Source organism: Pelmatolapia mariae, linkage group LG7 (genome assembly GCF_036321145.2).
Source record: "Pelmatolapia mariae isolate MD_Pm_ZW linkage group LG7, Pm_UMD_F_2, whole genome shotgun sequence".
Lineage (NCBI taxonomy): Eukaryota > Metazoa > Chordata > Actinopteri > Cichliformes > Cichlidae > Pelmatolapia > Pelmatolapia mariae.
This window is the reverse complement of record NC_086233.1, coordinates 28,779,274-28,900,061: the sequence shown is the minus strand read 5'-3', so window position 1 is coordinate 28,900,061 and position 120,788 is coordinate 28,779,274. Positions and strand designations below refer to the sequence as shown.

Below are 120,788 nucleotides of genomic sequence, written 5' to 3'. Positions count from 1 at the left end.
AGAATTGTTGTCTAAAAGCGAAGAAAGATGCCCAACGGATTTACTTTACCAAATGGACCATCCCCAGCCTTGCCGTAATGGTCCATTTGATTTACCTTTTATTGTTTATTTTATTTTATTTTATTATTATTTTTTTTTTACTTGCTAGATACGGGACAGGGGAAAAGAAAAGGGAGAAAGAAAGAGGGGGGAAAAAAACAAAACAAAACAAAACAAAAAAAAAAACAGCGGAGAAGAGGGACGGGGATAAAGGGCAAAAAACAAAAACCAACAAAATAAGCAGACAAAAAATACATATATCGATCACCTGGATCACCTGTTGAGAAAGAAAAAAGAAAACAAGCAGAAGAAAACGAGAGTAATAGAATAAACAACATCACAATGATATATGGGAATATAACACTAAATATTTAATATTAAACATTATTGTGCAGCACGTAAGATCGACAGCGCACAGTGTGCTTTGAGGTAGGAGCCGTGTAGTTTGTGTGTGTGATCACCTGTGTGTACACCTGTGAGCATGAGCGCGCTTGTATTTAAAAGGTTCCTTAATGTAATGATCTGCTAGAGGGTGTGGGGGGCCACAGTCCCATCCTCCAGGGCATGAAGCAGGTATGGAGGAGATCAAAACTCCAGACATCCAGAGGCCCCCAGAACACAAGAGACCAAGGAAGACCAACATGAGTAAATATTTCTAAGCATAAATGACAATCCAATAATATAAACCTGACACAAAGTGGCAAAGAAAAGCTTTTTATTTATATTTTTAATCTCAAGAAGCAACAGTGAAATCACACAGGAGAAAGATCTGTATGTAAAACGTGGGGAGAGTATTAGTTTCCTAGCAGCTGTGCTGGCTTGTCACACGTGTTATTCATTGTGATGGTTCATTGAAAGAGCACCAGTGTGACGGTACCATAGACTTCAACCAAACTAAGGCACACGATGCAAAAGGCGATAAAGACATGACTCAATAGCTTTGTAATCACTGCTGTCAGCTGAGCTTTGTTTGATGGTGGTTCAGGTAAACAGCAGAAGAAGAGGAGAAAAGATAGTCCTCGTTCCACCACAGAGCAAAAAAAGAAGAGGAAGATAATGACGAGGTGATGATGAGGTTTCTCTCTGTGCTCGTAGTTTCCTCCTCAGGCTGCACACAGCTGAAATCTTCTGTTTCCTGTGCACTCTTAAAGTACTGGTTTTCTCCTCAGGGGTTTTAAGGTAATAAGTCACCTGCTGTCACGCTCTCATGGATTGGTTAATGTTAGCAGTAACTTTGTGTTTTTCATGCTCTCATGTCTGAACCCATCATGTGCAGGTGATCTACACCGTGCTGAGACACAACAGTACTGATGTGCAGTGGTAGATCCTCTTGCAGCACGCCATCCACCTGGATGATGTGGCCAAGAAGGAGAACGACTCCACCCACCAATTCGTCCACAGCTTCCCGTTGTCAGAGCCAGCCGGCTGGCTCAGCAGATACATCTACATCCCGACTGTAGGTGGTTGTGTGTGTGTCACAGAGTAGTACTAGGAGTGCCTCCTGAACCTCTGGTTTTACTGCCTCCTCTCCGTCGTCCTCACTCTGTTCAGCGTGGCTGTGGTTTGGTCCAAGTGCACCTTCTTCACCTTCTTCAGCACGTGGCCCGTCCTCTCGCTGATTGTCATCCGGTTGGCTGAGAGGCTACAACTACCAGTACATCGAGGTGAGCCTGAGAGGGCAGACGCTAGTTTACACACAAACCGTCAGACACAGAGCTTCATATTTCTATACAGCCTCTAAAAGTGTTTAAAGCTGCTGTGTGATGGAGTGCTGCACAGCTGAGTCTTTGTTGTGTTACAATGAAGGAAACGTGACATGTGACGTTTGTTTCAGTGCTTCGTTGTTGAAACACGATCTCACTTCATTCAGACCGCTGAGCTCCTCTTGTTCAGCTCACTGCCTCGTAATGCTTGCTCTCTCCACCAGATGGCATGCTTCATCACAATCTTCTTCCTTTGCACCTGGTATTGACTTAGAGTTTTATTGTCATTGTGTAGTTTCTTGCACAGCGAAACTGGGTAGCTGGACCACAAGGTGAAAAAGTAAAGAAGGGAAAACAATATACAATGAGGGGGAAACAAATAAATAAATAAAAAGCAATATATATGTATCCATATATGTGTGAGTGAACTATATACATGGTGTGTGCGTAGGAAACATTGAAACATTGTGTGGTTGTATACAAGGGCAGTTATATAATATAATAAATAAAATAAGGGTGGAGGGGCCATGGTCATTTAGGGTGGGGGTGGTGATTCCAATGAGACCAAAATATTGCACATGAGCCAAAAATATTGCACAGAGCATGGAAAGAGTGAGATATTGCACATAAGACATTGCACATAATCTTCTTGCCAGCTGATGTGCAACCAGCGTACCACACGGGGATGGCGTGTGGTACGCTGACCTCTTCCTTTGTTTCCTTGGTGTTTAGGGTAGAGATGGCACGATACCACTTTTTTATGTCCGATACCGATATCATAAATTTGGATATCGGCCGATACCCATATGAATCCGATATTGTGTGTTTCTTAATCAATAAAACTGTTTTTTAATATCTCGCTGCATTTTGTATAAGTTCATACTCAAGTTTAAATAAACAACAACACTAAAGCTATTCTGCATTATACCTGTGTGTGGGGAAAAAAATACACTGCACCCAAAATATTTCATAGTTCAGCAACACTGATCAATCTAATAAACTTAAACCTACTCCATCCTCCCTATTCTGGTAGAGTACTTAGCATAAATATTAAGCAACCTAACTAATAGGGTTGCAAACTCCCAGCAAAAAAAAAAAAAAAGAAAAAATAGGGAACCACCCTCCACCTCATGATGCTTAATCGATGTAATCAACTTTAATTTGATGCAGGATGAAAACAAAATGCACAGAAACAAATAATTTTTCAAGAATAATTAAATAGCTTAAACATCTTTCTTCAACAGAATTGCAGGATTCACAGATGGTACTTTCCCAAAGGAAAAAGTACTATAGCTTACTAGGGTATATTAGACTTAACAGTTACTATATACAGTAATGGACTTCTACACATTTTACATCAGATTAAAACTTTGGGTGTAAGATTCAGATAATTATTTATTAAAAGCTAGACATTTTAAATGAGAATAAGAAAGAAAGGTATGTCTTTGTGCCCCCCTTTTCCCTGTTCATGCCCTATCGGCCCCCCTGGCTAAACTTTGCTAGATCCGCCCCTGCACAGTTACCAGCCGTCAGCTGCGTAGAAAACGATCCTGGTCTAGAAAGTAATATTAAATATATTCTAACAACAGCTTATCAAGCTTAAACGTGCTGCTGTTGTTCAGCCGCTGGTTTTACTCTTTCTGGCGCAAAGTGAGCCAAAAACAAAGAAGAGAGACGGACTCGTGACAGAAAAGCCGATCAGCTGATCATTAAGCAGTTTCACGATTGAAGTAGCAGCAGGAGAGCGAGAGGCAGTCGCTCCATATATCGGTTGTTAAGCTTAACATGGGAACGCTTTACAAACATTCAGAGATGAACTTACACACTTGCTCTACTTCTCTCCGAGATAACTTCGGCGGAGATGAAATGGTCTGGGTCTAGGTTTAAAAGGTTGTCTATACAAATGTCTGGGATGATGGTATTGAAGGCCGAGCTGAATTCAATAAAGAGCATCCTTACTGATTTCCCAGGATACTCCAGGTGATGCAGAGGAGAGTGAAGGGCGGTGCAAATTGCATCCTCTGTGGACTTTTTTGCCTTGTAGGGTGGGAGGCAGTCCTTTATGTGCCTTAGGAGCAGCTTCTCGAAGCACTGTGCAATCACTGGAGTCAGTGCGATGGGTCTGTAGTCGCTGAGGCTACTGATGGTGGTGGACTTGGGGACTATTGTTGCAGATTTCAGAGAGTGAGGGACAGTGGCATGTGACAGGGAGAGATTGAATAGTCTGGTGAACATGGGAGCCAGCTGGTCGGCGCAGGCTTTGAGCAATCTACCAGGTATTCCGTCAGGGCCAGCTGCTTTCCTCTGATATTCTGCTCTGAACACATTGCCGACCTCATGTTCTTGGAGGCTAAATGTGTGGGGACTGTGCTCAGAGGAGGCTGTGGGCAGGGCGTCGTGCATGGTGGGGTTGACTGCAGTTTTCTCGAAGCGGGCAAAGAAGTGCTTATGTTCCTCTGCTAATGAGATGTCCATATTATCTATATTTGTCCCACTGCCTTTGTAATTGGTGATGTGTTTCAGGCCTTCCCATACCTTTCTGGAGTTGTTATCACAGAGGTGGTCTGATAGATTGTTTGAATAGTCCAGCTTTGCTGCTCTGATGCCTTATTTAAGGTCTGCTCTTGCTCTGCTGTACATGTCCTGGTCCCCAGATTTGTGTGCCTTTAACAATGCCTGAACCTTACTCGTCATCCAGGGTTTACGTTTGGGGTAGAGCAGGACAGGCTTTTCCGTGGAGACAGTGTCCATGCAGTGCTTGATGTAACCTGCGGTTGTGTGAGTCTCTAGTTCATCATGTTAAAAGACACTCCACTCTGTGAGGGTACTTGAAAGGGTTCTGAAAGCGTGAGGAAACACATCCCTGTAAACCAAGAGAAGACACAAGTACACGTGTTTCTTTCGGGAATGTTCCTCCTCATATACAGGGCGAACATTTGTACTGTTTCAAAAGACCTTAAAGTCTCCTCTTATTTTTCTTAAAGCACACAAACTACAGAGTTGTGCAGTGAGTCAACGTGTTATTAAACAACATATCATGTGACCCAGATGTTGACCCGGAGATAATGGAGGAGTCAACTTGATGGAGGTTTTGTGACTTTGTGGTGTTTTCCTCCTGCAGGCTGTCCTGTCGTCTCACTCCTCCCCTGTTTGATCCACATGGACTCGGCCATCTCCCACCACAACAAGCTGCAGACTGCTCACACCTCTGTAAATACCCACACTGTGTAACACACCTGCTGTTACACCTTTTTGGTGCAACCCTTTAAATTTGGGGTACCCCTTTGGCCTCTCCCCTTTTCTACAATTCCCTGTAGGAGAGGAACTGGAGCGGGCAAGTTAATTACTTGGAGGTCTTTCATTCTTTTTACCTTTCATCGCAGGAACACAATGCAGGAACACAGCGGTTACATATACAGTAGTGTGCCAAAGGTTTAGGCAGGTATGCAACAACGCTGTAAACATAGAATGCGTTCAGAAAAATAAATAAGTAAATAAAATTATATATATACTATATATATATATAGCGCCTTTCTAGACAGAGTCATAAAGTGCTGCACATAAGATAACCAGTCATAAAAAGGTAAAACAGACAATATCAAACAGACAATTTAAAACAGGCAAAATTAACCAAAAGCAGTTTTTTTTAAAAACAACTACTCCATCCACAATTCTTAAGGTTTGGGGGAGAGAGTTCCACAGTCTAGGGACGTAGGGCTGTAGCAGATCAGAGATGTAGGCTGGTGCCAACATCTCTGATCTAAAAGTCAAGACCAGGATCTTAAAATGGCCTCTGAATTCAACAGGAAGCCAGTGTAGCTGAGATAGCAACGGTGTCACATGTGAATACAGATTTTGTCAAAACCCTAGCGGCAGCGTTTTGCACAACCTGCAGACGATCCAGAGAACCTTTGCTTAGATACATCAACAGTGAGTTACAGTAGTCCAAGCGTGAGGAAATAAATGCATGTATAGCAATCTCCAGTTCAATTCATTCCATTCAATTCAGTTCATGAATGATTAATGATTGTTTATTAACCCCAAATGTATTCTACAGCAGGACAACGACCCCAAACACACAGCCAAAGTCATTAGGAACTATCTTCAGTGTAAAGAAGAACAAGAAGTACTGGAAGTGATGGTACGGCCCCCACAGAGCTCTGATCTTAACATCATCGAATGTGTCTGGGATTACATGAAGAGACAGAAGGGGTTGAGGAAGCCTGTATCCACAGAAAATCTGTGGTTAGTTCTCCAAGATCTTTGGAACAACCGACCAGCTGAGTTCCTTCAAAATGCGACGTGATTTAGATTTCTCTTTTGTTCATTCACTGCATTTTGTTGATTGATGAAAGCTTTGCACAGTACTGTATGTAATTATGTTTGTGATTCTGTGTCGTAATCAATGTTCTCTTCAGTTTAAGGACCCGCTGCCTTAATCTTCTGGGCTTCCAGCAGTTTATGGAAGACAGTGAAATGACCTCTGACCTGATGGACGAGGGAAAGGAGCTGAACCGCCAGGGTGAGACTGTCGCCACCATCTGAATTCTGTTTAACAAGACAGTTATAATAAAATATAATATTTGTACAGTTATAGGAAGAGGCGGAGGGTAAATACCTCTTTGTTTCTTCTGTTTAGATTTCAGAGAAAACTAATCAGTGTATGATATAACAATAGAAGTCACTCACACACATCAAAGTCCTTTTACACATCTTATTCTATTAACATAAAATATATATTTTCATTGTGTATTAAGTGCACAGACTGCAGTTTACAGCAGGTTTCCTCACATATACTATATGATTCCAAAATAAGAAAGTCATCTGCTGGGAGAAGAAACAACAGTGAAACGGGAAGTACAAAGAAGCTGCTCATCACTGGATATTCTGCTTAAGATTGAAGATTGAACATCTGCCTCCCAGCAGGTCAGTAAAACCGAGACAGCTCTTCAGAATCGGCGACAACATCTCCAGCACCATCAGACTGAGAACAGGAGCTCCTCGAGGCTGTGTTCTCACCCCGCTGTTGTTCGCTGTCCTGACACTGCACTGCTCTACACAGCTCCAACCACATCATCAGGTTCGCTCATCAGCAACGACGACGAGTCGGCGTACAGAGATGAGTTTGAGCAGCTGGCGTTCTGGTGCAGCGAGACCACCAACACCACCTCCATCACCAAAATAGCCTAGCAGCGCCTCCACTTCCTGAGACGCCTGAAGCGGGCCAGCCTTCCTCTTCCCATCCTCACCGTGTTCTACAGGAGCACCATAGAGAGTGTTCTGACCAGCTGCATCTCCGTGTGGTTCGGCAATCTCATCCAGCTACAACGGATTGTTAAAGCAGCTGCCAAGATCACTGGAACATCTCTCTCCCTCACACGCACTCTTTTCTCTCCTCCCGTCTGGCCGACGCTATCGCAGCATTGGGGCCCAATCCTCCAGGCTGCGAAGTAGCTTTTTCCCACAAGCCATCAGACTCTTGAACTCACTACCGGCTCTCCCACTCCCCCCCACCACCCACACCCACACAAACCGTTACCTAACTCTATTGCACTCCACATACCACTGCCTTTGTAATGCAGATGCTGCTCTATGGACAATCCTTACACTCAAGAACTCTGCTCATGTTTACAAGCTGCTACGCTGGTCACTTTAAATCACTTCAAGGTCACTTTAAATCATTCAAATTGTAAATTGTTATTAATACATTTACCTCCAAGTCTTAAAGTGTATATTTATTTTTTCATTCTTCTTATATTATTATTTCTTTGGGGGGGGGGGATTGCACTGAATGTAACTGGAGCCTCATCATCTCATCTCTAGATACTGTACTGTATATAGCGGAGATGACAATAAAGCGTACATTGGCTTGACTTTGATGTGACAGACTGCAGGCCTGAGCTTCTAAACAGATCAAATCCTCAATTTACTGCCTGTCATGCCGGCAGTAGAGACAGTCTGAGCACATGAATGTGAATCACTTTAAACGCAGGTTTTATGAAGGTCTTGCTAATATATTTCATTTCTAGTGTTTAATGTTGTAGATTTATTTATCTGTCTGTCACGATGGGAGCTGTTAGGATCAACTGATTCAGTCACTGATAAACCTGAAGTCCTTCAGTCATGTAGGAGGTCAGAGCTTCATGTTTATGGGATTCATGTGCAGTTTAATTGCATCTGTATTTATGTCATTTAAAGTTGATTGGCAGGTGATTGTGTGTGAAACCATGTAATCACTGTAAGTTCATCAACACCTTCACCATGTTTAAATAAGATAAGATAACATGACCTTTAGTAGTCCCACACGTGGGAAATTTGTTTTGTCACAGCAGGAAGTGGACAGTGCAAAAGTTCTGAAGCAATAATTAGACTACAATAAGAATAAATACAGTACACAACTGTACAGAATAGAATAAAATCAAATACTATATACAGTAGAATAAAATATACAATAGGATAAAAATAGAATAAAATGTTGTACACAACTGAGTAAAAATACAACGATGCCAGAAAGGAGTATTGCACTTAGTGTTATTGCACATGTGTGGGTGTGTGTGTTTGATCAGTTAAAGTCTTTGTTGTGGAGTCTGACAGCAGTGGGTTGGAAAGACATGCGAAATCTCTACAGAGTTTCATCTGTGTGCTGTTAGATTTCTATTTGTTTTTGTTTACATTAAAATAAACTGGAAATATGAAGCAGATCCCCGATGAACCCCAGGAGTCATTGTGGGCTTGTACTGATTGCTAAACCAAGCTGCACAAGATTGGACTGAAGTAAAGCAAAGGCTGCCTTGAATGTAGGAAAATGATATGAAACCATGACAGTGAGCTTTGGAGGATTTCTTCAGTCACGTTTTTATGAAGCATTTGTTTATAGCATTAAAATGAAGTGAGCTAAAACTGTAAAAACACAGAACTGGTCCTTTAAATGTGTTTAGCAGTAAGTGTTGTGGTGCTGGCAGAAGTGATCTTCAGTCAGAAAGGTTGATGGTCAGGATGAACCTGGACAATTCTCTGTTTATATGTGTCATATCTTTTGTATGATATGGGATAATTATTGATAGAGACAGACGTAGCCTTGTACTTACATTTCTTGCCGCCTGTCAACACTGCATCTCCTGCCGTTACAAACGGCTCTTCTGTGTTTGTGTCTCATCGTTCTAGTGATGAATATTTATCGTCCACCATGAACTCAGCCTATTGTTCTGGTTCTGGTTTTGGAGAGTAGACTGTGTGTTGATCTGAGTCCTGTGAATTATTCCCAAGACAAATTAAAAATGTCCTCTGGTGCCGTGTTGTTGCACAATAAATATGATCGAGGTGTCAGAAACGGTCTGGCCCTGGTTATTGTCTCAGATATGGTGCACGTCTTATCCTTTCTGCTTCTGTGGGTTTCCTTCTTTTACTTCTTGTTATTTTCCTAAAATGTTTTTCATTGTGACAAAAATATCTGCTGGAGTTTATGGTGCACTAAAACCTTTATGAAACAGTTGCACTCACCGTTAAAAGGCCAGCCAGAAAAGCAGTGTAATGCAAAGTTATTTAAGGGCTAGATTTATTGCAATGGGTGTGTTACGTTCCCCTAAAAGGGTCCAGGCGATGAAGGGGAAGTAACAAAATGTGTCTGGGTCAGAAAAAGGAGACAGAGGCAAAATGGTTAAATTAAAGAGTTTTATTAAAGTTTCTATCGATACTAACTGAAAGAGACGGACAAGCCGCTATCACCATTTAAAGAAACAAAACAAAACTCAAACGTTGGTCAATTAAACTGAGAAGTAAGCCAGAGAAGGATAAATTGCCAAACACACTACTCCCCACCAAGTAGGAGCAGAGCACACGCAGCTTACTAGCTGCAACCACCAATAGGCACAAAAAGCACCAGCAGCTCACTAGCTGCAACCATTCACATGGCACTCTGGCCCAGAGCTCACCTTTCCCTGGGCTTAAATACCTTTAATTACTGATGTGAGTTAGCTGTGTAAAAGAGAAAGGTGGCACCTCAGGCAGAAGAGATTGTAGGACACGCCCACACAGGCACCTTCAGGAGGAGGCCCTGCTAGGGCCGTAGCAGGATGAGTTTAACTGACTTACGCGCAGAAGAAAAGTTCTTTAGGAGCCCAGATGGTGTGAATGATGAGACCATAGACAGCAATTTTTTTGTTAAGGAAAACCAGAAATATACTGAATAAATGGGGCAAAGGGGAAGTGGAACAAAATAATAAATACTGTCTTGTGTCTGTATCGTCCTGTTCTGTCTAGTGTTGCACTGTCTTGTCTTGGGTTTTTTTTTTTTTACAATTTTTGCATATTGCACTTTATGTAATCCTGTCTTGATTGTCTGTTATATGTCATATGTAGCACCAGCCTCGGAGGAACATTGTCTCGTTTCACTCTGTACTGTAGCACTGTACATGGTTGAAATGACAATAAAAGCCAATTGACTTGACCATCTCAACTTTTTCCTTTTATTGGCTTCTTCTTTGCCGCTCTACCCGGAAGCGCAGCAGCCTGGAGACCACTCTTCAGTGTGGATGTTGTGACTGGTGTTTGGTGGAAAACATAAAGTAAAGCTGTTAGTTTAAGACCTGTGGGACTCTTATGTACTCCCGGGTCATTCCATCTCAGTCCATCAAACATTTCCTTCAAGACTGTGATCACCAGTCTGTCTTGAATTAATTCCAGGGAAAGATGCACTAATTACTAGGAAATGTGCAGAAATGCCAGGACCTTATTTTCATTAGTTTTCTCCAATTTCAAGTGTTTTTTATCGTTGTATTAATATTCGATTATTTAGAAAACTGTCATAAGGGAGGAACGGACTCAGGCATAGAGCAGCTGAATTCAGAATAAAAGTCCCAAGTTTATTAACAACAACACTAGATGAAACTATATACAGTGCACAGGGCTGGGATTTCCAGGGATGCAAGGGAAACGGTTCCAAAACACACCACACGTCCGCTCCTCACTCTCCACTTTCACAATCCTCTTCACCACTCACGCTCTCCTTTGCTCCACACCTCACTGCCAGACTCAGGAGAACAGATCAGGAAACAGAAATGGGTCCAGGAATCTATATACAAGAAAACGTAGTTACAACAGACTAGTACTAGTAACAGGGCTGTACTGACGAGTGCTACTCAGCAAACCAGCGAAAAAAATTCTTCTTCTTCTTCTTCTTGTGCTTCTTCTTCTACATTTTAATGGCGGTTGCAAACAACTTTTAGTTGCATTATCGCCACCTTCTGGACTGGAGTGTGGGTCGGAGAGGTTTCTCCGCCTCCGTTTATCTCAGATAAACACCTGTCGTTCTTAAAAATCCAAACACTACCCTATAGATTACATCCCCTGTACTCCTTCGAAATATGTCAGATAACTGAATGTTGTTTTACAGTTTTTTTTCTTCTTTACTTTAATAAATTCAACTAATCCAGGTTTACTGTGTGGCTTGGCCACACACACACACACACACACACACACACACACACACACACACACACACACACACACACACACACACACACACACATTGTCTGTAGGACCTTTACTTCATCCTAAGTCACTGAAAAATTAGTTATAGCAGGCTGATGTTCATGTGATGTTCTGGCCAGTCTGAAATAATTTACTTAGCAGTAAATGAGACAGTGGCCAAAATGTAAAACTGTTCATTTAAATAAATAAACAAAGCAGTAGGAGATTTTTTAATTTTTATTTTCTTTATTTTCATTTGCTTTTAACTACATTTTCTCTTTTTCCATAGTTTTTTTAGTGCTCCCCATCAAGTGAACCCCTCACCTGAAGTTTTTCACTTCAAGCCAATTAATTTCAATCCAATTGGATTGAAATTATCAACCCCAACAATCAAATGATCCCCTATGAGCAAGCACTAGGCAACTGTGGAAAGGAAAAACTCCCTTTTAACAGGAAGAAACCCATGACAGAACCAGGCTCAGGGAGGGGCAGCCATCTGCCATGACTGGTTGGGAGATGAGGGGCCAAATAAAACATAAAGGAGAGCACAGTATAGTTACCACAGGTTGGTATGGTCAGTAGAACGTGGTTGGAAAACATCATTACTGTTCTTTAAAATGTAACTGGCGCACATCGACAATTGCAGTAGGGCTTGAGTAGATAATGAGCACAATTCCACAAATAACAGCTGGGACATTCACTTCAGTTGAACATCTTTGAGTAGGCCCAGTAAACTGCAGGAACAACAAGACCCACTGTGGCAAGCCCTAAACCTACTTTAGGTAGATGTTTAGCACCACGATGCCCCGAATCACTAGTCTGAACCTCTTCATGAGTGTCAGGAACTGGTTTTGCAACAGGAGTCTCAAGTGCCTCCGATTCAGGAGCAAGATTCTCCAGCTGCAGAGGTTCACCAGCAATCTGACATTCCTCTCTAACATTGTTCACGTCAACCAATACATTTTCGTTTTGCTTCATACTGACCAGCTCTTTAAGATCTTGGACCATCTGTCTTCTCATTTCTAAATCCTTATAAAGCTCATCTATCTGTTTCTGCTTGTCCACAATTGTCTTGCTCTGTTTTTCTATTATTTCATTATTTTGAATTATTAAACCCTGTGCTTCTCCCATTTGGCACTCAAGAGTTTCTAAATCTTTCCTGAGATCTGCATTCTCTTGACTGAGATCTGTGTTTTCTTTAATTTGTCCATCTCGCTCACTTTCAACTATGGAAAGCTCAGCAGTAATGCTGCTGTTCTGCTCCAGTAGAAGATCTTGGTTTTCCCGAAGCTCATACAGATGCATCTGAATGGTTTTAATCTCTGCCCTGGTCTGTTTTTCTATTACTTCATTATTTTTAATTAGTAAACACAGAGCTTCTCCCACTTGCCACTCGGGATTTTCCAAACCTGTCCTGAGATTTGTGTTCTCTTTCTGTTGTTCATTTCTCTCGCTTTCGGCCTGGGACAACTCAGCAGCAATGTTACTGTTCTGCTCAAGGAGAAACACTTGGTTTTTCTGAAGCTCATGGAGCATCATCTCAATGGTTTCAAACCCTGCCTGCATTCTCTGTCTTTGTGACTCCTCTCGATTCTCTCTGTTAGAAGGTGAATTATTTAATCTTTCCTGTGACATTTCTTTAAAAACTTTACACAAAGTGTCGAAAGAAAAAAAAGAACGCTTGTTGAATTCTTTAAATGTAAAAGTATTCCCTTTCTCAAAGAATACTAGTTTGCAAGAACAAATCGCTGTTTCTGAAAATGCTCCAAGTGAAACTGTGTTTAGGAAGGTGAAAGTGGGGTATTTAAGCATTTCTGTGGCGGCGACAGTGACGTCAGCGCTTTGATCTTCTTTGATCTTCTCATACAAAAGCGCTGACGTCACTGTCGCTGGAACCCATCAAAGTGGAGCGTTTGCATTCCGCGCATGCTCAGATCATGCGTATTGAAATGAACGGGAGTGTGTTTGGGTTTCAATTGTTTACCTCTGTTTTAGCCATTGCTTAGGCTTCGGTTCTTTGTTGTGCAAGAAAAACAACACCACCGCAACTATAAAAGTGTATTTTTAATTTTTATATTTGTTAAGCTTGAACAGCGAACGTTTCCTTTGTTTGTTTTTCCACTGAGCGTCAAGAGCAGACCGATGTTATTTGGTGCGTAAACAAAAACTCCAGTCAGTTTAGACCCATGGAGTCGGCTTTAGGTCTGAGCTTTAATTATGTTTACATTTTGATTTCTAAAAGACAATATACTAGTTATATAAGAAAAAAAGTGCTAAGTTTGATGAAAATAAGTTGTATTCCAAAACTGACGGATCATTTAAAGTATGAGAAACCCGTAATGAGGTTTTGAGCTGAATCTTTGCGTTGTGGGGCAGATTTTTGCAGTTTTTGCTGGTTTTTTGAACATGTTGTTTGAGGAATTGGTTGACTTTAATTTCTGTATAGAGTGCAGCAGAGATGAAATGTTTTGTTCAGAAAATATTGTTCTCAAATTAACAACTTTTTGTTTTGTTCTCTTACACATTTTCACTAAAGGTGCAGTGCTAACATTTATGCTATAAAAGAACTACACCAGAGTAATAAGACTTGAACTTCACTGTAAGAGCCAAAGGGAATGTTTAGGTTTTCTTTATTTGTTATGGTGGCACTTTAGATTTTCCCCGCACCTCAGATAATTGCATCCTGGGGTCGCACGTTATTTACCTGACGTTCTCAACACGGAGGTTGGGGGAGTGGTTTGGTTGCAAACTTTTCTGCTGACCGTCATTTTAGCACGTCAGTTAATACATTTGTACATTTGTTTTGAATCAAAGCGCAAAGTTTGTTGTTTTGTTTTAAAATAAATACGCAAACACAAATGGGACTAAGTGGCTCATTGGAGACACGTCACACATCCACATTTGCGGATGGAAGTCCCAACATTCAAATGTGTTTTATCGCATGCATCAGAACAATGAAGAGGATTTGTGGATATACGTTTTGGAGTCACGAAGCTTTCAGATAGTCGGACGCTGTTCTCAAAGGAGTTATTGGAAACGTCACCGCCACAGTGACACGAAAAAGATTGACGCAACATACACATCAGAAGCGGTAGGACACGCAGATTCACTCGGTGTATTATTGAATGTTTTGAACACAGTTTGTGTCACCGCTTGTCCATTGGGTACATTGGTTTGCGTTGTGTGCTTGCATGTGCTTGATTTGGCAAGCTGGAGGAAGCTGGTCTGATTTTGACAGCTTGTGACGCTGTGGATACTGCGCATTGTTTGCACGTAAGAAAAGCATTGGATATGACGTGGTTGAAATGACAATAAAAGCCAATTGACTTGACCATCTCAACTTTTTCCTTTTATTGGCTTCTTCTTTGCCGCTCTAAAATCAAATCAAATCACTTTTATTGTCACATCACATGTGCAGGTACACTGGTACAGTACATGTGAGTGAAATTCTTGTGTGCGAGCTTCACAAGCAACAGAGTTGTGCAAAATACAATAATGTAAAACAAGCAAAATATAAAAATGGCTAATCTAAAAAGTAATAAATATATGTTCAATATGTAAAGGTATATACATTACTGAATGTGTATACTAAATTTGTTTTTCTACGTGTGTGTGTTTGAGTGTGTATATAGTGTGTATATACATGTTTTACAAATGAAATAAAGTAAACAATAAAATAAGATATATAAAATATACAGAGGTTGGTATGTGCAAAACAGTGGTATTTATATACAGTATGGAGTGCATAATGTTGAAGTTCCAGTAGTGAGGGTGAGGTGTCTATGAAGTGTTCAGCAGTCTGATGGCCTGATGGAAAAAGCTGTCTCTCAGTCTGCTGGTACGGGACCGGATGCTGCAGAACCTCCTTCCTGATGGTAGTAGTCTGAACAGTTTATGGCTGGGGTGACTGGAGTCCTTGATGATCCTCCCCGCTTTCCTCAGGCACCGCTTCCTGTAGATGTCTTGGAGGGAGGGAAGCTCACCTCCAATTATCCGTTCAGCACACCGCACTACTCTCTGGAGAGCTTTGCGGTTGTGAGCGGTGCTGTTGCCGTACCAGGTGGTGATGCATCCAGTGAGGATGCTCTCAATGGCACAGCGATAGAAGGTCCTGAGGATGCGGGGGCTCATGCCGAATCTTTTCAGTCTCCTGAGAAAGAAGAGGCGCTGCTGCGCCTTCTTCACTGTTTTGTTTATGTGTACTGACCACGTAAGATCCTCAGCCAGATGTACACCAAGGAAGCGGAAGCTGCTCACTCTCTCCACAGCGGCGCCATTGGTGGTGATGGGGGTGTGTACTCCTCTGCACCTCCGGAAGTCCACTATCAACTCCTTTGTCTTTGCGACGTTGAGGGTGAGATGGTTGTCTTGACACCAGTGGGTCAGGGCGCTGACCTCCTCCCTGTAGGCCGTCTCATCACCGTTGGTAATAAGACCCACCACTGTAGTGTCGTCCGCAAACTTCACAATGATGTTGGAGTTTCTAGTGGCCGTGCAGTCGTAGGTGTAGAGTGAGTACAGGAGAGGGCTCAGTACACACCCCTGTGGAGCACCAGTGTTCAGTGTGATGGGGGATGAGGTGGTGCTGCCCAGTCTGACCACTTGGCGTCTGTCAGACAGGAAGTTAAGGATCCAGCTGCCGAGGGAGCTGCTCAGTCCTAGATCCTGCAGTTTCCTGTCCAGCTTCGAGGGAACGATGGTGTTGAATGCTGAGCTGTAATCTACAAACAGCATTCTCACATACGTGTCTCTCTTCTCCAGGTGTGACAGGGCAGCATGGAGTGTCAGGGCTATGGCATCATCAGTGGACCTGTTGTGGCGGTATGCGAACTGTAGAGGGTCCAGTGAGTCGGGTAGTGCAGAGCAGATGAAGTCCCTGACCAGCTTCTCGAAGCATTTGCTCACGATGGGGGTCAGGGCTACGGGTCGCCAGTCGTTCAATGAGGAGATGGTGGAGGATTTGGGTACAGGGACGATGGTGGCCATTTTGAAGCAGGCTGGGACTACAGACAGAGAGAGGGAAAGGTTGAAGATGTGTGTAAACACTCCAGCCAGCTGAGCCGCGCATGACTTGAGGACGCGGCCGGGAATCCCGTCCGGACCAGTAGCTTTGCGTGCGTTCACCCTCCTGAAGCACTTCCGCACATCCTCCTCAGACACAGTGTGCGCACTGACGTCATCCGCGGTGCGCACACTGTCCGGTCTCGTGGTGTTCGCTGTGTCGAATCTAGCGTAGAATACGTTTAGATCCTCACACAGAGAGGCCGTGGTCTGCGGTGTGCTGGTTTTCCCTCTAAAGTCTGTGATCGTGTTTAGTCCCTGCCACATACTCCGAGGGTTGTCAAAATGTTGCTCCACCCTGTCCCTGTACTCACGTTTGGCTGCTTTGATCGTCTTCCGGAGTTGGTAATGTGCGTGTTTGTAGTCCGATGTGTTCGCGGAGGCAAAAGCGGTGCTCCGTGCCGCCAGTGCTGTGCGAACATCTCTGTTAATCCAGGGTTTTTGATTTGGGAAGGATTTAACTGTTCTGGATGGGACGACATCTTCCACGCATTTTCTGATAAATCCGCAGACTGAGTCTGTGTACTCATCAATGTCTTTAGCAGCCACGTGAAACATTTCCCAGTCCGCGTGATCAAAACAGTCCCGCAGCGTAGACTCCGATTGGTCCGACCAACGGTGCACCGCCCTCAGGGTTGGAGCTTCCTGTTTCAGCTTCTGCCTGTAGGCGGGCAGGAGCAGGATGGAGCGGTGATCTGATTGGCCGAATGGGGCGCGGGGGAGGGCTTTGTATGCATCCCGGAAAGAGGTGTAGCAGTGGTCAAGAAGCCGGTCTCCACGAGTGCTGAAATGGATGTGTTGGTGGAGTTTTTGTGAGACTTTCTTCAGGTTACCCTTATTAAAGTCCCCGGTCGTGATAAACGCCGCCTCTGGGTGTGCGGTTTCCTCACTGCTGATCGCGCTGTACAGTTCCCTGAGTGCTCGGTCAGTGTCAGCTTGTGGGGGAATGTAAACAGCCGTAATAATCACTGCTGTGAATTCCCTCGGTAGCCAGAATGGCCGGCACTTAATCATCAGGTACTCCAGGTCCGGTGAGCAGAAAGATTTGACCGGGTGCACGTTCGCATAATCACACCAGCTGTTGTTGATCATGAAACATACACCACCGCCTCTGCTTTTCCCAGTAAGCTCCTGTGATCTGTCCGCGCGGTGCACAGAGAACCCCGGTAGTTGTATTGCGGAGTCCGGTACCTTGTCCGATAGCCAGGTTTCTGTGAGGCAGATCACGCAGCAGTCCCGCATCTCTCGCTGGAATGAGATCCGTGCCCGAAGCTCGCACAGCTTGTTCTCCAGAGACTGCACATTAGCCAGTAATAAACTGGGTAACGGTGGTCTGTTAGTGCGCCGTCTCAGTCGAACCAGAACGCCAGATCTTCTCCCTCTGCGTCGGCGTTTGCGGCCTCCACGGGCCCAGAACAAGGCGTCTCAGGTGGGATGAATGGGGGGTCTGCAAACGGAGGGTCCGTGTTGCAAAACTTGAACTCCGGAAAGTGATGAGAAAGTCCATCTTTTATGTCCAGTAAGGTTTGTCGGTCGTACACAAGGAGACATGTGCTACTCGTGAAAAAATAAAGAAAAAGTAAAATTAAACACAAAAAACAGCTGTTGCTTGGGGGAGCTCGCGACGAGGCTGCCATACTCGGCGCCATCTTAAAAAAAGGGGCTCTACCCGGAAGCGCAGCAGCCTGGAGACCACTCTTCAGTGTGGATGTTGTGACTGGTGTTTGGTGGAAAACATAAAGTAAAGCTGTTAGTTTAAGACCTGTGGGACTTTTATGTACTCCCGGGTCATTCCATCTCAGTCCATCAAACATTTCCATCAAGACTGTGATCACCAGTCTGTCTTGAATTAATTCCAGGGAAAGATGCACTAATTACTAGGAAATGTGCAGAAACGCCAGGACCTTATTTTCATTAGTTTTCTCCAATTTCAAGTGTTTTTTATCGTTGTATTAATATTCGATTATTTAGAAAACTGTCATAAGGGAGGAACGGACTCAGGCATAGAGCAGCTGAATTCAGAATAAAAGTCCCAAGTTTATTAACAACAACACGAGATGAAACTATATACAGTGCACAGGGCTGGGATTTCCAGGGATGCAAGGGAAACGGTTCCAAAACACACCACACGTCCGCTCCTCACTCTCCACTTTCACAATCCTCTTCACCACTCACGCTCTCCTTTGCTCCACACCTCACTGCCAGACTCAGGAGAACAGATCAAGAAACAGAAATGGGTCCAGGAATCTATATACAAGAAAACGTAGTTACAACAGACTAGTACTAGTAACAGGGCTGTACTGACGAGTGCTACTCAGCAAACCAGCGAAAAAAATTCTTCTTCTTCTTCTTCTTCTTCTTGTGCTTCTTCGTCTACATTTTAATGGCGGTTGCAAACAACTTTTAGTTGCATTATCGCCACCTTCTGGACTGGAGTGTGGGTCGGAGAGGTTTCTCCGCCTCCGTTTATCTCAGATAAACACCTGTCGTTCTTAAAAATCCAAACACTACCCTATAGATTACATCCCCTGTACTCCTTCGAAATATGTCAGATAACTGAATGTTGTTTTACAGTTTTTTTTCTTGTTTACTTTAACCTCCCAAGACCCGAACTCTGCCACAACATGCATTTTTAATTTCTCTTGGATATTTGTGCATATTGGGGCCCAATGAATGTAAAAACAAAGAATTTCCAGATTTTTACCTTAGTTTTTGTTTTTTAAAAAATGAGAGCCACAAATGAGGATATTCATTTAAAATGTTGATAGAACAGTAGCAGTATAATGTCCTTGTAAGTAGATATCAGGCCCGTGTAGAGCAAATTTGGATATTTTGGTCTAAATAACGCAAGATGTGATGTCCACATATGTGGACGGCAGGTCCTAGGAGGTTAATAAATAAATTCAACTCATCCAGGTTCACTGTGTGGCTTGGCCACACACACACACACACACACACACACACACACACACACACACACACATTGTCTATAGGACGATTACTTCATCCTAAGTCACTGAAAAATTAGTTATAGCAGGCTGATGTTCATGTGACGTTCTGGCCAGTCTGAAACCATTTACTTGGCAGTAAATGACACAGTGGCCAAAATGTAAAACTGTTCATTTAAATAAATAAACAAAGCAGTAGGGAATTTTTAAATATTTGTTTTCTTTATTTTGATTTGCAAATAACTACATTTGATGTTTTTCCGCAGTTTTTTTTAGTGCTCTTCATCAAGTGAACCCCTCACCTGAAGTTTTTCACTTCAAGCCAATTAATTTCAATCCAATTGGATTGAAATTATCAACCCCAACAATCAAATGATCCCCTATGAGCAAGCACTAGGCAACTGTGGAAAGGAAAAACTCCCTTTTAACAGGAAGAAACCTATGACAGAACCAGGCTCAGGGAGGGGCAGCCATCTGCCATGACTGGTTGGGAGATGAGGAGCCAAAAACATAAAAGAGAGCACAGCATATTTCCTTAAGATCTGAGTACAGGCTTTTCATTATTTTCAGTTTTGATTTTCTTATTTACTCGAAGGGCATGAACCTTTAGCTGCAGATTGTAATTTTCTGCCTAATTTTTTCTGACGATCATACAGGGCCGCTCTGAGACTTCTCATCTCTTTTTGATATTCCTCCATCAGATGTTCCAGATGGGCCACTTTATCATCGAGGTTGTCTTCAATCTCATCTGAAACTAATCTCTCTTTTTCAAGGTCTTCTGATGATAATTGATGATAATTCTTTTCGAGCTTTAGAGTGTTCATCTCCAACTGGAGATCTTTAATTTTCTGTTTAAGCTCTATATGCTCAGATAGTTCTCTCTCCACTGACTTATACACTCTGCGTAAATTCAGATGGCCAAAAATCTTTGAGAATCCCCAATAAGCTGCAGGAGCAAGAAGGCCCAGTGTGGCAATACCTAAACCTATGTCAAGTAGGCGTTTGGCACCACGACGCCATGAACCACTAGTCTGAACCTCGTCAGCAGGTGGTTCAGAGGCAGGACTCTCTGAACTGCCTGCTGTGGCAAGATGTAAACCTACTTCAAGTAGGCGTTTGGCACCACGACGCCATGAACCACTAGTCTGAACCTCATTAGGAGGTGGTTCGGAGACAGGAGTCTCAACTTCCTCAGGTTCAAGAGGAGGATTCTCCAGCTGCAGAAGTTCATCAGCGATCTGACATTCCTCTTGCACATTGTTCACATTAGCCGATACATTTTGTTTTTGCACCATACTGAGCACATCCTTAAGATCTTGGGCCGTCTGTAGCCTTGTTTCTAAAATTTTATAAAGGTCATCTATCAGTTCCCACTTGTACACAATTTCCCTGTACTGTCTTTCTATTATTTCATTATTTTGAATTATTAAATGCTGAGCTTCTCCTGCTTGGCACTCAAGATTTTCTAAAGCAGCAATGCTCCTTTTCTGCTTAAATAGAAACGCTTGCTTTTTTTGAATCTCATGCAGATGCATCTGAATGGTTTTAATCTCTGCCCTGTTCTGTTTTGTTATTATTTCATTGTTTTTAAGTATTAAACCCTGTGCTTCTGCCACTTTGCACTCAAGATTTTCCAAAGCTTTCCTGAGATTTGTGTTATCTATCTTTTCTCCATCTCTCTCACTTTCAACATTGGAAAGCTCAGCAGTAATGCTTCTGTTCTGCTCAAGGAGAAATTCTTCCTTTTCCTGAAGCTCATGGAGCTTCAGATTAATGTTTTTAATCTCTGCTGTGTTCTGTCTTTCTATTATTACATTATTTTTAATTATGAAAAACTGAGCTTCTCCCACTTGGCGTTCAAGACTTTCTAAGCCAGCAATGCTCATTTCCTGCTTAAGGAGAAACTCTTGTCTTTTCTGAATCTCATGCAGATGCATCTTAATTGTTTTAATATTTGCCTGCATTCTTGTCTTATGAGATACCTGTGCCTCAGTCTGTCTTTGTGATGAATTATTGAATCTTTCCTGTGACATTTCTTTAAAAACTTTACACAAAGTGTCAAAAGAAAAAAAAGAACGCTTGTTGAATTCTTTAAATGTAAAAGTATTCCCTTTCTCAAAGAATACTAGTTTGCGAGAACAAATCGCCGTTTCTGAAAATGCTCCAAGTGAAACTGTGTTTAGGAAGGTGAAAGTGGGGTATTTAAGCATTTCTGTGGCGGCGACAGTGACGTCAGCGCTTTGATCTTCTTTGATCTTCTCATACAAAAGCGCTGACGTCACTGTCGCTGGAACCCATCAAAGTGGAGCGTTTGCATTCCGCGCATGCTCAGATCATGCGTATTGAAATGAACGGGAGTGTGTTTGGGTTTCAATTGTTTACCTCTGTTTTAGCCATTGCTTAGGCTTCGGTTCTTTGTTGTGCAAGAAAAACAACACCACCGCAACTATAAAAGTGTATTTTTAATTTTTATATTTGTTAAGCTTGAACAGCGAACGTTTCCTTTGTTTGTTTTTCCACTGAGCGTCAAGAGCAGACCGATGTTATTTGGTGCGTAAACAAAAACTCCAGTCAGTTTAGACCCATGGAGTCGGCTTTAGGTCTGAGCTTTAATTATGTTTACATTTTGATTTCTAAAAGACAATATACTAGTTATATAAGAAAAAAAGTGCTAAGTTTGATGAAAATAAGTTGTATTCCAAAACTGACGGATCATTTAAGTGAAAATAAATGAATGGGTTTTTTTTTTTTTTGCGCTAGTAAAGTTGTGGAGTTGTATTTTGTCTCGCATCAATTATATCGTCAGTTATATCGTTATCGCAAATTTTCAAATACATATGGTGATAATTATTTTTGGCCATATCGCCCTGCTCTAGTCTTTAACTTCCCTTAAGTAGAGTGGCAGTGGATGTGGGTTGGAGATGCAATGAGCTTGAACCTGCAGGCGACCATCTTCACTGACCACACCATCTGTGACGGAGGACCCATCTCTCCTGTTGTCCTGCAAGCAAACAATCATATTTTTTGGAACATGAACTTAATTGCTTTCTTAAAATATTTTTTTCTGCATTTGGTATAGAACAGACTCAAATTTAGACAATCTCAGGCTCCCTCCCCACTGGAGAGTTGACATTCAATGTCCCAATTGTCAGTCTGGATAGCCCTGACCACCAACCAACACTACTACGAGTTCAAAATATTGGGGATGGATACAAGAGGAAAACCAAAATAACAACACTGGTCCGGCCGGGTCAAGTCAAAACGATGATTTTAATGCACACATGTGGGAGATGAATACGGCGCGCCGACAGCATCGATCTCTCACCGAAAACCACAGAACAATAGTTTTTATGAACCTCAGGGTATTAGAACGCCCCCTCATGCGTAAAGTAGGTACAATACAATCAATGTTGACAACTTTTAACACATTAAAAGAACATCTTCCTCTTCCCGAGGCCAGATCCTTCCCAGTAATCTTCTAACTCTGCTTATCCCCTGGAACAAACAGTCTCTCCTGCAAGCACAATCAAACAGCTACAAGGCCTTGCAAACTGTTTTCTAAATATTTGAACTCTCCCCTTCACATGAGTTTAACTACTGCTTGTGTGTGTGCGTGTGTGCCTCGACCTCAGCATTCACTCTGTCTGTAAGGACAGAGGCCAACTCTTCATATGTGGAATAACCTAACTGAAACCATACAGGTAATATGTTGAATAAATTTTCTAATCAAATGCCACTACTCAAAGCTTAATAAAAGAATATAAATGAATAAAGGATAATGATGCATAACATGGTATATGTGTTTTGTAAGCGTGTGCGGCCTTCTACGCTCTGAGCCACTTCCCTCAATAGATCAGTCAGACATCCCGCTGACTGTAGCTTTTAACCCTTACTGACTTGAGCACAACTCCATAATAAGCACCAGGCGGCAATATGTATAAAGATGATCATGGTTACACCTGCAATGAAAGATTATATGATTATACTAACACCTGTAAATAGAAGATTAACATGAGGTTATAACAGTCACTGTCATCCCAACTTTAATGTAATGTCAATAGCTTCAATAAATGCTTTAATGTAATGCTTATTACATATGATTCTGATGCAATGATAAAATAACAGTAAAATATATTTTCTCAACACACAATAATGTCATGAAAGCATCATTTTAAAAAGGGCTATGCAAACATGGCCAATAACTTTCATTCTAATGATGTGCAAAATGATTTGGGCACAAAACAAATTTTGCTGTTAGAAAACTTGCAGACTTCACTATATACAGTGTAAACCCTCTAAACTAAGTTTGGGGGATGTGATCTTTCAAGAAATGCAGACCAAACTGTTGTTGTTTGTTTACTTACACAGCATGTCTTGTAGAATTAACTGGAGTCACAGCAACAGCATAGTGCAGTCATATCTCAAGTCTAATAACAGAAGACAGGAAAAGATCAGTAAAGAAACAACTTTCCCAAACCATAGCAAAATTAAACAATAAGTAAAACAGGCTGATCTAAAGTATGATTAAAGTTCAGCCTGATTAATATAAATCTCACTGACAGTTGCTAATATATTGGAAAACCAAAACACTGAGTTGATTTCTTTTTGTCCAACAACAGGAGTGCTGGTCCCGAGCCTCAAAGACAGTAAGAAGCAAGCAGAGGGAGAAAAAAACAGAACATTTTTCAGAAACTGATTTCATCCTTAATGGCTGTGCAATCACGGGCGACCGTGGCTCAGGGGGTTGGGAAGGGCACCTGTAACCGGAAGGTCGCCGGTTCGATCCCCGGCCTCTGTCCTGGTCGTTGTGTCCTTGGGCAAGACACTTTACCCTACCGCCTACTGGTGTTGGCCAGAGGGATATGGCAGCCTCGCTTCTGTCAGTCTGCCCCAGAGCAGCTGTGGCTACAACCGTAGCTTGCCTCCACCAGTGTGTGAATGTGAGCGTAAATGAATAATGGCATTGTAAAGCGCTTTCGGTGCCTTAAAGCTCACAAAACTATTTCCACAACCACCAAACAGCAAATGAGAGCAGGGACCCGACGCATCAGAATCAGCTTTGTCTTTCTCGGCTTTCTCACCCGATGATAACATCTTGAGCTGACGCTTCTCCAGGTTTGATCAACATATTCCATAACAAATGCTGGCACTATGAACATGCGGACTGATCCGCGAGGGAGAAGGACGGTAGTGACCTGGCATTTTCAAAACACATCTTTCATCCTTCCGCAGTGAGAAGCAAAACTTCCAGCTTACTTAGTATTTTCTAAATTAAGACAACTCAAATAAATTGAGTTTATCAGCATTTTTGCATAAAAAGTACTGGTAACTTTTGACCAGTTGGTCTTCCTCGTATACGAGAAACAGCCAATGATGCTGCCAAAATGCTGCTGTAACAAAGACTTTCTGAATCCTGCTTCTGAAGTCATGTGTAGGCAACTCCTCACAGGTTCTCTTGGTTGTCCTTTTGTGTATTGTTCTAAATAATAAAGAAAACCTCTAGGGTTTTATTTCTGCTTTCAATGTTGTGTTCAAATCATTTAATAAAAGTCTGCGTCACAGTCGTAGCCGACCCGAGAGAAAAGGACTCCAATGCAGGATGCAGATGGAGCACAGGGAACGTTTAAGTGACAAAGTTTATTTAGAAAACAAGTGAATGCAACAAGGCTATTCAACTGTGAACTAAGCAGCGAGTTTACACTTGTGCCGTGAACAAAGCCAAAACTATGGAGCACTTATGCAATCAATCTGAGCTAAGCAAACAATAAGTGAGATTTCAATTAATGAAACTGCAGTTCTGCGATTTGGGGGCCAAAGGGAGAGTCAGACTGGATGGAGGGTCCTGGGCAAGGGTCAGAGTCACTAAAACAAGAGTAACCAAGTTCAGGTATGGTTCCAGAAGAATGCTGGCAGATATTGGCTCTGAAAGTTCCTGTAAACTGCTTCCTTGTCGCAGGTGGATCAGCAGCGTGGAGGGGAGAGTGATCCGGATGAGTGGTAAGAAATCCAAAACTCCTGATGTTGAGGCATGCAGGTACAAGGGCAAGGTAATTTACTATGACGTTTACAAAACACAACAGTGGCCTGCATTAACTGTGGTTAGCTGCGAATCTGGCAAAGCGAAGTTGAGAGCGCTGGCCTTATAATTCGACAGCTTTATTACCCACAGGTGAGAGCAATTAGCAGGGACACTGTGGATCCTCCCAGAGGGAAACTGCCGGCTCAATGAAAGAAAAAAAGAAAAAAAACAAAACACTGGCACACAAACACACCCAGACCATGACAGGTACTGAAGTAGATCACCATCAAAAACTGGGCTCTCCTTTTTAGGTAATGAAGAAAAATCATGCTGTTGGATTAATCAAGCAGTGGGTTCATTTTGCTTACTTGTGACAGATAAGATGTAACATTCTTCTTCATGACTAGAAACTTGAGAACATTGTGACAAAGTGGGTAAGAACACCACTTGTCCATATTCTTAGTTAACATTCTTGTTTTGATTTAACCATATTTCATATGTAGTCTGCAATAGGCAAACATCTACTATCCCGGGTTTGTTTATGTTTTGCTTTTTTACAGATTATGTAACATAACATCTTGGTTTAAATCAATTCCTACAAGTTTGTTAAGTTAACATGTATTTATTTTAACTGTTAATTGGTTTTGTTTGAACTCACCTACCTGTGTTCTAGGAACAAAAGGAGGAAATATTGTTTTACTTCCTGCATTTATAGCTTCCTGGTTAATCTGAGGTCACAGGAAGAGACCAGGAGAAGAAGGGGGAGAATCCCTGTAATTTAATAAAGCTGATTTTAGAGTGTTAGTAGAGAAACAGGATTTGTTGTAAGATGTCTAGAGTATACCGTAGAGTTTTATTGCTAGGAAGAGTAGCAGTATAGGTCGGAGAATATGTTTGCCTTACCTGCCCTAATGGAATAGTCCAGGGTGAATTGACTATTTAAGCAGATGAACGCAGGTGTTCAGGAATAAAAAAACAAAACAGGTCAGTTTAGCTGTGTGCAGTTTGACCTTAAATCCGTTGATTTAATTGGTGAATAAATCACTTGCTACACTGGACAGCATTTTTCTCCTGCACTTCTTTGGCCACTTCAGTCAACTCTTACCACACACACTTTTATTTTCATGTGAATTTCTAATGTTTACTTTTAATGCTGGATCCTTTTGAGTCTCCAAGTACTTTCATTTTTGCAACCGTGGCAGCTATATTTGTTTCCAGCTCCAGTTGCTCCCGCTGTCAAACAAAATCATTATTACTGGTAGGTTTGTAGCTTAAACCTATTCGCTGGAACGTTAAAGGCAATGTGATTACACAGCAAGCAAGACACGAAGTAGGCAACGTTCTTTGTGTTACTCATGCATGAGGGAGGCCTGCCTGGAGCCAAGTGTCGTTCCACCTACTTGACCTCCATCAGACTCTCAGCCAGGTTCCCCATAGCACTCCTTTTATTGAGGTTACTTGAATATGCATAGGGTCATTAACATATGATGTATACATACACACAAAGAGTACCTTGCCTGTGGTTTTGTAAGTGCGTGTGTGTGTGTGTGTGTGTGTGTGTGTGTGTGTGTGTGTGTGTGTGTGTGTGTGTGTGTGTGTGTGTGTACTGCTGACCAAAAGGGTCATAAAGCAGGAACAACATCCTAGGTCATAAAGAGGGTAACCTCCCCACACCCAATCTATGGTTCACCCTAGATAACACAGTGAAGCCATACAAAGGGCAGGCAGTTTTACCACATCAGACCTTCACAAGGATGTTTGCCTGTGATAAAACACTACAGCCCCCCACTCAGAACCTCGAGAATCTGGGGAGGGGAGAACAAAAGAATTCCTTTCAACACACAGTTAAAGTACAAATGGTAAGAATAAAAATGACAAACATTTAACAATTCACTCTAACATTTCCCTCCTGTTTTGTGATTTTTATGCTCCAAATTATTCCTATGTAGTATATTCTCAGCCATGCACCTCTTGCTTAACATTTCCAGTGCAGGCGTCATTCATACACAGGCCTCTGTCATGTTATTCATTTCAGTCATTTCATATTGTTGTAAAAGTACATAATTAACAAATGTATCAGAAATCATTTTAGTTAACAGTGATCTTATACATGGTAAAATGCATCCTATACATAAGCAAACAAATGAATTGTTACTTTAATAGTTAAAATAAGAAAGCAACACTTCAAAAACACTCCAGCTTGGTGGTGCTCCTCCGCAAGACATGTAAATAGCATGTCTCTCTGTAGAGTGGTTTAAGCTCTATAGGGCGTCATAATTGTCTCTTCCAGATGTTCCCATCACTGTCCATAGGACCAGAGTCCAAATGTATGTAGAATAGACATTCAAACATACCAGTTGAGTTTGTTGTTTGTCAACATGGGTCTCATCTTCAAAGCTGCAGACCTCGTCAACACTCTAGATTTATGGCCTCTACCAACCCCCATCACCTCACTTCAGGCCTCCTTGTCCTGTGGGGGATACATATCCTCCATTGTCCATCCTCTGCAGGAAAACCCTCTGTGGAAAGGGTGCTGGATCCAGTTATCTTACTGCTGTTATGATCCCAGCAGTCTTCAGTGTGCTATCGTATGCACAGTACAGTGACACAGCATTAGGTGATGTTCATAGGGAACTGCTGTCATCACCTCCATAGCTCCTGGTTCCTGTGCTTTTCACAGAATCATGATGCCATCCTTGGACTCCGCCTGCGCTGTCGATGGAGCTTGGCACACTCCCCTCATCCTTCAGGTGCCCGTCTGTCGTCCACAATCTCCTCTGTTGGCCTCTGGAAAGCCCCCTTGGCACAGCTCTCATTCCAACGCAGCTTCGTGGTCCTTGCTGTGGCTCCAAAGTCTGATCTCATGATGGGTCCCAAACAGCTCGACCTTTGACCTCAACCACTGCCTGGACTGTCAGCTATGCCTGGAATGGGTTGCATCTCACTGGGCCTCAGAAGATTTCTCAGGAGATTCCTTTCAGCAATACTCTAACTGCTGCAAGATAGTTTCATGTAACTCTATAATTCTGGACCCCTCCTCTTGACGCATGGACACTCCCATGAGTCAACTCATCAAACCTAGATTCCTGTCTGAAAGAAAAAGGTCAGCTAGATCATGTCCCAGGCAACATCAGGGCGTCTCCTCTGGAGCAGCCTCGTAACCCTGCAATAAAAAGATGTTAGTGTGTTTTGCATATTAGGTTTGCTTAAAATCCGGCTCCGCCAGGAGCCTGCATACACACCATCATGGCCTGGAAAACAAGATCTAGAAGTAAAATCAACCTTCACGCTTATAAACAATTGTATAATAAGAGTAATAAAGCAGTCAACATCAACAGGACAAGTACCATGTGCAGGTTTTCTCAAATCAATAAACTGCAATTATTGGCATAATTTGCCTCGGACATGGATCATCCCATGTACTCAGTTAACATTAATGTAATCGGTGACTTCCCTTAAGCAAAGTCACTCCACTTAGCTATCACTAGGAGCTCAGTAGTGGCCAGCTAATGAGCCCCATATTAAACTATTACATAAACACTGCATCTCTCATTTGCTTTCTCATGTTACTTGTCCGTCTCTGCTGAATCCTCTACATGCACTCTTAGAAAAAACAACATTAACAACACACATAGATTCATCTGCACCTTTGTCAGGTGGGGGTTAACTTCGCACAGCGATGTCAGTCAGTCTGTCAGCTTCTGTCCGCTTTTACCAGTCAGTCAATTTATTTTCTCTCACACATTCATTCACGCATTCATTCATTCTTTCTTTGCTGACGGTGGAAATTATTGTCGCATTTTCATTTCCACTTCTCAGCAAAATGACGTCATTTCAAAAAGAAAAGAATTTAGACTGGATTTTCTCGTTGAATCCTTTTGGACAGGAACTTATTTTCTAATTGTCTCAGATAAGTGACTTTCTCCTGAGCCCATTTTAATTTTTTGGAGAAAGTCAACAGTTTGCAACGGTTTCCTCGACATGTCGTATAGTGCTTTTGTTCCAATCGTGCAGATCTGCTCAAACAGAGATTATCAAACAAAACTTTCAGTGCACTGTGAAAGTATCAAAATAAAAAGGCCTCGTTCAGTCATGACACACGCTCCTCATCACAGGAGGGTAAATCATACGATTAGCATGATTTATCAAACCATCATACTAATTGGCAGGCTCAACTTCACAACAAAAGAAAAATCATCAGCAAGATAAACTTCAAACCAACCATCAGCCACACAACACACAACATAAGCCTAATGTCTTATTAGCTATGAATTTAATCTGTACTTTTTTACTCATTTAGGCCAAAGATCTCATTTAGTTTTCCTTTTTAGTTTTCCTTTTTTTCCCCATCATCATAAAACATGTGACATGTTGTCATGCATTTTACAAAAGAAGTTTGTTCTTATGTATTCAGAATTGTGTATCTGGGTGCAGGATTCACTCGCACATCACAACAGGAAACTCAGTGTTTTAGAGTCTCCATTCTTACAAACTCCAACACTTCCCATTCACTCGTGCTAGAATTCAGTCACCTTTCATTAATCTAAGAACGATCAACTAATTTGCATATCAGCTATTAACCCACTAAGATGACAGGACAACAGAAATGCATGTTCAAAATATTATCACAAAAATAGAATTTCCCTCATACAGTAAATTACTTGTGCTGCATCAATCAGGCAGAAAGCATCTCCCAATTTACTAAATGAACAACTAAATTTATTGTCTGATCACTGGTTGGTCAAACCAGAATCTTGTTTCCCACAAAAATTAAACTGTTGTCCTGTAACCTAGAGAGTTAACTGTCAGCATTGGGTAAATTCAGCATTTGATAACAAGTCTCTGTTAAATTTATACTATTTTAACACTGATGAGAGATAACAAGCTGATTTTCATTGCATGTATGTTTGTTATTAGGCAGGTTTAATCAATGTGTCTGTGGAGCTACATCTCCAGCAGGGCATGTTCTTAAAGCTGCCTTTCCTACACACTTCTCTGCTATTAATTGATCATTTTCAACTAATGTGCTATGAGTCCACTGGTCTTTGCATCACACGAAGTGACTTGGACAAGATGATAAACAGACTCACATGCTCAAGATGGTGTCTAATCTTCATGAGCTCTCTTGTGTTTGTGTTAGTAGGGTTAATGCATGTTCTGCTTGTGTGTGTGATTTTGTATATGTTTCTTCTTGCAGTGTTTCAGATCCCTTCACAATTTTCCAACTTAAGCAGTCAGTAGTCAGCAGCCAGGTTTGCTAACCCAAATTTTGATTTCCCACATTAAACAACAGCTTTCCTCTGTGTCCTTACTTACTCTCACTCTGTTGTCTTCTCCCACTTCAACAGTCCAACAGCCGGCAGTTCTTCTTCAGCTTTGCCCTGTGTTCCACTGTCTCTTCTTGCCATTTTACTCCGAAAGTGTCAAATGTCAACCTCCAACAGTCTCCTCAGTTCTCCTCAAACGTTCTCTTCACATGCACAGTGAACTTTGCAGCTTGTTGGAAACACAGTGTCATTCATCAATCAGTCAGGATGATGGGTTTGCTCTTCTTCTCCGATGCTGTTTGTCCACACTGCTGCTGCTTGCTGGGTCTCTTTGCTCAGGACTTTGCTGCTCTCTCTTTATCTGCCATGTTATTGCTCTTTGGAACTGCATTCCTTGTCTTCAGGGAGGAGTGAGAGCTCACTTGTGAGGATGAGGAACACATGGTGCTGTACATAAGTTAGCCAGAAATTGCAGAAATTGGCCTGAATGTTTCCAATGATGTCAAACTATAACTTTATTCCGACTGCTGCATGTGGAAAACTGATCCAGGTCTGCTTTTCATCTGAAAGTGACAAAACTAAGACATTTCCATTATTATTATCATCCCTGCTTAACCAACACACAGAACTCTCCTTTCTTAAAGCAGAAAATGAGATTGTAGTTGTTCTTGGCTAATAAACACAAAACCTTTTTCCTATGATTTTTCATCTACAATGTAGATTTTGTCTCTTTTTTTACTCTTCCTTTCTTTACACTAGCTGGTGACCTGCAGAATCACCGCTCTCACAATTGGAGACAATTACGTTTACACAACGCACACACACACACACTGTGACGTCAGGCACATTCACACTCACTTTTTCATCTGCATAAATGAAACATATGGCTGATGATATGTGCCATGGTGATCCATAAGTATGATCACAAGTTTATTTAATTATTTTTCAACCCAACAAAGCAAATAAACAAGAACATGATGCTGATGCTATGAACACTCTACACACATGAGTCAAGATCCAGGAAAACTGCTGCGAAGCTGAACTCACGGATACGCTACATACTCGAGTTATCATAGTTCTGTTTCTCTCTCTTTGATGAGTTCTCAGCCAGCTCCTGATCTGATAATGTGTAGCTTGCTCATCAGCTCAGACGAGACAGCAACGCAACCTCACACAGTGGTTGCGTGCTTTGCCCACAGTGGCAAAGACTTACATTTTCATATTCAACTCAGCTTCTCCATCATGTAGGTGTCAGCTGTTTCACACAGGGTTCAGCATACTAGTTGTTTTCACAGGTGTGCTCTATATCTCAACAACGGCTCATATTAGGATGACAGTTTTCAAACAGGACAAGTGCCTCTATGCACGTAATTAGGTAAAATATTTATCTATTTTACTTCATCTCATATGTCATTGTACTGACTTTGAGCAACCCTAAGCTTAATGCAGATTGCTTTTAACAACTGGTTAAAGTAATGGTCTGGAGCACAGGCTGTTGTTGATCAGGGAAATCATCTAAACATTTTGTGTCAGCAAGGGGTGGGGGAAGCCATTCACCAGAGCATAGCTTAACTGTTGCTGATGTGGGCTGGCCTTCTCCACACGCTCTTCAAGGCTGCTGTTTTCCTGAAAACTTCTAACTTTTGAGATTCTCCCGCGACAAGTTTATGCTCATGACAATTATGAGAATATAAATGGCTCGCGCTGCCGGGAGTGAATTCTTGCATGAATGTGTCATCTCCCTGTGAGGCAGTCTTACTTGCTCGGGAACCCATGATAACAACAACAACCGTGTCACAGACCGCCTGCTCCGCAGCATTCACACAAACACAGCAACACTCTTCTGGGACCCTAACCCAGTCGCGCGACTCAAAACCCAGTGAAGGGACGCTCGGGACACAAACCCAGGGCGATTTCAAAACCGGACACTCACCGGACGCTTGGGTCCTTGGGCGATTTTACCAAAACCTCTCTCTCGGGACCCTAACCCAGTTCTGGGACACTAACCCAGTCAACTCTTCCAACTTACTTGGCGTTGCTTAGCGTGTAATATCAGCCTCGGATCCCGCCGATCGTCATTCATCGAGGAAGAAAGACAGACAGCTAATCCACAGGAACTTCCTGGCTGACGTCGGTCTTTCAGCGTGTCTCCTCTCCCCTCGGTGAATGTCGACTCCAGGGATCCGGCTCGAAGGACCAATTAATGGTAGGTTTGTAGCTTAAACCTATTCGCTGGAACGTTAAAGGCAATGTGATTACACAGCAAGCAAGACACGAAGTAGGCAACGTTCTTTGTGTTACTCATGCATGAGGGAGGCCTGCCTGGAGCCAAGTGTCGTTCCACCTACTTGACCTCCATCAGACTCTCAGCCAGGTTCCCCATAGCACTCCTTTTATTGAGGTTACTTGAATATGCATAGGGTCATTAACATATGATGTATACATACACACAAAGAGTACCTTGCCTGTGGTTTTGTAAGTGTGTGTGTGTGTGTGTGTGTGTGTGTGTGTGTGTGTGTGTGTGTACTGCTGACCAAAAGGGTCATAAAGCAGGAACAACATCCTAGGTCATAAAGAGGGTAACCTCCCCACACCCAATCTATGGTTCACCCTAGATAACACAGTGAAGCCATACAAAGGGCAGGCAGTTTTACCACATCAGACCTTCACAAGGATGTTTGCCTGTGATAAAACACTACAGCCCCCCACTCAGAACCTCGAGAATCTGGGGAGGGGAGAACAAAAGAATTCCTTTCAACACACAGTTAAAGTACAAATGGTAAGAATAAAAATGACAAACATTTAACAATTCACTCTAACATTTCCCTCCTGTTTTGTGATTTTTATGCTCCAAATTATTCCTATGTAGTATATTCTCAGCCATGCACCTCTTGCTTAACATTTCCAGTGCAGGCGTCATTCATACACAGGCCTCTGTCATGTCATTCATTTCAGTCATTTCATATTGTTGTAAAAGTACATAATTAACAAATGTATCAGAAATCATTTTAGTTAACAGTGATCTTATACATGGTAAAATGCATCCTATACATAAGCAAACAAATGAATTGTTACTTTAATAGTTAAAATAAGAAAGCAACACTTCAAAAACACTCCAGCTTGGTGGTGCTCCTCCGCAAGACATGTAAATAGCATGTCTCTCTGTAGAGTGGTTTAAGCTCTATAGGGCGTCATAATTGTCTCTTCCAGATGTTCCCATCACTGTCCATAGGACCAGAGTCCAAATGTATGTAGAATAGACATTCAAACATACCAGTTGAGTTTGTTGTTTGTCAACATGGGTCTCATCTTCAAAGCTGCAGACCTCGTCAACACTCTAGATTTATGGCCTCTACCAACCCCCATCACCTCACTTCAGGCCTCCTTGTCCTGTGGGGGATACATATCCTCCATTGTCCATCCTCTGCAGGAAAACCCTCTGTGGAAAGGGTGCTGGATCCAGTTATCTTACTGCTGTTATGATCCCAGCAGTCTTCAGTGTGCTATCGTATGCACAGTACAGTGACACAGCATTAGGTGATGTTCATAGGAAACTGCTGTCATCACCTCCATAGCTCCTGGTTCCTGTGCTTTTCACAGAATCATGATGCCATCCTTGGACTCCGCCTGCGCTGTCGATGGAGCTTGGCACACTCCCCTCATCCTTCAGGTGCCCGTCTGTCGTCCACAATCTCCTCTGTTGGCCTCTGGAAAGCCCCCTTGGCACAGCTCTCATTCCAACGCAGCTTCGTGGTCCTTGCTGTGGCTCCAAAGTCTGATCTCATGATGGGTCCCAAACAGCTCGACCTTTGACCTCAACCACTGCCTGGAATGGGTTGCATCTCACTGGGCCTCAGAAGATTTCTCAGGAGATTCCTTTCAGCAATACTCTAACTGCTGCAAGATAGTTTCATGTAACTCTATAATTCTGGACCCCTCCTCTTGACGCATGGACACTCCCATGAGTCAACTCATCAAACCTAGATTCCTGTCTGAAAGAAAAAGGTCAGCTAGATCATGTCCCAGGCAACATCAGGGCGTCTCCTCTGGAGCAGCCTCGTAACCCTGCAATAAAAAGATGTTAGTGTGTTTTGCATATTAGGTTTGCTTAAAATCCGGCTCCGCCAGGAGCCTGCATACACACCATCATGGCCTGGAAAACAAGATCTAGAAGTCAAATCAACCTTCACGCTTATAAACAATTGTATAATAAGAGTAATAAAGCAGTCAACATCAACAGGACAAGTACCATGTGCAGGTTTTCTCAAATCAATAAACTGCAATTATTGGCATAATTTGCCTCGGACATGGATCATCCCATGTACTCAGTTAACATTAATGTAATCGGTGACTTCCCTTAAGCAAAGTCACTCCACTTAGCTATCACTAGGAGCTCAGTAGTGGCCAGCTAATGAGCCCCATATTAAACTATTACATAAACACTGCATCTCTCATTTGCTTTCTCATGTTACTTGTCCGTCTCTGCTGAATCCTCTACATGCACTCTTAGAAAAAACAACATTAACAACACACATAGATTCATCTGCACCTTTGTCAGGTGGGGGTTAACTTCGCACAGCGATGTCAGTCAGTCTGTCAGCTTCTGTCCGCTTTTACCAGTCAGTCAATTTATTTTCTCTCACACATTCATTCACGCATTCATTCATTCTTTCTTTGCTGACGGTGGAAATTATTGTCGCATTTTCATTTCCACTTCTCAGCAAAATGACGTCATTTCAAAAAGAAAAGAATTTAGACTGGATTTTCTCGTTGAATCCTTTTGGACAGGAACTTATTTTCTAATTGTCTCAGATAAGTGACTTTCTCCTGAGCCCATTTTAATTTTTTGGAGAAAGTCAACAGTTTGCAACGGTTTCCTCGACATGTCGTATAGTGCTTTTGTTCCAATCGTGCAGATCTGCTCAAACAGAGATTATCAAACAAAACTTTCAGTGCACTGTGAAAGTATCAAAATAAAAAGGCCTCGTTCAGTCATGACACACGCTCCTCATCACAGGAGGGTAAATCATACGATTAGCATGATTTATCAAACCATCATACTAATTGGCAGGCTCAACTTCACAACAAAAGAAAAATCATCAGCAAGATAAACTTCAAACCAACCATCAGCCACACAACACACAACATAAGCCTAATGTCTTATTAGCTATGAATTTAATCTGTACTTTTTTACTCATTTAGGCCAAAGATCTCATTTAGTTTTCCTTTTTAGTTTTCCTTTTTTTCCCCATCATCATAAAACATGTGACATGTTGTCATGCATTTTACAAAAGAAGTTTGTTCTTATGTATTCAGAATTGTGTATCTGGGTGCAGGATTCACTCGCACATCACAACAGGAAACTCAGTGTTTTAGAGTCTCCATTCTTACAAACTCCAACACTTCCCATTCACTCGTGCTAGAATTCAGTCACCTTTCATTAATCTAAGAACGATCAACTAATTTGCATATCAGCTATTAACCCACTAAGATGACAGGACAACAGAAATGCATGTTCAAAATATTATCACAAAAATAGAATTTCCCTCATACAGTAAATTACTTGTGCTGCATCAATCAGGCAGAAAGCATCTCCCAATTTACTAAATGAACAACTAAATTTATTGTCTGATCACTGGTTGGTCAAACCAGAATCTTGTTTCCCACAAAAATTAAACTGTTGTCCTGTAACCTAGAGAGTTAACTGTCAGCATTGGGTAAATTCAGCATTTGATAACAAGTCTCTGTTAAATTTATACTATTTTAACACTGATGAGAGATAACAAGCTGATTTTCATTGCATGTATGTTTGTTATTAGGCAGGTTTAATCAATGTGTCTGTGGAGCTACATCTCCAGCAGGGCATGTTCTTAAAGCTGCCTTTCCTACACACTTCTCTGCTATTAATTGATCATTTTCAACTAATGTGCTATGAGTCCACTGGTCTTTGCATCACACGAAGTGACTTGGACAAGATGATAAACAGACTCACATGCTCAAGATGGTGTCTAATCTTCATGAGCTCTCTTGTGTTTGTGTTAGTAGGGTTAATGCATGTTCTGCTTGTGTGTGTGATTTTGTATATGTTTCTTCTTGCAGTGTTTCAGATCCCTTCACAATTTTCCAACTTAAGCAGTCAGTAGTCAGCAGCCAGGTTTGCTAACCCAAATTTTGATTTCCCACATTAAACAACAGCTTTCCTCTGTGTCCTTACTTACTCTCACTCTGTTGTCTTCTCCCACTTCAACAGTCCAACAGCCGGCAGTTCTTCTTCAGCTTTGCCCTGTGTTCCACTGTCTCTTCTTGCCATTTTACTCCGAAAGTGTCAAATGTCAACCTCCAACAGTCTCCTCAGTTCTCCTCAAACGTTCTCTTCACATGCACAGTGAACTTTGCAGCTTGTTGGAAACACAGTGTCATTCATCAATCAGTCAGGATGATGGGTTTGCTCTTCTTCTCCGATGCTGTTTGTCCACACTGCTGCTGCTTGCTGGGTCTCTTTGCTCAGGACTTTGCTGCTCTCTCTTTATCTGCCATGTTATTGCTCTTTGGAACTGCATTCCTTGTCTTCAGGGAGGAGTGAGAGCTCACTTGTGAGGATGAGGAACACATGGTGCTGTACATAAGTTAGCCAGAAATTGCAGAAATTGGCCTGAATGTTTCCAATGATGTCAAACTATAACTTTATTCCGACTGCTGCATGTGGAAAACTGATCCAGGTCTGCTTTTCATCTGAAAGTGACAAAACTAAGACATTTCCATTATTATTATCATCCCTGCTTAACCAACACACAGAACTCTCCTTTCTTAAAGCAGAAAATGAGATTGTAGTTGTTCTTGGCTAATAAACACAAAACCTTTTTCCTATGATTTTTCATCTACAATGTAGATTTTGTCTCTTTTTTTACTCTTCCTTTCTTTACACTAGCTGGTGACCTGCAGAATCACCGCTCTCACAATTGGAGACAATTACGTTTACACAACGCACACACACACACACTGTGACGTCAGGCACATTCACACTCACTTTTTCATCTGCATAAATGAAACATATGGCTGATGATATGTGCCATGGTGATCCATAAGTATGATCACAAGTTTATTTAATTATTTTTCAACCCAACAAAGCAAATAAACAAGAACATGATGCTGATGCTATGAACACTCTACACACATGAGTCAAGATCCAGGAAAACTGCTGCGAAGCTGAACTCACGGATACGCTACATACTCGAGTTATCATAGTTCTGTTTCTCTCTCTTTGATGAGTTCTCAGCCAGCTCCTGATCTGATAATGTGTAGCTTGCTCATCAGCTCAGACGAGACAGCAACGCAACCTCACACAGTGGTTGCGTGCTTTGCCCACAGTGGCAAAGACTTACATTTTCATATTCAACTCAGCTTCTCCATCATGTAGGTGTCAGCTGTTTCACACAGGGTTCAGCATACTAGTTGTTTTCACAGGTGTGCTCTATATCTCAACAACGGCTCATATTAGGATGACAGTTTTCAAACAGGACAAGTGCCTCTATGCACGTAATTAGGTAAAATATTTATCTATTTTACTTCATCTCATATGTCATTGTACTGACTTTGAGCAACCCTAAGCTTAATGCAGATTGCTTTTAACAACTGGTTAAAGTAATGGTCTGGAGCACAGGCTGTTGTTGATCAGGGAAATCATCTAAACATTTTGTGTCAGCAAGGGGTGGGGGAAGCCATTCACCAGAGCATAGCTTAACTGTTGCTGATGTGGGCTGGCCTTCTCCACACGCTCTTCAAGGCTGCTGTTTTCCTGAAAACTTCTAACTTTTGAGATTCTCCCGCGACAAGTTTATGCTCATGACAATTATGAGAATATAAATGGCTCGCGCTGCCGGGAGTGAATTCTTGCATGAATGTGTCATCTCCCTGTGAGGCAGTCTTACTTGCTCGGGAACCCATGATAACAACAACAACCGTGTCACAGACCGCCTGCTCCGCAGCATTCACACAAACACAGCAACACTCTTCTGGGACCCTAACCCAGTCGCGCGACTCAAAACCCAGTGAAGGGACGCTCGGGACACAAACCCAGGGCGATTTCAAAACCGGACACTCACCGGACGCTTGGGTCCTTGGGCGATTTTACCAAAACCTCTCTCTCGGGACCCTAACCCAGTTCTGGGACACTAACCCAGTCAACTCTTCCAACTTACTTGGCGTTGCTTAGCGTGTAATATCAGCCTCGGATCCCGCCGATCGTCATTCATCGAGGAAGAAAGACAGACAGCTAATCCACAGGAACTTCCTGGCTGACGTCGGTCTTTCAGCGTGTCTCCTCTCCCCTCGGTGAATGTCGACTCCAGGGATCCGGCTCGAAGGACCAATTAATGGTAGGTTTGTAGCTTAAACCTATTCGCTGGAACGTTAAAGGCAATGTGATTACACAGCAAGCAAGACACGAAGTAGGCAACGTTCTTTGTGTTACTCATGCATGAGGGAGGCCTGCCTGGAGCCAAGTGTCGTTCCACCTACTTGACCTCCATCAGACTCTCAGCCAGGTTCCCCATAGCACTCCTTTTATTGAGGTTACTTGAATATGCATAGGGTCATTAACATATGATGTATACATACACACAAAGAGTACCTTGCCTGTGGTTTTGTAAGTGCGTGTGTGTGTGTGTGTGTGTGTGTGTGTGTGTGTACTGCTGACCAAAAGGGTCATAAAGCAGGAACAACATCCTAGGTCATAAAGAGGGTAACCTCCCCACACCCAATCTATGGTTCACCCTAGATAACACAGTGAAGCCATACAAAGGGCAGGCAGTTTTACCACATCAGACCTTCACAAGGATGTTTGCCTGTGATAAAACACTACAGCCCCCCACTCAGAACCTCGAGAATCTGGGGAGGGGAGAACAAAAGAATTCCTTTCAACACACAGTTAAAGTACAAATGGTAAGAATAAAAATGACAAACATTTAACAATTCACTCTAACAATTACATTTTGTGATGCGTCCCAAACAGTCAACATGAGTGTCTTGTTCATCTTCCGGAATCAGTAAAATGAATTGATCATGAACTGCTTCAGCATTTTGATACAAATCATTCAGTTTTTCCAATTTGAACTGCACAGCTTTTGCTTCTTTTTTTTTTTAATCAGTTCTTTACGGTGACCCTTTCTTTCTTTACGGTTTCCAAAAGCAATAACCCAACAGACCAGTTGCAGGAATCCAAAACATGGTAGATGTGTTTTATCAAGATTCATATAATACTGATGACGGATTTTTAGGCTAACCCACTTACCTCTCATCTTTTTTCCCCCTCACAAAACCGATAGATCCTCCACTTCTTTTAAATGTCTCCCAGCGCAATTCTTGGCATATTTTGGTTCCTGCAACTGCTCCGTCGGGTTATTGTCTCCCCAGAAACACTTCCCTTGTGCTTTTGGAATTTTTTTCCCCCCATTTCAGTTGCGTTTTGCGTTTTTGCGGCGTTTTTCTTATTGCGGGTGGTTTCTGTGTTTTCTTAAGTTGCGGGCCGTTTGGCCTCTCAGGGCAACCGTAGTTCTTTAACAAAATTCAAGGGTTAACGCGTGATATTAACCTGAGGTTTTCGCTCTTTCTGTGGTTTCCATTTTATAAGCACGTGATTTACCCGTCAGTTTTGCAGATCTTTTTTTTCTTCCAGTTCATGTGGCTTCTTATGTTTCACTAATTGTCACTTTCTCACATGCAGCAAACACAATATTATATTCCACAGCTTGAAAGATCGATCATATCCAATGCTTTTCTTACGTGCAAACAATGCGCAGTATCCACAGCGTCACAAGCTGTCAAAATCAGACCAGCTTCCTCCAGCTTGCCAAATCAAGCACATGCAAGCACACAACGCAAACCAATGTACCCAATGGACAAGCGGTGACACAAACTGTGTTCAAAACATTCAATAATACACCGAGTGAATCTGCGTGTCCTACCGCTTCTGATGTGTATGTTGCGTCAATCTTTTTCGTGTCACTGTGGCGGTGCCGTTTCCAATAACTCCTTTGAGAACAGCGTCCGACTATCTGAAAGCTTCGTGACTCCAAAACGTATATCCACAAATCCTCTTCATTGTTCTGATGCATGCGATAAAACACATTTGAATGTTGGGACTTCCATCCGCAAATGTGGATGTGTGACGTGTCTCCAATGAGCCACTTAGTCCCATTTGTGTTTGCGTATTTATTTTAAAACAAAACAACAAACTTTGCGCTTTGATTCAAAACAAATGTACAAATGTATTAACTGATGTGCTAAAATGACGGTCACCAGAAAAGTTTGCAACCAAACCACTCCCCCAACCTCCGTGTTGAGAACGTCAGGTAAATAACGTGCGACCCCAGGATGCAATTATCTGAGGTGCGGGGAAAATCTAAAGTGCCACCATAACAAATAAAGAAAACCTAAACATTCCCTTTGGCTCTTACAGTGAAGTTCAAGTCTTATTACTCTGGTGTAGTTCTTTTATAGCATAAATGTTAGCACTGCACCTTTAGTGAAAATGTGTAAGAGAACAAAACAAAAAGTTGTTAATTTGAGAACAATATTTTCTGAACAAAACATTTCATCTCTGCTGCACTCTATACAGAAATTAAAGTCAACCAATTCCTCAAACAACATGTTCAAAAAACCAGCAAAAACTGCAAAAATCTGCCCCACAACGCAAAGATTCAGCTCAAAACCTCATTACGGGTTTCTCATACTTTAAATGATCCGTCAGTTTTGGAATACAACTTATTTTCATCAAACTTAGCACTTTTTTTCTTATATAACTAGTATATTGTCTTTTAGAAATCAAAATGTAAACATAATTAAAGCTCAGACCTAAAGCCGACTCCATGGGTCTAAACTGACTGGAGTTTTTGTTTACGCACCAAATAACATCGGTCTGCTCTTGACGCTCAGTGGAAAAACAAACAAAGGAAACGTTCGCTGTTCAAGCTTAACAAATATAAAAATTAAAAATACACTTTTATAGTTGCGGTGGTGTTGTTTTTCTTGCACAACAAAGAACCGAAGCCTAAGCAATGGCTAAAACAGAGGTAAACAATTGAAACCCAAACACACTCCCGCTCATTTCAATACGCATGATCTGAGCATGCGCGGAATGCAAACGCTCCACTTTGATGGGTTCCAGCGACAGTGACGTCAGCGCTTTTGTATGAGAAGATCAAAGAAGATCAAAGCGCTGACGTCACTGTCGCCGCCACAGAAATGCTTAAATACCCCACTTTCACCTTCCTAAACACAGTTTCACTTGGAGCATTTTCAGAAACAGCGATTTGTCCTTGCAAACTAGTATTCTTTGAGAAAGGGAATACTTTTACATTTAAAGAATTCAACAAGCGTTCTTTTTTTTCTTTCGACACTTTGCATTAAGTTTTTAAAGAAATGTCACAGGAAAGATTAAATAATTCACCTTCTAACAGAGAGAATCGAGAGGAGTCACAAAGACAGAGAATGCAGGCAGGGTTTGAAACCATTGAGATGATGCTCCATGAGCTTCAGAAAAACCAAGTGTTTCTCCTTGAGCAGAACAGTAACATTGCTGCTGAGTTGTCCCAGGCCGAAAGCGAGAGAAATGAACAACAGAAAGAGAACACAAATCTCAGGACAGGTTTGGAAAATCCCGAGTGGCAAGTGGGAGAAGCTCTGTGTTTACTAATTAAAAATAATGAAGTAATAGAAAAACAGACCAGGGCAGAGATTAAAACCATTCAGATGCATCTGTATGAGCTTCGGGAAAACCAAGATCTTCTACTGGAGCAGAACAGCAGCATTACTGCTGAGCTTTCCATAGTTGAAAGTGAGCGAGATGGACAAATTAAAGAAAACACAGATCTCAGTCAAGAGAATGCAGATCTCAGGAAAGATTTAGAAACTCTTGAGTGCCAAATGGGAGAAGCACAGGGTTTAATAATTCAAAATAATGAAATAATAGAAAAACAGAGCAAGACAATTGTGGACAAGCAGAAACAGATAGATGAGCTTTATAAGGATTTAGAAATGAGAAGACAGATGGTCCAAGATCTTAAAGAGCTGGTCAGTATGAAGCAAAACGAAAATGTATTGGTTGACGTGAACAATGTTAGAGAGGAATGTCAGATTGCTGGTGAACCTCTGCAGCTGGAGAATCTTGCTCCTGAATCGGAGGCACTTGAGACTCCTGTTGCAAAACCAGTTCCTGACACTCATGAAGAGGTTCAGACTAGTGATTCGGGGCATCGTGGTGCTAAACATCTACCTAAAGTAGGTTTAGGGCTTGCCACAGTGGGTCTTGTTGTTCCTGCAGTTTACTGGGCCTACTCAAAGATGTTCAACTGAAGTGAATGTCCCAGCTGTTATTTGTGGAATTGTGCTCATTATCTACTCAAGCCCTACTGCAATTGTCGATGTGCGCCAGTTACATTTTAAAGAACAGTAATGATGTTTTCCAACCACGTTCTACTGACCATAGCAACCTGTGGTAACTATACTGTGCTCTCCTTTATGTTTTATTTGGCCCCTCATCTCCCAACCAGTCATGGCAGATGGCTGCCCCTCCCTGAGCCTGGTTCTGTCATAGGTTTCTTCCTGTTAAAAGGGAGTTTTTCCTTTCCACAGTTGCCTAGTGCTTGCTCATAGGGGATCATTTGATTGTTGGGGTTGATAATTTCAATCCAATTGGATTGAAATTAATTGGCTTGAAGTGAAAAACTTCAGGTGAGGGGTTCACTTGATGGGGAGCACTAAAAAAACTATGGAAAAAGAGAAAATGTAGTTAAAAGCAAATGAAAATAAAGAAAATAAAAATTAAAAAATCTCCTACTGCTTTGTTTATTTATTTAAATGAACAGTTTTACATTTTGGCCACTGTCTCATTTACTGCTAAGTAAATTATTTCAGACTGGCCAGAACATCACATGAACATCAGCCTGCTATAACTAATTTTTCAGTGACTTAGGATGAAGTAAAGGTCCTACAGACAATGTGTGTGTGTGTGTGTGTGTGTGTGTGTGTGTGTGTGTGTGTGTGTGTGTGTGTGGACGGGTATTAACATCTTCATGGGGACCAAAAATTGGTAGTTTACTATACTTGTGGGGACAAACAGCCCTTGTGGGGACCAAAATCCCGGTCCCCACGAGTTTGAAGGCATTTTTGAGCCTCAAAATGGGGTTTTAGTGTCAGGGTTACAATTAGGTTATGGTTAGGTTTAGGGTAAGGGTCAGGGTTAGGCATTCATTTTTGATGGTTAGGGTTAGGGTAAGGGGCTAGGGAAAGCATTGTGTCAATGAGATGTCCCCACAAGGATATAAATACACACATGTGTGTGTGTGTGTGTGTGTGTGTGTGTGTGTGTGTGTGTGTGTGTGGCCAAGCCACACAGTAAACCTGGATTAGTTGAATTTATTAAAGTAAAGAAGAAAAAAAACTGTAAAACAACATTCAGTTATCTGACATATTTCGAAGGAGTACAGGGGATGTAATCTATAGGCTAGTGTTTGGATTTTTAAGAACGACAGGTGTTTATCTGAGATAAACGGAGGCGGAGAAACCTCTCCGACCCACACTCCAGTCCAGAAGGTGGCGATAATGCAACTAAAAGTTGTTTGCAACCGCCATTAAAATGTAGAAGAAGAAGCACAAGAAGAAGAAGAAGAAGAAGAAGAAGAATTTTTTTCGCTGGTTTGCTGAGTAGCACTCGTCAGTACAGCCCTGTTACTAGTACTAGTCTGTTGTAACTACGTTTTCTTGTATATAGATTCCTGGACCCATTTCTGTTTCCTGATCTGTTCTCCTGAGTCTGGCAGTGAGGTGTGGAGCAAAGGAGAGCGTGAGTGGTGAAGAGGATTGTGAAAGTGGAGAGTGAGGAGCGGACGTGTGGTGTGTTTTGGAACCGTTTCCCTTGCATCCCTGGAAATCCCAGCCCTGTGCACTGTATATAGTTTCATCTAGTGTTGTTGTTAATAAACTTGGGACTTTTATTCTGAATTCAGCTGCTCTATGCCTGAGTCCGTTCCTCCCTTATGACAGTTTTCTAAATAATCGAATATTAATACAACGATAAAAAACACTTGAAATTGGAGAAAACTAATGAAAATAAGGTCCTGGCATTTCTGCACATTTCCTAGTAATTAGTGCATCTTTCCCTGGAATTAATTCAAGACAGACTGGTGATCACAGTCTTGAAGGAAATGTTTGATGGACTGAGATGGAATGACCCGGGAGTACATAAAAGTCCCACAGGTCTTAAACTAACAGCTTTACTTTATGTTTTCCACCAAACACCAGTCACAACATCCACACTGAAGAGTGGTCTCCAGGCTGCTGCGCTTCCGGGTAGAGCGGCAAAGAAGAAGCCAATAAAAGGAAAAAGTTGAGATGGTCAAGTCAATTGGCTTTTATTGTCATTTCAACCATGTACAGTGCTACAGTACAGAGTGAAACGAGACAATGTTCCTCCGAGGCTGGTGCTACATATGACATATAACAGACAATCAAGACAGGATTACATAAAGTGCAATATGCAAAAATTGTAAAAAAAAAAAAAAAAAAAACCCAAGACAAGACAGTGCAACACTAGACAGAACAGGACGATACAGACACAAGACAGTATTTATTATTTTGTTCCACTTCCCCTTTGCCCCATTTATTCAGTATATTTCTGGTTTTCCTTAACAAAAAAATTGCTGTCTATGGTCTCATCATTCACACCATCTGGGCTCCTAAAGAACGTTTCTTCTGCGCGTAAGTCAGTTAAACTCACCCTGCTACGGCCCTAGCAGGGCCTCCTCCTGAAGGTGCCTGTGTGGGCGTGTCCTACAATCTCTTCTGCCTGAGGTGCCACCTTTCTCTTTTACACAGCTAACTCACATCAGTAATTAAAGGTATTTAAGCCCAGGGAAAGGTGAGCTCTGGGCCAGAGTGCCATGTGAATGGTTGCAGCTAGTGAGCTGCTGGTGCTTTTTGTGCCTATTGGTGGTTGCAGCTAGTAAGCTGCGTGTGCTCTGCTCCTACTTGGTGGGGAGTAGTGTGTTTAGCAATTTATCCTTCTCTGGCTTACTTCTCAGTTTAATTGACCAACGTTTGAGTTTTGTTTTGTTTCTTTAAATGGTGATAGCGGCTTGTCCGTCTCTTTCAGTTAGTATCGATAGAAACTTTAATAAAACTCTTTAATTTAACCATTTTGCCTCTGTCTCCTTTTTCTGACCCAGACACATTTTGTTACTTCCCCTTCATCGCCTGGACCCTTTTAGGGGAACGTAACACACCCATTGCAATAAATCTAGCCCTTAAATAACTTTGCATTACACTGCTTTTCTGGCTTGCCTTTTAACGGTGAGTGCAACTGTTTCATAAAGGTTTTAGTGCACCATAAACTCCAGCAGATATTTTTGTCACAATGAAAAACATTTTAGGAAAATAACAAGAAGTAAAAGAAGGAAACCCACAGAAGCAGAAAGGATAAGACGTGCACCATATCTGAGACAATAACCAGGGCCAGACCGTTTCTGACACCTCGATCATATTTATTGTGCAACAACACGGCACCAGAGGACATTTTTAATTTGTCTTGGGAATAATTCACAGGACTCAGATCAACACAGTCTACTCTCCAAAACCAGAACCAGAACAATAGGCTGAGTTCATGGTGGACGATAAATATTCATCACTAGAACGATGAGACACAAACACAGAAGAGCCGTTTGTAACGGCAGGAGATGCAGTGTTGACAGGCGGCAAGAAATGTAAGTACAAGGCTACGTCTGTCTCTATCAATAATTATCCCATATCATACAAAAGATATGACACATATAAACAGAGAATTGTCCAGGTTCATCCTGACCATCAACCTTTCTGACTGAAGATCACTTCTGCCAGCACCACAACACTTACTGCTAAACACATTTAAAGGACCAGTTCTGTGTTTTTACAGTTTTAGCTCACTTCATTTTAATGCTATAAACAAATGCTTCATAAAAACGTGACTGAAGAAATCCTCCAAAGCTCACTGTCATGGTTTCATATCGTTTTCCTACATTCAAGGCAGCCTTTGCTTTACTTCAGTCCAATCTTGTGCAGCTTGGTTTAGCAATCAGTACAAGCCCACAATGACTCCTGGGGTTCATCGGGGATCTGCTTCATATTTCCAGTTTATTTTAATGTAAACAAAAACAAATAGAAATCTAACAGCACACAGATGAAACTCTGTAGAGATTTCGCATGTCTTTCCAACCCACTGCTGTCAGACTCCACAACAAAGACTTTAACTGATCAAACACACACACCCACACATGTGCAATAACACTAAGTGCAATACTCCTTTCTGGCATCGTTGTATTTTTACTCAGTTGTGTACAACATTTTATTCTATTTTTATCCTATTGTATATTTTATTCTACTGTATATAGTATTTGATTTTATTCTATTCTGTACAGTTGTGTACTGTATTTATTCTTATTGTAGTCTAATTATTGCTTCAGAACTTTTGCACTGTCCACTTCCTGCTGTGACAAAACAAATTTCCCACGTGTGGGACTACTAAAGGTCATGTTATCTTATCTTATTTAAACATGGTGAAGGTGTTGATGAACTTACAGTGATTACATGGTTTCACACACAATCACCTGCCAATCAACTTTAAATGACATAAATACAGATGCAATTAAACTGCACATGAATCCCATAAACATGAAGCTCTGACCTCCTACATGACTGAAGGACTTCAGGTTTATCAGTGACTGAATCAGTTGATCCTAACAGCTCCCATCGTGACAGACAGATAAATAAATCTACAACATTAAACACTAGAAATGAAATATATTAGCAAGACCTTCATAAAACCTGCGTTTAAAGTAATTCACATTCATGTGCTCAGACTGTCTCTACTGCCGGCATGACAGGCAGTAAATTGAGGATTTGATCTGTTTAGAAGCTCAGGCCTGCAGTCTGTCACATCAAAGTCAAGCCAATGTACGCTTCATTGTCATCTCCGCTATATACAGTACAGTATCTAGAGATGAGATGATGAGGCTCCAGTTACATTCAGTGCAATCCCCCCCCCCCCCAAAGAAATAATAATATAAGAAGAGTGAAAAAATAAATATACACTTTAAGACTTGGAGGTAAATGTATTAATAACAATTTACAATTTGAATGATTTAAAGTGACCTTGAAGTGATTTAAAGTGACCAGCGTAGCAGCTTGTAAACATGAGCAGAGTTCTTGAGTGTAAGGATTGTCCATAGAGCAGCATCTGCATTACAAAGGCAGTGGTATGTGGAGTGCAATAGAGTTAGGTAACGGTTTGTGTGGGTGTGGGTGGTGGGGGGGAGTGGGAGAGCCGGTAGTGAGTTCAAGAGTCTGATGGCTTGTGGGAAAAAGCTACTTCGCAGCCTGGAGGATTGGGCCCCAATGCTGCGATAGCGTCGGCCAGACGGGAGGAGAGAAAAGAGTGCGTGTGAGGGAGAGAGATGTTCCAGTGATCTTGGCAGCTGCTTTAACAATCCGTTGTAGCTGGATGAGCTTGCCGAACCACACGGAGATGCAGCTGGTCAGAACACTCTCTATGGTGCTCCTGTAGAACACGGTGAGGATGGGAAGAGGAAGGCTGGCCCGCTTCAGGCGTCTCAGGAAGTGGAGGCGCTGCTAGGCTATTTTGGTGATGGAGGTGGTGTTGGTGGTCTCGCTGCACCAGAACGCCAGCTGCTCAAACTCATCTCTGTACGCCGACTCGTCGTCGTTGCTGATGAGCGAACCTGATGATGTGGTTGGAGCTGTGTAGAGCAGTGCAGTGTCAGGACAGCGAACAACAGCGGGGTGAGAACACAGCCTCGAGGAGCTCCTGTTCTCAGTCTGATGGTGCTGGAGATGTTGTCGCCGATTCTGTAGAGCTGTCTCGGTTTTACTGACCTGCTGGGAGGCAGATGTTCAATCTTCAATCTTAAGCAGAATATCCAGTGATGAGCAGCTTCTTTGTACTTCCCGTTTCACTGTTGTTTCTTCTCCCAGCAGATGACTTTCTTATTTTGGAATCATATAGTATATGTGAGGAAACCTGCTGTAAACTGCAGTCTGTGCACTTAATACACAATGAAAATATATATTTTATGTTATTAGAATAAGATGTGTAAAAGGACTTTGATGTGTGTGAGTGACTTCTATTGTTATATCATACACTGATTAGTTTTCTCTGAAATCTAAACAGAAGAAACAAAGAGGTATTTACCCTCCGCCTCTTCCTATAACTGTACAAATATTATATTTTATTATAACTGTCTTGTTAAACAGAATTCAGATGGTGGCGACAGTCTCACCCTGGCGGTTCAGCTCCTTTCCCTCGTCCATCAGGTCAGAGGTCATTTCACTGTCTTCCATAAACTGCTGGAAGCCCAGAAGATCAAGGCAGCGGGTCCTTAAACTGAAGAGAACATTGATTACGACACAGAATCACAAACATAATTACATACAGTACTGTGCAAAGCTTTCATCAATCAACAAAATGCAGTGAATGAACAAAAGAGAAATCTAAATCACGTCGCATTTTGAAGGAACTCAGCTGGTCGGTTGTTCCAAAGATCTTGGAGAACTAACCACAGATTTTCTGTGGATACAGGCTTCCTCAACCCCTTCTGTCTCTTCATGTAATCCCAGACACATTCGATGATGTTAAGATCAGAGCTCTGTGGGGGCCGTACCATCACTTCCAGTACTTCTTGTTCTTCTTTACACTGAAGATAGTTCCTAATGACTTTGGCTGTGTGTTTGGGGTCGTTGTCCTGCTGTAGAATACATTTGGGGTTAATAAACAATCATTAATCATTCATGAACTGAATTGAATGGAATGAATTGAACTGGAGATTGCTATACATGCATTTATTTCCTCACGCTTGGACTACTGTAACTCACTGTTGATGTATCTAAGCAAAGGTTCTCTGGATCGTCTGCAGGTTGTGCAAAACGCTGCCGCTAGGGTTTTGACAAAATCTGTATTCACATGTGACACCGTTGCTATCTCAGCTACACTGGCTTCCTGTTGAATTCAGAGGCCATTTTAAGATCCTGGTCTTGACTTTTAGATCAGAGATGTTGGCACCAGCCTACATCTCTGATCTGCTACAGCCCTATGTCCCTAGACTGTGGAACTCTCTCCCCCAAACCTTAAGAATTGTGGATGGAGTAGTTGTTTTTAAAAAAAACTGCTTTTGGTTAATTTTGCCTGTTTTAAATTGTCTGTTTGATATTGTCTGTTTTACCTTTCTATGACTGGTTATCTTATGTGCAGCACTTTATGACTCTGCCTAGAAAGGCGCTATATATATACAGTATATATATAATTTTATTTACTTATTTATTTTTCTGAACGCATTCTATGTTTACAGCGTTGTTGCATACCTGCCTAAACCTTTGGCACACTACTGTATATGCAACCGCTGTGTTCCTGCATTGTGTTCCTGCGATGAAAGGTAAAAAGAATGAAAGACCTCCAAGTAATTAACTTGCCCGCTCCAGTTCCTCTCCTACAGGGAATTGTAGAAAAGGGGAGAGGCCAAAGGGGTACCCCAAATTTAAAGGGTTGCACCAAAAAGGTGTAACAGCAGGTGTGTTACACAGTGTGGGTATTTACAGAGGTGTGAGCAGTCTGCAGCTTGTTGTGGTGGGAGATGGCCGAGTCCATGTGGATCAAACAGGGGAGGAGTGAGACGACAGGACAGCCTGCAGGAGGAAAACACCACAAAGTCACAAAACCTCCATCAAGTTGACTCCTCCATTATCTCCGGGTCAACATCTGGGTCACATGATATGTTGTTTAATAACACGTTGACTCACTGCACAACTCTGTAGTTTGTGTGCTTTAAGAAAAATAAGAGGAGACTTTAAGGTCTTTTGAAACAGTAAAAATGTTCGCCCTGTATATGAGGAGGAACATTCCCGAAAGAAACACGTGTACTTGTGTCTTCTCTTGGTTTACAGGGATGTGTTTCCTCACGCTTTCAGAACCCTTTCAAGTACCCTCACAGAGTGGAGTGTCTTTTAACATGATGAACTAGAGACTCACACAACCGCAGGTTACATCAAGCACTGCATGGACACTGTCTCCACGGAAAAGCCTGTCCTGCTCTACCCCAAACGTAAACCCTGGATGACGAGTAAGGTTCAGGCATTGTTAAAGGCATGCAACTCAACACACAAATCTGGGGACCAGGACATGTACAGCAGAGCAAGAGCAGACCTTAAATAAGGCATCAGAGCAGCAAAGCTGGACTATTCAAACAATCTATCAGACCACCTCTGTGATAACAACTCCAGAAAGGTATGGGAAGGCCTGAAACACATCACCAATTACAAAGGCAGTTGGACAAATATAGATAATATGGACATCTCATTAGCAGAGGAACATAAGCACTTCTTTGCCCGCTTCGAGAAAACTGCAGTCAACCCCACCATGCACGACGCCCTGCCCACAGCCTCCTCTGAGCACAGTCCCCACACATTTAGCCTCCAAGAACATGAGGTCGGCAATGTGTTCAGAGCAGAATATCAGAGGAAAGCAGCTGGCCCTGACGGAATACCTGGTAGATTGCTCAAAGCCTGCGCTGACCAGCTGGCTCCCATGTTCACCAGACTATTCAATCTCTCCCTGTCACATGCCACTGTCCCTCACTCTCTGAAATCTGCAACAATAGTCCCCAAGTCCACCACCATCAGTAGCCTCAGCGACTACAGACCCATCGCACTGACTCCAGTGATTGCACAGTGCTTCAAGAAGCTGCTCCTAAGGCACATAAAGGACTGCCTCCCACCCTACAAGGCAAAAAAGTCCACAGAGGATGCAATTTGCACCGCCCTTCACTCTCCTCTGCATCACCTGGAGTATCCTGGGAAATCAGTAAGGATGCTCTTTATTGAATTCAGCTCGGCCTTCAATACCATCATCCCAGACATTCGTATAGACAAGCTTTTAAACCTAGACCCAGACCATTTCATCTCCGCCGAAGTTATCTCGGAGAGAAGTAGAGCAAGTGTGTAAGTTCATCTCTGAATGTTTGTAAAGCGTTCCCATGTTAAGCTTAACAACCGATATATGGAGCGACTGCCTCTCGCTCTCCTGCTGCTACTTCAATCGTGAAACTGCTTAATGATCAGCTGATCGGCTTTTCTGTCACGAGTCCGTCTCTCTTCTTTGTTTTTGGCTCACTTTGCGCCAGAAAGAGTAAAACCAGCGGCTGAACAACAGCAGCACGTTTAACCTTGATAAGCTGTTGTTAGAATATATTTAATATTACTTTCTAGACCAGGATCGTTTTCTACGCAGCTGACGGCTGGTAACTGTGCAGGGGCGGATCTAGCAAAGTTTAGCCAGGGGGGCCGATAGGGCATGAACAGGGAAAAGGGGGGCACAAAGACATACCTTTCTTTCTTATTCTCATTTAAAATGTCTAGCTTTTAATAAATAATTATCTGAATCTTACACCCAAAGTTTTAATCTGATGTAAAATGTGTAGAAGTCCATTACTGTATATAGTAACTGTTAAGTCTAATATACCCTAGTAAGCTATAGTACTTTTTCCTTTGGGAAAGTACCATCTGTGAATCCTGCAATTCTGTTGAAGAAAGATGTTTAAGCTATTTACTTATTCTTGAAAAATTATTTGTTTCTGTGCATTTTGTTTTCATCCTGCATCAAATTAAAGTTGATTACATCGATTAAGCATCATGAGGTGGAGGGTGGTTCCCTATTTTTTCTTTTTTTTTTTTTTTGCTGGGAGTTTGCAACCCTATTAGTTAGGTTGCTTAATATTTATGCTAAGTACTCTACCAGAATAGGGAGGATGGAGTAGGTTTAAGTTTATTAGATTGATCAGTGTTGCTGAACTATGAAATATTTTGGGTGCAGTGTATTTTTTTCCCCACACACAGGTATAATGCAGAATAGCTTTAGTGTTGTTGTTTATTTAAACTTGAGTATGAACTTATACAAAATGCAGCGAGATATTAAAAAACAGTTTTATTGATTAAGAAACACACAATATCGGATTCATATGGGTATCGGCTGATATCCAAATTTATGATATCAGTATCGGACATAAAAAAGTGGTATCGTGCCATCTCTACCCTAAACACCAAGGAAACAAAGGAAGAGGTCAGCGTACCACACGCCATCCCTGTGTGGTACGCTGGTTGCACAACAGCTGGCAAGAAGATTATGTGCAATGTCTTATGTGCAATGTCTTATGTGCAATATCTCACTCTTTCCATGCTCTGTGCAATATTTTTGGCTCATGTGCAATATTTTGGTCTCATTGGAATCACCACCCCCACCCTAAATGACCATGGCCCCTCCACCCTTATTTTATTTATTATATTATATAACTGCCCTTGTATACAACCACACAATGTTTCAATGTTTCCTACGCACACACCATGTATATAGTTCACTCACACATATATGGATACATATATATTGCTTTTTATTTATTTATTTGTTTCCCCCTCATTGTATATTGTTTTCCCTTCTTTACTTTTCACCTTGTGGTCCAGCTACCCAGTTTCGCTGTGCAAGAAACTACACAATGACAATAAAACTCTAAGTCAATACCAGGTGCAAAGGAAGAAGATTGTGATGAAGCATGCCATCTGGTGGAGAGAGCAAGCATTACGAGGCAGTGAGCTGAACAAGAGGAGCTCAGCGGTCTGAATGAAGTGAGATCGTGTTTCAACAACGAAGCACTGAAACAAACGTCACATGTCACGTTTCCTTCATTGTAACACAACAAAGACTCAGCTGTGCAGCACTCCATCACACAGCAGCTTTAAACACTTTTAGAGGCTGTATAGAAATATGAAGCTCTGTGTCTGACGGTTTGTGTGTAAACTAGCGTCTGCCCTCTCAGGCTCACCTCGATGTACTGGTAGTTGTAGCCTCTCAGCCAACCGGATGACAATCAGCGAGAGGACGGGCCACGTGCTGAAGAAGGTGAAGAAGGTGCACTTGGACCAAACCACAGCCACGCTGAACAGAGTGAGGACGACGGAGAGGAGGCGGTAAAACCAAAGGTTCAGGAGGCACTCCTAGTACTACTCTGTGACACACACACACACACACACATACACAGGGCAGTGTTTACTCTTCGATGTCACTGCCACTAGCACCCAAAGGAAAACTGTAGCAGGACACCTGTGCAGGTGATCACAGCAGGAATCTGATTACAACCACCTACAGTCAGGATGTAGATGTATCTGCTGAGCCAGCCGGCTGGCTCTGACAACGGGAAGCTGTGGACGAATTGGTGGGTGGAGCTGTTCTCCTTCTTGGCCACATCATCCAGGTGGATGGCATGCTGCAAGAGGATCTACCACTGCACATCAGTACTGTTGTGTCTCAGCACGGTGTAGATCACCTGCACATGATGGGTTGAGACATGAGAGCATAAAAAAAAACACAAAGTTACTGCTAACATTAACCAATCCATGAGAGCGTGACAGCAGGTGACTTATTACCTTAAAACCCCTGAGGAGAAAACCAGTACTTTAAGAGTGCACAGGAAACAGAAGATTTCAGCTGTGTGCAGCCTGAGGAGGAAACTACGAGCACAGAGAGAAACCTCATCATCACCTCGTCATTATCTTCCTCTTCTTTTTTTGCTCTGTGGTGGAACGAGGACTATCTTTTCTCCTCTTCTTCTGCTGTTTACCTGAACCACCATCAAACAAAGCTCAGCTGACAGCAGTGATTACAAAGCTATTGAGTCATGTCTTTATCGCCTTTTGCATCGTGTGCCTTAGTTTGGTTGAAGTCTATGGTACCGTCACACTGGTGCTCTTTCAATGAACCATCACAATGAATAACACGTGTGACAAGCCAGCACAGCTGCTAGGAAACTAATACTCTCCCCACGTTTTACATACAGATCTTTCTCCTGTGTGATTTCACTGTTGCTTCTTGAGATTAAAAATATAAATAAAAAGCTTTTCTTTGCCACTTTGTGTCAGGTTTATATTATTGGATTGTCATTTATGCTTAGAAATATTTACTCATATATGCTTAGAGTTTTATAATCAATTGCATGTTGATAGAGGTTTGATCCTTAGCAGTCTGTAAAGACTCTGTGTGCCTTCCAGAGTGTTCTGGCATACACACTCACATCCTGCGGTCACGAGAAGAGGTTGTACCTTCTTTTATTGTTTTATGGTATAGCAAACAAGTATAAGTGTACTGTAAAATCTAATTGGTTCCCAGAACTAAAAAAAAAGTTGAGTAAAGCTTAGCTAAAAATGACTAAATTTGGACAACTTATTTATTTTGAGTACTCTGTACAGGCTCATTTGTTCCCTGAACTCTGTTTAACAGGTACCGCATCCGTATCTGCCAACGGAATGAGTCGCCACCAAAAAACCCCCCACAAAATTACTCTGGTAAAGAAAAAAAAATACACATCTCTCCATAACAAAATGGAGCCCGAAAGAAAAACGTTTCTGCTGTGTGGGATCATTTTGATCTTTTAACTGCAAATAAGGTAACTGTTTGTTTCAGTGTAATCTACCAGAATAGGAAAAACAGCAATTTGACTTGAAGTGTAAATTATTTATTTCATTTTATGCAGGATAAATGTTGCATCTGTTCTGCAGAGCTTTCTTACAAACAAAAACAAATCCTCAGTGTTACAGAGGCATTACAGAGCCAAACATGAAAATGAGGAGACAAACACACTGAGAATGAACACAGGTCGGCCTATACTGACACTGAACAGCTTTATCATCATTTTTTTTTATTAGTATGCGTTTTATTTTTCAAATCAAGCATCTAGGAAGACTGTTCTGGACCAAGCAGTCCTGAATTTTATTATAAAGGACTGCCAACCCCTTAGTATTGTGGAGAGTGTCAGAGAGAAAAATTCCAAGATCAGAGGATCCTTTAACGTACTGGGGGAATAGGAAGACATCTTATCAGAACCTTTTCCACCTGACTTTACAGCTTTTGTGTACCCCAGCTTCATCTGTGCCTGTGAGTTTTCCAAAGCTGGGGAAAAGGTGTAAAAAACAAACAAACAAAAAAAACAAAACAAAAAAAACACAATAGACTAAATGCAAAAAGATTGGATAAACTTATATTTCTGAATAGAAATTTATAATAAACTGAGTCGAATGGGTAATATTACATTCACAATACTTTCATCTTAATTTTCATTTAATGTGATTCACACTATATTTTAAAGATGTAAATGGCCTGTATTTGTATAGCACTTTACTAGTCCCTAAGGACCCCAAAGCGCTTTACACATCCAGTCATCCACCCATTCACACACTGGTGATGTCTACAATATTTGCAACATAAAAGATATAAAATGATTCCATAGAAAGTACAATACCTTACAGTGTATAAGTATGACTAGGTCATTGAATTGTTGTGAATTGTTGTGAGTCTCAAGTAAGTTGCCTACAATGATATTTAAGGTCCAGCAGGTGTCAGTATGGAGCAAAACAGCAAAACTGTGTCCACACAGTTTGGGGAATGTGCTGAAACGCTTCACGAGGCCTCATCTACCCATCACTACCAATTAGTATGCCAAATAACAACTTGGCCTATGGCATCAATTAGTGCACAACTATACAAAAAACATCAAGTTACAGTCAAAATCTATCAAAGTCATTCAAGCTGCGCTCAAGCTGCGATCAACAGAAAGTTTTGCCTCATGCTCACCCTACCTTTCTGCTCACCAACATCAGGTGCAGTGAACAGGTGAGTGCAACCACATTTATCATCTACCACACCCATGAGGCACGCCCCACACCTGTGCACCAATACAGTGAGTCCATTTAAACCAACCCACTTAGTCAAAAAAGAGCAACTCATATGGCTCCTACATTACTTATATAATCAAGATAAAATACTTTTCCACTCGATAAAGGTTAACGTGAGGGTTCGTGGTGGTTAGGGACAAATGCAATCACATGGCAAGATGCTGTAAACGGACCAAACTTCAGTCAGGAGCACAACTGAGATAATCCATCCACAATACGAGGTTAGTCATTAATATACAGCAACAACATGGGAATAGAGCAGCTGTGATAGAATACAGCATTAATGAATCAATGGTACAGAAGTGGAGGACGCAAGAAGAATGAGTTGAATAAAGTTTGATTTATCTGACTGCTTTGTTTCGCTTAATGTGCCTTATAATCCCGTGCACCTTATGGTCCGAAAAATACATATTTGGCTTTTTTATTTGGCACACTGCAGTTTAATGTTGCAAAGCACCTCTTTTTAACTTCAGTGGATATTATAAATGGTTATGCTCAGGATATGTCAGCCCATTTCTACTGGAAATGCATTTGGGTTAAACTTTCAGCAAGGAATTTGCATTTGCACTGTTAAATTTTGATATAGCTTTAATGCATCAAAAAAAAACAGCTGCTTGTTTAAGTGAAAATAAATGGATGGGTTTTTTCTTTTTGCGCTAGTTGTGGAGTTGTATTTTGTCTCGCATCAATTATATTGTCAGTTATATCGTTATCGCAAATTTTCAAATACATATGGTGATAATTATTTTTGGCCATATCGCCCTGCTCTAGTCTTTAACTTCCCTTAAGTAGAGTGGCAGTGGATGTGGGTTGGAGATGCAATGAGCTTGAACCTGCAGGCGACCATCTTCACTGACCACACCATCTGTGACGGAGGACCCATCTCTCCTGTTGTCCTGCAAGCAAACAATCATATTTTTTGGAACATGAACTTAATTGCTTTCTTAAAATATTTTTTTCTGCATTTGGTATAGAACAGACTCAAATTTAGACAATCTCAGGCTCCCTCCCCACTGGAGAGTTGACATTCAATGTCCCAATTGTCAGTCTGGATAGCCCTGACCACCAACCAACACTGTTACGAGTTCAAAATATTGGGGATGGATACAAGAGGAAAACCAAAATAACAACACTGGTCCGGCCGGGTCAAGTCAAAACGATGATTTTAATGCACACGTGTGGGAGATGAATACGGCGCGCCGACAGCATCGATCTCTCACCGAAAACCACAGAACAATAGTTTTTATGAACCTCAGGGTATTAGAACGCCCCCTCATGCGTAAAGTAGGTACAATACAATCAATGTTGACAACTTTTAACACATTAAAAGAACATCTTCCTCTTCCCGAGGCCAGATCCTTCCCAGTAATCTTCTAACTCTGCTTATCCCCTGGAACAAACAGTCTCTCCTGCAAGCACAATCAAACAGCTACAAGGCCTTGCAAACTGTTTTCTAAATATTTGAACTCTCCCCTTCACATGAGTTTAACTACTGCTTGTGTGTGTGCGTGTGTGCCTCGACCTCAGCATTCACTCTGTCTGTAAGGACAGAGGCCAACTCTTCATATGTGGAATAACCTAACTGAAACCATACAGCTAATATGTTGAATAAATGTTCTAATCAAATGCCACTACTCAACGCTTAATAAAAGAATATAAATGAATAAAGGATAATGATGCATAACATGGTATATGTGTTTTGTAAGCGTGTGCGGCCTTCTACGCTCTGAGCCACTTCCCTCAATATATCAGTCAGACATCCCGCTGACTGTAGCTTTTAACCCTTACTGACTTGAGCACAACTCCATAATAAGCACCAGGCGGCAATATGTATAAAGATGATCATGGTTACACCTGCAATGAAAGATTATATGATTATACTAACACCTGTAAATAGAAGATTAACATGAGGTTATAACAATCACTGTCATCCAAACTAATGTAATGTCAATAGCTTCAATAAATGCTTTAATGTAATGCTTATTATATGATTCTGATGCAATGATAAAATAACAGTAAAATATATTTTCTCATGACCTCTGGATTACTCCAGAGGTCACCACACTTAGTTTTGTGTCACTCCTCGACCTACACAGCCACCTCCATGTCCATTAATGGCATCATGGGCCCCGGAACCACCGTTCCCAGGTCCACTGCCCTCGCTCTGACCCTCTCAAGCCGTCCTCTGGCTCAGGAATGAGTCAACAACCTCAGGTGTTCAAAGAGGCGTTCTCACCCCCTTACCCCGTTGAAATCCCCCTTACACTCGTCAGACACGTCGTCTGGTGTCCGTGCCTTTCTCTGTAAGAGACAGAAAACCAAAACACCGCCCTACCTAATCTTCATAATCTAACTTTATTGTTCATTGTTCTTTCAGTACTGCAAATTTGGTTTAGAATATCATGTTCAGGGCTCTCTGACCCAGCAACTTATTCTAACCATAATCTATGTGTGTGTAAGCGTGTTTGCATTTACCCCTCTGCACTCAAGGCCAATACCTACAATATATCAGTCCGGACAATCACGCCGAACGAAGCTTATGACCTTCAAGACCGAGCGCTAACTCATTATGAGCACATTTGCAATGTGTGTATGAAAATTATTAGAACCACTCATTTTAATCAAAGACAGCAAAAACAAATTAACCATTTCAATTCTAACATTTGCCCCCTTTTCACAAAAAACATGTGTTTCCTTTAGCCTACCGTCCCAGAGTTTCCTCTCCAGTGTGATACTCAGCATCTCGTGAACACAGGCATTTTATCTTCTAAACGCTATTCAGTTTATTTAAATCATTAACGCTCAAACATGGAAATATTGATATATGCTTCCCAGTTGCTCCCTAAAAAATTCTGGGAACAATAAGGTCATTATCAGCTTAAGTTTTACCATACCGACATTATTAAACACACAAGTAAAGTCATAAAAATGTTCATAACACCATTGTTTTATGTTAAACTTCCCCCCTTTTGACACAATCCCTTGTGTCGGATTCATCCGAGCTAGAAAATTAAAAGAAAAGGTTAGTGACATCATATCTCAGAAAGTATCAGAAATTCTCTTCTCCCGTGTTGTTGCTCCAGCCTTGTCTTCCTGTGCTAGGGAATGAAATCAATTTAGTTATCATGATTGACCTGTTACACTCCGGGCTCCGCCCAGAGCCTGCATCCGCAGAATTGCCTAGAAACAAAACCTGTATTAATATGAACTTCACATATAAAACGCCTTTCTAAATTTTTATTTCCCCCTTGTTTTCCCTCGCTGACCACAGCAGGGGAATCTATGTCTTGATTCAGCCATGAATCCAGCTCACCTGATTCATCACTGAGCCCAACCGTCACTGGCATCTGATAGTGTGGCACTGCATCTTCTTCTCTTAGTGTCACTATTTTCAATCTGTTAATTACAATTCTTGAACATGAAGTAGACTGTGTTTATAACAAGTCAATACAGCTGTAAATGTGGCCAATTATCAATCAATTAACAGTCAATAACAAAATCATAGCTTTTATTTTATGCATGTTTAAGTCAACCACTTACCCAGAGGATCCTCAATCCCAGAAAATTTCTTCTCCACCTTTAATACTGTCTGTCATCCGTCCATGCCCTGGCAACTGGGCTATCCAGAGCTGTATCATTTTGAAATATACATACAACAAGCCAAACCATACCTTGGTCACACCAACCCCTCTCTCCACCCTGAGGATGTCCAACGCCATCCTAGTCTGGACTGTGAAAGGTGACTTTAACGCCGACTGTTTCAACAATCCAGTTTACTGCCTTCCCTGGTCAGGTTAGCCAATGTCTGCACACTAGTATAAACATAATCAACATGGTCCGCATTATATTGCATGTTATTTCACAGTATTATAGACTCCAAACCTCCATCCTTCTGTGGGTCGCTAAATTACGTTTATCCAGAACTCCGTTCTGTCTCTAAATTTTGGAGAATTTTATGCTTGTTGTCAAGATTTGAAGAACCTTGAGTTGTTAAGTTCTCCCAATTCTTTCGGTCCTTTGGGCTAAAGGAAGGACACTGCTCGGTGTATAAATGCTTGATCGACCATTACTTTATTCCATACAATTCAACACTTTTAAGCATAAACCATCGTAAAAGCCTAAACATGCACATTCTTTCTCTCACACGGCGCCTAAGTAGCGGCCTTGGCTCCCGTTTTATCTCCTCCTGATGAGATGAGGCAGAAAACCTCTCCGGTATATTCTGCTCTCTTCTAATCAGACAAATAAGGTCATAATTCTCTAAAAACAGTATTTCTTATAATTCCCCGGTATAATGCATTATAAAACAATATCATTCATGCACAATAAATCAGCAGTCCAATGTAATACAAATCAGTTTAAACAAGTGTAATAGTTATCACCTTCTTTTAATCCAGGAGAACAATGCAAACTAAAACTACATAATAGTTTCACCATCTAGTTTCACAATATAATAATCTTACAATTCCCCCTTTGTGATCTCTTTTTTAAAGAGATCACCTACACCTCATAATCCAGTTTTGTGAGGTCCATTGCTTTTTTTTGCTCCTAAATCTAAGGTCCTCTGTCCCCCTTTAACGAGTGGAGTATAATGACTTCTATGTTAGCGCATATCAGATGCAACACAAACTAAATTTACAACAACAACCCAGTTTTTAATTATAAGAATTCAATTCAAATCTATGGTTTTATCACCCCCATCGGGGCTTACCTTTCCCACTACTGATAATATTTCTCCCTCGAATATTGGCAATTGCCCTCCTTTGGTGGCGAAAAGCTGTTGGTGTGGTCAAGCGGGTGCTATAGGAAACAAAAGCTCAGGACAGAACAGTTATCAGTCATGTACTTCATACAGAATTTGCATACATTTTGATTTCATATTGATCCTCTGAGTGTAGTGGTACATTTCACCTGAATTTGTCAAAAGGAATTTTATAAAATACACGAAACACAATAGGTTTTCTTTCTTCACTTTGCTCTTGTTCTTATGCAGCGCCACATCCTATCACATGGCCCTGTCGGTTATATTCTACTTTTTAAATTTCTGACCGTTTCAAGAAAGAACCTAATTCACATGGACCAGTGTTTGTTATTACATATCTCTTATTCTGAATGTGAAGTTTTCCATTTCCCTGATAATCATGCATTTTATTAAAGTTTTGGCTTTTTCTCCATAAACGTTAATTGACTTTTTACAGTGGCCTGCTATGGTTAATAATAACATGTTCAGTCATTAGTAACATCAAACCTTTCCTTCACTGTAGCCTTTGACATTCCCCAACATTTTTAAGGTGGATATAATGTAATGACTTTAATCGAAACACAACTAATAAAACACAATTTTCTTAATGCAAACATCAATAACTCAAAATTAGCAACCAAACGGTTAAGTCCGCAGCTCCACACTCTCATGTGAAGCTACATTCTCCCCCTCCAGTCTCTGTTATCTTCCTACAAAAACAAGGCAAGACAAAACATCCACCCTTCTCTCACAGGCTGGGTGAATTGTCTGTCGACATTTATTAATCCTAAAGTTGGTGCAGTCTTTATCTCAGTCTCAAGTCAGTCCATCACAGTCCAGTTACATGCATACATTCACACACATTCGTACCAGATATTGCTGATAATGGAGTCTCACACGCAACCTATTCGAGTATCCATCACCAGCAAGATGACGCCATCATTTTAAAGGAAACAATTCCTTGTTTTTTAGACTGGATTGACTCGCTGCAATCCTTATAGACTCAGGACTTCTCATGTGATCAGTGTCCCATATAAGTGAAGTTCTCCCAAGCCCATTTTAATCATGGAGAAAAACACTTTGCGACTGTTTTCAGTAAGAATATTTTATCGAGCTTTAAAGTTCAATCTCTCAGGCCTGGATTAAAGAGCTGATTTGTTAAATCAGGAACTCTCAAAATACCAAAATATCACCACCGGTGGATCACACCTCTCAGATTTTCTTATCTCAGTGCACTGTAACAAAAGCAAAAACAAACGTCACCAATAAAATACTAATAAAATACCAAATACTGGGGCCCGTTGCAGACATGTCCACGCATAGACCCATCTCTCTCTCTCTTAGAGAAAGAAAACAGGCGTGAGGTTCTGGGGGCGCTCCGTCTCTGGGCTGGGGCCCTGGCCGGGCCTCGGGGGCTCGGGTCCTGGTTGGTGTGTTGCTGGGGTTGTGGGCGGGTGGGTATATGGGGGCCCAGTCCTGGCGCAGGGCGCCGCCGGTGCATCGAGCCACCTGGGGGACTCTTCAACTGGTGGGGGAGGTTGTCACATCTTGCAGGAGCTTTCCTCTCCTCAGGAATTCTCTCTGCAGGAGGGGGAGATATAGGAGAGGTGGAGGAAGATCTCAGCCTGGGCGTCTATTGTCTTGTGTAGTCTGGAAGATGAGTGGATGATGGGGTGGGTGCAGTTTTCTCTGTAGTGGGGTCGGGTGGGCTGTCCCGGGCTCTGTGGGGCCGGGCGGCGCTGCTGCACTGGGCCCTGGTCCGGATGGGCCTGGGCCCCCTTTCCCTGGCGGGTTGCAGAGCATGGGGGTGCCTACTGGGGTCAGCGGGGGAGCTGGCCCCAGGGAGGGGTCACTTGCCCCTCCCTTTCTTCCCTCCCCATCTCCAGCTGCCTCCCTCTTCCCGCTCCACCACAATCACCCACACATGCAGGGCCTTGGGGTAGGGGTGTGTCACCAGGGTGCAGAGGAGGCATCCCCCCCCTCTGTCCCCTTCTGGCTGCCTCTGCCTCAATTTTATCTCACAACTTAGACATTCACATTACTCACACTCTCATAACACATACATATAGGATCTTGGGGGTGGGCTCACAACACGGACTCCAAATTACCATCAGGGTGTACACCGCACCCCTGGCGTAGTTGCCCACCTCTCAATTTTAAATACACGTAGACATTGAGGGCTATCAGGAGGGGCTATGCGCTTACCTGCTGCTCTCTGGCAGGTAGCTCCATGCCCTCCTGGGTTTTAATTGCACCTTAGAACACATATACATCAACACTACATATGAGCGGGTAGAGGGAGGTTTGGAGTCTTCTCACACCCCCGGTCTCTGCGGCCTGCTGGAGCGGGGGGGCTAGGAGGAGGAGTTGGCCGTCCGACTGGGGTCTGGTGTGTGGGGCCTCCCTGCTGCTGCGGAGTCGGGGCAGTCTGCTTCTCCCCACTGCAGGGAAAAGGGTAACACCACCTGGGTCTGGGTGCACTTTCCCCCTCCAGGGGCAAGGGTACCTAGACCCGGTTCTTAGAGTACGCTTGGGGAGTGTGATTGTGTGTACAGCGTCTCTTTATGTCTGTCTCCACGTTGGTTGAGTGTGGAGTAATTGCCTATGAGAGCATGAGGGTGGGAATGGATGTTTGTATTTGAGTGTGCCTGTATGTCTGTGTCTATATGTCAGGTTGGGTATCAGACGCCACCTCTCTGGGGACATCTCAGGCCCTCCAAGGTTTGGAGGCCTATCTCCCCCCACCACTTCCCCTGCCGGTGGCAGACGCCCTCAGACATCGATGCGTTGGTGGTTCTTTGTGTCCGGGGGTGGGCGTCCGGGTACACACCGGCTCACTCCTTGGTGGCTGCTTATCCGGGCCTGGAACCTGGGGCTCGCTCGGGCCACTTCGGGGGTGGGGTGCCTTCGGCCTCTCGGCCTGGGGCTCGGTCACTCAGGCACAGCTGGCTGCCGGCGGAGCTCACGGGCACGTCACTGCAACCCCCCCTGGCTTCTGCTCCGCGGCTGCTGGGTGACCCCTCATCTGGGACTCTCCTCAGCTCTTTCTGGGACAGTGGCGCGGCTGCCCCTCTGTTGGTCTTCCTTGGTCTCTTGTGTTCTGGGGGCCTCTGGATGTCTGGAGTTTTGATCTCCTCCATACCTGCTTCATGCCCTGGAGGATGGGACTGTGGCCCCCCACACCCTCTAGCAGATCATTACATTAAGGAACCTTTTAAATACAAGCGCGCTCATGCTCACAGGTGTACACACAGGTGATCACACACACAAACTACACCCTTTTTGGCTCCTACCTCAAAGCACACTGTGCGCTGTCGATCTTACGTGCTGCACAATAATGTTTAATATTAAGTATTTAGTGTTATATTCCCATATATCATTGTGATGTTGTTTATTCTATTACTCTCGTTTTCTTCTGCTTGTTTTCTTTTTTCTTTCTCAACAGGTGATCCAGGTGATCGATATATGTATTTTTTGTCTGCTTATTTTGTTGGTTTTTGTTTTTTGCCCTTTATCCCCGTCCCTCTTCTCCGCTGTTTTTTTTTTTTGTTTTGTTTTGTTTTGCTTTTTTCCCCCCTCTTTCTTTCTCCCTTTTCTTTTCCCCTGTCCCGTATCTAGCAAGTTAAAAAAAAAATAATAATAAAATAAAATAAAATAAACAATAAAAGGTAAATCAAATGGACCATTACGGCAAGGCTGGGATGGTCCATTTGGTAAAGTAAATCCGTTGGGCATCTTTCTTCGCCTTTAGACAACAATTCTGATGGCAAAAGAACCAAACGGGACAGGTTTAAAAAAAAAAAAAAAAAAAAAAAAAAAAAAAAAAAGAGAGAAAGAAAACAACCCAAACCTCACTCATAAAAATCGACCTAGTGTTAAGCAAAACCCAAAAATTAACCAAAACTTCACCACAAAGTTCTCCTAACTCCACGGACAATATCGTGTAGGAATACAGGTACCATAACTCCTTTTGCACTGAAAAACATGTTGGATTTACTTGATTCAATAGTGGACACCGGTTGCACACAAATATTTTGTATTGGCAGAAACTTAAACAACTGAGTTAAATCAACACAACTTTTCCATATTCAGTAAACCTGTGCCTTTTGTGTTCATAGAACATGATTGAAACATATTCAGATCAAGTAAGTTGAGCTCTTGGAATATTTCAATCCTTCACAATTCTGTCAATTTATTTCAACACTATTCAATAACACTTATATAAATACTACTCGGTCACTTAAATACTACATGTTGTCTTCATATCACATACTGTTTAACAAAGTCTAGGTCCCGGTTACCATAAAAATTGAATGGGCCTACAACAACTACCATCCTCCTATCTTTATCCTGGTTGCAGGAGGGCTGGGAAACAACCCTGAAGAGATAGGTTACTAGGCGGGGACGGCTCGCCAGTTTATCACATAAAAACAAACAACCATTTACACTTACATTCACTGGTAATTTAGAATCATCAATTAACCTAGCTCTAATAACTGCATGACTTCTACCTGTGGCAGGAAACCAGAATACCCAAAGAGAAACCACTGCAAACTAGCCAGACTGTGGACTTGAACCCAGGACCTTCTTTTTTTCTTCCAGTGTGTTCCTGCTTTAATTAAGTCTCCATCACCAACATGTGGTGCTCTGAAATAAAACTCACACCGTTAATTCAACATTTTCACTCTGTACCACACAGGCTGTGTGAAGCACAGTAAACAATTCAGTCGAGGCCCTGAGCCATAAACAGACATTGTTTTCATAACCAAACTGCTTTAGACCCTGTCCCTTAAATCTACACAAATGCCCTCTGGGTGACATGAAACGCATTTACCAATAAACAATCAATGGCTTCTTGTTGTTGTGACAGATTCTGTGTTTGGATGTTTGTGTGCAGCATTTTTTCTTTTTTTTTTTGCGTATCAGCATAAGCATTTGTTAGCAAAGCATTCTTCATTGCATCAGCGCATGTGTGTGTGCGCATCACTCTTCATTGCACAAGCGTGTGCATGTGTATGTATCACTTCTAATGCCTCAGCATTTCGATTCAGGTGTGTGGTTGTGTGTGTGTATGTGTGTGTGTCATTTCTCACTCAATCAACGAGTGCACATGTGTTCATGTGTGTGTTTCTCTTCATTCTGAGTCAGTGTATATATATGTGTGTGTTTGTGTGTTCATCACTTTCCTGTTCTGGTGTCTTGGGTAAACCACGGCCTGAAGCGTGCCCTGGGGTCCTGCCCTCCTCCATTTCAGCCTGTTCGCCACCCTTGCTGCTGTTCAAAGTTCAGTCTGTCCTGGTTCTGGCCCCAAATCAGGCAGTGCTTTTCTCCAGTGTCCATGTTCACCGCAGGTGAAACCTGCATCTTCTCCTTGTCCAGCTCCTCCTGAGCCATGCTCAGTTTCTGCTCTGATGCCTTGAGCTCTTACTGAGGACAGAAACCTCAGAGTCTTTTCCGTACACGTCAGATTGAAGTTTATTGATGTTTTCCTTGCTTTGCTCCACGGACTTCTGCACCTCTGCTGTCCGGCTCTTCTCAGAGGTCAGCTCCTGGCTGAGCCCCGACACCTGTGCCTTCAGCTTATTTTCTTCTTGTGCTTTTGTCCGTTCTGAGGTGCCTCCTGACCTCAGTTACTCCTCCTGTCTCTGGCACGCCTTTTTTGCTGCCGTGTTGGTCCATCACTGTCCTGCACAGTGTTAATGCAGAGTTGTTAAGGTCAGCATTCTGTTGCTCGGCCTCACCTTTCATCCGGGCTTAATGGGCGTCTCGTCACAGCTCTGTCAGCTGAAGCTGTCTCAAAATCTCCCCCGTGTAGTGAAACGAGCCTTGGGTTTAACGCGCTCCGTCTCTGCTGCATGAGATCGCTTTCCTGCAGCACTGTTTACATTTTCAGGTTGTTGTTGTGGGTCCAGCTGCTGCAGCGTTTGGTCAGGGTCACATCAAAGATGGCAGAGGGGAGAGCAGGAGTCCAGGTCAGCCTCGGCTTTCCGGGCTGGCAACGCAGCCTGCAATTAAACATAAAGAGATAAAACAAAACAAAACAAAAACAGACGAACAGGAAAATGATGTTGTTTTGGCTGTGTTATTCAGAGAGGGGAGAAACACCGGGCCAGGCCCTGTGTCAGCCTTCTCTCACCCTTTTGTTTTTTCTCACCGTATAATCAACCCACCAAGTTGACAGGACAACACAGGTACATGTTAAAATTCTTAGGATCGTGTTTAAAAGCCCAAAAAGCAATTTCCTTCCTTCAGTAATCACTTATATTATTCAATCAGCAGAAAACATCTCACAATTTGACTCTTAACCACTAAATCTGTTGTTTCAACACTGGTTGGTCATACCAGTATCTTTCTTTTTGAAGTTAAGTTGTTGTCCTGCAACCCAGAGAGTTTATTTGTTAGTAGTGGATAAACTTCATCATTAAAACAACAGGTGTCTGTTCATTTTCGCTGCTTTAACCTTGCTGGAAAATCTTCACATGTTCATGAGTGTAAGCTGTTTCTTCATTGCATGTGTGTGCGTTTGTAGGTGGGTTATTTTAACTTGCTTCTCCAGCAAGGCATTCCTCTAACAAGTGCCTTTCTCATACATTTCTCTGGTTGTGTGTGTGTTTTTATTTTGTTTCCCAACTTTTGATTTCCCACCTTAAATAACAGCATTCCTTGTCTTCAGCCAGGAGTTAGGGCTTGCTCGTGAGATTCAGGGACACATGGTGCTAACAACAATTTAGCCAAAAACTTGCCTGAAAATTTCCAGTGATGGTAACCGATAACCGGATGAGAAGATGTCTTTTAAGCTTCTTCTCAGGGTGGGGACCAAGTAAGAGGTCAAGGCTGTAAAATTTTGAGCCAGTCTGTCGTCCTAATCCTGTTAATCTATCCTTTTTCGCTGTACTCAGGTTTCCAGGTTGAGAGAAATCCACCTGTATTAACACACTAAAACATTCAATTAGTATTCCATTTCTGAAAACCGCCATTCACTTCATCTACCTAGATTTTACTCTCTCTCTGTCTGGGTGCATACTCCACACAGTCTGGCAGTTGCCTTTTATGGGCATGCAGAGTTCCTGTCACACACACACACAGCTACTCACACCCAGCAGCTGCAAAGTTGTCTTCACGGTATCTATCCGCACACTTAGCCACAATCATCCGCTCCTCAATATCAATGTATAAAACCAGTATTACCCCTAGAAACACACACACCCTCAAGAATTCACTGTATTTAATCCTTTATTCATACTCACTGAGACAAATGCAATTCATGTAAAGAAAATCCCCTATAGGTGAAATTTCAATTTGGCACGGCCCTGAAATAAGCATGCCCTTTATCTACACAAAATTAAGTTGCTACACCACATATAGTGGTGAAATTCATGCTTAATCACACCCTATATAATGATAGAACCAAACAGTAAAGTAAATTAAATGTAAATGCTTATATTATTCAACTAAAACAATAACCACTTAAAGATCTTATAAAATCATGCTTCACACCGCAAACATGATCCAAATCATTTTATGATTTTATCATTACAAATACAATTTTCTTTAAAGTCTGTCTGTAAGTACAAATCAATTTAAACTTTTCACCAGACTTATGTTAAACTGCCCCTAACAAGTCCACTTTATTGCGTGCTCATAGATTTTTTTTATCAGAGAGATTCACCAAATGTACTTTGTTTAAGCTTATTGCTCTGTCACGCTCATTAGGCTACGTTCACACTGCAGGCGAAAGCGCATCAAATCCGATTTTTTCGACCCTATGCGACCCGTATCCGATCATGGTATGACAGTGTGAACGGCACAAATCCGATATTTTCAAATCCGATCTGGGTCACTTTCGTAAGTGGTACTGAATCCGATACGTATCCGATGTTTTAGAAAGCGACTGCTGTGTGAACGGTCAGGTCGCATTAAATCCGTCTTTTACGTCACTGACACAAGACAGACGCCGATTATCAGCGCCGGAGAAGCGCCCGATAGGACATCGCGAACGCTTCCTGGCCATCCAGTGTAGATGTTAGTGAAACTGTTGGGAAGACAACGTTGGAGAAACGTGAACATTTTATTTGTACTGTATAATCTGCAGAATCTGACAGTAATCTGCAGCTATCCTTTGAAGCACCGCTCCTCTAAAACAGCAATAAGGATAATTATTAGGTTATATACATTATTATGTAAATAACAAAATAACTTAAAGCAAAAATTGTGAAACGTAAAGTCCGAAGTCTTTATTTTAAGGGCCATCAGTCAAACAATATTGTTTGCTCTGGGTCTAAACAGCACCTTGTGTGTGACATCTTCTTTTGCGCATGCGGGCCGCTTTGAGCATTCACACTGGAGAGCGTTTGCTGTCGCATTTTATGTGTAGTGTGAACAAGCAGACAAAAAAATCGGATTTGATCAAAAAATCGGAATTGAGCATTAAGACCTGCAGTGTGAACGTAGCAGCTCATGACTGCTTAAAGCCTGTGTCTGGAGTTGACCACAGAGGCAGAACATCATTCAATCCTCCACGATGGCAAACTCCACTTTCTCTGTATCAAGATAGCTCATACTCTAAATACACCATACATTATACTAAAGCCAAACGGTAACTTGATTTATCAAAAATATCTATCTATGTGTTTTCAAGCTGAGAGAAAAAGAAACTCAACCTTTTGTATCATCATGTATACATTACTTGAATCAAAAGCATTTTCAAACTCTAAAACATCCAGCTTTGCATCACAATATGCCAACCACAGCCATTAATCACATATTCACAACAATACACTTCTCATGAGGTTTTCACCAAAATCAAAACAGACCTTTACCAGTAATTTCAGTGAGCAGACTTTTAATTTTGTCAATGTCCAATTTGGCACACTTCGGAATAAATCAACAGGTAGTGCCTCACCTTTTAGATGTGACCAGTCTGCCCACTCACTTCAGCTCACTGGCTCGCGCCTGTCCGTTCGACCACCTCGGACCGTCCAAGCCTCCAGATTCAACTTCCACCCCAATACCTCAGGACGAGCCCCCATAACTGTTATGAGTTCAAAATATTGGGGATGGATACAAGAGGAAAACCAAAATAACAACACTGGTCCAGCCGGGTCAAGTCAAAACGATGATTTTAATGCACACGTGTGGGAGATGAATACTGCGCCGACAGCATCGATCTCTCACCGAAAACCACACAACAATAGTTTTTATGAACCTCAGGGTATTAGAACGCCCCCTCATGCGTAAAGTAGGTACAATACAATCAATGTTGACAACTTTTAACACATTAAAAGTAGAGATGGACCGATCCGATATTACGTATCGGTATCGGTCCGATACTGACGTAAATTGCTGGATCGGATATCGGTGAGAAATAAAAAATGTAATCCGATCCATTAAATATCAAAAAAGCACCTCACAAAACTTGCGACACGGCGTAACTCGGCTCATAACCGTAGCATGTCGGAGCAGTGTGCTCACGTGATAGAGCGGCTGTGTGTATTTGTAGCCTCGCTAGCAAACCAGCATTTCATCTCCGAGGAAGTTATCCCAGAGAGAAGTAAAGCAAGTGTGTAAGTTCATCTCTGAATGTTTGTAAAGCGTACCTACGTTAAGCTTAACAACCGATATATGGAGCGACTGCCTCTCTCTCCCTCCCTCTCCTGCCGCTACTTCATGAAACTGCTTAATGATCAGCTGATCGGCTTTTCTGTCGCGAGTCCGTCTCTCTTCTTTGTTTTTGGCTCACTTTGCACCAGAAAGAGGAAACCAGCGGCTGAACAACAGCAGCACGTTTAACCTTGATAAGCTGTCGTTAGAATTTATTTAATATTACTTTCTAGACCAGGATCCTTTGTACGTAGCTGACGGCTGGTAACTGTGCAGGGGCGGATCTAGCAAAGTTTAGCCAGGGGGGCCGATAGGGCATTAACAGGGAAAAGGGGGCACAAAGACATACTTTTCTTTCTTATTCTCATTTAAAATGTCTAGCTTTTAATAAATAATTATCTGAATCTTACACCCAAAGTTTTAATCTGATGTAAAATGTGTAGAAGTCCATTACTGTATATAGTAACTGTTAAGTCTAATATACCCTAGTAAGCTATAGTACTTTTTCCTTTGGGAAGATACCATCTGTGCAGTCTGCAATTCTGTAGAAGAAAGATGTTGAATCTATTTAATTATTCTTGAAAAATAATTTATTTCTGTGCATTTTTTTTTCCACACTGCATCAAATTAAAGTTGATTACGTTGATTAAGCATCATGAGGTGGGGGGTGGTTCCCTTTTTTTTTTTTTTTCATGGGAGTTTGCAACCCTATTAGTTAGGTTGCTTAATATTTCTGCTAAGTACTCTTTAAAATACCAGAATAGGAAGGATGGAGTAGGTTTAAGTTTATTAGATTGATCAGTATTGCTGAACTATGAAATATTTTGGGTGCAGTGTATTTTTTACATACAGGTATAACAGAATAGCTTTAGTGTTGTTGTTTATTTAAACTTGAGTATGAACTTATACAAAATGCAGCAAGATATTAAAAAAACAGTTTTATTGATTAAAAAACACACTATATCGGATTAATATCGGTATCGGCAGATATCCAAATTTATGATATCGGTATCGGTATCGGACATAAAAAAGTGGTATCGTGCCATCTCTAATTAAAAGAACATCTTCCTCTTCCCGAGGCCAGATCCTTCCCAGTAATCTTCTAACTCTGCTTATCCCCTGGAACAAACAGTCTCTCCTGCAAGCACAGTCAAACAGCTACAAGGCCTTGCAAACTGTTTTCTAAATATTTGAACTCTCCCCTTCACATGAGTTTAACTACTGCTTGTGTGTGTGCGTGTGTGCCTCGACCTCAGCATTCACTCTGTCTGTAAGGACAGAGGCCAACTCTTCATATGTGGAATAACCTAACTGAAACCATACAGCTAATATGTTGAATAAATGTTCTAATCAAATGCCACTACTCAAAGCTTAATAAAAGAATATAAATGAATAAAGGATAATGATGCATAACATGGTATATGTGTTTTGTAAGCGTGTGCGGCCTTCTACGCTCTGAGCCACTTCCCTCAATAGATCAGTCAGACATCCCGCTGACTGTAGCTTTTAACCCTTACTGACTTGAGCACAACTCCATAATAAGCACCAGGGGGCAATATGTATAAAGATGATCATGGTTACACCTGCAATGAAAGATTATATGATTATACTAACACCTGTAAATAGAAGATTAACATGAGGTTATAACAGTCACTGTCATCCAAACTTTAATGTAATGTCAATAGCTTCAATAAATGCTTTAATGTAATGCTTATTACATATGATTCTGATGCAATGATAAAATAACAGTAAAATATATTTTCTCAACACACAATAATGTCATGAAAGCATCATTTTAAAAAGGTCTATGCAAACATGGCCAATAACTTTCATTCTAATGATGTGCAAAATGATTTGGGCACAAAACAAATTTTGCTGTTAGAAAACTTGCAGACTTCACTATATACAGTGTAAACCCTCTAAACTAAGTTTGGGGGATGTGATCTTTCAAGAAATGCAGACCAAACTGTTGTTGTTTGTTTACTTACACAGCATGTCTTGTAGAATTAACTGGAGTCACAGCAACAGCATAGTGCAGTCATATCTCAAGTCTAATAACAGAAGACAGGAAAAGATCAGTAAAGAAACAACTTTCCCAAACCATAGCAAAATTAAACAATAAGTAAAACAGGCTGATCTAAAGTATGATTAAAGTTCAGCCTGATTAATATAAATCTCACTGACAGTTGCTAATGTATTGGAAAACCAAAATACTTACCACTGAGTTGATTTCTTTTTGTCCAACAACAGGAGTGCTGGTCCCGAGCCTCAAAGACAGTAAGAAGCAAGCAGAGGGAGAAAAAAACAGAACATTTTTCAGAAACTGATTTCATCCTTAATGGCTGTGCAATCACGGGCGACCGTGGCTCAGGGGGTTGGGAAGGGCACCTGTAACCGGAAGGTCGCCGGTTCGATCCCCGGCCTCTGTCCTGGTCGTTGTGTCCTTGGGCAAGACACTTTACCCTACCGCCTACTGGTGTTGGCCAGAGGGATATGGCAGCCTCGCTTCTGTCAGTCTGCCCCAGAGCAGCTGTGGCTACAACCGTAGCTTGCCTCCACCAGTGTGTGAATGTGAGCGTAAATGAATAATGGCATTGTAAAGCGCTTTCGGTGCCTTAAAGCTCACAAAACTATTTCCACAACCACCAAACAGCAAATGAGAGCAGGCACACGGATTCCACACAAAGACGTAACACAGAGCGGACCCGACGCATCAGAATCAGCTTTGTCTTTCTCGGCTTTCTCACCCGATGATAACATCTTGAGCTGACGCTTCTCCAGGTTTGATCAACATATTCCATAACAAATGCTGGCACTATGAACATGCGGACTGATCCGCGAGGGAGAAGGACGGTAGTGACCTGGCATTTTCAAAACACATCTTTCATCCTTCCGCAGTGAGAAGCAAAACTTCCGGCTTACTTAGTATTTTCTAAATTAAGACAACTCAAATAAATTGAGTTTATCAGCATTTTTGCATAAAAAGTACTGGTAACTTTTGACCAGTTGGTCTTCCTCGTATACGAGAAACAGCCAATGATGCTGCCAAAATGCTGCTGTAACAAAGACTTTCTGAATCCTGCTTCTGAAGTCATGTGTAGGCAACTCCTCACAGGTTCTCTTGGTTGTCCTTTTGTGTATTGTTCTAAATAATAAAGAAAACCTCTAGGGTTTTATTTCTGCTTTCAATGTTGTGTTCAAATCATTTAATAAAAGTCTGCGTCACAGTCGTAGCCGACCCGAGAGAAAAGGACTCCAATGCAGGATGCAGATGGAGCACAGGGAACGTTTAAGTGACAAAGTTTATTTAGAAAACAAGTGAATGCAACAAGGCTATTCAACTGTGAACTAAGCAGCGAGTTTACACTTGTGCCGTGAACAAAGCCAAAACTATGGAGCACTTATGCAATCAATCTGAGCTAAGCAAACAATAAGTGAGATTTCAATTAATGAAACTGCAGTTCTGCGATTTGGGGGCCAAAGGGAGAGTCAGACTGGATGGAGGGTCCTGGGCAAGGGTCAGAGTCACTGAAACAAGAGTAACCAAGTTCAGGTATGGTTCCAGAAGAATGCTGGCAGATATTGGCTCTGAAAGTTCCTGTAAACTGCTTCCTTGTCGCAGGTGGATCAGCAGCGTGGAGGGGAGAGTGATCCGGATGAGTGGTAAGAAATCCAAAACTCCTGATGTTGAGGCATGCAGGTACAAGGGCAAGGTAATTTACTATGACGTTTACAAAACACAACAGTGGCCTGCATTAACTGTGGTTAGCTGCGAATCTGGCAAAGCGAAGTTGAGAGCGCTGGCCTTATAATTCGACAGCTTTATTACCCACAGGTGAGAGCAATTAGCAGGGACACTGTGGATCCTCCCAGAGGGAAACTGCCGGCTCAATGAAAGAAAAAAAGAAAAAAAACAAAACACTGGCACACAAACACACCCAGACCATGACAGGTACTGAAGTAGATCACCATCAAAAACTGGGCTCTCCTTTTTAGGTAATGAAGAAAAATCATGCTGTTGGATTAATCAAGCAGTGGGTTCATTTTGCTTACTTGTGACAGATAAGATGTAACATTCTTCTTCATGACTAGAAACTTGAGAACATTGTGACAAAGTGGGTAAGAACACCACTTGTCCATATTCTTAGTTAACATTCTTGTTTTGATTTAACCATATTTCATATGTAGTCTGCAATAGGCAAACATCTACTATCCCGGGTTTGTTTATGTTTTGCTTTTTTACAGATTATGTAACATAACATCTTGGTTTAAATCAATTCCTACAAGTTTGTTAAGTTAACATGTATTTATTTTAACTGTTAATTGGTTTTGTTTGAACTCACCTACCTGTGTTCTAGGAACAAAAGGAGGAAATATTGTTTTACTTCCTGCATTTATAGCTTCCTGGTTAATCTGAGGTCACAGGAAGAGACCAGGAGAAGAAGGGGGAGAATCCCTGTAATTTAATAAAGCTGATTTTAGAGTGTTAGTAGAGAAACAGGATTTGTTGTAAGATGTCTAGAGTATACCGTAGAGTTTTATTGCTAGGAAGAGTAGCAGTATAGGTCGGAGAATATGTTTGCCTTACCTGCCCTAATGGAATAGTCCAGGGTGAATTGACTATTTAAGCAGATGAACGCAGGTGTTCAGGAATAAAAAAACAAAACAGGTCAGTTTAGCTGTGTGCAGTTTGACCTTAAATCCGTTGATTTAATTGGTGAATAAATCACTTGCTACACTGGACAGCATTTTTCTCCTGCACTTCTTTGGCCACTTCAGTCAAGTCTTACCACACACACACTTTTATTTTCATGTGAATTTCTAATGTTTGACTGCTATGTCAAGGGATCTTCAGAAAAAGTCTGTGGTTAATTTGGAACTTTGCCTCCAGTTAAGAGCGTGTCAATCTGCAACATTATGCTCCTTAAAGATATGCACATGTTGCTTTTCATGTACAGGATCATCAGGACTAGTATTCAATGTATTAGTTACCTTTTGTCCCTTTTCAAAATAAGACTCCATACCATCACATATTTTGGTAAGTTTACTTTTAATGCTGGATCCTTTTGAGTCTCCAAGTACTTTCATTTTTGCAACCGTGGCAGCTATATTTGTTTCCAGCTCCAGTTGCTCCCGCTGTCAAACAAAATCATTATTACTGGTAGGTTTGTAGCTTAAACCTATTCGCTGGAACGTTAAAGGCAATGTGATTACACAGCAAGCAAGACACGAAGTAGGCAACGTTCTTTGTGTTACTCATGCATGAGGGAGGCCTGCCTGGAGCCAAGTGTCGTTCCACCTACTTGACCTCCATCAGACTCTCAGCCAGGTTCCCCATAGCACTCCTTTTATTGAGGTTACTTGAATATGCATAGGGTCATTAACATATGATGTATACATACACACAAAGAGTACCTTGCCTGTGGTTTTGTAAGTGCGTGTGTGTGTGTGTGTGTGTGTGTGTGTGTGTGTGTGTGTGTGTGTGTGTGTGTGTGTGTGTGTGTGTGTGTGTGTGTGTGTGTGTACTGCTGACCAAAAGGGTCATAAAGCAGGAACAACATCCTAGGTCATAAAGAGGGTAACCTCCCCACACCCAATCTATGGTTCACCCTAGATAACACAGTGAAGCCATACAAAGGGCAGGCAGTTTTACCACATCAGACCTTCACAAGGATGTTTGCCTGTGATAAAACACTACAGCCCCCCACTCAGAACCTCGAGAATCTGGGGAGGGGAGAACAAAAGAATTCCTTTCAACACACAGTTAAAGTACAAATGGTAAGAATAAAAATGACAAACATTTAACAATTCACTCTAACATTTCCCTCCTGTTTTGTGATTTTTATGCTCCAAATTATTCCTATGTAGTATATTCTCAGCCATGCACCTCTTGCTTAACATTTCCAGTGCAGGCGTCATTCATACACAGGCCTCTGTCATGTCATTCATTTCAGTCATTTCATATTGTTGTAAAAGTACATAATTAACAAATGTATCAGAAATCATTTTAGTTAACAGTGATCTTATACATGGTAAAATGCATCCTATACATAAGCAAACAAATGAATTGTTACTTTAATAGTTAAAATAAGAAAGCAACACTTCAAAAACACTCCAGCTTGGTGGTGCTCCTCCGCAAGACATGTAAATAGCATGTCTCTCTGTAGAGTGGTTTAAGCTCTATAGGGCGTCATAATTGTCTCTTCCAGATGTTCCCATCACTGTCCATAGGACCAGAGTCCAAATGTATGTAGAATAGACATTCAAACATACCAGTTGAGTTTGTTGTTTGTCAACATGGGTCTCATCTTCAAAGCTGCAGACCTCGTCAACACTCTAGATTTATGGCCTCTACCAACCCCCATCACCTCACTTCAGGCCTCCTTGTCCTGTGGGGGATACATATCCTCCATTGTCCATCCTCTGCAGGAAAACCCTCTGTGGAAAGGGTGCTGGATCCAGTTATCTTACTGCTGTTATGATCCCAGCAGTCTTCAGTGTGCTATCGTATGCACAGTACAGTGACACAGCATTAGGTGATGTTCATAGGAAACTGCTGTCATCACCTCCATAGCTCCTGGTTCCTGTGCTTTTCACAGAATCATGATGCCATCCTTGGACTCCGCCTGCGCTGTCGATGGAGCTTGGCACACTCCCCTCATCCTTCAGGTGCCCGTCTGTCGTCCACAATCTCCTCTGTTGGCCTCTGGAAAGCCCCCTTGGCACAGCTCTCATTCCAACGCAGCTTCGTGGTCCTTGCTGTGGCTCCAAAGTCTGATCTCATGATGGGTCCCAAACAGCTCGACCTTTGACCTCAACCACTGCCTGGACTGTCAGCTATGCCTGGAATGGGTTGCATCTCACTGGGCCTCAGAAGATTTCTCAGGAGATTCCTTTCAGCAATACTCTAACTGCTGCAAGATAGTTTCATGTAACTCTATAATTCTGGACCCCTCCTCTTGACGCATGGACACTCCCATGAGTCAACTCATCAAACCTAGATTCCTGTCTGAAAGAAAAAGGTCAGCTAGATCATGTCCCAGGCAACATCAGGGCGTCTCCTCTGGAGCAGCCTCGTAACCCTGCAATAAAAAGATGTTAGTGTGTTTTGCATATTAGGTTTGCTTAAAATCCGGCTCCGCCAGGAGCCTGCATACACACCATCATGGCCTGGAAAACAAGATCTAGAAGTCAAATCAACCTTCACGCTTATAAACAATTGTATAATAAGAGTAATAAAGCAGTCAACATCAACAGGACAAGTACCATGTGCAGGTTTTCTCAAATCAATAAACTGCAATTATTGGCATAATTTGCCTCGGACATGGATCATCCCATGTACTCAGTTAACATTAATGTAATCGGTGACTTCCCTTAAGCAAAGTCACTCCACTTAGCTATCACTAGGAGCTCAGTAGTGGCCAGCTAATGAGCCCCATATTAAACTATTACATAAACACTGCATCTCTCATTTGCTTTCTCATGTTACTTGTCCGTCTCTGCTGAATCCTCTACATGCACTCTTAGAAAAAACAACATTAACAACACACATAGATTCATCTGCACCTTTGTCAGGTGGGGGTTAACTTCGCACAGCGATGTCAGTCAGTCTGTCAGCTTCTGTCCGCTTTTACCAGTCAGTCAATTTATTTTCTCTCACACATTCATTCACGCATTCATTCATTCTTTCTTTGCTGACGGTGGAAATTATTGTCGCATTTTCATTTCCACTTCTCAGCAAAATGACGTCATTTCAAAAAGAAAAGAATTTAGACTGGATTTTCTCGTTGAATCCTTTTGGACAGGAACTTATTTTCTAATTGTCTCAGATAAGTGACTTTCTCCTGAGCCCATTTTAATTTTTTGGAGAAAGTCAACAGTTTGCAACGGTTTCCTCGACATGTCGTATAGTGCTTTTGTTCCAGTCGTGCAGATCTGCTCAAACAGAGATTATCAAACAAAACTTTCAGTGCACTGTGAAAGTATCAAAATAAAAAGGCCTCGTTCAGTCATGACACACGCTCCTCATCACAGGAGGGTAAATCATACGATTAGCATGATTTATCAAACCATCATACTAATTGGCAGGCTCAACTTCACAACAAAAGAAAAATCATCAGCAAGATAAACTTCAAACCAACCATCAGCCACACAACACACAACATAAGCCTAATGTCTTATTAGCTATGAATTTAATCTGTACTTTTTTACTCATTTAGGCCAAAGATCTCATTTAGTTTTCCTTTTTAGTTTTCCTTTTTTTCCCCATCATCATAAAACATGTGACATGTTGTCATGCATTTTACAAAAGAAGTTTGTTCTTATGTATTCAGAATTGTGTATCTGGGTGCAGGATTCACTCGCACATCACAACAGGAAACTCAGTGTTTTAGAGTCTCCATTCTTACAAACTCCAACACTTCCCATTCACTCGTGCTAGAATTCAGTCACCTTTCATTAATCTAAGAACGATCAACTAATTTGCATATCAGCTATTAACCCACTAAGATGACAGGACAACAGAAATGCATGTTCAAAATATTATCACAAAAATAGAATTTCCCTCATACAGTAAATTACTTGTGCTGCATCAATCAGGCAGAAAGCATCTCCCAATTTACTAAATGAACAACTAAATTTATTGTCTGATCACTGGTTGGTCAAACCAGAATCTTGTTTCCCACAAAAATTAAACTGTTGTCCTGTAACCTAGAGAGTTAACTGTCAGCATTGGGTAAATTCAGCATTTGATAACAAGTCTCTGTTAAATTTATACTATTTTAACACTGATGAGAGATAACAAGCTGATTTTCATTGCATGTATGTTTGTTATTAGGCAGGTTTAATCAATGTGTCTGTGGAGCTACATCTCCAGCAGGGCATGTTCTTAAAGCTGCCTTTCCTACACACTTCTCTGCTATTAATTGATCATTTTCAACTAATGTGCTATGAGTCCACTGGTCTTTGCATCACACGAAGTGACTTGGACAAGATGATAAACAGACTCACATGCTCAAGATGGTGTCTAATCTTCATGAGCTCTCTTGTGTTTGTGTTAGTAGGGTTAATGCATGTTCTGCTTGTGTGTGTGATTTTGTATATGTTTCTTCTTGCAGTGTTTCAGATCCCTTCACAATTTTCCAACTTAAGCAGTCAGTAGTCAGCAGCCAGGTTTGCTAACCCAAATTTTGATTTCCCACATTAAACAACAGCTTTCCTCTGTGTCCTTACTTACTCTCACTCTGTTGTCTTCTCCCACTTCAACAGTCCAACAGCCGGCAGTTCTTCTTCAGCTTTGCCCTGTGTTCCACTGTCTCTTCTTGCCATTTTACTCCGAAAGTGTCAAATGTCAACCTCCAACAGTCTCCTCAGTTCTCCTCAAACGTTCTCTTCACATGCACAGTGAACTTTGCAGCTTGTTGGAAACACAGTGTCATTCATCAATCAGTCAGGATGATGGGTTTGCTCTTCTTCTCCGATGCTGTTTGTCCACACTGCTGCTGCTTGCTGGGTCTCTTTGCTCAGGACTTTGCTGCTCTCTCTTTATCTGCCATGTTATTGCTCTTTGGAACTGCATTCCTTGTCTTCAGGGAGGAGTGAGAGCTCACTTGTGAGGATGAGGAACACATGGTGCTGTACATAAGTTAGCCAGAAATTGCAGAAATTGGCCTGAATGTTTCCAATGATGTCAAACTATAACTTTATTCCGACTGCTGCATGTGGAAAACTGATCCAGGTCTGCTTTTCATCTGAAAGTGACAAAACTAAGACATTTCCATTATTATTATCATCCCTGCTTAACCAACACACAGAACTCTCCTTTCTTAAAGCAGAAAATGAGATTGTAGTTGTTCTTGGCTAATAAACACAAAACCTTTTTCCTATGATTTTTCATCTACAATGTAGATTTTGTCTCTTTTTTTACTCTTCCTTTCTTTACACTAGCTGGTGAACTGCAGAATCACCGCTCTCACAATTGGAGACAATTACGTTTACACAACGCACACACACACACACTGTGACGTCAGGCACATTCACACTCACTTTTTCATCTGCATAAATGAAACATATGGCTGATGATATGTGCCATGGTGATCCATAAGTATGATCACAAGTTTATTTAATTATTTTTCAACCCAACAAAGCAAATAAACAAGAACATGATGCTGATGCTATGAACACTCTACACACATGAGTCAAGATCCAGGAAAACTGCTGCGAAGCTGAACTCACGGATACGCTACATACTCGAGTTATCATAATTCTGTTTCTCTCTCTTTGATGAGTTCTCAGCCAGCTCCTGATCTGATAATGTGTAGCTTGCTCATCAGCTCAGACGAGACAGCAACGCAACCTCACACAGTGGTTGCGTGCTTTGCCCACAGTGGCAAAGACTTACATTTTCATATTCAACTCAGCTTCTCCATCATGTAGGTGTCAGCTGTTTCACACAGGGTTCAGCATACTAGTTGTTTTCACAGGTGTGCTCTATATCTCAACAACGGCTCATATTAGGATGACAGTTTTCAAACAGGACAAGTGCCTCTATGCACGTAATTAGGTAAAATATTTATCTATTTTACTTCATCTCATATGTCATTGTACTGACTTTGAGCAACCCTAAGCTTAATGCAGATTGCTTTTAACAACTGGTTAAAGTAATGGTCTGGAGCACAGGCTGTTGTTGATCAGGGAAATCATCTAAACATTTTGTGTCAGCAAGGGGTGGGGGAAGCCATTCACCAGAGCATAGCTTAACTGTTGCTGATGTGGGCTGGCCTTCTCCACACGCTCTTCAAGGCTGCTGTTTTCCTGAAAACTTCTAACTTTTGAGATTCTCCCGCGACAAGTTTATGCTCATGACAATTATGAGAATATAAATGGCTCGCGCTGCCGGGAGTGAATTCTTGCATGAATGTGTCATCTCCCTGTGAGGCAGTCTTACTTGCTCGGGAACCCATGATAACAACAACAACCGTGTCACAGACCGCCTGCTCCGCAGCATTCACACAAACACAGCAACACTCTTCTGGGACCCTAACCCAGTCGCGCGACTCAAAACCCAGTGAAGGGACGCTCGGGACACAAACCCAGGGCGATTTCAAAACCGGACACTCACCGGACGCTTGGGTCCTTGGGCGATTTTACCAAAACCTCTCTCTCGGGACCCTAACCCAGTTCTGGGACACTAACCCAGTCAACTCTTCCAACTTACTTGGCGTTGCTTAGCGTGTAATATCAGCCTCGGATCCCGCCGATCGTCATTCATCGAGGAAGAAAGACAGACAGCTAATCCACAGGAACTTCCTGGCTGACGTCGGTCTTTCAGCGTGTCTCCTCTCCCCTCGGTGAATGTCGACTCCAGGGATCCGGCTCGAAGGACCAATTAATGGTAGGTTTGTAGCTTAAACCTATTCGCTGGAACGTTAAAGGCAATGTGATTACACAGCAAGCAAGACACGAAGTAGGCAACGTTCTTTGTGTTACTCATGCATGAGGGAGGCCTGCCTGGAGCCAAGTGTCGTTCCACCTACTTGACCTCCATCAGACTCTCAGCCAGGTTCCCCATAGCACTCCTTTTATTGAGGTTACTTGAATATGCATAGGGTCATTAACATATGATGTATACATACACACAAAGAGTACCTTGCCTGTGGTTTTGTAAGTGTGTGTGTGTGTGTGTGTACTGCTGACCAAAAGGGTCATAAAGCAGGAACAACATCCTAGGTCATAAAGAGGGTAACCTCCCCACACCCAATCTATGGTTCACCCTAGATAACACAGTGAAGCCATACAAAGGGCAGGCAGTTTTACCACATCAGACCTTCACAAGGATGTTTGCCTGTGATAAAACACTACAGCCCCCCACTCAGAACCTCGAGAATCTGGGGAGGGGAGAACAAAAGAATTCCTTTCAACACACAGTTAAAGTACAAATGGTAAGAATAAAAATGACAAACATTTAACAATTCACTCTAACAATTACATTTTGTGATGCGTCCCAACCAGTCAACATGAGTGTCTTGTTCATCTTCCGGAATCAGTAAAATGAATGGATCATGAACTGCTTCAGCATTTTGATACAAATCATTCAGTTTTTCCAATTTGAACTGCACAGCTTTTGCTTCTTTTTTTTTTTTAATCAGTTCTTTACGGTGACCCTTTCTTTCGTTACGGTTTCCAAAAGCAATAACCCAACAGACCAGTTGCAGGAATCCAAAACATGGTAGATGTGTTTTATCAAGATTCATATAATACTGATGACGGATTTTTAGGCTAACCCACTTACCTCTCATCTTTTTTCCCCCTCACAAAACCGATAGATCCTCCACTTCTTTTAAATGTCTCCCAGCGCAATTCTTGGCATATTTTGGTTCCTGCAACTGCTCCGTCGGGTTATTGTCTCCCCAGAAACACTTCCCTTGTGCTTTTGGAATTTTTTTCCCCCCATTTCAGTTGCGTTTTGCGTTTTTGCGGCGTTTTTCTTATTGCGGGTGGTTTCTGTGTTTTCTTAAGTTGCGGGCCGTTTGGCCTCTCAGGGCAACCGTAGTTCTTTAACAAAATTCAAGGGTTAACGCGTGATATTAACCTGAGGTTTTCGCTCTTTCTGTGGTTTCCATTTTATAAGCACGTGATTTACCCGTCAGTTTTGCAGATCTTTTTTTTCTTCCAGTTCATGTGGCTTCTTATGTTTCACTAATTGTCACTTTCTCACATGCAGCAAACACAATATTATATTCCACAGCTTGAAAGATCGATCATATCCAATGCTTTTCTTACGTGCAAACAATGCGCAGTATCCACAGCGTCACAAGCTGTCAAAATCAGACCAGCTTCCTCCAGCTTGCCAAATCAAGCACATGCAAGCACACAACGCAAACCAATGTACCCAATGGACAAGCGGTGACACAAACTGTGTTCAAAACATTCAATAATACACCGAGTGAATCTGCGTGTCCTACCGCTTCTGATGTGTATGTTGCGTCAATCTTTTTCGTGTCACTGTGGCGGTGACGTTTCCAATAACTCCTTTGAGAACAGCGTCCGACTATCTGAAAGCTTCGTGACTCCAAAACGTATATCCACAAATCCTCTTCATTGTTCTGATGCATGCGATAAAACACATTTGAATGTTGGGACTTCCATCCGCAAATGTGGATGTGTGACGTGTCTCCAATGAGCCACTTAGTCCCATTTGTGTTTGCGTATTTATTTTAAAACAAAACAACAAACTTTGCGCTTTGATTCAAAACAAATGTACAAATGTATTAACTGACGTGCTAAAATGACGGTCAGCAGAAAAGTTTGCAACCAAACCACTCCCCCAACCTCCGTGTTGAGAACGTCAGGTAAATAACGTGCGACCCCAGGATGCAATTATCTGAGGTGCGGGGAAAATCTAAAGTGCCACCATAACAAATAAAGAAAACCTAAACATTCCCTTTGGCTCTTACAGTGAAGTTCAAGTCTTATTACTCTGGTGTAGTTCTTTTATAGCATAAATGTTAGCACTGCACCTTTAGTGAAAATGTGTAAGAGAACAAAACAAAAAGTTGTTAATTTGAGAACAATATTTTCTGAACAAAACATTTCATCTCTGCTGCACTCTATACAGAAATTAAAGTCAACCAATTCCTCAAACAACATGTTCAAAAAACCAGCAAAAACTGCAAAAATCTGCCCCACAACGCAAAGATTCAGCTCAAAACCTCATTACAGGTTTCTCATACTTTAAATGATCCGTCAGTTTTGGAATACAACTTATTTTCATCAAACTTAGCACTTTTTTTCTTATATAACTAGTATATTGTCTTTTAGAAATCAAAATGTAAACATAATTAAAGCTCAGGGCCCTGTTTCAGAAAGCCGGTTTAGAAAACTCAGAGTTAAAAATGATACTCAGGGTTGAGTAACCCCGAACTGTCCAACTCGGAATATTCGGTTTCAGAAAGGCTGATAACAATTAGTTCAATCAACGCGGAGTTGCTTTAACCCCAAGTTAAGCGCGCGCACGAGGATACATAAAGCCCTGATTAGTGGAGCACAGATTAAGCGAGTCACCATGGAGACGGAGGGAAAGAAGGCGCGGTCAATGTATTTTACAGCGCTTGAGGCCGAAATTCTGATGGCAGCATATGCCGATAACATGCATATTTTGCAGAAAAAAAGTAACACAGCCTCAGCTGCAAAAGAAAGGGAGCATGCATGGCAAAACATAGCCGACAGAGTCAATGCGTGAGTGTTAATTTAAATATTGATCTAGGGATTTCCACCCATTTAACACGTTATTTTATTATATTTAATTTTAGTGTTTATTTCATACATTTTATTTTGTGATGTGATGTGAGCGCAGGTGCAACCCAACAGGCCCCAAACGTTCCTGGCAGCAAGTAAAAATGAAATATAAAAATATAGTCCAAACAGGTAAGGTGTAATTGTATTATGAGCCATAGTGCTTGGTCTGTTTGTCCTATGTAGATCAATTGCAGTTAGAGGCTACATTATTTTTCTTTCTGTAAGTACTTATTGAAATTATCTGAGCACATTACAAGTACATATTTGCTTACTCAGTATGCTCAAATGTGACCCGTTATAGCCAACAGAAAAAAAGCGGAGGCCCGAAAAACAGGTGGGGGTCCTCCACCACCACCACTCACAGAGGCTGAGCAGTTGGCCCCAGCCAAAACAGTGGGCGCCCTGTGGCTGAAGGCATCTCTGCGGGGACATCCTCTGAGTCAATAACCCCGCAAGACACAAGTGCCTACATAAGAGGTAAATTCAAAATAATACATGATGTGCATACATCCTTTCTTCACAGTCACCTTTGCAGTGCTACTCATTCATTTGATAAACTCTTTACCATAATGAATTATTTTGTAGTGAAGTTATCTTCCTACTGATTTTGCCTTCCCTCAGTCTTGGTTGTCTTTGAGAGCATAATGACAATGAACTGTAAGGTGATTGGTATATGTTTGTTAATTGCCATTTGGTTCCTTGTAAGTTATAAGTGACCTGTATAAACCTCATATTTTATCAGTTGATGGTGATGGTGTACTGCATCTGGTGCAGCCTCCTGTTGAGCCAGACCAACATGCAGTTGTGAGTACTCTTAATACTCCACAGATCATATGAGTTTACAGTAGAACAGCAATGTTGTTAATTTCTCTACTACAGGAACTTGAAGAAACATTGACAGCTGTCACAGAGGAGGAAGCAACAGAGACACTTTATGAGGTTTACATCTTACAATGCAAAATATAACAATTGAATAAAATGTGGTACTATAATAAAACCATGGACTTTCTATGTCTCTAACAGAGTGATGATGGAAATGCAGAGGAAGAGGGTCCAGCCACTTCTCCAACAAACCTTTCCTCAGTAAGATGTTCAGCACTGATTTACAACCAACCTAAGTAGGCATGTACTATGAATGTCAATGCTATTTCCCGTGTTTCCATAGCTCCCTGTAAAGCAGCTGTATAAGAAATATTTGATCAAGAAAATAGAAAAATGCGACTTGGAAATGGAACACTTCAAGCAGCAGATCCAAAAGACCAAGATTGAGATTTTACTCCTGGAACATCAGTTAAGGGTGGGTGAAGTGGTCAGAGATGGACGAATTAATTCAGTGTTTGAACAACATACTAATATACTTATTAATACTTTGTGTACAGGAAATACAGGCGACCAATAAAGCCAGTTGAACAAAAAATCTGTTTATTCATCTTTCAACATGTTGAGGTGATGGGTCACAGGAAATGATTGTGACATATGGTGTCTCTGACTGCTCTTCCATCTTGTATGTCCGTGGGAGGGTCAGGATGTTCATGGTTTGGATCACTGCTGATGTTTGGTTCAGAAGGACAGTGTTCTCCTCTAATTATGGCAATGTTGTGAAGAATCACACATGCCACAATAATGTCACATGCCCTTTCTGGGGTGACCCTGAGTCTTTGAAGGCACTGGAACCGGGCCTTAAGCATTCCGATAGTCATTTCAACTCTGGCTCTTGTCCTGCAATGAGCCAGATTATATCGCTGCTGTGGGCCCGGTTCAGGGTCAGGGTAAGGGGTAAGCAAATAGGGTAAACATGGATACCCCCTATCACCAAGCAAGTAGCCAGTGAACTCTCCTAAGACAGAAGGATACACTTCAGTTCAAATGTCCCTGTAGCAATTGGTCTTTATACATTTTAAAGTATTTTCAACTCACCATGTCCAAATTTTGTGCTCAGTGTACATTCACGAAAAATTTGTGAGTCATGAACAGAGCCTGGCCACTTGGCTTCCACATTTGTGATAATGTTGGCAGCATCACATATGATCTTCACAGTGCAGAGAACACAAATTAGCATCCATTACTATAATGAAATAATTTGTTAGTTTGAAATGCTACAGGGAACTATGTACCTGTACATTAATGCTGTGGAAAGACTTCCTGTTCACATAGTCTCCTTCATTTACTGAAGGAGCAATGACTGGAATGTGAGTGCCATCTATACAGCCAATCACGCCTGGGAACCCTGAAAATAAATGTAAATTTTAAGTAGTAGTTCAAGTATCACCACATCATGAATTAGGTTTTGTTCATCCTGATACCTGCAATTTTGTGGAATCCCTCTTTGATAAATCTTGTGGGTCTATGACCGGGGAACACCACAAACGAGTACAGGAGACGTTTCAGTGCAACTGTAACATTCCTGACTGCCCGACAGACAGTAGCCTTGGAAACGTGCTCAGCGTCACCAATATTATACAGAAAGCTCCCGTTTGCAAAAAAACGAAGTGCAATACAAATAATATGTACAAAACTGAGAGAATGTCCGCGATGTGTCACATGAGCAATATAAGGCCTGACGATGTTATTCAAATAAATTATAGATTGTGCTGAAAAACGGTAACGTTCACACAGAAAATCATCAGGAAATGATAAAATGTCCAAACGCGCTCTAATCACTCTCTCCCGGCGGAGAGCTCTGCGGAGAATTTGGGCTTCAACATCTACTGGCTCTTCAAGGAAGGGGCACGCCATGTCTGACACTTCCTACAGTCAGATTTCCGACAAAGAGGCGGAGACAGTCAGGGTTAGTTGAAGTAAACCTGCTAGGGGGCAGGTTAGCTTCACGGAGTGTGTCGTCATAGTAACTCACTCAGAATTAATCTAAACTCGTTTTGTGAAACCGAAAACCCAGAGTTTTCGTTAACTCAGGGTGTACTTACTCAGAGTTTGCACTAAACCGGCTTTCTGAAACAGGGCCCTGACCTAAAGCCGACTCCATGGGTCTAAACTGACTGGAGTTTTTGTTTACGCACCAAATAACATCGGTCTGCTCTTGACGCTCAGTGGAAAAACAAACAAAGGAAACGTTCGCTGTTCAAGCTTAACAAATATAAAAATTAAAAATACACTTTTATAGTTGCGGTGGTGTTGTTTTTCTTGCACAACAAAGAACCGAAGCCTAAGCAATGGCTAAAACAGAGGTAAACAATTGAAACCCAAACACACTCCCGTTCATTTCAATACGCATGATCTGAGCATGCGCGGAATGCAAACGCTCCACTTTGATGGGTTCCAGCGACAGTGACGTCAGCGCTTTTGTATGAGAAGATCAAAGAAGATCAAAGCGCTGACGTCACTGTCGCCGCCACAGAAATGCTTAAATACCCCACTTTCACCTTCCTAAACACAGTTTCACTTGGAGCATTTTCAGAAACAGCGATTTGTCCTTGCAAACTAGTATTCTTTGAGAAAGGGAATACTTTTACATTTAAAGAATTCAACAAGCGTTCTTTTTTTTCTTTCGACACTTTGCATTAAGTTTTTAAAGAAATGTCACAGGAAAGATTAAATAATTCACCTTCTAACAGAGAGAATCGAGAGGAGTCACAAAGACAGAGAATGCAGGCAGGGTTTGAAACCATTGAGATGATGCTCCATGAGCTTCAGAAAAACCAAGTGTTTCTCCTTGAGCAGAACAGTAACATTGCTGCTGAGTTGTCCCAGGCCGAAAGCGAGAGAAATGAACAACAGAAAGAGAACACAAATCTCAGGACAGGTTTGGAAAATCCCGAGTGGCAAGTGGGAGAAGCTCTGTGTTTACTAATTAAAAATAATGAAGTAATAGAAAAACAGACCAGGGCAGAGATTAAAACCATTCAGATGCATCTGTATGAGCTTCGGGAAAACCAAGATCTTCTACTGGAGCAGAACAGCAGCATTACTGCTGAGCTTTCCATAGTTGAAAGTGAGCGAGATGGACAAATTAAAGAAAACACAGATCTCAGTCAAGAGAATGCAGATCTCAGGAAAGATTTAGAAACTCTTGAGTGCCAAATGGGAGAAGCACAGGGTTTAATAATTCAAAATAATGAAATAATAGAAAAACAGAGCAAGACAATTGTGGACAAGCAGAAACAGATAGATGAGCTTTATAAGGATTTAGAAATGAGAAGACAGATGGTCCAAGATCTTAAAGAGCTGGTCAGTATGAAGCAAAACGAAAATGTATTGGTTGACGTGAACAATGTTAGAGAGGAATGTCAGATTGCTGGTGAACCTCTGCAGCTGGAGAATCTTGCTCCTGAATCGGAGGCACTTGAGACTCCTGTTGCAAAACCAGTTCCTGACACTCATGAAGAGGTTCAGACTAGTGATTCGGGGCATCATGGTGCTAAACATCTACCTAAAGTAGGTTTAGGGCTTGCCACAGTGGGTCTTGTTGTTCCTGCAGTTTACTGGGCCTACTCAAAGATGTTCAACTGAAGTGAATGTCCCAGCTGTTATTTGTGGAATTGTGCTCATTATCTACTCAAGCCCTACTGCAATTGTCGATGTGCGCCAGTTACATTTTAAAGAACAGTAATGATGTTTTCCAACCACGTTCTACTGACCATACCAACCTGTGGTAACTATACTGTGCTCTCCTTTATGTTTTATTTGGCCCCTCATCTCCCAACCAGTCATGGCAGATGGCTGCCCCTCCCTGAGCCTGGTTCTGTCATAGGTTTCTTCCTGTTAAAAGGGAGTTTTTCCTTTCCACAGTTGCCTAGTGCTTGCTCATAGGGGATCATTTGATTGTTGGGGTTGATAATTTCAATCCAATTGGATTGAAATTAATTGGCTTGAAGTGAAAAACTTCAGGTGAGGGGTTCACTTGATGGGGAGCACTAAAAAAACTATGGAAAAAGAGAAAATGTAGTTAAAAGCAAATGAAAATAAAGAAAATAAAAATTAAAAAATCTCCTACTGCTTTGTTTATTTATTTAAATGAACAGTTTTACATTTTGGCCACTGTCTCATTTACTGCTAAGTAAATTATTTCAGACTGGCCAGAACATCACATGAACATCAGCCTGCTATAACTAATTTTTCAGTGACTTAGGATGAAGTAAAGGTCCTACAGACAATGTGTGTGTGTGTGTGTGTGTGTGTGTGTGTGTGTGTGTGTGTGTGTGTGTGTACGGGTTCGTACTATCCTGGTGGGGACCAAAATCTGACTTTTACTATCCTGGTGGGGACTTTCTGCACCGTGGGGACCAAAATCCAGGTCCCCTCGGGGTTGAAAGCAATTTTCACACTCAAAATGCGGTTTTACTGTAAGGGTTACAATTAGGTTATGGTTAGGTTTAGGGTAAGGGTTAGGGTTAGGCATTCATTTTTAATGGTTAGGGTTAGGGTAAGGGGCTAGGGAAAGCATTATGTCAATGGGATGTCCCCACGAGGATAGCAAACCAGACATGTGTGTGTGTGTGTGTGTGTGTGTGTGTGGCCAAGCCACACAGTAAACCTGGATTAGTTGAATTTATTAAAGTAAAGAAGAAAAAAAACTGTAAAACAACATTCAGTTATCTGACATATTTCGAAGGAGTACAGGGGATGTAATCTATAGGCTAGTGTTTGGATTTTTAAGAACGACAGGTGTTTATCTGAGATAAACGGAGGCGGAGAAACCTCTCCGACCCACACTCCAGTCCAGAAGGTGGCGATAATGCAACTAAAAGTTGTTTGCAACCGCCATTAAAATGTAGAAGAAGAAGCACAAGAAGAAGAAGAAGAAGAAGAAGAATTTTTTTCGCTGTACTCGTCAGTACAGCCCTGTTACTAGTACTAGTCTGTTGTAACTACGTTTTCTTGTATATAGATTCCTGGACCCATTTCTGTTTCCTGATCTGTTCTCCTGAGTCTGGCAGTGAGGTGTGGAGCAAACGAGAGCGTGAGTGGTGAAGAGGATTGTGAAAGTGGAGAGTGAGGAGCGGACGTGTGGTGTGTTTTGGAACCGTTTCCCTTGCATCCCTGGAAATCCCAGCCCTGTGCACTGTATATAGTTTCATCTAGTGTTGTTGTTAATAAACTTGGGACTTTTATTCTGAATTCAGCTGCTCTATGCCTGAGTCCGTTCCTCCCTTATGACAGTTTTCTAAATAATCGAATATTAATACAACGATAAAAAACACTTGAAATTGGAGAAAACTAATGAAAATAAGGTCCTGGCATTTCTGCACATTTCCTAGTAATTAGTGCATCTTTCCCTGGAATTAATTCAAGACAGACTGGTGATCACAGTCTTGAAGGAAATGTTTGATGGACTGAGATGGAATGACCCGGGAGTACATAAAAGTCCCACAGGTCTTAAACTAACAGCTTTACTTTATGTTTTCCACCAAACACCAGTCACAACATCCACACTGAAGAGTGGTCTCCAGGCTGCTGCGCTTCCGGGTAGAGCGGCAAAGAAGAAGCCAATAAAAGGAAAAAGTTGAGATGGTCAAGTCAATTGGCTTTTATTGTCATTTCAACCATGTACAGTGCTACAGTACAGAGTGAAACGAGACAATGTTCCTCCGAGGCTGGTGCTACATATGACATATAACAGACAATCAAGACAGGATTACATAAAGTGCAATATGCAAAAATTGTAAAAAAAAACCAAACAAAAAAACCCAAGACAAGACAGTGCAACACTAGACAGAACAGGACGATACAGACACAAGACAGTATTTATTATTTTGTTCCACTTCCCCTTTGCCCCATTTATTCAGTATATTTCTGGTTTTCCTTAACAAAAAAATTGCTGTCTATGGTCTCATCATTCACACCATCTGGGCTCCTAAAGAACTTTTCTTCTGCGCGTAAGTCAGTTAAACTCACCCTGCTACGGCCCTAGCAGGGCCTCCTCCTGAAGGTGCCTGTGTGGGCGTGTCCTACAATCTCTTCTGCCTGAGGTGCCACCTTTCTCTTTTACACAGCTAACTCACATCAGTAATTAAAGGTATTTAAGCCCAGGGAAAGGTGAGCTCTGGGCCAGAGTGCCATGTGAATGGTTGCAGCTAGTGAGCTGCTGGTGCTTTTTGTGCCTATTGTGCCTATTGGTGGTTGCAGCTAGTAAGCTGCGTGTGCTCTGCTCCTACTTGGTGGGGAGTAGTGTGTTTGGCAATTTATCCTTCTCTGGCTTACTTCTCAGTTTAATTGACCAACGTTTGAGTTTTGTTTTGTTTCTTTAAATGGTGATAGCGGCTTGTCCGTCTCTTTCAGTTAGTATCGATAGAAACTTTAATAAAACTCTTTAATTTAACCATTTTGCCTCTGTCTCCTTTTTCTGACCCAGACACATTTTGTTACTTCCCCTTCATCGCCTGGACCCTTTTAGGGGAACGTAACACACCCATTGCAATAAATCTAGCCCTTAAATAACTTTGCATTACACTGCTTTTCTGGCTTGCCTTTTAACGGTGAGTGCAACTGTTTCATAAAGGTTTTAGTGCACCATAAACTCCAGCAGATATTTTTGTCACAATGAAAAACATTTTAGGAAAATAACAAGAAGTAAAAGAAGGAAACCCACAGAAGCAGAAAGGATAAGACGTGCACCATATCTGAGACAATAACCAGGGCCAGACCGTTTCTGACACCTCGATCATATTTATTGTGCAACAACACGGCACCAGAGGACATTTTTAATTTGTCTTGGGAATAATTCACAGGACTCAGATCAACACACAGTCTACTCTCCAAAACCAGAACAATAGGCTGAGTTCATGGTGGACGATAAATATTCATCACTAGAACGATGAGACACAAACACAGAAGAGCCGTTTGTAACGGCAGGAGATGCAGTGTTGACAGGCGGCAAGAAATGTAAGTACAAGGCTACGTCTGTCTCTATCAATAATTATCCCATATCATACAAAAGATATGACACATATAAACAGAGAATTGTCCAGGTTCATCCTGACCATCAACCTTTCTGACTGAAGATCACTTCTGCCAGCACCACAACACTTACTGCTAAACACATTTAAAGGACCAGTTCTGTGTTTTTACAGTTTTAGCTCACTTCATTTTAATGCTATAAACAAATGCTTCATAAAAACGTGACTGAAGAAATCCTCCAAAGCTCACTGTCATGGTTTCATATCGTTTTCCTACATTCAAGGCAGCCTTTGCTTTACTTCAGTCCAATCTTGTGCAGCTTGGTTTAGCAATCAGTACAAGCCCACAATGACTCCTGGGGTTCATCGGGGATCTGCTTCATATTTCCAGTTTATTTTAATGTAAACAAAAACAAATAGAAATCTAACAGCACACAGATGAAACTCTGTAGAGATTTCGCATGTCTTTCCAACCCACTGCTGTCAGACTCCACAACAAAGACTTTAACTGATCAAACACACACACCCACACATGTGCAATAACACTAAGTGCAATACTCCTTTCTGGCATCGTTGTATTTTTACTCAGTTGTGTACAACATTTTATTCTATTTTTATCCTATTGTATATTTTATTCTACTGTATATAGTATTTGATTTTATTCTATTCTGTACAGTTGTGTACTGTATTTATTCTTATTGTAGTCTAATTATTGCTTCAGAACTTTTGCACTGTCCACTTCCTGCTGTGACAAAACAAATTTCCCACGTGTGGGACTACTAAAGGTCATGTTATCTTATCTTATTTAAACATGGTGAAGGTGTTGATGAACTTACAGTGATTACATGGTTTCACACACAATCACCTGCCAATCAACTTTAAATGACATAAATACAGATGCAATTAAACTGCACATGAATCCCATAAACATGAAGCTCTGACCTCCTACATGACTGAAGGACTTCAGGTTTATCAGTGACTGAATCAGTTGATCCTAACAGCTCCCATCGTGACAGACAGATAAATAAATCTACAACATTAAACACTAGAAATGAAATATATTAGCAAGACCTTCATAAAAACTGCGTTTAAAGTGATTCACATTCATGTGCTCAGACTGTCTCTACTGCCGGCATGACAGGCAGTAAATTGAGGATTTGATCTGTTTAGAAGCTCAGGCCTGCAGTCTGTCACATCAAAGTCAAGCCAATGTACGCTTCATTGTCATCTCCGCTATATACAGTACAGTATCTAGAGATGAGATGATGAGGCTCCAGTTACATTCAGTGCAATCCCCCCCCCAAAAGAAATAATAATATAAGAAGAGTGAAAAAATAAATATACACTTTAAGACTTGGAGGTAAATGTATTAATAACAATTTACAATTTGAATGATTTAAAGTGACCTTGAAGTGATTTAAAGTGACCAGCGTAGCAGCTTGTAAACATGAGCAGAGTTCTTGAGTGTAAGGATTGTCCATAGAGCAGCATCTGCATTACAAAGGCAGTGGTATGTGGAGTGCAATAGAGTTAGGTAACGGTTTGTGTGGGTGTGGGTGTTGGGGGGGAGTGGGAGAGCCGGTAGTGAGTTCAAGAGTCTGATGGCTTGTGGGAAAAAGCTACTTCGCAGCCTGGAGGATTGGGCCCCAATGCTGCGATAGCGTCGGCCAGACGGGAGGAGAGAAAAGAGTGCGTGTGAGGGAGAGAGATGTTCCAGTGATCTTGGCAGCTGCTTTAACAATCCGTTGTAGCTGGATGAGATTGCCGAACCACACGGAGATGCAGCTGGTCAGAACACTCTCTATGGTGCTCCTGTAGAACACGGTGAGGATGGGAAGAGGAAGGCTGGCCCGCTTCAGGCGTCTCAGGAAGTGGAGGCGCTGCTAGGCTATTCTGGTGATGGAGATGGTGTTGGTGGTCTCGCTGCACCAGAACGCCAGCTGCTCAAGCTCATCTCTGTACGCCGACTCGTCGTCGTTGCTGATGAGCGAACCTGATGATGTGGTTGGAGCTGTGTAGAGCAGTGCAGTGTCAGGACAGCGAACAACAGTGGGGTGAGAACACAGCCTCGAGGAGCTCCTGTTCTCAGTCTGATGGTGCTGGAGATGTTGTCGCCGATTCTGAAGAGCTGTCTCGGTTTTACTGACCTGCTGGGAGGCAGATGTTCAATCTTCAATCTTAAGCAGAATATCCAGTGATGAGCAGCTTCTTTGTACTTCCCGTTTCACTGTTGTTTCTTCTCCCAGCAGATGACTTTCTTATTTTGGAATCATATAGTATATGTGAGGAAACCTGCTGTAAACTGCAGTCTGTGCACTTAATACACAATGAAAATATATATTTTATGTTATTAGAATAAGATGTGTAAAAGGACTTTGATGTGTGTGAGTGACTTCTATTGTTATATCATACACTGATTAGTTTTCTCTGAAATCTAAACAGAAGAAACAAAGAGGTATTTACCCTCCGCCTCTTCCTATAACTGTACAAATATTATATTTTATTATAACTGTCTTGTTAAACAGAATTCAGATGGTGGCGACAGTCTCACCCTGGCGGTTCAGCTCCTTTCCCTCGTCCATCAGGTCAGAGGTCATTTCACTGTCTTCCATAAACTGCTGGAAGCCCAGAAGATCAAGGCAGCGGGTCCTTAAACTGAAGAGAACATTGATTACGACACAGAATCACAAACATAATTACATACAGTACTGTGCAAAGCTTTCATCAATCAACAAAATGCAGTGAATGAACAAAAGAGAAATCTAAATCACGTCGCATTTTGAAGGAACTCAGCTGGTCGGTTGTTCCAAAGATCTTGGAGAACTAACCACAGATTTTCTGTGGATACAGGCTTCCTCAACCCCTTCTGTCTCTTCATGTAATCCCAGACACATTCGATGATGTTAAGATCAGAGCTCTGTGGGGGCCGTACCATCACTTCCAGTACTTCTTGTTCTTCTTTACACTGAAGATAGTTCCTAATGACTTTGGCTGTGTGTTTGGGGTCGTTGTCCTGCTGTAGAATACATTTGGGGTTAATAAACAATCATTAATCATTCATGAACTGAATTGAATGGAATGAATTGAACTGGAGATTGCTATACATGCATTTATTTCCTCACGCTTGGACTACTGTAACTCACTGTTGATGTATCTAAGCAAAGGTTCTCTGGATCGTCTGCAGGTTGTGCAAAACGCTGCCGCTAGGGTTTTGACAAAATCTGTATTCACATGTGACACCGTTGCTATCTCAGCTACACTGGCTTCCTGTTGAATTCAGAGGCCATTTTAAGATCCTGGTCTTGACTTTTAGATCAGAGATGTTGGCACCAGCCTACATCTCTGATCTGCTACAGCCCTACGTCCCTAGACTGTGGAACTCTCTCCCCCAAACCTTAAGAATTGTGGATGGAGTAGTTGTTTTTAAAAAAAACTGCTTTTGGTTAATTTTGCCTGTTTTAAATTGTCTGTTTGATATTGTCTGTTTTACCTTTTTATGACTGGTTATCTTATGTGCAGCACTTTATGACTCTGTCTAGAAAGGCGCTATATATATACAGTATATATATAATTTTATTTACTTATTTATTTTTCTGAACGCATTCTATGTTTACAGCGTTGTTGCATACCTGCCTAAACCTTTGGCACACTACTGTATATGTAACCGCTGTGTTCCTGCATTGTGTTCCTGCGATGAAAGGTAAAAAGAATGAAAGACCTCCAAGTAATTAACTTGCCCGCTCCAGTTCCTCTCCTACAGGGAATTGTAGAAAAGGGGAGAGGCCAAAGGGGTACCCCAAATTTAAAGGGTTGCACCAAAAAGGTGTAACAGCAGGTGTGTTACACAGTGTGGGTATTTACAGAGGTGTGAGCAGTCTGCAGCTTGTTGTGGTGGGAGATGGCCGAGTCCATGTGGATCAAACAGGGGAGGAGTGAGACGACAGGACAGCCTGCAGGAGGAAAACACCACAAAGTCACAAAACCTCCATCAAGTTGACTCCTCCATTATCTCCGGGTCAACATCTGGGTCACATGATATGTTGTTTAATAACACGTTGACTCACTGCACAACTCTGTAGTTTGTGTGCTTTAAGAAAAATAAGAGGAGACTTTAAGGTCTTTTGAAACAGTACAAATGTTCGCCCTGTATATGAGGAGGAACATTCCCGAAAGAAACACGTGTACTTGTGTCTTCTCTTGGTTTACAGGGATGTGTTTCCTCACGCTTTCAGAACCCTTTCAAGTACCCTCACAGAGTGGAGTGTCTTTTAACATGATGAACTAGAGACTCACACAACCGCAGGTTACATCAAGCACTGCATGGACACTGTCTCCACGGAAAAGCCTGTCCGGCTCTACCCCAAACGTAAACCCTGGATGACGAGTAAGGTTCAGGCATTGTTAAAGGCATGCAACTCAACACACAAATCTGGGGACCAGGACATGTACAGCAGAGCAAGAGCAGACCTTAAATAAGGCATCAGAGCAGCAAAGCTGGACTATTCAAACAATCTATCAGACCACCTCTGTGATAACAACTCCAGAAAGGTATGGGAAGGCCTGAAACACATCACCAATTACAAAGGCAGTGGGACAAATATAGATAATATGGACATCTCATTAGCAGAGGAACATAAGCACTTCTTTGCCCGCTTCGAGAAAACTGCAGTCAACCCCACCATGCACGACGCCCTGCCCACAGCCTCCTCTGAGCACAGTCCCCACACATTTAGCCTCCAAGAACATGAGGTCGGCAATGTGTTCAGAGCAGAATATCAGAGGAAAGCAGCTGGCCCTGATGGAATACCTGGTAGATTGCTCAAAGCCTGCGCCGACCAGCTGGCTCCCATGTTCACCAGACTATTCAATCTCTCCCTGTCACATGCCACTGTCCCTCACTCTCTGAAATCTGCAACAATAGTCCCCAAGTCCACCACCATCAGTAGCCTCAGCGACTACAGACCCATCGCACTGACTCCAGTGATTGCACAGTGCTTCGAGAAGCTGCTCCTAAGGCACATAAAGGACTGCCTCCCACCCTACAAGGCAAAAAAGTCCACAGAGGATGCAATTTGCACCGCCCTTCACTCTCCTCTGCATCACCTGGAGTATCCTGGGAAATCAGTAAGGATGCTCTTTATTGAATTCAGCTCGGCCTTCAATACCATCATCCCAGACATTCGTATAGACAACCTTTTAAACCTAGACCCAGACCATTTCATCTCCGCCGAAGTTATCTCGGAGAGAAGTAGAGCAAGTGTGTAAGTTCATCTCTGAATGTTTGTAAAGCGTTCCCATGTTAAGCTTAACAACCGATATATGGAGCGACTGCCTCTCGCTCTCCTGCTGCTACTTCAATCGTGAAACTGCTTAATGATCAGCTGATCGGCTTTTCTGTCACGAGTCCGTCTCTCTTCTTTGTTTTTGGCCCACTTTGCGCCAGAAAGAGTAAAACCAGCGGCTGAACAACAGCAGCACGTTTAAGCTTGATAAGCTGTTGTTAGAATATATTTAATATTACTTTCTAGACCAGGATCGTTTTCTACGCAGCTGACAACTGGTAACTGTGCAGGGGCGGATCTAGCAAAGTTTAGCCAAGGGGGCCGATAGGGCATGAACAGGGAAAAGGGGGGCACAAAGACATACCTTTCTTTCTTATTCTCATTTAAAATGTCTAGCTTTTAATAAATAATTATCTGAATCTTACACCCAAAGTTTTAATCTGATGTAAAATGTGTAGAAGTCCATTACTGTATATAGTAACTGTTAAGTCTAATATACCCTAGTAAGCTATAGTACTTTTTCCTTTGGGAAAGTACCATCTGTGAATCCTGCAATTCTGTTGAAGAAAGATGTTTAAGCTATTTACTTATTCTTGAAAAATTATTTGTTTCTGTGCATTTTGTTTTCATCCTGCATCAAATTAAAGTTGATTACATCGATTAAGCATCATGAGTTGGAGGGTGGTTCCCTATTTTTTCTTTTTTTTTTTTTTTGCTGGGAGTTTGCAACCCTATTAGTTAGGTTGCTTAATATTTATGCTAAGTACTCTACCAGAATAGGGAGGATGGAGTAGGTTTAAGTTTATTAGATTGATCAGTGTTGCTGAACTATGAAATATTTTGGGTGCAGTGTATTTTTTCCCCACACACAGGTATAATGCAGAATAGCTTTAGTGTTGTTGTTTATTTAAACTTGAGTATGAACTTATACAAAATGCAGCGAGATATTAAAAAACAGTTTTATTGATTAAGAAACACACAATATCGGATTCATATGGGTATCGGCTGATATCCAAATTTATGATATCGGTATCGGACATAAAAAAGTGGTATCGTGCCATCTCTACCCTAAACACCAAGAAAACAAAGGAAGAGGTCAGCGTACCACACGCCATCCCCGTGTGGTACGCTGGTTGCACAACAGCTGGCAAGAAGATTATGTGCAATGTCTTATGTGCAATATCTCACTCTTTCCATGCTCTGTGCAATATTTTTGGCTCATGTGCAATATTTTGGTCTCATTGGAATCACCACCCCCACCCTAAATGACCATGGCCCCTCCACCCTTATTTTATTTATTATATTATATAACTGCCCTTGTATACAACCACACAATGTTTCAATGTTTCCTACGCACACACCATGTATATAGTTCACTCACACATATATGGATACATATATATTGCTTTTTATTTATTTATTTGTTTCCCCCTCATTGTATATTGTTTTCCCTTCTTTACTTTTCACCTTGTGGTCCAGCTACCCAGTTTCGCTGTGCAAGAAACTACACAATGACAATAAAACTCTAAGTCAATACCAGGTGCAAAGGAAGAAGATTGTGATGAAGCATGCCATCTGGTGGAGAGAGCAAGCATTACGAGGCAGTGAGCTGAACAAGAGGAGCTCAGCGGTCTGAATGAAGTGAGATCGTGTTTCAACAACGAAGCACTGAAACAAACGTCACATGTCACGTTTCCTTCATTGTAACACAACAAAGACTCAGCTGTGCAGCACTCCATCACACAGCAGCTTTAAACACTTTTAGAGGCTGTATAGAAATATGAAGCTCTGTGTCTGACGGTTTGTGTGTAAACTAGCGTCTGCCCTCTCAGGCTCACCTCGATGTACTGGTAGTTGTAGCCTCTCAGCCAACCGGATGACAATCAGCGAGAGGACAGGCCACGTGCTGAAGAAGGTGAAGAAGGTGCACTTGGACCAAACCACAGCCACGCTGAACAGAGTGAGGACGACGGAGAGGAGGCGGTAAAACCAAAGGTTCAGGAGGCACTCCTAGTACTACTCTGTGACACACACACACACACACACACACACACACATACACAGGGCAGTGTTTACTCTTCGATGTCACTGCCACTAGCACCCAAAGGAAAACTGTAGCAGGACACCTGTGCAGGTGATCACAGCAGGAATCTGATTACACCCACCTACAGTCAGGATGTAGATGTATCTGCTGAGCCAGCCGGCTGGCTCTGACAACGGGAAGCTGTGGACGAATTGGTGGGTGGAGCTGTTCTCCTTCTTGGCCACATCATCCAGGTGGATGGCATGCTGCAAGAGGATCTACCACTGCACATCAGTACTGTTGTGTCTCAGCACGGTGTAGATCACCTGCACATGATGGGTTCAGACATGAGAGCATAAAAAAAAAACACAGAGTTACTGCTAACATTAACCAATCCATGAGAGCGTGACAGCAGGTGACTTATTACCTTAAAACCCCTGAGGAGAAAACCAGTACTTTAAGAGTGCACAGGAAACAGAAGATTTCAGCTGTGTGCAGCCTGAGGAGGAAACTACGAGCACAGAGAGAAACCTCATCATCACCTCGTCATTATCTTCCTCTTCTTTTTTTGCTCTGTGGTGGAACGAGGACTATCTTTTCTCCTCTTCTTCTGCTGTTTACCTGAACCACCATCAAACAAAGCTCAGCTGACAGCAGTGATTACAAAGCTATTGAGTCATGTCTTTATCGCCTTTTGCATCGTGTGCCTTAGTTTGGTTGAAGTCTATGGTACCGTCACACTGGTGCTCTTTCAATGAACCATCACAATGAATAACACGTGTGACAAGCCAGCACAGCTGCTAGGAAACTAATACTCTCCCCACGTTTTACATACAGATCTTTCTCCTGTGTGATTTCACTGTTGCTTCTTGAGATTAAAAATATAAATAAAAAGCTTTTCTTTGCCACTTTGTGTCAGGTTTATATTATTGGATTGTCATTTATGCTTAGAAATATTTACTCATATATGCTTAGAGTTTTATAATCAATTGCATGTTGATAGAGGTTTGATCCTTAGCAGTCTGTAAAGACTCTGTGTGCCTTCCAGAGTGTTCTGGCATACACACTCACATCCTGCGGTCACGAGAAGAGGTTGTACCTTCTTTTATTGTTTTATGGTATAGCAAACAAGTATAAGTGTACTGTAAAATCTAATTGGTTCCCAGAACTAAAAAAAAAGTTGAGTAAAGCTTAGCTAAAAATGACTAAATTTGGACAACTTATTTATTTTGAGTACTCTGTACAGGCTCATTTGTTCCCTGAACTCTGTTTAACAGGTACCGCATCCGTATCTGCCAACGGAATGAGTCGCCACCAAAAAACCCCCCACAAAATTACTCTGGCAAAGAAAAAAAAATACACATCTCTCCATAACAAAATGGAGCCCGAAAGAAAAACGTTTCTGCTGTGTGGGATCATTTTGATCTTTTAACTCCAAATAAGGTAACTGTTTGTTTCAGTGTAATCTACCAGAATAGGAAAAACAGCAATTTGACTTGAAGTGTAAATTATTTATTTCATTTTATGCAGGATAAATGTTGCATCTGTTCTGCAGAGCTTTCTTACAAACAAAAGCAAATCCTCAGTGTTACAGAGGCATTACAGAGCCAAACATGAAAATGAGGAGACAAACACACTGAGAATGAACACAGGTCGGCCTATACTGACACTGAACAGCTTTATCATCATTTTTTTTTTTATTAGTATGCGTTTTATTTTTCAAATCACGCATCTAGGAAGACTGTTCTGGACCAAGCAGTCCTGAATTTTATTATAAAGGACTGCCAACCCCTTAGTATTGTGGAGAGTGTCAGAGAGAAAAATTCCAAGATCAGAGGATCCTTTAACGTACTGGGGGAATAGGAAGACATCTTATCAGAACCTTTTCCACCTGACTTTACAGCTTTTGTGTACCCCAGCTTCATCTGTGCCTGTGAGTTTTCCAAAGCTGGGGAAAAGGTGTAAAAAACAAACAAACAAAAAAAACAAAACAAAAAAAACCACAATAGACTAAATGCAAAAAGATTGGATAAACTTATATTTCTGAATAGAAATTTATAATAAACTGAGTCGAATGGGTAATATTACATTCACAATACTTTCATCTTAATTTTCATTTAATGTGATTCACACTATATTTTAAAGATGTAAATGGCCTGTATTTGTATAGCACTTTACTAGTCCCTAAGGACCCCAAAGCGCTTTACACATCCAGTCATCCACCCATTCACACACTGGTGATGTCTACAATATTTGCAACATAAAAGATATAAAATGATTCCATAGAAAGTACAATACCTTACAGTGTATAAGTATGACTAGGTCATTGAATTGTTGTGAATTGTTGTGAGTCTCAAGTAAGTTGCCTACAATGATATTTAAGGCCCAGCAGGTGTCAGTATGGAGCAAAACAGCAAAACTGTGTCCACACAGTTTGGGGAATGTGCTGAAACGCTTCACGAGGCCTCATCTACCCATCACTACCAATTAGTTTGCCAAATAACAACTTGGCCTATGGCATCAATTAGTGCACAACTATACAAAAAACATCAAGTTACAGTCAAAATCTATCAAAGTCATTCAAGCTGCGCTCAAGCTGCGATCAACAGAAAGTTTTGCCTCATGCTCACCCTACCTTTCTGCTCACCAACATCAGGTGCAGTGAACAGGTGAGTGCAACCACATTTATCATCTACCACACCCATGAGGCACGCCCCACACCCGTGCACCAATACAGTGAGTCCATTTAAACCAACCCACTTAGTCAAAAAAGAGCAACTCATATGGCTCCTACATTACTTATATAATCAAGATAAAATACTTTTCCACTCGATAAAGGTTAACGTGAGGGTTCGTGGTGGTTAGGGACAAATGCAATCACATGGCAAGATGCTGTAAACGGACCAAACTTCAGTCAGGAGCACAACTGAGATAATCCATCCACAATACGAGGTTAGTCATTAATATACAGCAACAACATGGGAATAGAGCAGCTGTGATAGAATACAGCATTAATGAATCAATGGTACAGAAGTGGAGGAAGCAAGAAGAATGAGTTGAATAAAGTTTGATTTATCTGACTGCTTTGTTTCGCTTAATGTGCCTTATAATCCCGTGCACCTTATGGTCCGAAAAATACATATTTGGCTTTTTTATTTGGCACACTGCAGTTTAATGTTGCAAAGCACCTCTTTTTAACTTCAGTGGATATTATAAATGGTTATGCTCAGGATATGTCAGCCCATTTCTACTGGAAATGCATTTGGGTTAAACTTTCAGCAAGGAATTTGCATTTGCACTGTTAAATTTTGATATAGCTTTAATGCATAAAAAAAACCAGCTGCTTGTTTAAGTGAAAATAAATGGATGGATTTTTTCTTTTTGCGCTAGTTGTGGAGTTATATTTTGTCTCGCATCAATTATATCGTCAGTTATATCGTTATCGCAAATTTTCAAATATATATGGTGATAAATATTTTTGGCCATATCGCCCTGCTCTAGTCTTTAACTTCCCTTAAGTAGAGTGGCAGTGGATGTGGGTTGGAGATGCAATGAGCTTGAACCTGCAGGCGACCATCTTCACTGACCACACCATCTGTGACGGAGGACCCATCTCTCCTGTTGTCCTGCAAGCAAACAATCATATTTTTTGGAACATGAACTTAATTGCTTTCCTAAAATATTTTTTTCTGCATTTGGTATAGAACAGACTCAAATTTAGACAATCTCAGGCTCCCTCCCCACTGGAGAGTTGACATTCAATGTCCCAATTGTCAGTCTGGATAGCCCTGACCACCAACCAACACTGTTACGAGTTCAAAATATTGGGGATGGATACAAGAGGAAAACCAAAATAACAACACTGGTCCGGCAGGGTCAAGTCAAAACAATGATTTTAATGCACACGTGTGGGAGATGAATACGGCGCGCCGACAGCATCGATCTCTCACCGAAAACCACACAACAATAGTTTTTATGAACCTCAGGGTATTAGAACGCCCCCTCATGCGTAAAGTAGGTACAATACAATCAATGTTGACAACTTTTAACACATTAAAAGAACATCTTCCTCTTCCCGAGGCCAGATCCTTCCCAGTAATCTTCTAACTCTGCTTATCCCCTGGAACAAACAGTCTCTCCTGCAAGCACAATCAAACAGCTACAAGGCCTTGCAAACTGTTTTCTAAATATTTGAACTCTCCCCTTCACACGAGTTTAACTACTGCTTGTGTGTGTGCGTGTGTGCCTCGACCTCAGCATTCACTCTGTCTGTAAGGACAGAGGCCAACTCTTCATATGTGGAATAACCTAACTGAAACCATACAGCTAATATGTTGAATAAATGTTCTAATCAAATGCCACTACTCAAAGCTTAATAAAAGAATATAAATGAATAAAGGATAATGATGCATAACATGGTATATGTGTTTTGTAAGCGTGTGCGGCCTTCTACGCTCTGAGCCACTTCCCTCAATAGATCAATCAGACATCCCGCTGACTGTAGCTTTTAACCCTTACTGACTTGAGCACAACTCCATAATAAGCACCAGGGGGCAATATGTATAAAGATGATCATGGTTACACCTGCAATGAAAGATTATATGATTATACTAACACCTGTAAATAGAAGATTAACATGAGGTTATAACAATCACTGTCATCCAAACTAATGTAATGTCAATAGCTTCAATAAATGCTTTAATGTAATGCTTATTATATGATTCTGATGCAATGATAAAATAACAGTAAAATATATTTTCTCATGACCTCTGGATTACTCCAGAGGTCACCACACTTAGTTTTGTGTCACTCCTCGACCTACACAGCCACCTCCATGTCCATTAATGGCATCATGGGCCCCGGAACCACCGTTCCCAGGTCCACTGCCCTCGCTCTGACCCTCTCAAGCCGTCCTCTGGCTCAGGAATGAGTCAACAACCTCAGGTGTTCAAAGAGGCGTTCTCACCCCCTTACCCCGTTGAAATCCCCCTTACACTCGTCAGACACGTCGTCTGGTGTCCGTGCCTTTCTCTGTAAGAGACAGAAAACCAAAACACCGCCCTACCTAATCTTCATAATCTAACTTTATTGTTCATTGTTCTTTCAGTACTGCAAATTTGGTTTAGAATATCATGTTCAGGGCTCTCTGACCCAGCAACTTATTCTAACCATAATCTATGTGTGTGTAAGCATGTTTGCATTTACCCCTCTGCACTCAAGGCCAATACCTACAATATATCAGTCCGGACAATCACGCCGAACGAAGCTTATGACCTTCAAGACCGAGCGCTAACTCATTATGAGCACATTTGCAATGTGTGTATGAAAATTATTAGAACCACTCATTTTAATCAAAGACAGCAAAAACAAATTAACCATTTCAATTCTAACATTTGCCCCCTTTTCACAAAAAACATGTGTTTCCTTTAGCCTACCGTCCCAGAGTTTCCTCTCCAGTGTGATACTCAGCATCTCGTGAACACAGGCATTTTATCTTCTAAACGCTATTCAGTTTATTTAAATCATTAACGCTCAAACATGGAAATATTGATATATGCTTCCCAGTTGCTCCCTAAAAAATTCTGGGAACAATAAGGTCATTATCAGCTTAAGTTTTACCATACCGACATTATTAAACACACAAGTAAAGTCATAAAAATGTTCATAACACCATTGTTTTATGTTAAACTTCCCCCCTTTTGACACAATCCCTTGTGTCGGATTCATCCGAGCTAGAAAATTAAAAGAAAAGGTTAGTGACATCATATCTCAGAAAGTATCAGAAATTCTCTTCTCCCGTGTTGTTGCTCCAGCCTTGTCTTCCTGTGCTAGGGAATGAAATCAATTTAGTTATCATGATTGACCTGTTACACTCCGGGCTCCGCCCAGAGCCTGCATCCGCAGAATTGCCTAGAAACAAAACCTGTATTAATATGAACTTCACATATAAAACGCCTTTCTAAATTTTTATTTCCCCCTTGTTTTCCCTCGCTGACCACAGCAGGGGAATCTATGTCTTGATTCAGCCATGAATCCAGCTCACCTGATTCATCACTGAGCCCAACCGTCACTGGCATCTGATAGTGTGGCACTGCATCTTCTTCTCTTAGTGTCACTATTTTCAATCTGTTAATTACAATTCTTGAACATGAAGTAGACTGTGTTTATAACAAGTCAATACAGCTGTAAATGTGGCCAATTATCAATCAATTAACAGTCAATAACAAAATCATAGCTTTTATTTTATGCATGTTTAAGTCAACCACTTACCCAGAGGATCCTCAATCCCAGAAAATTTCTTCTCCACCTTTAATACTGTCTGTCATCCGTCCATGCCCTGGCAACTGGGCTATCCAGAGCTGTATCATTTTGAAATATACATACAACAAGCCAAACCATACCTTGGTCACACCAACCCCTCTCTCCACCCTGAGGATGTCCAACGCCATCCTAGTCTGGACTGTGAAAGGTGACTTTAACGCCGACTGTTTCAACAATCCAGTTTACTGCCTTCCCTGGTCAGGTTAGCCAATGTCTGCACACTAGTATAAACATAATCAACATGGTCCGCATTATATTGCATGTTATTTCACAGTATTATAGACTCCAAACCTCCATCCTTCTGTGGGTCGCTAAATTACGTTTATCCAGAACTCCGTTCTGTCTCTAAATTTTGGAGAATTTTATGCTTGTTGTCAAGATTTGAAGAACCTTGAGTTGTTAAGTTCTCCCAATTCTTTCGGTCCTTTGGGCTAAAGGAAGGACACTGCTCGGTGTATAAATGCTTGATCGACCATTACTTTATTCCATACAATTCAACACTTTTAAGCATAAACCATCGTAAAAGCCTAAACATGCACATTCTTTCTCTCACACGGCGCCTAAGTAGCGGCCTTGGCTCCCGTTTTATCTCCTCCTGATGAGATGAGGCAGAAAACCTCTCCGGTATATTCTGCTCTCTTCTAATCAGACAAATAAGGTCATAATTCTCTAAAAACAGTATTTCTTATAATTCCCCGGTATAATGCATTATAAAACAATATCATTCATGCACAATAAATCAGCAGTCCAATGTAATACAAATCAGTTTAAACAAGTGTAATAGTTATCACCTTCTTTTAATCCAGGAGAACAATGCAAACTAAAACTACATAATAGTTTCACCATCTAGTTTCACAATATAATAATCTTACAATTCCCCCTTTGTGATCTCTTTTTTAAAGAGATCACCTACACCTCATAATCCAGTTTTGTGAGGTCCATTGCTTTTTTTTGCTCCTAAATCTAAGGTCCTCTGTCCCCCTTTAACGAGTGGAGTATAATGACTTCTATGTTAGCGCATATCAGATGCAACACAAACTAAATTTACAACAACAACCCAGTTTTTAATTATAAGAATTCAATTCAAATCTATGGTTTTATCACCCCCATCGGGGCTTACCTTTCCCACTACTGATAATATTTCTCCCTCGAATATTGGCAATTGCCCTCCTTTGGTGGCGAAAAGCTGTTGGTGTGGTCAAGCGGGTGCTATAGGAAACAAAAGCTCAGGACAGAACAGTTATCAGTCATGTACTTCATACAGAATTTGCATACATTTTGATTTCATATTGATCCTCTGAGTGTAGTGGTACATTTCACCTGAATTTGTCAAAAGGAATTTTATAAAATACACGAAACACAATAGGTTTTCTTTCTTCACTTTGCTCTTGTTCTTATGCAGCGCCACATCCTATCACATGGCCCTGTCGGTTATATTCTACTTTTTAAATTTCTGACCGTTTCAAGAAAGAACCTAATTCACATGGACCAGTGTTTGTTATTACATATCTCTTATTCTGAATGTGAAGTTTTCCATTTCCCTGATAATCATGCATTTTATTAAAGTTTTGGCTTTTTCTCCATAAACGTTAATTGACTTTTTACAGTGGCCTGCTATGGTTAATAATAACATGTTCAGTCATTAGTAACATCAAACCTTTCCTTCACTGTAGCCTTTGACATTCCCCAACATTTTTAAGGTGGATATAATGTAATGACTTTAATCGAAACACAACTAATAAAACACAATTTTCTTAATGCAAACATCAATAACTCAAAATTAGCAACCAAACGGTTAAGTCCGCAGCTCCACACTCTCATGTGAAGCTACATTCTCCCCCTCCAGTCTCTGTTATCTTCCTACAAAAACAAGGCAAGACAAAACATCCACCCTTCTCTCACAGGCTGGGTGAATTGTCTGTCGACATTTATTAATCCTAAAGTTGGTGCAGTCTTTATCTCAGTCTCAAGTCAGTCCATCACAGTCCAGTTACATGCATACATTCACACACATTCGTACCAGATATTGCTGATAATGGAGTCTCACACGCAACCTATTCGAGTATCCATCACCAGCAAGATGACGCCATCATTTTAAAGGAAACAATTCCTTGTTTTTTAGACTGGATTGACTCGCTGCAATCCTTATAGACTCAGGACTTCTCATGTGATCAGTGTCCCATATAAGTGAAGTTCTCCCAAGCCCATTTTAATCATGGAGAAAAACACTTTGCGACTGTTTTCAGTAAGAATATTTTATCGAGCTTTAAAGTTCAATCTCTCAGGCCTGGATTAAAGAGCTGATTTGTTAAATCAGGAACTCTCAAAATACCAAAATATCACCACCGGTGGATCACACCTCTCAGATTTTCTTATCTCAGTGCACTGTAACAAAAGCAAAAACAAACGTCACCAATAAAATACTAATAAAATACCAAATACTGGGGCCCGTTGCAGACATGTCCACGCATAGACCCATCTCTCTCTCTCTTAGAGAAAGAAAACAGGCGTGAGGTTCTGGGGGCGCTCCGTCTCTGGGCTGGGGCCCTGGCCGGGCCTCGGGGGCTCGGGTCCTGGTTGGTGTGTTGCTGGGGTTGTGGGCGGGTGGGTATATGGGGGCCCAGTCCTGGCGCAGGGCGCCGCCGGTGCATCGAGCCACCTGGGGGACTCTTCAACTGGTGGGGGAGGTTGTCACATCTTCCAGGAGCTTTCCTCTCCTCAGGAATTCTCTCTGCAGGAGGGGGAGATATAGGAGAGGTGGAGGAAGATCTCAGCCTGGGCGTCTATTGTCTTGTGTAGTCTGGAAGATGAGTGGATGATGGGGTGGGTGCAGTTTTCTCTGTAGTGGGGTCGGGTGGGCTGTCCCGGGCTCTGTGGGGCCGGGCGGCGCTGCTGCACTGGGCCCTGGTCCGGATGGGCCTGGGCCCCCTTTCCCTGGCGGGTTGCAGAGCATGGGGGTGCCTACTGGGGTCAGCGGGGGAGCTGGCCCCAGGGAGGGGTCACTTGCCCCTCCCTTTCTTCCCTCCCCATCTCCAGCTGCCTCCCTCTTCCCGCTCCACCACAATCACCCACACATGCAGGGCCTTGGGGTAGGGGTGTGTCACCAGGGTGCAGAGGAGGCATCCCCCCCCTCTGTCCCCTTCTGGCTGCCTCTGCCTCAATTTTATCTCACAACTTAGACATTCACATTACTCACACTCTCATAACACATACATATAGGATCTTGGGGGTGGGCTCACAACACGGACTCCAAATTACCATCAGGGTGTACACCGCACCCCTGGCGTAGTTGCCCACCTCTCAATTTTAAATACACGTAGACATTGAGGGCTATCAGGAGGGGCTATGCGCTTACCTGCTGCTCTCTGGCAGGTAGCTCCATGCCCTCCTGGGTTTTAATTGCACCTTAGAACACATATACATCAACACTACATATGAGCGGGTAGAGGGAGGTTTGGAGTCTTCTCACACCCCCGGTCTCTGCGGCCTGCTGGAGCGGGGGGGCTAGGAGGAGGAGTTGGCCGTCCGACTGGGGTCTGGTGTGTGGGGCCTCCCTGCTGCTGCGGAGTCGGGGCAGTCTGCTTCTCCCCACTGCAGGGAAAAGGGTAACACCACCTGGGTCTGGGTGCAGTTTCCCCCTCCAGGGGCAAGGGTACCTAGACCCGGTTCTTAGAGTACGCTTGGGGAGTGTGATTGTGTGTACAGCGTCTCTTTATGTCTGTCTCCACGTTGGTTGAGTGTGGAGTAATTGCCTATGAGAGCATGAGGGTGGGAATGGATGTTTGTATTTGAGTGTGCCTGTATGTCTGTGTCCATATGTCAGGTTGGGTATCAGACGCCACCTCTCTGGGGACATCTCAGGCCCTCCAAGGTTTGGAGGCCTATCTCCCCCCACCACTTCCCCTGCCGGTGGCAGACGCCCTCAGACATCGATGCGTTGGTGGTTCTTTGTGTCCGGGGGTGGGCGTCCTGGTACACACCGGCTCACTCCTTGGTGGCTGCTTATCCGGGCCTGGAACCTGGGGCTCGCTCGGGCCACTTCGGGGGTGGGGTGCCTTCGGCCTCTCGGCCTGGGGCTCGGTCACTCAGGCACAGCTGGCTGCCGGCGGAGCTCACGGGCACGTCACTGCAACCCCCCCTGGCTTCTGCTCCGCGGCTGCTGGGTGACCCCTCATCTGGGACTCTCCTCAGCTCTTTCTGGGACAGTGGCGCGGCTGCCCCTCTGTTGGTCTTCCTTGGTCTCTTGTGTTCTGGGGGCCTCTGGATGTCTGGAGTTTTGATCTCCTCCATACCTGCTTCATGCCCTGGAGGATGGGACTGTGGCCCCCCACACCCTCTAGCAGATCATTACATTAAGGAACCTTTTAAATACAAGCGCGCTCATGCTCACAGGTGTACACACAGGTGATCACACACACAAACTACACCCTTTTTGGCTCCTACCTCAAAGCACACTGTGCGCTGTCGATCTTACGTGCTGCACAATAATGTTTAATATTAAGTATTTAGTGTTATATTCCCATATATCATTGTGATGTTGTTTATTCTATTACTCTCGTTTTCTTCTGCTTGTTTTCTTTTTTCTTTCTCAACAGGTGATCCAGGTGATCGATATATGTATTTTTTGTCTGCTTATTTTGTTGGTTTTTGTTTTTTGCCCTTTATCCCCGTCCCTCTTCTCCGCTGTTTTTTTTTTTTGTTTTGTTTTGTTTTGCTTTTTTCCCCCCTCTTTCTTTCTCCCTTTTCTTTTCCCCTGTCCCGTATCTAGCAAGTTAAAAAAAAAAAAAAAATAAAATAAAATAAAATAAACAATAAAAGGTAAATCAAATGGACCATTACGGCAAGGCTGGGATGGTCCATTTGGTAAAGTAAATCCGTTGGGCATCTTTCTTCGCCTTTAGACAACAATTCTGATGGCAAAAGAACCAAACGGGACAGGTTTAAAAAAAAAAAAAAAAAAAAAAAAAAAAAAAAAGAGAGAAAGAAAACAACCCAAACCTCACTCATAAAAATCGACCTAGTGTTAAGCAAAACCCAAAAATTAACCAAAACTTCACCACAAAGTTCTCCTAACTCCACGGACAATATCGTGTAGGAATACAGGTACCATAACTCCTTTTGCACTGAAAAACATGTTGGATTTACTTGATTCAATAGTGGACACCGGTTGCACACAAATATTTTGTATTGGCAGAAACTTAAACAACTGAGTTAAATCAACACAACTTTTCCATATTCAGTAAACCTGTGCCTTTTGTGTTCATAGAACATGATTGAAACATATTCAGATCAAGTAAGTTGAGCTCTTGGAATATTTCAATCCTTCACAATTCTGTCAATTTATTTCAACACTATTCAATAAGACTTATATAAATACTACTCGGTCACTTAAATACTACATGTTGTCTTCATATCACATACTGTTTAACAAAGTCTAGGTCCCGGTTACCATAAAAATTGAATGGGCCTACAACAACTACCATCCTCCTATCTTTATCCTGGTTGCAGGAGGGCTGGGAAACAACCCTGAAGAGATAGGTTACTAGGCGGGGACGGCTCGCCAGTTTATCACATAAAAACAAACAACCATTTACACTTACATTCACTGGTAATTTAGAATCATCAATTAACCTAGCTCTAATAACTGCATGACTTCTACCTGTGGCAGGAAACCAGAATACCCAAAGAGAAACCACTGCAAACTAGCCAGACTGTGGACTTGAACCCAGGACCTTCTTTTTTTCTTCCAGTGTGTTCCTGCTTTAATTAAGTCTCCATCACCAACATGTGGTGCTCTGAAATAAAACTCACACCGTTAATTCAACATTTTCACTCTGTACCACACAGGCTGTGTGAAGCACAGTAAACAATTCAGTCGAGGCCCTGAGCCATAAACAGACATTGTTTTCATAACCAAACTGCTTTAGACCCTGTCCCTTAAATCTACACAAATGCCCTCTGGGTGACATGAAACGCATTTACCAATAAACAATCAATGGCTTCTTGTTGTTGTGACAGATTCTGTGTTTGGATGTTTGTGTGCAGCATTTTTTCTTTTTTTTTTTGCGTATCAGCATAAGCATTTGTTAGCAAAGCATTCTTCATTGCATCAGCGCATGTGTGTGTGCGCATCACTCTTCATTGCACAAGCGTGTGCATGTGTATGTATCACTTCTAATGCCTCAGCATTTCGATTCAGGTGTGTGGTTGTGTGTGTGTATGTGTGTGTGTCATTTCTCACTCAATCAACGAGTGCACATGTGTTCATGTGTGTGTTTCTCTTCATTCTGAGTCAGTGTATATATATGTGTGTGTTTGTGTGTTCATCACTTTCCTGTTCTGGTGTCTTGGGTAAACCACGGCCTGAAGCGTGCCCTGGGGTCCTGCCCTCCTCCATTTCAGCCTGTTCGCCACCCTTGCTGCTGTTCAAAGTTCAGTCTGTCCTGGTTCTGGCCCCAAATCAGGCAGTGCTTTTCTCCAGTGTCCATGTTCACCGCAGGTGAAACCTGCATCTTCTCCTTGTCCAGCTCCTCCTGAGCCATGCTCAGTTTCTGCTCTGATGCCTTGAGCTCTTACTGAGGACAGAAACCTCAGAGTCTTTTCCGTACACGTCAGATTGAAGTTTATTGATGTTTTCCTTGCTTTGCTCCACGGACTTCTGCACCTCTGCTGTCCGGCTCTTCTCAGAGGTCAGCTCCTGGCTGAGCCCCGACACCTGTGCCTTCAGCTTATTTTCTTCTTGTGCTTTTGTCCGTTCTGAGGTGCCTCCTGACCTCAGTTACTCCTCCTGTCTCTGGCACGCCTTTTTTGCTGCCGTGTTGGTCCATCACTGTCCTGCACAGTGTTAATGCAGAGTTGTTAAGGTCAGCATTCTGTTGCTCGGCCTCACCTTTCATCCGGGCTTAATGGGCGTCTCGTCACAGCTCTGTCAGCTGAAGCTGTCTCAAAATCTCCCCCGTGTAGTGAAACGAGCCTTGGGTTTAACGCGCTCCGTCTCTGCTGCATGAGATCGCTTTCCTGCAGCACTGTTTACATTTTCAGGTTGTTGTTGTGGGTCCAGCTGCTGCAGCGTTTGGTCAGGGTCACATCAAAGATGGCAGAGGGGAGAGCAGGAGTCCAGGTCAGCCTCGGCTTTCCGGGCTGGCAACGCAGCCTGCAATTAAACATAAAGAGATAAAACAAAACAAAACAAAAACAGACGAACAGGAAAATGATGTTGTTTTGGCTGTGTTATTCAGAGAGGGGAGAAACACCGGGCCAGGCCCTGTGTCAGCCTTCTCTCACCCTTTTGTTTTTTCTCACCGTATAATCAACCCACCAAGTTGACAGGACAACACAGGTACATGTTAAAATTCTTAGGATCGTGTTTAAAAGCCCAAAAAGCAATTTCCTTCCTTCAGTAATCACTTATATTATTCAATCAGCAGAAAACATCTCACAATTTGACTCTTAACCACTAAATCTGTTGTTTCAACACTGGTTGGTCATACCAGTATCTTTCTTTTTGAAGTTAAGTTGTTGTCCTGCAACCCAGAGAGTTTATTTGTTAGTAGTGGATAAACTTCATCATTAAAACAACAGGTGTCTGTTCATTTTCGCTGCTTTAACCTTGCTGGAAAATCTTCACATGTTCATGAGTGTAAGCTGTTTCTTCATTGCATGTGTGTGCGTTTGTAGGTGGGTTATTTTAACTTGCTTCTCCAGCAAGGCATTCCTCTAACAAGTGCCTTTCTCATACATTTCTCTGGTTGTGTGTGTGTTTTTATTTTGTTTCCCAACTTTTGATTTCCCACCTTAAATAACAGCATTCCTTGTCTTCAGCCAGGAGTTAGGGCTTGCTCGTGAGATTCAGGGACACATGGTGCTAACAACAATTTAGCCAAAAACTTGCCTGAAAATTTCCAGTGATGGTAACCGATAACCGGATGAGAAGATGTCTTTTAAGCTTCTTCTCAGGGTGGGGACCAAGTAAGAGGTCAAGGCTGTAAAATTTTGAGCCAGTCTGTCGTCCTAATCCTGTTAATCTATCCTTTTTCGCTGTACTCAGGTTTCCAGGTTGAGAGAAATCCACCTGTATTAACACACTAAAACATTCAATTAGTATTCCATTTCTGAAAACCGCCATTCACTTCATCTACCTAGATTTTACTCTCTCTCTGTCTGGGTGCATACTCCACACAGTCTGGCAGTTGCCTTTTATGGGCATGCAGAGTTCCTGTCACACACACACACAGCTACTCACACCCAGCAGCTGCAAAGTTGTCTTCACGGTATCTATCCGCACACTTAGCCACAATCATCCGCTCCTCAATATCAATGTATAAAACCAGTATTACCCCTAGAAACACACACACCCTCAAGAATTCACTGTATTTAATCCTTTATTCATACTCACTGAGACAAATGCAATTCATGTAAAGAAAATCCCCTATAGGTGAAATTTCAATTTGGCACGGCCCTGAAATAAGCATGCCCTTTATCTACACAAAATTAAGTTGCTACACCACATATAGTGGTGAAATTCATGCTTAATCACACCCTATATAATGATAGAACCAAACAGTAAAGTAAATTAAATGTAAATGCTTATATTATTCAACTAAAACAATAACCACTTAAAGATCTTATAAAATCATGCTTCACACCGCAAACATGATCCAAATCATTTTATGATTTTATCATTACAAATACAATTTTCTTTAAAGTCTGTCTGTAAGTACAAATCAATTTAAACTTTTCACCAGACTTATGTTAAACTGCCCCTAACAAGTCCACTTTATTGCGTGCTCATAGATTTTTTTTATCAGAGAGATTCACCAAATGTACTTTGTTTAAGCTTATTGCTCTGTCACGCTCATTAGGCTACGTTCACACTGCAGGCGAAAGCGCATCAAATCCGATTTTTTCGACCCTATGCGACCCGTATCCGATCATGGTATGACAGTGTGAACGGCACAAATCCGATATTTTCAAATCCGATCTGGGTCACTTTCGTAAGTGGTACTGAATCCGATACGTATCCGATGTTTTAGAAAGCGACTGCTGTGTGAACGGTCAGGTCGCATTAAATCCGTCTTTTACGTCACTGACACAAGACAGACGCCGATTATCAGCGCCGGAGAAGCGCCCGATAGGACATCGCGAACGCTTCCTGGCCATCCAGTGTAGATGTTAGTGAAACTGTTGGGAAGACAACGTTGGAGAAACGTGAACATTTTATTTGTACTGTATAATCTGCAGAATCTGACAGTAATCTGCAGCTATCCTTTGAAGCACCGCTCCTCTAAAACAGCAATAAGGATAATTATTAGGTTATATACATTATTATGTAAATAACAAAATAACTTAAAGCAAAAATTGTGAAACGTAAAGTCCGAAGTCTTTATTTTAAGGGCCATCAGTCAAACAATATTGTTTGCTCTGGGTCTAAACAGCACCTTGTGTGTGACATCTTCTTTTGCGCATGCGGGCCGCTTTGAGCGTTCACACTGGAGAGCGTTTGCTGTCGCATTTTATGTGTAGTGTGAACAAGCAGACAAAAAAATCGGATTTGATCAAAAAATCGGAATTGAGCATTAAGACCTGCAGTGTGAACGTAGCAGCTCATGACTGCTTAAAGCCTGTGTCTGGAGTTGACCACAGAGGCAGAACATCATTCAATCCTCCACGATGGCAAACTCCACTTTCTCTGTATCAAGATAGCTCATACTCTAAATACACCATACATTATACTAAAGCCAAACGGTAACTTGATTTATCAAAAATATCTATCTATGTGTTTTCAAGCTGAGAGAAAAAGAAACTCAACCTTTTGTATCATCATGTATACATTACTTGAATCAAAAGCATTTTCAAACTCTAAAACATCCAGCTTTGCATCACAATATGCCAACCACAGCCATTAATCACATATTCACAACAATACACTTCTCATGAGGTTTTCACCAAAATCAAAACAGACCTTTACCAGTAATTTCAGTGAGCAGACTTTTAATTTTGTCAATGTCCAATTTGGCACACTTCGGAATAAATCAACAGGTAGTGCCTCACCTTTTAGATGTGACCGGTCTGCCCACTCACTTCAGCTCACTGGCTCGCGCCTGTCCGTTCGACCACCTCGGACCGTCCAAGCCTCCAGATTCAACTTCCACCCCAATACCTCAGGACGAGCCCCCATAACTGTTATGAGTTCAAAATATTGGGGATGGATACAAGAGGAAAACCAAAATAACAACACTGGTCCAGCCGGGTCAAGTCAAAACGATGATTTTAATGCACACGTGTGGGAGATGAATACTGCGCCGACAGCATCGATCTCTCACCGAAAACCACACAACAATAGTTTTTATGAACCTCAGGGTATTAGAACGCCCCCTCATGCGTAAAGTAGGTACAATACAATCAATGTTGACAACTTTTAACACATTAAAAGTAGAGATGGACCGATCTGATATTACGTATCGGTATCGGTCCGATACTGACGTAAATTGCTGGATCGGATATCGGTGAGAAATAAAAAATGTAATCCGATCCATTAAATATCAAAAAAGCACCTCACAAAACTTGCGACACGGCGTAACTCGGCTCATAACCGTAGCATGTCGGAGCAGTGTGCTCACGTGATAGAGCGGCTGTGTGTATTTGTAGCCTCGCTAGCAAACCAGCATTTCATCTCCGAGGAAGTTATCCCAGAGAGAAGTAAAGCAAGTGTGTAAGTTCATCTCTGAATGTTTGTAAAGCGTACCTACGTTAAGCTTAACAACCGATATATGGAGCGACTGCCTCTCTCTCCCTCCCTCTCCTGCCGCTACTTCATGAAACTGCTTAATGATCAGCTGATCGGCTTTTCTGTCGCGAGTCCGTCTCTCTTCTTTGTTTTTGGCTCACTTTGCACCAGAAAGAGGAAACCAGCGGCTGAACAACAGCAGCACGTTTAACCTTGATAAGCTGTCGTTAGAATTTATTTAATATTACTTTCTAGACCAGGATCCTTTGTATGTAGCTGACGGCTGGTAACTGTGCAGGGGCGGATCTAGCAAAGTTTAGCCAGGGGGGCCGATAGGGCATTAACAGGGAAAAGGGGGCACAAAGACATACTTTTCTTTCTTATTCTCATTTAAAATGTCTAGCTTTTAATAAATAATTATCTGAATCTTACACCCAAAGTTTTAATCTGATGTAAAATGTATAGAAGTTCATTACTGTATATAGTAACTGTTAAGTCTAATATACCCTAGTAAGCTATAGTACTTTTTCCTTTGGGAAGATACCATCTGTGCAGTCTGCAATTCTGTAGAAGAAAGATGTTGAATCTATTTAATTATTCTTGAAAAATAATTTATTTCGGTGCATTTTTTTTTCACACTGCATCAAATTAAAGTTGATTACGTTGATTAAGCATCATGAGGTGGGGGGTGGTTCCCTTTTTTTTTTTTTGCTGGCAGTTTGCAACCCTATTAGTTAGGTTGCTTAATATTTCTGCTAAGTACTCTTTAAAATACCAGAATAGGAAGGATGGAGTAGGTTTAAGTTTATTAGATTGATCAGTATTGCTGAACTATGAAATATTTTGGGTGCAGTGTATTTTTTACATACAGGTATAACAGAATAGCTTTAGTGTTGTTGTTTATTTAAACTTGAGTATGAACTTATACAAAATGCAGCAAGATATTAAAAAAACAGTTTTATTGATTAAAAAACACACTATATCGGATTAATATCGGTATCGGCAGATATCCAAATTTATGATATCGGTATCGGTATCGGACATAAAAAAGTGGTATCGTGCCATCTCTAATTAAAAGAACATCTTCCTCTTCCCGAGGCCAGATCCTTCCCAGTAATCTTCTAACTCTGCTTATCCCCTGGAACAAACAGTCTCTCCTGCAAGCACAATCAAACAGCTACAAGGCCTTGCAAACTGTTTTCTAAATATTTGAACTCTCCCCTTCACATGAGTTTAACTACTGCTTGTGTGTGTGCGTGTGTGCCTCGACCTCAGCATTCACTCTGTCTGTAAGGACAGAGGCCAACTCTTCATATGTGGAATAACCTAACTGAAACCATACAGCTAATATGTTGAATAAATGTTCTAATCAAATGCCACTACTCAAAGCTTAATAAAAGAATATAAATGAATAAAGGATAATGATGCATAACATGGTATATGTGTTTTGTAAGCGTGTGCGGCCTTCTACGCTCTGAGCCACTTCCCTCAATAGATCAATCAGACATCCCGCTGACTGTAGCTTTTAACCCTTACTGACTTGAGCACAACTCCATAATAAGCACCAGGGGGCAATATGTATAAAGATGATCATGGTTACACCTGCAATGAAAGATTATATGATTATACTAACACCTGTAAATAGAAGATTAACATGAGGTTATAACAGTCACTGTCATCCAAACTTTAATGTAATGTCAATAGCTTCAATAAATGCTTTAATGTAATGCTTATTACATATGATTCTGATGCAATGATAAAATAACAGTAAAATATATTTTCTCAACACACAATAATGTCATGAAAGCATCATTTTAAAAAGGGCTATGCAAACATGGCCAATAACTTTCATTCTAATGATGTGCAAAATGATTTGGGCACAAAACAAATTTTGCTGTTAGAAAACTTGCAGACTTCACTATATACAGTGTAAACCCTCTAAACTAAGTTTGGGGGATGTGATCTTTCAAGAAATGCAGACCAAACTGTTGTTGTTTGTTTACTTACACAGCATGTCTTGTAGAATTAACTGGAGTCACAGCAACAGCATAGTGCAGTCATATCTCAAGTCTAATAACAGAAGACAGGAAAAGATCAGTAAAGAAACAACTTTCCCAAACCATAGCAAAATTAAACAATAAGTAAAACAGGCTGATCTAAAGTATGATTAAAGTTCAGCCTGATTAATATAAATGTCACTGACAGTTGCTAATATATTGGAAAACCAAAACACTGAGTTGATTTCTTTTTGTCCAACAACAGGAGTGCTGGTCCCGAGCCTCAAAGACAGTAAGAAGCAAGCAGAGGGAGAAAAAAAACAGAACACTTTTCAGAAACTGATTTCATCCTTAATGGCTGTGCAATCACGGGCGACCGTGGCTCAGGGGGTTGGGAAGGGCACCTGTAACCGGAAGGTCGCCGGTTCGATCCCCGGCTTCTGTCCTGGTTGTTGTGTCCTTGGGCAAGACACTTTACCCTACCGCCTACTGGTGTTGGCCAGAGGGATATGGCAGCCTCGCTTCTGTCAGTCTGCCCCAGAGCAGCTGTGGCTACAACCGTAGCTTGCCTCCACCAGTGTGTGAATGTGAGCGTAAATGAATAATGGCATTGTAAAGCGCTTTCGGTGCCTTAAAGCTCACAAAACTATTTCCACAACCACCAAACAGCAAATGAGAGCAGGCACACGGATTCCACACAAAGACGTAACACAGAGCGGACCCGACGCATCAGAATCAGCTTTGTCTTTCTCGGCTTTCTCACCCGATGATAACATCTTGAGCTGACGCTTCTCCAGGTTTGATCAACATATTCCATAACAAATGCTGGCACTATGAACATGCGGACTGATCCGCGAGGGAGAAGGACGGTAGTGACCTGGCATTTTCAAAACACATCTTTCATCCTTCCGCAGTGAGAAGCAAAACTTCCGGCTTACTTAGTATTTTCTAAATTAAGACAACTCAAATAAATTGAGTTTATCAGCATTTTTGCATAAAAAGTACTGGTAACTTTTGACCAGTTGGTCTTCCTCGTATACGAGAAACAGCCAATGATGTTGCCAAAATGCTGCTGTAACAAAGACTTTCTGAATCCTGCTTCTGAAGTCATGTGTAGGCAACTCCTCACAGGTTCTCTTGGTTGTCCTTTTGTGTATTGTTCTAAATAATAAAGAAAACCTCTAGGGTTTTATTTCTGCTTTCAATGTTGTGTTCAAATCATTTAATAAAAGTCTGCGTCACAGTCGTAGCCGACCCGAGAGAAAAGGACTCCAATGCAGGATGCAGATGGAGCACAGGGAACGTTTAAGTGACAAAGTTTATTTAGAAAACAAGTGAATGCAACAAGGCTATTCAACTGTGAACTAAGCAGCGAGTTTACACTTGTGCCGTGAACAAAGCCAAAACTATGGAGCACTTATGCAATCAATCTGAGCTAAGCAAACAATAAGTGAGATTTCAATTAATGAAACTGCAGTTCTGCGATTTGGGGGCCAAAGGGAGAGTCAGACTGGATGGAGGGTCCTGGGCAAGGGTCAGAGTCACTGAAACAAGAGTAACCAAGTTCAGGTATGGTTCCAGAAGAATGCTGGCAGATATTGGCTCTGAAAGTTCCTGTAAACTGCTTCCTTGTCGC

The 120,788-nt window shown here is 41.9% G+C and overlaps 4 protein-coding genes and 4 long non-coding RNA genes across 15 annotated transcripts; 2 read left to right on the top strand and 6 right to left on the bottom strand.

The window, feature by feature from the left end:
* The first annotated feature begins 4,699 nt into the window (after positions 1-4,699).
* On the top strand, positions 4,700-7,456 carry LOC134632140 (G-protein coupled receptor-associated protein LMBRD2B-like). Of its 6 annotated transcripts, XM_063480756.1 has the most exons (5): positions 4,700-4,952; positions 5,800-6,044; positions 6,161-6,264; positions 6,559-6,668; positions 6,805-7,456. In XM_063480756.1, exons 1-4 carry the CDS (start codon positions 4,902-4,904, stop codon positions 6,648-6,650), a joined length of 492 nt encoding a protein of 163 aa, XP_063336826.1. In that variant the 5' UTR covers positions 4,700-4,901; the 3' UTR covers positions 6,651-6,668; positions 6,805-7,456. The 6 variants fall into 6 exon arrangements, 5 of the variants coding, with proteins under 5 accessions (XP_063336826.1, XP_063336828.1, XP_063336831.1 ...); XR_010573757.1 differs by having other exon boundaries at positions 5,800-5,987; positions 6,563-7,456; XM_063480758.1 differs by having other exon boundaries at positions 5,800-5,987; positions 6,559-7,456.
* Positions 7,457-21,998: 14,542 nt separating this feature from the next.
* On the bottom strand, positions 21,999-24,386 carry LOC134630942 (uncharacterized). The gene is made up of 3 exons (XR_010094327.1): positions 24,301-24,386; positions 23,584-23,646; positions 21,999-22,220 (listed from the first exon to the last, which is right to left on the bottom strand). It is a non-coding gene; the product is annotated as an uncharacterized LOC134630942 (long non-coding RNA).
* Positions 24,387-48,053: 23,667 nt separating this feature from the next.
* On the bottom strand, positions 48,054-54,136 carry LOC134631721 (G-protein coupled receptor-associated protein LMBRD2B-like). The gene is made up of 10 exons (XM_063480277.1): positions 54,129-54,136; positions 54,014-54,023; positions 53,734-53,853; positions 53,641-53,690; positions 53,413-53,525; positions 50,139-50,227; positions 49,106-49,293; positions 48,829-48,932; positions 48,425-48,534; positions 48,054-48,288 (listed from the first exon to the last, which is right to left on the bottom strand). The coding sequence occupies exons 1-9, from the start codon at positions 54,134-54,136 to the stop codon at positions 48,443-48,445; spliced, it is 774 nt and encodes a 257-aa protein (XP_063336347.1). The 3' UTR covers positions 48,054-48,288; positions 48,425-48,442.
* A 2,897-nt stretch (positions 54,137-57,033) lies between these two features.
* On the bottom strand, positions 57,034-84,436 carry LOC134630941 (uncharacterized). Of its 2 annotated transcripts, none has more exons than XR_010094325.1 (3): positions 83,618-84,436; positions 72,644-72,706; positions 57,034-57,210 (listed from the first exon to the last, which is right to left on the bottom strand). It is a non-coding gene; the product is annotated as an uncharacterized LOC134630941 (long non-coding RNA). The 2 variants fall into 2 exon arrangements; XR_010094326.1 differs by lacking the exon at positions 83,618-84,436 and adding an exon at positions 73,403-73,488.
* Positions 84,437-85,198: 762 nt separating this feature from the next.
* Positions 85,199-86,335, top strand: LOC134632139 (uncharacterized). Of its 2 annotated transcripts, XR_010094455.1 has the most exons (5): positions 85,199-85,427; positions 85,693-85,754; positions 85,830-85,889; positions 85,974-86,033; positions 86,116-86,335. It is a non-coding gene; the product is annotated as an uncharacterized LOC134632139 (long non-coding RNA). The 2 variants fall into 2 exon arrangements; XR_010094456.1 differs by lacking the exon at positions 85,830-85,889.
* A 69-nt stretch (positions 86,336-86,404) lies between these two features.
* LOC134631719 (putative nuclease HARBI1) lies at positions 86,405-87,773 on the bottom strand. The gene is made up of 4 exons (XM_063480276.1): positions 87,254-87,773; positions 87,065-87,177; positions 86,868-86,979; positions 86,405-86,787 (listed from the first exon to the last, which is right to left on the bottom strand). Exons 1-4 carry the CDS (start codon positions 87,684-87,686, stop codon positions 86,405-86,407), a joined length of 1,041 nt encoding a protein of 346 aa, XP_063336346.1. The 5' UTR covers positions 87,687-87,773.
* A 6,988-nt stretch (positions 87,774-94,761) lies between these two features.
* On the bottom strand, positions 94,762-100,658 carry LOC134631718 (G-protein coupled receptor-associated protein LMBRD2B-like). Its single transcript, XM_063480275.1, has 9 exons — positions 100,651-100,658; positions 100,536-100,545; positions 100,255-100,374; positions 100,162-100,211; positions 99,924-100,036; positions 96,665-96,753; positions 95,632-95,819; positions 95,355-95,458; positions 94,762-95,060 (listed from the first exon to the last, which is right to left on the bottom strand). The coding sequence occupies exons 1-9, from the start codon at positions 100,656-100,658 to the stop codon at positions 94,969-94,971; spliced, it is 774 nt and encodes a 257-aa protein (XP_063336345.1). The 3' UTR covers positions 94,762-94,968.
* A 2,923-nt stretch (positions 100,659-103,581) lies between these two features.
* On the bottom strand, positions 103,582-120,001 carry LOC134630253 (uncharacterized). The gene is made up of 3 exons (XR_010094272.1): positions 119,916-120,001; positions 119,163-119,225; positions 103,582-103,734 (listed from the first exon to the last, which is right to left on the bottom strand). It is a non-coding gene; the product is annotated as an uncharacterized LOC134630253 (long non-coding RNA).
* Between the last annotated feature and the right edge of the window lie 787 nt (positions 120,002-120,788).

What these genes read in the sequence shown, in the direction of transcription:
- LOC134631719 (XM_063480276.1), bottom strand. Translation starts at nt 87,686, where the DNA reads ATGGCGTGCCCCTTCCTTGAAGAGCCAGTAGATGTTGAAGCCCAAATT. An exon ending in GGGATTCCACAAAATTGCAG is followed by an intron (nt 87,178 to 87,253) that starts GTATCAGGATGA and finishes ATTTATTTTCAG; the next exon opens with GGTTCCCAGGCGTGATTGGC. An exon ending in TCCACAGCATTAATGTACAG is followed by an intron (nt 86,980 to 87,064) that starts GTACATAGTTCC and finishes TGCACTGTGAAG; the next exon opens with ATCATATGTGATGCTGCCAA.
- LOC134632140 (XM_063480756.1), top strand. Translation starts at nt 4,902, where the DNA reads ATGGACTCGGCCATCTCCCACCACAACAAGCTGCAGACTGCTCACACC. An exon ending in GAGTTCCTTCAAAATGCGAC is followed by an intron (nt 6,045 to 6,160) that starts GTGATTTAGATT and finishes TGTTCTCTTCAG; the next exon opens with TTTAAGGACCCGCTGCCTTA. An exon ending in AAAGGAGCTGAACCGCCAGG is followed by an intron (nt 6,265 to 6,558) that starts GTGAGACTGTCG and finishes TTCCAAAATAAG; the next exon opens with AAAGTCATCTGCTGGGAGAA.
- LOC134631718 (XM_063480275.1), bottom strand. An exon ending in GATACATCTACATCCTGACT is followed by an intron (nt 100,212 to 100,254) that starts GTAGGTGGGTGT and finishes TCACCTGCACAG; the next exon opens with GTGTCCTGCTACAGTTTTCC. An exon ending in AGTGGCAGTGACATCGAAGA is followed by an intron (nt 100,037 to 100,161) that starts GTAAACACTGCC and finishes CACTCTGTTCAG; the next exon opens with CGTGGCTGTGGTTTGGTCCA.
- LOC134631721 (XM_063480277.1), bottom strand. An exon ending in GATACATCTACATCCTGACT is followed by an intron (nt 53,691 to 53,733) that starts GTAGGTGGTTGT and finishes TCACCTGCACAG; the next exon opens with GTGTCCTGCTACAGTTTTCC. An exon ending in AGTGGCAGTGACATCGAAGA is followed by an intron (nt 53,526 to 53,640) that starts GTAAACACTGCC and finishes CACTCTGTTCAG; the next exon opens with CGTGGCTGTGGTTTGGTCCA.